This window comes from Mercurialis annua, linkage group LG6 (genome assembly GCF_937616625.2).
Source record: "Mercurialis annua linkage group LG6, ddMerAnnu1.2, whole genome shotgun sequence".
NCBI lineage: Eukaryota > Viridiplantae > Streptophyta > Magnoliopsida > Malpighiales > Euphorbiaceae > Mercurialis > Mercurialis annua.
In genome coordinates, this window is record NC_065575.1 from 3,588,401 (window position 1) to 3,712,356 (window position 123,956).

At 30.9% G+C, this 123,956-nt stretch overlaps 13 protein-coding genes, 1 long non-coding RNA gene and 2 other non-coding genes across 26 annotated transcripts; 9 read left to right on the top strand and 7 right to left on the bottom strand.

Annotated features, from left to right (window-relative positions):
• Nucleotides 1-2,998: 2,998 nt before the first annotated feature.
• TRNAE-UUC (transfer RNA glutamic acid (anticodon UUC)) lies at nucleotides 2,999-3,070 on the top strand. Its single transcript has one exon. It is a non-coding gene; the product is annotated as a tRNA-Glu (tRNA).
• Nucleotides 3,071-13,316: 10,246 nt separating this feature from the next.
• On the bottom strand, nucleotides 13,317-14,770 carry LOC126686275 (uncharacterized). The gene is made up of 2 exons (XR_007643869.2): nucleotides 14,346-14,770; nucleotides 13,317-13,549 (listed from the first exon to the last, which is right to left on the bottom strand). It is a non-coding gene; the product is annotated as an uncharacterized LOC126686275 (long non-coding RNA).
• Nucleotides 14,771-23,945: 9,175 nt separating this feature from the next.
• Nucleotides 23,946-24,410, top strand: LOC126687457 (uncharacterized). The gene has a single exon (XM_050382019.1). It carries the CDS (start codon nucleotides 23,946-23,948, stop codon nucleotides 24,408-24,410), a length of 465 nt encoding a protein of 154 aa, XP_050237976.1.
• A 19,512-nt stretch (nucleotides 24,411-43,922) lies between these two features.
• On the top strand, nucleotides 43,923-52,213 carry LOC126685907 (uncharacterized). Of its 8 annotated transcripts, none has more exons than XM_050379903.2 (7): nucleotides 43,923-47,447; nucleotides 47,590-47,687; nucleotides 48,583-48,749; nucleotides 49,208-49,320; nucleotides 49,419-50,123; nucleotides 51,069-51,562; nucleotides 51,881-52,213. In XM_050379903.2, the coding sequence occupies exon 1, from the start codon at nucleotides 44,053-44,055 to the stop codon at nucleotides 47,023-47,025; it is 2,973 nt and encodes a 990-aa protein (XP_050235860.1). In that variant the 5' UTR covers nucleotides 43,923-44,052; the 3' UTR covers nucleotides 47,026-47,447; nucleotides 47,590-47,687; nucleotides 48,583-48,749; nucleotides 49,208-49,320; nucleotides 49,419-50,123; nucleotides 51,069-51,562; nucleotides 51,881-52,213. The 8 variants fall into 8 exon arrangements, with proteins under 8 accessions (XP_050235860.1, XP_050235862.1, XP_050235859.1 ...); XM_050379905.2 differs by lacking the exon at nucleotides 51,881-52,213 and adding an exon at nucleotides 49,002-49,103 and having other exon boundaries at nucleotides 51,069-51,734; XM_050379902.2 differs by lacking the exon at nucleotides 51,881-52,213 and having other exon boundaries at nucleotides 51,069-51,734.
• Nucleotides 52,214-52,795: 582 nt separating this feature from the next.
• LOC126687458 (cytochrome P450 94A1-like) lies at nucleotides 52,796-53,908 on the top strand. The gene has a single exon (XM_050382021.1). The coding sequence runs from the start codon at nucleotides 52,796-52,798 to the stop codon at nucleotides 53,906-53,908; it is 1,113 nt and encodes a 370-aa protein (XP_050237978.1).
• An 806-nt stretch (nucleotides 53,909-54,714) lies between these two features.
• On the bottom strand, nucleotides 54,715-54,787 carry TRNAR-ACG (transfer RNA arginine (anticodon ACG)). Its single transcript has one exon. It is a non-coding gene; the product is annotated as a tRNA-Arg (tRNA).
• Nucleotides 54,788-55,926: 1,139 nt separating this feature from the next.
• Nucleotides 55,927-60,007, top strand: LOC126685909 (annexin-like protein RJ4). The gene is made up of 6 exons (XM_050379914.2): nucleotides 55,927-56,137; nucleotides 56,235-56,380; nucleotides 57,115-57,333; nucleotides 58,201-58,413; nucleotides 58,777-58,866; nucleotides 59,708-60,007. The coding sequence occupies exons 1-6, from the start codon at nucleotides 56,065-56,067 to the stop codon at nucleotides 59,915-59,917; spliced, it is 951 nt and encodes a 316-aa protein (XP_050235871.1). The 5' UTR covers nucleotides 55,927-56,064; the 3' UTR covers nucleotides 59,918-60,007.
• Nucleotides 60,008-67,468: 7,461 nt separating this feature from the next.
• On the bottom strand, nucleotides 67,469-69,945 carry LOC126685779 (mitochondrial fission 1 protein A-like). The gene is made up of 5 exons (XM_050379736.2): nucleotides 69,765-69,945; nucleotides 68,586-68,724; nucleotides 68,377-68,498; nucleotides 67,826-67,889; nucleotides 67,469-67,724 (listed from the first exon to the last, which is right to left on the bottom strand). The coding sequence occupies exons 1-5, from the start codon at nucleotides 69,855-69,857 to the stop codon at nucleotides 67,639-67,641; spliced, it is 504 nt and encodes a 167-aa protein (XP_050235693.1). The 5' UTR covers nucleotides 69,858-69,945; the 3' UTR covers nucleotides 67,469-67,638.
• Nucleotides 69,946-70,524: 579 nt separating this feature from the next.
• On the top strand, nucleotides 70,525-72,798 carry LOC130014482 (uncharacterized). Its single transcript, XM_050380902.2, has 3 exons — nucleotides 70,525-70,697; nucleotides 71,535-71,576; nucleotides 71,685-72,798. Exon 3 carries the CDS (start codon nucleotides 71,689-71,691, stop codon nucleotides 72,628-72,630), a length of 942 nt encoding a protein of 313 aa, XP_050236859.1. The 5' UTR covers nucleotides 70,525-70,697; nucleotides 71,535-71,576; nucleotides 71,685-71,688; the 3' UTR covers nucleotides 72,631-72,798.
• Nucleotides 72,799-73,109: 311 nt separating this feature from the next.
• LOC126686707 (uncharacterized) lies at nucleotides 73,110-88,850 on the top strand. 3 transcript variants are annotated; one of them, XR_008790999.1, is made up of 3 exons: nucleotides 73,110-73,332; nucleotides 74,069-74,110; nucleotides 74,218-74,606. XR_008790999.1 is itself a non-coding variant. In XM_050380896.2 (3 exons), the coding sequence occupies exons 2-3, from the start codon at nucleotides 74,103-74,105 to the stop codon at nucleotides 88,739-88,741; spliced, it is 957 nt and encodes a 318-aa protein (XP_050236853.1). In that variant the 5' UTR covers nucleotides 73,111-73,332; nucleotides 74,069-74,102; the 3' UTR covers nucleotides 88,742-88,850. The 3 variants fall into 3 exon arrangements, 2 of the variants coding, with proteins under 2 accessions (XP_050236853.1, XP_050236852.1); XM_050380896.2 differs by lacking the exon at nucleotides 74,218-74,606 and adding an exon at nucleotides 87,793-88,850 and having other exon boundaries at nucleotides 73,111-73,332; XM_050380895.2 differs by lacking the exons at nucleotides 73,110-73,332; nucleotides 74,069-74,110; nucleotides 74,218-74,606 and adding exons at nucleotides 86,749-86,943; nucleotides 87,646-87,687; nucleotides 87,793-88,850.
• Nucleotides 80,035-82,039, top strand: LOC126686710 (uncharacterized). Its single transcript, XM_056106283.1, has 2 exons — nucleotides 80,035-80,156; nucleotides 80,810-82,039. Exon 2 carries the CDS (start codon nucleotides 80,954-80,956, stop codon nucleotides 81,893-81,895), a length of 942 nt encoding a protein of 313 aa, XP_055962258.1. The 5' UTR covers nucleotides 80,035-80,156; nucleotides 80,810-80,953; the 3' UTR covers nucleotides 81,896-82,039.
• A 3,803-nt stretch (nucleotides 88,851-92,653) lies between the features above and the next one.
• On the top strand, nucleotides 92,654-92,968 carry LOC130014485 (uncharacterized). The gene has a single exon (XM_056106304.1). The coding sequence runs from the start codon at nucleotides 92,654-92,656 to the stop codon at nucleotides 92,966-92,968; it is 315 nt and encodes a 104-aa protein (XP_055962279.1).
• A 617-nt stretch (nucleotides 92,969-93,585) lies between these two features.
• Nucleotides 93,586-100,458, bottom strand: LOC126686709 (uncharacterized). The gene is made up of 9 exons (XM_050380905.2): nucleotides 100,218-100,458; nucleotides 97,452-97,575; nucleotides 97,087-97,333; nucleotides 96,050-96,112; nucleotides 95,706-95,842; nucleotides 95,185-95,222; nucleotides 95,022-95,067; nucleotides 94,627-94,791; nucleotides 93,586-93,934 (listed from the first exon to the last, which is right to left on the bottom strand). Exons 2-9 carry the CDS (start codon nucleotides 97,531-97,533, stop codon nucleotides 93,765-93,767), a joined length of 948 nt encoding a protein of 315 aa, XP_050236862.1. The 5' UTR covers nucleotides 97,534-97,575; nucleotides 100,218-100,458; the 3' UTR covers nucleotides 93,586-93,764.
• A 3,249-nt stretch (nucleotides 100,459-103,707) lies between these two features.
• Nucleotides 103,708-106,933, bottom strand: LOC126687459 (uncharacterized). The gene is made up of 2 exons (XM_050382022.1): nucleotides 106,853-106,933; nucleotides 103,708-104,406 (listed from the first exon to the last, which is right to left on the bottom strand). Exons 1-2 carry the CDS (start codon nucleotides 106,931-106,933, stop codon nucleotides 103,708-103,710), a joined length of 780 nt encoding a protein of 259 aa, XP_050237979.1.
• A 4,092-nt stretch (nucleotides 106,934-111,025) lies between these two features.
• On the bottom strand, nucleotides 111,026-113,233 carry LOC126687460 (cytochrome P450 82A3-like). Its single transcript, XM_050382023.2, has 3 exons — nucleotides 112,725-113,233; nucleotides 112,531-112,547; nucleotides 111,026-111,873 (listed from the first exon to the last, which is right to left on the bottom strand). The coding sequence occupies exons 1-3, from the start codon at nucleotides 113,176-113,178 to the stop codon at nucleotides 111,250-111,252; spliced, it is 1,095 nt and encodes a 364-aa protein (XP_050237980.1). The 5' UTR covers nucleotides 113,179-113,233; the 3' UTR covers nucleotides 111,026-111,249.
• Nucleotides 113,234-114,657: 1,424 nt separating this feature from the next.
• LOC126688251 (probable magnesium transporter NIPA3) lies at nucleotides 114,658-121,132 on the bottom strand. 2 transcript variants are annotated; one of them, XM_050382883.2, is made up of 9 exons: nucleotides 120,857-121,125; nucleotides 120,612-120,668; nucleotides 119,776-119,866; nucleotides 119,523-119,683; nucleotides 119,305-119,432; nucleotides 118,636-118,773; nucleotides 116,090-116,182; nucleotides 115,424-115,544; nucleotides 114,658-115,330 (listed from the first exon to the last, which is right to left on the bottom strand). In XM_050382883.2, the coding sequence occupies exons 1-9, from the start codon at nucleotides 120,984-120,986 to the stop codon at nucleotides 115,200-115,202; spliced, it is 1,050 nt and encodes a 349-aa protein (XP_050238840.1). In that variant the 5' UTR covers nucleotides 120,987-121,125; the 3' UTR covers nucleotides 114,658-115,199. The 2 variants fall into 2 exon arrangements, with proteins under 2 accessions (XP_050238840.1, XP_055962234.1); XM_056106259.1 differs by lacking the exons at nucleotides 114,658-115,330; nucleotides 115,424-115,544 and having other exon boundaries at nucleotides 116,091-116,182; nucleotides 118,629-118,773; nucleotides 120,857-121,132.
• Nucleotides 121,133-123,956: the final 2,824 nt, after the last annotated feature.

The following is a 123,956-nucleotide window of genomic DNA, read 5'->3' on the forward strand; positions in this document are numbered from 1 at the left end:
TAAATATTTTAACTTTATTGATTGATATTAAAAATAAACATAGAGATTTAACTATTAATAGAAATAAAAGTGAAAAGTCATATCGTTTAATTTTTAAATAAAAAATTTAAAATATAAATTATATCAAATATGAGTGCTCATACTTTACTTTTATTTCTTCTTCTTTTTCCATCCCTTGGTTTCTTTATATACATTTTCCTGCCCATAAAACCAACAAGGTCCATTTTCCTTCACCAACCACCGACACGTGTCACACCTCCAGCCGTCTCTGCCACCGTCATAAATATCAAACCAGTGATCATGGCCAACTTTATCTCCCTGCCACGTCATCCGGCAAAAATACAAAGTGTTCCCAAAAAAATTAGGACGGAACCCAAACTCAAACGTTTGGTTAAATGCCAAAACTTTCTTACCAAAATCATCATTTTTAGATTTGCACCAAAAAATCAGATCTTTTTTGCTGTCTAATCCATTGGTTATGATTACACGAGCTTTGTTTTTAAGAAAGGCATTGCATGCAGAGGATAACAGCATAAATGTTAATAAAAAATATAGTTTATTGAAAGACCTCACCATGATTTATTTTGTATATTAATTTTTATGAGATGAGGTTTGTAAATTTTTGTTTTGTTTGAGGTTTTATAGATGAAATGTATGGAATAAAACAGTTTTAAATGAATGATTATGATTTATTAAATTAAATTTAGTTTTTTCTATTTATAAGAATCACACATATTATTCACTATTTTTTTTATTAATATTCACTATTTAGAGTTGGAGGTAAAATTAGATTTATAAAGATAATATTGTATTGTTGTATGTACTGCTGTAGTTTATGCTAAAGTTGATGTAACTGTTTTGGCTTAATACATAGTTTGACCCCTGAACTTGTACCCTTTTACCCATCTAACCTCTAAATTTAACGTCTCACCTATCGAACCTCTGAACTTGTTAAATAATCCGATTTGACCCCTGAACTTGATAAATTTGTAAATATTGAACCCTTCGTGTCCACCTGTCACTTGAAACATTCTAGAAGAAATTGTGTACGGAGGGGTTCAATGTTTACGTATTTATCAAGTTCGGGGGTCAAATCGGGTTATTTAACAAGTTCAGGGGTTCGATAGGTGAGACGTTAAGTTTAGGGGTTAGATGGGTAAAAGGGTACAAGTTCAGGGGTCAAACTATGTATTCAGCCTAACTGTTTTCCATTTAGTTGAATAGTTATTTTTTTTGCCTCCATTTTATTTGAAGCTGAACGGTTAAATTATGAATTTTTTTTGCCTTATACTATCATGGATAAAAGATTGAAATAATTTCGATCTTTTATATTTTTTTAATATTTTATATTTTAATAGAATTTGAAAAATCACTTTTGATATATGATAGTATTCATTTTTTTTGAATTTATCAAATCTCATTAAATCGAATATAAACAGTTACATTTGTCAAAAATTCGGGATAATCTAAAAACAAAACCCGATGACCTGACATGGAACAGACAACATGTTGTCTGATTCGCAGATCTTACTTACGGAAATAAAAATAAATCATTAATTGTTTCGCTAATTAAGTGCAGTCTTCAATCAATTTTCGATCAAACTTCATCAATCACCCACAAACTCAATCATCTGATTCAATCACCACTTAATAACTCTTTCATAAAAAACGAGACAACAAACCTTTCACAAAAAAGGACAACAAACTCACAAAAAAAGAATAAAATAAAACATTCAGAAAAAAAAACAATCAATGAAAAATAAATAAACTAATATAATTCATAAATGATTTCATTTTGTTGTTGATGATCTTCAATTTATCCTTGCTTCTTGATAATTGAATTGCACTTCATTTATAAATCTTAATTTATCAAGAAAAAAAAATTGGCTATTTATTATATCTATAAAATTAAAATAACATACATAAAGGATGACTACCGTCAACAGTTTAATTAAACCATCAACGGCTGCCGGAAAAAAAGTAAGAAAAAATTAAAAGGGTTTGCTTATATGTTTGAAAGTTTTATATGCGAATTTTATAATAAATTAAAACATTAACCTTTTTGTGTGTATTTATTATTTAAAACATTAAAATACTAATGTTTGAAAGTTTTACTATATGTGAATTTTTTACCTTTTTATGCATCTACTTTGCTTGAGTTTACCATCTTAGTTTTTCTTTTATTTCTTTTTCGAAGTTTTAAATTTAGCTATTGGTGAATATTTTATAAATTGATGGTAGTTTTTTTTTATTGTTTTAATATTAATTTATTTTAATCCAATGAATATAAATTTTAGAAAATCAAAAAAAAAAGGGCAAAGCAACACAATGGATAATCTTGGGGATGTGACATGTATGGATAAGAAATAAGTTATTCTTAATTTTTTTTTTAAAGGATATTGATAAAATAAATTTTAACATTTCAACTTTTTAGCAGTTTATAACGTTTAAAACGTTACGAAACAAATTTTAACCTTTTCAAGTTTTACATTCTATAGCTCAAACCGTTTTCCGGCCATTATTTACATATTTGGCAGCCATATTATTGGTATATTAAATTCTAACATTTTAAAATTTTGCAAATAAATAACCTTTCACAATTTTGCACTATGCCATGAAATGACTATAAAATGCAAAAATTTGAAAGGTTAGAAATTGTTTCGTAACGTTTTAAACTTTAAGTTTAAATCGTTAAAAGCATGAAATGTTAAAATTTATTTTATCAATATCCCTTATCTAAACACGTCAAATAATTTTTATTTTTATTTTTCAAAATTTCAGAGCGTATTTATTTCTTTTCTTAAATATTAGGTGGTGAATAAAGTTTGTATTTCATAATTATTTGGATCTAGTCCAACTCAGAGCCTTTTTAATTTCTTATAAAATAATTATATATAAAAAAGTAGATCAGTCTTTGATCGTGGATGATAAATATTTCAAGATTTGGTTATATGTAGAATATGAATATTATGCTAAAACAATACAAGTTAAGCATTATTCCGATGTCGTCCAGCGGTTAGGATATCTGGCTTTCACCCAGGAGACCCGGGTTCGATTCCCGGCATCGGAATTTCTTTTTCTTAGACTTGAGGTGTCTAGGTATCATTTTCTTTTTGTAATTGCTATGATATATTTTTAATATATTTTATTTAGACAATAAAAATTTAATATGACCTCACCGTTTACATTATACTTTAAATTCTACTGTTAGGTATAATGTGTATCTGTATTATATATAAAAATATAGTATAAAATGGGGGAGAGGCATTTACATTAATAAATTTTAGAAGATGGGTTTGTAATATTTTGTTTTGTTGAGCTTTTTATAGATAAAATGTATGGAAAAGACAGACAGTTTTAGATGAATGATTATGATTTATTCATTTTATTTTTGCTTTTTTCATTTTATGAGAATCACACATATTATTTACTATTTATGGTTATAGGTAAAATTAGATTTACAAAGATAGTATTTTACTAATTTTACTAATTTTGCAGTATTAAATACAATTAATATATGCGTTTTTTGTTGTTTTTAGAAATGAAATACAATGGAGAAAATTTTGAAAATGCGACTTCGGGTCAAATTCCAGTTGTTCCGGTAGCACCGGTTTTGATTTCCTTGAATCGTGCTGAAAAACCGGAAAAATACAACGAACTAAATTTCAAAGGATGGCAACAAAAGGTGTTGTTTTATCTGACCACTTTAGGTCTGTCTAGATTTTTAATGGAGGATGCTCCAAAATCTGATAAAGTGACAACTAAATTCGCATGGCTGTTGATGCATGGAATAATTCCGATTATTTATGTCGTAATTATTTAATGAATGGCTTAGGTGATTCACTGTATAATGTATATTATACTAAAAAGACTACTAAAGAATTATGGGATTCATTAGACCATAAATATAAGTCTGAGGATGCTGGTGCTAAGAAATATATTGTAGGCTGATTCCTAGATTATAAAATGGTAGATTCCAAAATGGTGGTCAATCAAGTTCAGAAACATCGGGTGGTATTTCATCAAATTCATGCTGAGGGGACGGCTTTAAGTGAATCTTTTCAAGTGGCAGTTGTTATTGAAACATTACCACCTGGATGGAAAGACTTCAAGTATTACCTTAAATATAAGCGAAAGGAAATGAGCATGGAGGATCTAATTTTTAGACTTCGAATTGAAGAAGACAACAAAGGGCGTGAGAGAATACTTAATGTATTTATGGCAAAAGTCAATGTGATGGAGCTGGATCAAAACTCAAAGAATAAAGCTTCTGGAAAAAGATTCAAGATTGGGCCTAAAGGTGGAATTTCAAAATCAATTGAAATTTCAAGAAAAGTGCTATAATTGTGACAAAACTGGTCACAAGTCAACTGATTGTAGATTACCTAAGAAAAATAAAGGTAAGAAGCATGAAACCAATGCTCAGAAAGACATCACTCGGGATGGAAGTGAAATAAGTCTCTCTGTTGTGGTTTATGAAGTGAAATTGGGTCAAATCCAAAAGAATGGTAGATTGATACTAAGGCTACTAGGCATGCATGCTCAAACAAATCAATGTTCAATTCATTTGTACCGGTGGAAAATGGAAAAAAGCTGTTTATGGGAAACTTGGCAACATCCGAGATTGCTGGTCAAGGCAAGGTGGTCCTGAAGATGACTTATGTAAAAGACTTGACTCCAAAAAATATGTTGTATTCCAGATATTCGTATGAATTTGGTGTCTGATTCATTGCTTAATAAGTATGATTTTCGCATTGTAATTGAGTTAGATAAATTAATTTTGTCTAAAAGTGAAATTTATGTGGAAAAAGGTTATGAGGCTGAGGGGCTTTTTAAGCTAAATGTCATGATTTTAAAATCAAAATTAATGAAATTAATAATTCTTCTGTTTACTTGATTGAGTCTTCCAATTTGTGGCATGATAGACTAGGACATGTTAATTATGATACATTTCACAAATTAATTAATATGAATCACATATCCAATTTTAAAATTGATTCCAAACATAAATGTGAAATTTGTGTAGAGGCAAAATTAACAAGGTCATTCTTTCACGGAATAAGGAACGTGTAGTATTCGGTTATAACTGAATTAACCAACCGAACCAAACTGAAATTTTAATTTGGTTTGATTTTTGGTTAATTTGGTTCGGTTATGGTTAAGAATTTTGAAAATTTTAGTTAATTTGGTTCAGTTTGATTTTCATCTTGGAATTTCCAAAATAACCAAACCGACAGAATTAACCGAAATTAAAAACAACACGTTTTGTTTTATTATACATATAATGGCATCTTTTGTAATTTTTGTAGAAACATTGAGTATTTTTATAATTAGTGTTATATATTCCCATAACCCAAGTATTCTTGTTATTCCTTTCTCTCTTGACAGCCGCACAAGCCTTCTTCAAACAAACTCTTTATTCTTTTCTCTAATCCACTATTATCATACGATTTAGATAACTTTTAAAACTTTCATCACCACATCAGTGAAAATAACAAGGGTATTCAATTTTTTTTCATGAATTTTTTAATTTACAAATTAAGTATTGTAAGCTTTTCAGTTGTTAAAACTGTCATCAATATCCAGTTAAGGTCGATCTGTTTGTAATTTTAATTTTTGTGAAGTTGATTGTTGGGTGAAATTCGGTTAACCGAAATAACCAACCAGACCCAAAATATATTTTGTTTCAGTTACGGTTTGAATTGGATATAATTTGGTTACAGTTCAATTATGACAAATAGAACTGTTTCGGTTATTTTGGTTCGCTTTGGTCCGAACCGACTGATGCACACCCCTACATGGAATAGAAAGGAATATTGAACCGCTTGATCTGATACATAGTGATGTATGCGACCTAAAGTTTGTTCAAACTAGAGGGGGTTATAAATATTTTATTATCTTTGTTGATGAGAGTACAAAATATTGCTATGTATATTTGCTAAAAAAATAAAGATGAGACTATAGACAAATTTATTCACTGTAAAGATGAAGTTGAGAATCAGTTGAATATGAAAATCAAAATGATTAGAAGTGACCGTGGAGGTCAATATGTAGAATCATTTGGTGAATTTTGTTCACAACATGGTATTATTCATGAAGTCACAGCCCCATATTCTCCTCAATCAAATGGTTGGCTGAACGTAAAAATCGTACTCTAAAAGAAATGATGAATGCGATGCTAATTAGTTCTAGATTATCTCAGAACTTTTTGGGGGGAAGCCATCTTATCGGAAAATTATCTTTTAAATAAGATACCTCGGAAGTAAAAAGACAAGATCTGTTACGAATTATGGAAAGTCATGAAGCCTTGTTATAAATACTTGAAAATATGGGGTGTCTTGCAAAAATTATGGTACCAACACCAAAAAAGGTGAAGATAGGTCCAAAAAATGTTGATTGCATCTTTATTGGATGTGCACACAACAATACTGCTTATCGATTTCTTATGTATGAATCTAAAAACCCTAAAATTCACAAGAACATGATTATGGAATCTAGAAATGCATCGTTTTTTGAACATCCATTTCTAGTAATTCCATAGAGGAAACACCGAGTTCATCCACATGTACTTATGAGTCAATGGATGAAGGGGAAAATGACCAGGGTCAATATGACAAAGAAAATGAATTTGAGGATGAACCTAGACGTAGTAAACATGCAAGAATAGAAAAATCTTTTGGTCCAGATTTTCTTATCTATCTGCTAGAAGGTGAACCTCAAAAATTTAGGGAATCTGTGAATTCTTCCGAAGGTCTTTTGTGGAAAGAGGCCATTAAGAGTGAAATAAATTCTATTATGCATAATCATACTTGAGAACTAGTGGATTTACCTCCAAGATGTGAACCATTATGTTCCAAATGGATTTTGAAACAAAAATCGAAAGCATATATGGAACAATTAATAAGTATAAAGCCAGACTTATGATTAAAGGTTATAGTTAACATGAAGGCCTTGATAACTTTGATACGTATTTTCCCGTGACGAGAATAACTTCCATAAGGATGATACTTGCTATTGCCGCATTGCAGAAATTAGAAGTACATCAAATGGATGTAAAACCAACTTTTCTTTATGGAGGTTTAGAAGAAGAAATTTACATGAAACAGCCTGAGAGTTTTTCTACTCCAGGTTAGGAGAAGAAAATCTGTAAATTGGTGAAATCATTGTACGGTTTGAAACAAGAACCAAAACAATAGCATGAAAAAAATTGATAATGTCGTGCTAGCTAATAGTTTCAAAATAAATGAGTGTGATAAATGTGTATATCTTAAAGACACAGAAAACGACTATGTTATTTTATGTTGATGACGTGCTCATTGTTGGTAGTGATGAAAAAATGGTCAAATCTACTAAAGATATGTTAAGATCAAGATTTGATATGAAAGATTTGAGACTAGTTGATGTGATATTGGGAATCAAAATCACAAGAGTATCATAAGGTCTCATATTAAGTCAGCCCCATTATGTTGACAAAATTCTTGAAAATTTAACAAAGATGATTCTAGCATTGCTTGTACACCATTTGATATGAATTTGCATCTAAGAAGGAACATAGGTGAAAGTATCTCGCAAGTGGAGTACTCACGAATAATAGGAAGTCTGATGTACTTAATGAGTTGTACTAGACCAGACATTGCCTATATAGTTTAGTAAACTGAGTAGGTATACGAGTAATCCAAGTATTGGTCATTGGAAAGCAATTGCCGAAATACTAAGGTATTTACGGAACACTCGTGAATTTAGGATGCATTATACCAGATATCCAACAAAGATTGAAGGATATAGTGATGTAAATTGGACATCTGATATAAAAGACTCTAAGTCTACTAGTGGATACGTGTTCATACTAGCACGGACAGTAGTGTCTTGGGAATGCTTAAAACAAACTGTAATTACCAAATCCATTATGGAATCTAAGTTTACTGCGTTGGATAAATCTAAAGAGGAAGCTGAATGGCTCTGTTAGTTCTTAGAGGATATTCTAAGAAGGTCGAAGCCAGTGCCAGCAATATGTATACATTGCAATAGCCAATCAACTATTGGTCGGCCATAAAACTTATGTATAATGGTAAGTCTCGACATATACGACGCAAACATAATACCATTAGACTGCTACTCTCAACTGGAATTATTACTGTTTACTATGTAAAGTCAAAGTTAAATATTGCGGATCCGCTAACTAAAGGATTAAATCAAGAGTTAGTTGATAAATCATCGAGAGGAATAAGATTAAAGCCTATAGTAAAAAAATCAATGTGGGGGTTACCCCAACCTACCTAGGTGACTGGAGATCTCAAGATCTAGGTTCAAAGAGACAACGTAAACTGTAAAGACCCAACACAATCACTGTGGGGGTTACCCCAACCTATTCTTATGATGAAAATAGTGAAATTTGTAGGGAAATGATAAGCTATTAACTTTTTTTATGATTCTTGTATCGAATACTTTGGGATTCGAATGAATACATTAATTCGGGTTACTCATATGAATACTCAAATAACAAATCACCTATGTGAGAGAGAAGTGGGACCGCTTCAAAGAAGAATTGTCAAAAGCTCAATTCTTCAAATATTCTTGCAGAACTAGGCAAATGATTTATGGCCAAAATGAACATAACCATGACAATCAAATTATGTTAGGAAGGATATGGTGTGAGATATATTGTCGTTTACACAAACGGTTAAAATAGTTCAAGGATAATAAAATCTACTATTCCGCCAGTAAGCTAAGTATATTCTCTCGAGAGAAGGTTGAAAGGATAACACCTACCTATCATATGCTATATATGACAGGCGAACTCTATCATTTCTGTGTCAGTTTTTTACTTCATCAATTTCATTCATGTGGGGAATTGTTGGAAAACGTTAAACATGGGTGTTAAAATGTCTTGATTATTTGTCATTTTGATATTTAATTTTGATTTGGACCCACTATCTGAAAGAGTCGGATCTTGGTGATTTTTTATTCTCTACCATGAGTTGATCAAAACCGTATATTTATATGCTCAAAATAGTTAAAAGAGTGAATGAAAATTGATGATCAAAAATCACATCTTGAAAAATGAATTTGAAAAGGATATTATCAATTCCCACATTGGTTGAGAAACTTCACTTGATGTGGTTTATATTGAATAGTTCATTAGCTTAGTTATAAGCTATTGAGTGTGATAACTCTGAATATGATACGATAATTGGATCGTGCCACGAGTCCTAAATTATGAAATTTAGGCTAAGTAGGGTGGGAAAGAGGACCCGAGTAAGTCGACATTGAAATTTAATAAGAAAATTTCAATAATAATATTTCATAAGAGAAATGGAATTGGATTAAAAAGATAGATAAGAGAAAGTGGCTAAAAGTACACTTTAGCCCAAAATTGGAAAATAAGCTTTTAATTTCCGAAAAATAGAAATTAAATAGATTATGGATGGTAATTAATATGTATAAAAATAATATCAATAAAATGGTTATCGATACTTATTAAAATGAAATTTGGACGCAAAAGTTAAAAAAATGCAAGTTAGCTCAAAATTGGAATTTGAGCATTAATGGCCAAAATTGCCAAAATAAATCATCGGAAGATGAAATTATTAGATATGATATTAGCATCATTTATTTGGAAATAAATTATACGGAATCTATCGAACCTAAAAGATTTAGCGTTCGACGGACTAAATTGGATGAAAGAAAAGTTAGAAATTGATATATAAGGAGGTGGCAAACTTAAAGATTAAAGGAGGCTTTTTGCCATTAATATATAATGTCAAAGAATTAAGTTTTTAACTCAGCAATTGATATTTTTTGAGCTGAGAACAAAAATCTCGTAGGTCTTCTTCTTCCCCAAATCATCCAATCTTCAAATGGTCATAACTTTTTCGTTTCTCAACGGAATTGAGCGATTCTTGCGGCCACAGAAGGAGGAGGAGGAGAGCTACTGATCTATCCGTGTTAAGCAAGATAAAATTCAAAGCTCTGATTTAGGGTTTGCTACTGTTGTTTCGTGATTGACGGTTTAAGATGGTGATGATGGTTTCAAATGTTAGAAATGGGGTTAGTAATATGAAATTGTCAAGTATAAGCTGAAATTTTTGTATAAATTGATGATGATAGGTTCGGACATGATTAAGGCTAAGAGTATAAGGTTCAATTGATGATTCTAAGCTTGCAATGGAGTTATTAAAGCTAAATATTAATGAGTTTGTATGTTGAACATTGTTTGAAGATATTGCAGAATATGTGCTGCAGAACAGCTATATTGCGAGGATAATATCTCGAGCTATATAGCTCCGAATCAGGTTCCGTTTGTTGGTACATAAACTTCAAGATGTTGTCTATAAATGTCTAAGCATAAGTTTTACTAGTTCGGCCTCTAAGTGGCTCAAATAAGTCAGAACATTTTATTACGCGTAACAGTTTTGAAATTCTGGATAGCCCCAAGTTAGTAACTTACGGGCGAGTTTCCGATACCTTTGTACGCTACTAACCTAAAGTAATAACTTGGGTTATAGATATTAGTTAAACGTTTATTAGATTTAAACATATTTGCAATGTGATTATATAATAGGTAGCAACGAGGTACGGATTTGACGATTTTGGCTAAGGAGTTCGGCCAAGACATGGAAATTTGTAAAAGATTGAATAGCGAGGAGTGAGTATATTTTACTTACTTGAATTATCGTAATTAAATCTATGTTAATATACTATATGAATAGTACTTGAACGCATCGCAAATGTGTATTGTTTGGATTTAATTGCTTGGATTAAATTGGTTTGGATTAGACCAAACAATAGTCTACTTTCCTTATTTTATTTTTTTAAAAATAATAACCCATTTTTTTTAAATCACAATTTAAAGTGTTTATTTTCCATATTATCCTTATTTAAAGTGTATCATTTATTACTATTAGTCTATAGTCATAACATTTAAGGCTTAATACATAGTTTGACCCCTGAACTTGTACCCTTTTACCCATCTAACCCTCAAACTTAACGTCTCACCTATCGAACTCCTGAACTTGTTAAATAACCCGATTTGACCCCCGAACTTGATAAATACGTAAACATTGAACCCCTCCGTACACAATTTCTTCTAGAATGTTTCAAGTGACAGGTGGACACGAAGAGTTCAATATTTACATATTTATCAAGTTCAGGGGTCAAATCGGATTATTTAACAAGTTCAGAGGTTCGATAGGTGAGACGTTAAGTTTAGAGGTTAGATGGGTAAAAGGGTACAAGTTCAGGGGTCAAACTATGTATTAAGCCTAACATTTAATAAGGATATGATAGGAAAAGTGAAGATAAATTTGTGAAAAGTTAGAGCATTAATTGTTTTTCTTAAACTGTGTAAAAAGGGGAAAGTGGACTATTATTTTGGGATGGAGGGAATATAACACAATCGATGCACCATGTCATTGGTATAACAAACCAATAATGCGTTCAATATGTGAAAAATTTAATGAGAGAAAAAAAATTAAAAAAATTTCTATCGCAAATACTCAGTGTGAAAATGACAACCTGCAACAGTTACATGAGACATTTTTACTAATTATTTAATTAATAAAATAATAACTAATTTATCTATTCTAGCAATGGTTAAGGTATTATTTTTTCATTTTACATGAATATGAGTCGCTAGTAATAGGTAAAGAAGATCATTTATATCAGCACTAGATAAAAACGTTAAATTTAACATTTCAAATAATACGAGTTTATCCATAGCAATTTTACATTATATGCATAGTTTAGCAATAAATATAGATAATTTATACACTAAAAGATTATATTTGTACATCATACGCGTATGTGTGTGTGTCTATATATATATATATACATCGAATATGTATGTATGTATATATATATAACTAGATCACTGAATGTTTTTAAACGTATAATGTAGATAGAAAAATATGATAATTGAAGGAAAATAGATTACCTTTACCACACACAATAAGGAATAGGGTTAATTTCATAAAAGTAGCGACCTTTATACGAATTTTTATTTTAATCACGACTTTTAAAATTGTCATATAAAACCATGACCTTTCATTTTTTTCAAATCTATCACTGATTATTTTTCCGGTGAATTTTACCTTTCATTTTTTTTCAAATATGCCGGATTATGGTTGCCACGTCATCAAAAATACACCAAAAATTGATTTGGTGATAGATTTGAACAAATGAAAAGTCGTGATTTTATATGGCAACTTTAAAAATTGTGAATAAAATGAAAATTCGTGTAAAGGTCGTGACTTTTTAAGAAATTAACCATGAGGAATAATGTTAGCACCTTTAGCCATACAAAGACTGGATTCGTAAATTTGCCAAAAACAATCTCTGCATTTGAGATGGCCAATTCTGTCACCACCATAAACATCTATTGAAAAAAAGCTTTTTGAAAACGAAATATATTTGTTATAACGATTTTGCAAGTAAAATATTTATAGTGATTTCAAACTTGTTACGGATTTCAGAACTATTATTTTCATTTTCTAACACTAGTTTTGGTCCGAGAAATCAGGTCGTAACATCACCCATTTAGAATTTTTCAACACATGACTTGTTTTATTGTGAAGTTCTCTCACACTTTACTTCATCTTAACAAACTCAAACTATTGTTATATATTAATGTATATTATATTTATTTTATAACCAAAAAGAATAAATTATTATTCCCGCACTTTAAAATAATTATATTTTTGATATAATTCTTTTCTAAAATTAATTTTTTAAAAATTAATTTTTTAAATAATTCTCTGTACATTATTTTACTTTTTTAAAAATAATTATTTTAAATTTCTTTTAAATATTTTTTTACATTTTTAAAATTCGTTGATAATTCATCGCTGATCAACCTAAAATTCATTTCTATTTATCTATAGACACTAAAATGTCGCTAAATAGCGACAAATTTTACCATCCGTCGCTATTTTTCAATATAAAATCTTGTCGCATTGCTTCGCGCCAAATAGTCGACAAATCCGTTGCTAAAATCTGTTAGCAATTGCTTGCGCCAACTTTGTGCCTAAATTACCGATGGATTTCTTTGCGAATCCACAAGTAATTTAGCGGTGGAAAAATCCGTCTCCGATTACAGATTTTGCGATAAGAATGTGATCCTTCGCGAAAATCAAATTTCTGATAGTGTATATAGAAGTCTGAATTTTTTTCTGTAATATTTTTTAGCTCATGCAAACTTTTTAAGGTTTTTCTTTTATCTAACATTGTTGAGCTAATGCTATTTATCATTTATGAAAAAAAAAACTTTCTTAAATTAATCGAATTCAGAAAACAAATTATTGAGAATAAAAAAAAACACATTATAAAATACATATATATTTATTCTTTATCCATATAATATTTATATTAAAAATGTATCAAATAATTATAAAATACAATTGAAATCAAAATTAAAATAATAATATATAATTCCTTCAAAGATATAAAGTCATTCTAGAAATGTGATGTCCAAAGCTAAACCCAAAAAGTGATGAAATTGTAACACCGCTCCAAAATTAGCATCTCCTTGTTTTAGAACGAATTAGAAACATTTCTGTTCAAATAAACACATAACGTATTAGTAACATAAACAATGATAATCACTCTTTTGAAAAAAATATAAATTTTAACTTTATTTTAAATGTTTAATGTTCTTTTTAATTTATAGGTGAATTAATAGTTGCACTAAATAAGTATTGTAATAATGTCTTTTTTCATTAATAATTCATGATTGCTACAAGTTGTTTTGGATAAATGTTGAACAATAAATTAGCACATCTATAAGAGTATATATGACAAAAGAAAAAAAAGGATAAATAGAGTACTAATTGAAAAATTATATAACATAACCGCTGCACCATGTCATTGATATAACAAACCAATAATGCGTTCAATATGTGAAAATTTAATAACAGAAAAAAAAATTAAAAAATTTCTATCGCAAATATTCAGTGTAAAAATGACAATCTACAACTGTTACATGAGAAATTTTTACTAATTATTTTAATTAATAAAATAATAACTAATTTGTCTATTCTAGCAACGGTTAAGGTATTATTGTTTCATTTTACATGAATAGGAGTCGCTGGCAATAGGTAAAGAAGATCATCTATATCATCACCGGATAAAAAACGTTAAATTTAACATTTCAAATAAAATTAGTTTATCTATAGCAGTTTTATATTATATGCATGTTTTAGCAATAAATATAGATAATTTATACACTGAAAGTTTATATTTTTCGACACATACATCATGTCTGTATATATATATATATAACTCGATTACTGAATGTTTTTAAACATATAATGTAGATAGAAAAATATGATAATTGAAGGAAAATTGATTACCTTTATCACACACAATAAGGAGTAAGGTCAGCACCTTGAGGCATACAAAAACTGGTTTTGTTAATTTGCCAAAAACAATTTCTGCATTTGAGATGGCCAAGCATGTGACCACCGTAAACATCTATTGGAAAATCAAGACTGTCACCAAAGCCACAAGCAAATTTAGTCCTTCCAAAAATGTTAGGTCTAAAGCTAAACACAAAAGATGTATTCACTTTTAAATCTTTTACACCAAAATCATTATCACTCGATTTGCAATGAAGCTTAATAGACGGGTCTACATAGTTAGTTATCGTCATCCTAACCCTTTTTGGAAGAAATGAGAATGCATCGCTTGATGATACTAGCAATGCGAACATCAATAGCACGAAATATTCGCTCTTGAAAGATTTCATTATTACTTTTTAATTAATTTTATAAGATTAGCTTCTGAGGTTTTTATTTATAGGTCAATTGTTGCTTCATATAAGCAATAGTTATTTACTTTAATTAGCAAATGGTAGTACTTAATTTATCCATTCCATCGATGATTATGTTTATTTTGCATCAAGTAGTCACTAATAATATACTTTTTAATGAATATCACTAATAATAGTTGAAGAAGATAATATTAGCTTGATACAAATAATAGTTTGCTTAATTTAGTAACCACTATTTCGATTCTATATAACAGACATTTCAATTAAAGAGCTTACTTCATTCTCTATTTTAAAATTTGTTTCCGATAAATTTAATTACTATATTTTTTTAAATATTTTATTTTTATATTTATATAGGGATTGAATTCATAGAATTTATAGACTAGGGTTTAAATTAAGGTTTTTTCTATTAATATTATCTCGTCATAGTAAACACATATATCCATTTTAAATATATCATTAAAAACTTACATATAAAGAAAATACAATGATTCATAAAGATAGAAATTTTACAATGGAATTTGTAAAACCAAAACATAACAAATTTGGAATGTAAATATGTAATGCTTTGTGATATAATATAATTAACAGTTGAAATTTTCCAATCAAGATAAAGAGAAAAGTTTGATGATTTTTCATTCAAATTTATTTATCTATACTATATATAAAAGTATGGATGGGGGATGAGATATGCAAATTTACTTAATAGTCCTTTTTAAATTTATTACTAATTGATTAGTTAATTAAAGATTTTATGATAATTAATTAATTAATTTTAAATTATAATATCTTAGTATTAGAGTTAGAATAGAATTAAATTGGTTTGAATAAGAAGTAATAAACGACAACGAATCTAAAAAAAGTCCTAATTTAGAGCAAGTGGCAATTGCATATCAATTAATTTTAAATTAAAATATTATCTAAGTATTGGAGTTATAATAGAATTTCTCTGAAAAAATTCTTTTAAGTATTGGAGTTAGAATAGAAGTTGATTTGGATAAAAAGTAGTAGTAAATTACAACGATTCTAAATAAAATTCTAAATTTAGAATAAGCAAAATATTAAAATTTAAAATTCTAAAAACTTAAAAACCAACTGGAAACAGTTTTAGCAAGGGCTTAATTATTTAAAAACCATCCACCTTAATTTTTTTTTTCATTTATATCCTAATGTAGGAAAAAGTTCATTTGCACCCTATTTTGGGTTTTTATATTTTACCTCTACCCCAATTTTTTTTTAAAAAAATTATTAAAAACAACTAAATATAAGAATTATTTCATACTTTTTAAACACAAGTATTTCAGCTTTAAAAACGTTCAAATAAGTTCTAATTTTTTTTAATTTTAATAAAATAAAACAAATAAAATATTTCTTGTTAATTCGGATCTACCACCGTATTCCGACTTAAGAACCCGCTACTAAATTTAGTAAAATAAGTAAAAAAAATTCCGATTTTCGGTGGAGCTCTCTTCTTTCTATGGATGGAAGGAGCTCGCAGCGAGTTCCTTCCATGGAAGGAAAGAGCAAATCTGTTCCTTCCTTCTATGGAGAAAAGAGCTCCTCCTCACTCGAAAAAAATTATCATTTTTTTAAAATTTAGTAGCGGGTTTTTAAATTAGAGTACGGTGGTAGGTCGAAATTGAATTATTTTTTTAATTTTTTTACAGTTTTTAATTTTAAAAAATTATTGATAATTAATAAAAATTAAATAATTATTATTAGTTGAATTTTTTTAAAAAAAGAAGGTGCTTTTGTATAATTAATAAATTAACATGTAATTAGAATATATGCTAAAAAATGAAGGACTATTATACACTGTTTTTCAATTTCGACCTACCACCGTACTCTAATTTAAAAAATGAAGGACTAGTAGAAGTGAAACATAAAAACCTAAATTAGGGTGCAAATAATCTTTTTTCTAGGTCAGGGTATAAATGAAAAAAATTTAAGGCAGGTGGTTTTTAAGTAATTAAGCCGTTTTAGCAATTGGATATTCCTGCAGTTTTATTAACAAAACAATACATTTTGGAGACTTTTGAAATTTTCATAACTTTTAGGTTAATAATAGTAGAGTAAATACATGAACTAGGGGAAAAGAGTTTTGGAGAAATTAGTTATTATATGAAAAATAGTAATATTATTAATTTAATTATATTTTATTTTTTTCAAGTAAAATATTTATTTATCTTAGATTATTTAATAACAAATAAATTAAAAATAATATTAATATTCAAAAGTAAATAGCAAATATAATTTATTATTAATATTATCATTATCTTATCACATTGCGAGCCTCGTGCATCGCACGTAAATCAATACTAGTAATATAAAAAAGGCCTAATGGTGAAAAAAAATTCAAACTATACGGCTTGTTGTAGTTTAATCTGAACCTTTTAATTTTTGTAATAATAGCCAAATTGCATTTTTTTATTGCAAGAATATCCAAATTAGTGGTCAAACTTGTTGTTTTCAATTAGATTGATAAATAATAATATATTAAAAGTCATAAGAAATGGCAAAAAACTCAAGAAAACTCAAAAGCATTCGAAAAAAAATGCTATTTGGCTATTATTGCAACGAAAAAAAAATACAATTTAGCTATTATTATAAAAATTAAAAGATTTGTATTAAATTGCAACAAGTTTTAAAGGTTTGGACTTTTTAAGTTATTTATTGTTTAAAAAAATAATTATCATTACTTTTAAAATCGATAGTGATACTATTTAAAATTATTCTTTTGATCTTTTTTCGTAGTCATAAGCTCTAGTATACCAAACTTGAGTGTGTCACATCTTGTACTAAAACTTTGAGTTAAAATCTTTGGCATTTCTCTTGGCCTTTTATACATACTAGTTTCGCTTTACGTGTTACATACGTGATTCGTAGTGTGACTCGTCAAATATTTATTGATATATTAATTGACGTTTATTTGCAATTTATGATATAATTTAAATTTATTATAATTATATATATGATTAATATTAAATTATTTAGCTACGCACTTTGCTCGTAACATGACTCGTCAAATTAATTTAATTTAATTTATTATAATTATAATAATTTATTTTATTTATAATCAATATTAATATTTATAATTTTTATTAGAAATAAATATAATTCTATTAATTTTATTGTACTACTATTTAAAGTAGTATTAAGTGTAATATTATATTAAATTAAATGAATTTTAATTATACTAATATATTTTAAATTATAAATATAATTAAATTAGTTAGTGTTTTATTGGATTAAAAAATATCTCATAAAAGTTGGATTAAATATATTAGAATTATATCATTGTGTTTTATTCATAATCAATATTAAATTAGTTAGAGATTATTTGAAGGTTTGATTGAATCTATGAGTTGAATTAGGATTTTAATTTGATTAATTATAATATTAATGTTCAAAATAACTTTAAAATTATAATATTAAAAATATAAACATTAAAATGCATGTTTCTATTCGTAAGTTATATATAGTATAAATATATAGAATAGACTTGATAGCTATTAATAATCCAAATAAAAATTAGCCATACACATTTTAAATGGGCTTAAAATCATCAAGTGTTGTGCTCTTATTTTTGTTCTGTTGTTGCAGCGCATCTATTTCTCCTGGATCTAAAAAGTGTTTGCTGCATATAAAAAGAAATCTATAAAAACAAATTAATAAAAAAACAGAGCACATTGAACTTCTTGAAAAAATTGTATTAAACATATTAACATTTTATTAAATCAATAATATAGCTATTTTTTAATGAGGACTCTATTGTATAATATTTAGAACTCTAATTCTATTATATTTAAGATTCTAATCATATTATATTTTTAATAATAAATTAATTAAATAATTAATTAATAACCATACACCCGTCATTTAGTAATTTATTAAAGGGTTAATGTTGTTGAGCAAAAAGCACAATTTGTAATAATCCGGAAGTCGGAATCGATCCCACGAGGAGTGAATCTAGAGCGATTGATGAGAATGAACTTTAGTTGCGATTCAATTCGTTTAGAGAAACACGAATGGTTGAAGTTCAAGTAAGATTAACACTAAATAGGCACTAAACAACTAAACAATTAAATTAACAATTCAAACAACTATAATAAGAACGAGTTTAATCAATAAGTAAAAGATGTCTAGGGGTTGAAATCATTCATAGGTCATGCATACATGGTAATGGATGAATTGGTATCTAGCAAGGGCCGAGTTGTGCCTAGCGCACCGTTCCCGCTCTCTCGAGCCTCTAAGAACGACAAAATCAATCATCAAGTAATCAATTAATGCCTAACTCACTCTCGTGATACTAAACAAAACCAATTACCCAACATCAATTAATCAACAAACTCAAGGTCACCTAAATCCTAATCCACTCTCGTGGTATTACAATCTAGGCTTCTAATTCCAAAGTCTATTCACCTAACCATTTCTCAATGAGTCAAGCAAACACTAAATCATGCATTAGATAGCTAGGCTAACACAAGCATTAGGAACTAGAACTAGAACAAGCATTTAACCAATCAAACATACCATTTAACATAACAAGAAGGAAATCATCTCAACCCCCAAACATGGGGGATTAGTTACACATACCAAGAGCTAAATTAACAAAATGATAATTGGAAGGCATGGTTAAAGAGTACTTACAAGAAGATGAAAAACCCACAAATAAGAGTTGTAATAGAAAATAAAACTTGTTCATTCAATGAAGCTTCAAAGATCTCAACAATGCTGGAAATATAAAAATCTGGAAATTCTATTGAAGAAGAAGACTAAAATTTAGGGATTTCTAAAATTGGGAGAAGATTCAAAAGTACACTAATAGAATAAAGTCTAGGGAAATCTTCTTTCCCTAAAATAGAGATAAGGCTCCTTATATAGTACTTACAAAAGAAGGAAAAAGACAAACATTCATTTACACATGTGTTGGGCCCAAAATAGTCTCGATCTTCAAACCTTCGTAACTCGGTGTAGAAATGTCTGATTGAGTCGATTCTTGAACCGTTGGAAAGCTTAGGACGTCTACTTTAACTTTCATGAAAATCACGAGTTCATTTGAGGCTTATAGATAGTCCAAATTGGTCAATTAGTGCCCAGGGGTCAGCTTTTTTCAGATTTGCAAATGAGCTTCCGCGTCGCTTTTGTCGTCTTTTCCAACTTTTGCACCAAAATGCTTCCGCATTGCTCCTAAGTACCTGAAATACTAAAACACGTAATAAGGCATACGAAATACCATAAAACCGTGATAAAACGTTAATAAAGCATGCGGAAACGACACTAAAGATAGGAGTAAAATACTCCTATCAAATGTCAAAAAAAATCACGAACTTTATATATTTTTTTATTTTAATCACAAAGTTTAAATTTTATCATTTTCATGCACGAACTACCACTTTTTCCCAAATTCATACACGGCGCTGAGGTGTCACTCATTCAATGGTGTAAAATGACCTCCACCTCAGCAAATTAGGCCAATGGAGTCATGACACCTCAGCACCATGTATGAATTTGGGAAAAAGTGATAGTTCGTGTATGAAAATGACAAAATTTAAACTATGTGATTAAAATGAAAAAACATGTAAAGTTCGTGAATTTTTTTGACATTATCCTTATATTAAAAAGAATTATTCGGTAAATTTACTTGTTTCCCCATCCGTATTTTTATTTATAGTATAGATTATTCATAAAAAATAAGATTTCTCCCCTCAACAAGAAAAAAATAGAGAAAATAATTTATATTTTTACTACAGTTATTTTTTTATCCTAAAAATGTTTATATTATAATTATGCCTATTTCTTATTATTATTTCATATTAGTTATATTTTTTTATTCTAAGTGATGAACTTGTTTTTTTTTTCTTTTTTTTCTCTTTATCTTCTTTCTTTCTTTTTTTCGCCATTTCTTCTTCTTCTTTATTTCTTTTTTTTTCCTCCATTTTTGTTCTTTTTTTCTTCGCCTTTCCTTCATTGATCCGCCATCGTTTTGCCGTCGTACCTCCGTTCTTTCATATTTAATTTTAGCATTTTTTACTTAATTCGTGATGATAAATACGATTTATTTTAAATTTCAGATCTAAATAAATTACTCTTGAATTTTTTCAACTTTAAATCTAAAAATCTGCATAAAAACGATTTCATGATGAAAAAAAACAATTTTCTGCAGAAATAAAATTGCATCTGATTATCATATGAGTATCACCGCATTATCATACATTGCAGAGAAAAATGTTTTTTTATATAAAAAAAAACAATGTCTGATTATCATATGAGTATCACTGTATTATTATGTAGTTATCATAACATTACATGAAAATAAATTCTACAAAAAATAATATATGATTATCATATTGTTATCATAACATTATCAGATGATACCGAGATGATAATATTTATGGTACCTATATGATAATGCTATGATAATATCTATGATAATGCTATGATAAAACAATGTCTGATTATCATGTAAATAAAACTATATTATCATGTCGTCGTCATAACACTATAATATGATAACTATATGATAAGTTTATGATAATTGTATGATAACCTACGTAAAAAATAAATTACAGAAGGATTTATGATAACTAGATGATAACGGAGTAAAATCATAAATATTTTAATACACAGAGTAAAAACATAAATCGGGGAAAAACGTGAGGTTTTGTTTATAACTTTTCCGTGTTCAGGTAAAATGTGCAAATATTTTTATTTTTGAGGTACAAATCTCCCAAAAAAATAACTATTTCTATATTTTCTTAGGGTTATTAAGGAAAAATAATTTTGAAGGATGGACATAGATTTTTCTTTTCATTTAACTATTTTAGCGGAAACAAATAATCATTTGTTTAATTGATTAAGAAAAATAATTAGTATCTTCAAACTAAAACTTTTAAATATAATTTATGCTTCTTGTTGGATCAAGTTATTTTGATCTCTTTAATTTAATTTTTATAATCAAATGAAATCTTTTAATAATGTTTATTAATGAGTAGAAACATATTAAACTCTAGTAGATCGATTAAGAATATTCCAGCGGGAATCAAATTTTTTGAATTCTCCCATTTCTGGTAGACTTTCATACCCGCGACGGCTCAACAAAAGCCTCATGAGCGCGAAGCGTGTTTGTCACGGGCGCGATCTTAGGGTTTTATTCAACCCTCAAACCTTGAAGTTGGTACAGGCGCGACAAAGAGATTTCAAGGGCGCGGCCTTTATACCGTTGGAGCACCCACTAGATACATTTAAATACCACCTATCGAAGGCTTCCATCTGCCATATGACCGTTTGAAGAATCCAATAAACACGTAGGTCGTAGGTGCGAAGAGTCCTCTAACGAGCGCGACATATCCTTTCCCTGCAAAAGTTTTCTCGTCACTCTTGATGACTTGAAGGAAAATTGTTAAGGGTTATTTTTTTTTTGGTAAGCCCATCCGGTTTCCAAGGCTTCGCCCTGACTAATCCGGATCCGACCCGCGTCGCGCACCTGGCATGGTGGGTGAGTCTGCCAGTGAGAATTTTCTGCATTCACAAAGACTCGAACCCGAGACCTTGCTTAAGCGATACCAAGCCGCTTACCACTTGAACCAACCCCCATTGGTTATTGATAAGAGTAGAATTAATCCTACTTTGTAGCTCTAATGTAATACCTCGTATGTTCTGGTGTCGTTTATTGCAACGTGTCTTGTGAGGAGAGACCGGAATTGAAAAAATATAAAATTATGGATATTAAAGAAAGGATAATACCTCGACGTTCGTTTGTAAGGGTTTGAATAAGGGAATCTGGATATTGGCATTAGTCAAAACGAGAAATAATGGTATTAAAAGGAATGAACGACAAAAATAGATAAAGTGAACTGTATGTCTCGGATTGGAAATTTAGATGTTATAACCAAGAATAAATTAAAAAAATTATCGAAATACAAATTAATAAAGTATCGGAGAAGTATTATTATTTGGTTATAAATAATAGATAAATAATCGAGAGAGAAAACGGTTAAGTGATCATTGGGCGAAAACGAACAAAAAAAAAGATTTAGGAGTTAGTTGTTTAATTGAAAGCAAAACATGAGGAATCTAAGGAGCAAATAAACCAAAGATTTAGGAGTTAGTTGTAAAATTATCAATTGTACCCAAACTTAATTATCAATTGTACCCAAACTTACACTTTTACTTTAAATTGTACCCATAAATACTAAATTGACCTTTTTTTTTATTGAAAACAAGGATTCAAATAAGTCATTCATTTTGATTTTTTTCAAATGAAAAAAATTCACATAAGTCATTTATAAAGATTTTTTTGATTATTTTACAATTGACGAATTGATAACGTCGAGGTGAAATTGAAAAGGGGTTAAAAAATCGAGGTTTTTTAGGACATTAATTAAGCTTAAAAAATAACATAATGTATATATTCTAAAAAAAATATAAAAATATCTTACTTTGTTTTAAAAGTAATATAATGTGTATATATATATATATAATTTGTCCAACTCGGTCAATTCAATTAACAAAATTTTTTTAAGAAAAAGAAACGAATTAACCAAAAAATCTAAAATTAAAAACCGTAATCAAATTAAATTATTCAAAAGCTAAACCAAATTAAAATTTTGATTTAGTTCGGTCGGCTAATTCAATTATACCGAAAAAGTGAAGAGCCCTAGTTGCTACATCAAAAATTTCATTTGAATAATAGAATCTTCATGATATATATCATATATGCTAGTCAAACTTAAATATTTACATGCATTCGCTAAATAGAATTTTCATGATACATATATATGCTAGTCGAATTTAAAATTCCTTATTTTAACTTTATTTTCTATTTAAGACCAATAAGTCATATTGTAAGTAGAGGTCCTTATTTTAAATGAACTGAATTAGTAGAAATTAAGACTAGAGAGTGATCAACTGTATCTTCCTTTAATGAAACGGATAATAGCCTACAGCCGTTGGATCAAAAATTCTCCTATGGAGTGACTTGCGATCAAAGCAACACAGAACCGACCCAAAAAATATATATAAAACCCAAAAACACAACACAATCTCAAAAACTTTCATTCTTGTTTCTTTTCATGAACCCTAAACCTAAAACTTCAGTCTTGTTTCTTTTTATAAACCCTAAACCTAAAACATCAGTCTAGTTTCTTTTCTTGCGCCTTAAGCCAAAAACCGGTCGATAATGAAGGCGGCTATAGCGTCACGTATCAGATCAGTAATGCGAGAGCTCAATCAGATTGCTACGATGCATGCGGAGTTGCTACAGAACGTGGCCGACGGAAGTATAATTTCCGACGTGGTTAAACAATACGAAGCGGTAAGAAGAAGAAAAGACGAGGTGTCGAGATCGCTAGCTAGAGATACAAATCAGAGACTTAAGGAGGCTGAATGTGCCGTAGAGTGGACGTTCAAGAAGCTAGTTACGAAAAAAATGGCGAGGGATGATCCTGTGCTTAAAGGATTGAAGAGTATTGTTGTGATTGACGGCGACGGCGAGATTTGTGGCGTTTGTTTGGAGGAGATGAAGGAATTTGACGAAACTAAAGCTATGGATTGCATGCATATGTTTCATCGTTCTTGTATTGCACAGTGGCTTACGAGGAACAAGATTACTTGCCCTTTATGCAGACACCAGCATATATCTTGAAAACCCTAATCGTAACATAATTATTTCATGTTTGTTTCGACAGTTCTAACAGCGGGATCTGTTTATTTTCTTGGTTTTAGTAGAAGATTATGTATTTCATTTTTTAAAAAAAAATTGTGTATGATTTTGAATGTTTTGTTGACTTTGTTATTGAATTTAATTAATTCAATAGAATACATTGATTGGGGTACTTGTTTATAAATGTATCATCTTCGTGTATTGGCAGAGAATTTACGGGGCTATAATTTATTCCGAGAGTTAATCATACATGCACTTATTGTAAATAGTTGATTATACGTTAATTCTTTTCAATTCGGTTATTAAATTACGATTTTAATGACGTCGAAAGGTTTATTAGTAATTTTCCAACAAATTATGGGTTTATAGCAATCGATTTTTGATTATCTATGCCAAATTATACTTTATATCAATCCTTTATATGTATATATATAATTAATTAAAAATCTACTGGACATCTTTTAAGTGATAAAAAATCTTTTTCAGATTAAATGATAGTTTAGTTACAGAAATAAAACAATTAAAGTACAATGACTCCATAATAATTCCAGCATCCTCTCATTCAGGTTTCTGAACAAGCATCAATGAGACAATATTTTGTAATAATTGCTTTCACTAACAGCCTCGAGGTTATTCCTTCAACGATATAAAGTCATGAAATTGTGACACCGCTCCAAATTCAACATCTCCTTGTTTTAGAACGAATTAGTAACATCTTTTCAAATAAACACATTCCGTATTAGTAACGTAAACATTAACAATCACTCTTTTTTAAAAAGAATATAAATATAACTTTATTTTATTCATAAAAAAACACTTTATTATAAAAATTTAATATTCTTTTAAATTTATAGATGAATTAATAGTTGCACTAAATAAGTATTGTAATAATGCTTTTTTTTTTTCATTAATAATTCATGATTGCTACTTGTTGTTTTGGATATATGTTGAACAATAAATTAGCACATCTATGAGAGTATATATGACAAAAGAAAACCAAAAAGATAAAAACGTTAAATTTAACATTTCAAATAATATTAGTTTATCCATAGCAATTTTACATTATATGCATAGTTTAGCAATAAATATAGATAATTTATACACTAAAAGATTATTATTTTTCGACACATACATCAAACACATATGTATATATATATATATAAAACTCGATTACTGAATGTTTTTAAACGTATAATGTAGATAGAGAAATATGATAATTGAAGGAAAATAGATTACCTTAATTACCACACACAATAAGGAATAATGTCAGCACCTTTAGCCATGCAAAGACTGGTTTCGTAAATTTGCCAAAAACAATCTCTGCATTTGAGATGGCCAATTCTGTCACCACCATAAACATCTATTGGAGGATGCACAAACGATGTATCAAGTTTATTCCATCCAAAGCCACACGAAAATTTAGTCCTTCCAAAAACGTTAGGTCTAAAGCTAAACACAAAAGATGTATTAAATTTTAAATTTTTTCCACCAAAATCATTATCTCCCGATTTGCAATGAAGCATAATATCCTTTTTTCCACTCAAAGCCTCTACAGAGTTAGTTATTGTCATCCTAACCCTTTTCCGACGGAATGAGAATGCATCGCTTGATGATACTAGCAATGCGAACATCAATAGCACGAAATATTCGCTCTTGAAAGATTTCATTATTACTTTTTAATTAATTTTATAAGATTAGCTTCTGAGGTTTTTATATATAGGTCAATTGTGGCTTCATATAAGCAATAACTAGTTACTTTAATTAGCAAATGGTAGTACTTAATTTATCCATTCCATCGATGATTATGTTTATTTTGCATCAAGTAGTCACTAATAATATACTTTTTAATGAATATCACTAATAATAGTTGAAGAAGATAATATTAGCTTGATACAAATAATAGTTTGCTTAATTTAGTAACCACTATTTCGATTCTATATAACAGACATTTTAATTAAAGAGCTTACTTCATTCTCTATTTTAAAATTTGATTCCGATAAATTTAATTACTATATTTTTTTAAATATTTTATTTTTATATTTATATAGGGATTGAATTCATAGAATTTATAGACTAGGGTTTAAATTAAGGTTTTTTCTATTAATATTATCTCGTCATAGTAAACACATATATCCATTTTAAACATATCATGAAAAACTTACATATAAAGAAAATACAATGATTCATAAAAATAGAAATTTTACAATGGAATTTATAAAACCAAAACATAACAAATTTGGAATGTAATATATAATGCCTTGTGATATAATATAATTAACAGTTGAAATTTTCCAATCAAGATAAAGAGAAAAGTTTGATGATTTTTCATTCAAATTTATTTATCTATACTATATATAAAAGTATGGATGGAGGATGGGATATGCAAATTTACTGAATAGTCCTTTTAAATTTATTACTAATTGATTAGTTAATTGAAGATGTTATGGTAATTAATTAATTAATTTTAAATTATAATATCTATTTTAGTATTAGAGTTAGAATAGAATTAATTGGTTTATATCTATTTTAGTATTGGAGTTATAATAGAATTTCTCTGAAAAAATTCTTTTAAGCATTAGAGTTAGAATAGAAGTTGATTTGGATAGCAACGATTCTAAAAAAATTTCAAATTTAGAATAAGAAAAACATTAAAATTTAAAATCTTAGCAATTTAAAGACCAACTGGAAACAATTTTAACAAGGGTCTAATTACTTAAAAACCACCCACCTTAAACTTTTTTTTTGTTTATACCCTAATGTAGGAAAAAGTTCATTTTCACTCTAATTTGGGCTTTTATATTTCATCTCTATCCCAATTTTCAAATAATAATAATAATTTATTAAAAACAATTAAATATAAGGATTATTTCATACTTTTTTCTATTAAAAAAAAATACAAACAAGTATTTCAGCTTAAAAACGTTCAAATCAATTCTAAAATTAATTAATTTTTTAAATTTTAATAAAATAAAAAAAATAAAATATTTCTTGTTAAATCCGATCTACCACCGTATTCCGATTTAAGAACCCGCTACTAAATTTTAGTAAAATAATTTTTAAAAAAATCTGGTTTTCGAACTCCTCCTCCACTCTCTTCCTTCCATGGAAGGAAGGAGCAGCTCGCTCCTTCCTTAGAAGGAGCAGCGTGCTTCTTGCTTCCATGGAAGGAAGGAGCTCGCTGCGAGCTCCTTCCACCATGGAAGCAAGGAGCTCGCTGCAAGCTCTTTCCATGGACAAAAGAGCTCCTCCTCCTCCGTGGAGGAGGAGCTTGAAAATCGAAAAAAATATATTATTTTTTTAGAATTTAGTAGCGGGTTTTTAAATTGGAGTACGGTGGTAGGTCGGAATTAAATTATTATTTTTAATTTTTTTACGGTTTTTGATTTTTAAAAAATCATTGATAATTAATATAAATTAAATAATAATTATTAGTTGAATTTTTTAAAGAAGAAGGTATATTTGTATAATTAATAACATTAACATGTAATTAGAATATATGCTAAAAATGAAGGACTATTATACACTTTATTTCAAAAGAAAAGAGGTCAATTTAATACCTCGAGGGTAGAAGTGAAACATAAAAACCCAAAATATGGTGCAAATGAACTTTTTCCTAGATCAGGGTATAAACGAAAAAAAGTTCAAGGTGTGTGGGTTTTAAGTAATTAAGCCGTTTTAGCAATTGAGTATTCCCGCAATTTTATTAACAAAACAAGCTTTTAAGTTAATAATAATAGAGTAAATACATGAACCGGGGAAAAGAATTTTGGAGATATTATTTTCTATTTTATTTTTTTTGAAAATTTTGGAGATATTAGTTATTATATGAAAAATAGTAATACTATTAATTTAAGGAGATGGCCACACAACGCCTTCCTCAGCAATCAGCCGGCAACAACTCAAGATTCCATGGTGGGACTACCACGGGACCACCCCCTGTGATTTACTTTGAAAACTTTCCGGATCATTGGTTTTAATCCGACTTACAAAGAGCTTTCTTGAAGTTTAATGTCAAGGGAAGGGTAACCATAGCTTGTAAGAAGAACATCAAGAACATGAGATTTGGTTTTCTCCATCTGGACGACTATGATCAGATGGGTGATTCACTTTATCGTTTGAATAGGATCAATATTGGATCGTATGTTTTGCGTGCCTTTATTTCTAGGTTTACGAAACCAAAGCCAGTTCCCATGCAGTTAAAGAAGGATAGAATTGTTGTTGCAAGGAAACCTGTTATTCGTTCAATTAGAGATTCCCATTCATATGCTCAGGTGGTTGATCCTAAACCAATTGTCTTCAAGTCCCTCTTAGACCATTCAACAACTGCAGTTATAGTTACTATTAGAAGGATGCCTGACCTTCTGAATGTCAAAGGGTTTCTTCAAAACCGAGGAATTGTGTATGAGTCTTTCTCATTGCTTGGAGGAGTATTTGTCTTAATCAATTTCTTTTCTGAGGATGATAGGGTTCAATTTGAACGAATTTTCAATTCTTTATCTGGTTTCTTCTCTAATCTTAAGCCATGGGATGGACAATTCTCATCTGAAGAGCGTTTTGTTTGGATCACAATCTCAGGAAGTCCTATTAAAGCATGGGATGAAGATTTTTTCTTACTAGTGGGTGATAGTTTGGGAAGTTCAATTACTGTTTCACCATGGGTGCTAAATAAGGAAAGGATGGATTCTGGACCAGTCCTTATTTCCACAGAGAAACTTAGAATTGATTGTGACTTACATGTTATTATAGATGGCAAGGAATTCTGCATCCATGCACAGGAATCTGACATTCCAGTTATTATGGACATTACTAATGAGGATTCAAGTTCTTTATCTGAAAGTAAAGATGTTTATGCCGACAAGGAGGATGTTCAACAGGATAATTCTGCTTCCTCCCAGAAAGGACCTGCGAATTCCTTTTCAAATCAGAATCAGATTTTGCGCTCTAAGGACACATCTTCAACACATGCTCATTCTTCGGATGATACTCCAATTAATTCCATTAACTCGAAAGCAACTTTTCCAGACCCAGACTCATTCTTTATCACAAAACGCAAAAAGAACAGATTGACTACTCCTTCTCCTACTCAGCAATCAGTCCATTCTGCTTCAGTTTTGCAGTCAGATAGCATCATAAATAATCAGAGCAAGGGTAACGAGACTTCCCATATTTCTGTTATTTCCTCTGAAGCAAAGAAAACATGGGACATTGGAATGCAAATGGGTTTATTCTTTATGGAGAACCAAGATGAAACCCGAAAACACAACACAGTCTCAAAAACTTTCAATCTTCTTTCTTTTCATAAACCCTAAACCTAAAACATTAGTCTACTTTCTTTTCTTGCGCCTTAAGCCAAAAACCGGTCAATAATGGATGCGGCTATAACGTCACATATCAGATCAGTAATGCGAGAGCTCAATCAGATTGCTACGATGCATGCGGAGTTACTACAGAACGTGGCCGACGGAAGTATAATTTTCGACGTGGTTAAACAATACGAAGCGGTAAAAAGAAGAAAAGACGAGGTGTCGAGATCGCTAGCTAGAGATACAAATCAGAGACTTAAGGAGGCTGAATGTGCCGTAGAGTGACGTTCAAGAAGTTAGTTACGAAAAAAATGGCGAGGGATGATCATGTGCTTAAAGGATTGAAGAGTATTGTTGTGGTTGACGGCGACAGCGAGATTTGTGGCGTTTGTTTGGAGGAGACGAAGGAATTTGACGAAACTAAAGCTATGGATTGCATGCATATGTTTCATCGTTCTTGTATTGCACAGTGGCTTACGAGGAACAAGATTACTTGCCTTTTATGCAGACACCAGCATAAATCTTGAAAACCCTAATCATAATATAATTATTTCGTGTTTGTTTCAACAGTTCTAACGGCAGGATCTGTTTAATTTCTTGGTTTTAATAGAAGATTATGTATTTCATGATTTGTTATTTTACAAAATTTGTGTATGATTTTGGATGTTATGTTGACTTTGTTATTGAATTTAATTAATTCAATAGAGTATATTGATTGGGGTACTTGTTTATAAATTTATCATCTTCGTGTATTGGCAGAGAATTTACGGGGCTATAATTGATTCCGAGAGTTAATCATACATGCACTTATTGTAAATAGTTGATTGTACGTTAATTCTTTTCAATTCGGTTATTGAATTACAATTTTAATGACGTCGAAAGGTTTATTAGTAATTTTCCGACAAATTATGGGTTTATATAGGATTCAATTTTTGATTATCTATGCCAGATTATACTTTATATCAATCCCTTATATTTATACATATAATTAATTAAAAATTTACTGGACATTTTTTAAGTGATAGAAAATCTTTTTCAGATTAAATGATAGTTTAGTTACAGAAATAAAACAAGTAAAGTACAATGACTCCATAATAATTCCAGCATCCTCTCATATTCAGGCTTCTGAACAAGCATTAATGAGACAGTATTTTGTAATATTTGCCTCCACTAACAGCCTCGTGGTTGTTCATCGGGCTGACGAACAACTACTTTTGAGGGCCGTGGTAGGGTCGGAGGATCGCGGTGGCCAAAATTTAGGGATAAATTTATTTCTCGAGATGAATATAACGGCTTTTGATCTATTTATTTTTTTTTTATAAAATTTACCTTAATTATATATCTATCAAATATATTATGAAACCATTTTATTAGGCTTAGATTTAGGTTCAATTAATTTTATTAAGATTTTAAAGTAGTTTTAATTAGTGTCAATTAGGATTAGAAAAGATTAATTATTTTTAAATATATAAATTTTTTATAAATAGTATAATTATTTATTTAATTAATTTAAAGATCGGATTTGATTTTGGTGCGTGGAATCATCATGTGGTTTGGTCGGGTTAGAGTGTTTCCCTATGATCTATTTAGTGTGTTTGCAATGACGTGACATGGCCGACATGCTTGCAAGAAAACATTTCGGTTCAAAAATAGCTAAAAAGAATATATGATATAAAGTATAATTTGGCATAAATAATCAAAAATCGGAGGAACAAGCTTGATATCAAATCAGAGGCCAACCCGTCCAATTCTGTTCCCGTCTTTAGAAACAGGAGCGGCGGTCACTTCCACTACGAACGAGGTATGTCCCTCCATATGCATTTCTAGGAGACCAGCTCCCACCCCTCTACCATGTGACGGTGGTAAAAAGCGTAAACGACTTTCAGGATCATTTGCTTGACATCGAGAGAGAATCTGAAAATAAAAAGGCGGGAGAGACGCAGAAAGAGCAGACACCACAAAAGCAAAAGAAGCAGATCTCAGAGAGTGTTTATCTCACACAACGGATGTGCCATTTTTACAACAAGCTAATAATCATTTGCGATAGGGAATCTCTATGTATTGTCTATTTTTTATCATTAAACATTTGCACATGGCTAACGCCTCATTAATTTAGTGCACGAATGATGTGACGCAACCGTTGTGTTGTATAATTATTTGATCTCAGAGCCTATATCAGTGAGAAAAGGATAAGAGTCACTAATAGTTAAAGAAGGACCAAATAAGGACGACAAAAAAAAATAAGAACCAGATAATTAACAAAACAAGTATAATTTAGGGATTTGAAAATGGATTATTCCAAATAAAAAATATATAAAAAAGTTGAAAATGTATCAATTTTTCTACTCATAAAGTCTACTATAGCGTGAAGCAAAACGAAAATATAAGACAAAATTTTAATTGTTTAGCACTTTAGCTTCAAATGAATGGAAAAGGCTGTTAGCTAATACTAAATTTAGCATAAATTACATCAGTACATACAACAATAAATTATTATCTTTAAAATTCTAATGAAATCTCTAACCATAAATAGTGAATAGAGATTTGTCTTATTAATAGCAGTAACATTCATAACAATGAATGTATGAAAAATATTTAGATAAACCGAGTCTATTATATAATCCCGTAAACTAAATCAATCACATTATAATACCTAATTAAACTTATGGTAAAATTATAATAAATTAATATATAATAGATGTGTAAGATTTATAGATGATATTACGATTTTACCATCATTTTAATGAGGTGTTATAACGTAATTGTTTTAGTCTACGAATGACGTGATAGATTCGATCTACCTAAAAAAATTTCATAAATATACATACTTTGTCATCTTCTTATCTTTTACTCAATTATAAACGTCTATTTTAATTTAATTTTTTTTATTCAATCAAAATTCTAAACACTAAATTTTAAATTCTATACTTTAAATACTAAACTATAAATCTAAACACTAAACATTAAAATCTAAGCTCATTCATCAAAAAAAATTCTAAGCCCTAAATTTTAATTTATAAATCCTAAATGTTAAATCCTCAATTCTAAATTTAGAATCTTTAATTTCTAAATTTAAAACCTTTAAAATTACATTTATACTTAATAATTTTTATTATAGATACTGCAGATAACATAAAAGTTTCTGTGAAATAGATAAATGTACTCCCCCGTCCCACAAATATAACCCAAAATAGATTTGCGCGAGAATTAAAAAATAGAAATTAAATTAGTTTCTTTTAATTGACTTACTATCATACCCTTAATTTAACTATCTAAATATTTCAAATAGTCTTAATTATATACTTTGAAAGCACCGGTTGTTTTTTGAAATTATAAATATTTTTTTTTGGTAAATTATTATATATAAAATTTTAAAAAATTAAATTTGTTATTAATTTTTGTATTGAATCTAATGATGATTAAGAAAATATATTATAAGTGTTTGAATTAATGAAGGGTAAATTTGATATTTCAACTTAATTAATCAAATTAAAATAGAAATTTGATTTATATTTTAGGACGTCCAAAATAAAAATTTCGTCTATCTTTATGGGATGGAGGGAGTATATTTTTATATCTTTAATCAAAATTTATATATGAGATAATAAAAGTAATATAATTAAAAAAATTATACACAACCACATAATGTGTGAATTAAGTTATTATGGGAAGAAATAAAATTAATATTTGTAAAGAATTGAATGTTTGTAAGGAAGTCACTATTATTAATGATTTTGGTTGAAAAAGTCAAATTAGTGTTATTTAGCACTTTGGATTAGAATTTCATTGGTTTGATTTAGCATTTCTCTAGGTAACATGTGCGATTCTTAGTAAATGAAAAAACAAAAATAACATGGACAAATCACAATCATTCATTTAAAACTGTTTTATCCATCTATAAAAACTCAAACAAAACAAAAATTTACAAACCCATCTCATAAAAAGTACTATTATACAAATCATGATGAGTTCTTTCAATAATAAACTAGTATATTTTTTGTTAACATTTATACTGTTATCCTCTGCATGCGATGCCTTCTCTAGAGACAATGCCCATGTAATCATAACCAATGGATTAGAATTTCATCCCACTCTGACTCTGTGGTGCAAATCTGGAGATCATGATTTTGGTAAAAAGGTATTAAAGCGTGGAGAAATTTTTCAATTTAGGTTCCATCCCAGTATTTTTAGAAATACTCTGTATTTTTGTAAGATGTCGTGGCATGAGAATGACGTGGGTCAAGATCAGTGGTTTGATATTTATAAAAGTGATAGAGACACTAGGAAGTGTAACACGTGTCGCTGGTTGGTAAAAGAGAATGGGCCTTGTTGGTTTGATGGTAAGGCAAATGCATATAATACATGCTATGCTTGGAACAAGAAGAACTAAATGGAGTTTCTTTTTCGATTTCATTGATTTATATTTATTTATATTTATATTTATTTTATTCATTTTAAGGTAATAAATTTTATCATTTGTGAAAGTCAAATTTTTGTAGGGTGCGGTTGATTTGAAACGACTTTTAAAATCGTCAACTTTAACTTGTTTTTGATAAAATATTTAAATTTTGGCCGACTTTATATTTCTTCGAATTCTTTTTATTTTTAAAAAAACTTTTTAATCTCGACAATTTTATTCTAATTTTGGTAAATATTTTTCAAAGAAAAAAGTTCAACGTGGTTAGAATTGATTTTTTTAAGATAAAAAGATGTTTTATTTTTTATAAAAAGGTCATTAAATTGGATAAATGGCTAATTTATAAAGCTAAAAATATAAATAGTCTAAACTTAAAATATTTTAAAAAAATTGTTTAGAATATCCTGCACCCTAAAATGTTACTTTTTTACCTTTTGATTATTCTGTGTTTGGGAGATTTGGAAGGTCCGGAATAGGAGAGTTTTCAAGTAAGAATTAACGGACTTCACGTATTTGATTTTTTTAATATTAATAAGGGAGTGATTATTACAATCATCATAAACCAGGTTTCTTATAGAATGGTAACGATGTAATCGAATGTTTTATTTTTTGCCTTTCACTCTCTGTCGATGCGCTATTATATTTTTCATTTATAAAAAAAAAAGATATTATGCCTAAAATTTCTGCAAGTGTAATTTTAACAACTCAGCAAAAATATATTTGTTGCATAAGATGCATTGTAATGTTACTGTTCCTTGAATTTATTAACATATACTAGTCATGCTGTCATATTTCTGCAAGATTTAATTTATAATAGAATAAAAGATTATTTTCTAAGAATAATATATTAACTTTAGCATGTTATGTAAATTTAATATGAATTTTTTATTTTAATAATTTATAATACAATCTATCAAGTTTTTATAATTTGAAACACTAAACAATATCTTGATAAACGCGGCAATATAGACGCTAGAATATATATTAAACAATTATTTTGATGTCTACATTAATATTTTTAATCAAAATGTGCCCCAATATTTCAAATAAAAAAAGGAAATAATATTTGTTTTAAATTGTCAAAATTAAAAATTCATATTAAAATTAATAAAGTTCATTATTTATTTTAAGTCTAATTATTTTTTAAATCCAAATTTTTGTATTTTTTATCAAACACTACTATTTTTTTTCTTTTTATAATTATATCCAATTGAAAAATATTTTATGCAATTATAACTAAAACTTTTTTTTTAAATCCAAATTTTTATATTTTTTTATTAATTGCGACCAAACGTTCATATTAACACATTTTAAAAGTTAGATCATTTTTTAAAATTTGGTCATAATTGATAAACGCAAGAGTTTGTATATAAAAAAAAGAAACTCAAATTTTTGGTCCCAACTGCAAAAAAAAAGAAACTTTTGAATAAGACATAATTATAATAATTAAAAAAATTGGTCATCATTAATAAAATATACAAATATTTGGATTTAAAAAATAGCATTCCTTTTATTTTATAATTGTTCATATTTGTTTGCAGTTTGAAACACGGAACAATATTTTAATAAATGAAAAAGTAGACGCTATAAGATATAATATTGTATCAATGTTTTATTGAACATGTCAATATTTTAATTGAAAAGTATTTCCATATTCTAAATTTTTTTTAAAAATTATATATTAGCAAAATTAATTTGTATCAAAATTACAAAACACATTACAGTTGATGATATTATTTTGGAATTAACCTATAATAAAACAAGGTAAAATGTCTACTAATTCAAATAATTTGTTGGAAGTAATGAATATATCAAAATTATATCAATTACATCAAAACAGTAAACGTTACTGATAACAGGCTATTTTCGACGGATTTTAGCAATGTACACGTAATCCGTCGCTAAATCTGCAATTGCAGAAATATTAAGCGACAGATGTGTCAGTCACTATTTTACCTATGGATTAGCAATAGAATTTGTAATCAAGCCAAGAATATCACAGTTCAAAGAAGAGAAGAGAAAAAGAGGATCAAAGAAAAAAACAATTCTCATCAATGAACTTAATTGTATCTTTTCCATTATATACATGTGTTTGCACCGGCCTTAATCAGGCCCATATTCAAAACTCAATACGAGCAAGCTTAAATTTATGGCCTCTTTAGATAAGTATTGATAGATACCGAATCCTATTTTAACTAAAATGGAGCCGAGTCGCATGAGATTCATTCTCAGATGATACCGGACTCCCGTCCGAAGGGCCAAAACATATGAAACAGGTGGCCGAATCCATAGGATCCGCCTCTACTGAAACAACATCCGACAGAAATAATACCAAATCTCTAAGGACTCGGACAAAGCGCGTTAACCCTGGGATTCAGACCTATTACCAGATCTACTCAATAATCTCGAGTATCTTACCTATAAGGATACAAATTCCAATTTAGGAAGATAACCTCTAATTTAGGAATACGAGACTATTTAGGAAGATGTTTCTAAATAGGACTCATGTCTGAATAAGGAATATCACTCCTAATCAGGGTCAAACCCTACAAAGTAGAATTCACCTTTCTACTACAACTGTACAAGGTATACTATCATCTACTATTAAAGGAGTTTGAGGTATGCCTAAACACACAACTACATTCATATACTGAAACGCTGCTCAAAGCTCTAAACTGACTTTAGCATCGGAGAGTTAATCGGACAACCACCGTCCGGTTAGCTTCCACCCTGTTTTGCAGATTCAATTCACCGAATCAGAAGGCAGACTCTATCAATTGGCGTCGTATGTGGGAAGAGCTCAACAAACTTCAAATCGAAGGAGTTTTTCTAAACTCAAATAAATACTATTGAAGAAGATGACTTCTGACAGAATGAACCTGAAAGACAAACAACCGATGAACCCCAAAACCCATCAAAACACACCGGAGATAATTAACGTTATTGAGGATGGAATTCATGGCTCTGTCGCAAAGAGTAATACCTGAGGAACCTCCTTCTTCGCTCTCCAGTACTAGACCAACCCAATCAGAGGAAGCAATTCAATTGCTTTCAATTTAGGAGCTGATGGAGAACAAACGCCAGACATATGGCAGCACAAGACATCTACAACGAAATCCTGAAGAAAGTGCTGGAATCTGTCCAGACGAACTTGGACAGATTGGCCAACGAAGCCAAGAGAACAAACAACAACTACGACGAAACAATGAAGATCATAAGGAAAAACTTCAGCCCAACTTCAGCTAGACGAAGAGGTAGAACATAAAACGCAGACCAGGCCACCAAGGGCCAACCAGAGAAAGGAACGAACAAAGAAGCGAAAGGAGAAGCGAAGGCAGAAACGAAGGGAGAAACGAGAAGAGAAACGAAGAGGAAGAAAGCCTAGAGAACCATGAGCATAGAAGAGACGACTCTAAAGAAGAAAATACGAGAGAAGTGTCCAGAAACGGCAAAAATCAAGACGACGCTCGAAGCGTGCTCAATTTTAAAAGAGAGGAACGAAGGGAAAAAGAAAAGGAGGATGCGCCACCGAAAAGCAAGAAACAGGATAAAGACACAGGAAAAGCACAGTCAAAGAAGGAACACCATTTTAATTATGTTTGATTCTTCTTCTCATCTCTTGATTGTTGATTTAATTATGATTAGCTAAACCTCTTTGTTCGAGGGTTAACATGAACGTTTAATTTATAATTGATTAGTTGTGGATTAAATTGGTGGTTTATTATTTTTTCGATTATTATTCTTTATGCTTGAATTAATTTGATCGTTTAATTCATGATTTGGTGTTTAATTAGTTAACTGAGAAATTGTTAGTTAAATAGACCTAGGTAATTGAAAACTTAAAGAAAAATAAAGTGAGAGCGGGTTGTAATTTGGATAATCTTTGAGTTTGTTTCATTATCGAAAGTTGATTAGTTAATTGGTTTTTAATATCGCGAGAGCGAATTGTTTATCGTTTTAATTAGTTAGGTTGTGATTTTATCATTCTTAAGAAAGATTTGAGACTTGAGGGCATTGGTGCTTTAGACTAGCTTGATCCTTGATAAAATCATCTTAATAACTTATTAATTTTGATTTTAAATTTTATTCAGAATTGTCAACTCTTGAACCTTGTGAGCTTATTATTTTTAAATCTTAAATTATTGTTTAGTTTGAACTTGTTGCTTCTATTTAATTTTGAATTTTAATTGCTAGTTGATTCCATGAGTTGTTTAATTTTAGTCACAACAATATTCACATCTTTATTGCTAAACGATCGAAGTAATAAACGAAATTTCTCTATTAAGTCCATTATCTTTATGGGATCGATGTCACTACTTTTAGATTATATTACTTGCACGATACCATCACTTGCGGGTTTTATGGTAAGGCAAATGCACGATACCATCATTTTCTTCACTTCATCTTCTTCATTTTCATTTCTTCCATATTGAGCTCTCAAACTTTGAAACTGAGAGTTTACTTGTTTACCCCTTTGTTCTCAAGATTCCTCGTGTTTGGGTTGCTCCCTATCTCTCATTCGATCCTTCGTATTTAATATTCAGCTATCATTTGTTGTTTTTGTAATTTTATCTATTTTTTTTATTTTACTGTGTCCTTCGTGTTTTTTTCCCCAATCATCTTTGTAGTTTTGATCCACTTTTTTTTGAAATTTTTTTAACTTTACCGTTTATTCCTCTTTTTTCCCTCAAATTTTTAAAATGCTTGACGAGGCGGGAGAAGTGTAAATTATAGGGATGATAAAGATTATGCTGTTAGTTCTCTTTCTTCTGACGCTATTCTATATATTTCTTCTAAGTATTCAACTTATAAAATTGACAACGGAGACTGTCCAATTCTTTTAAAAATATATTTGTTATCATTAACTTGATAAAAGATAATATTTCTAACTTTTCAAGAGAATATTGTTGAGATTACATCTTGACAGGAAGCATAATAATTCCAATTGAATTAGTAAATTAGCATCTCAAACTTTATTTAGAAATTGGTAGTAATGAGTGCAAACTCTATGTTGTGAACAACCGTTATAAACAACTACTATAACATAGCAATTCTTATTTACTAGCTAAAATCGAGAATTCCTATTTTTGATAATTAATTACTATTTAGAAAGTGTTATTTATGTTATTAGGAATCATTTTTAAATAAAGATTCTTTTCTTTTTGTAGAAAGTGGTTTGTTTCTAGAAAAATCAGACAAAAAAAACGAGCAGCGTATAAGAGCAATGACCTCTCTGAACTTTTTAGGTGACCTCTAAACTTAAGAAAATAGAAAAACTATTCCTAAATTTAGAATATTAGTAAAAGGAAGGGACCTACCTACTGAGTGTTTATCCTTCGTAACCGTTGCGCCACGTCATTTTTATAACAAGCAATGACGATTTGCGATAGAAAATCTTTTAATTATTACTTTTCTTTTATCATTAATTTTTTCACATGACTAGCGCATGATTGGTTTGTTATACGAATGACATGGCGCAGCGGTTGTATCCGATAATTATTCCTACTCAATAGAACATAATTGTGCCAGACCCCGCACATAAATATTCGGTTGACACATATACCTCAAGGAAGATTGATGATGAAATGCTACAAATCCTACATCGGTAAAAGAAATGGAACCACACCTAACAGTCTATAAAAAGGGCTAATAATCTGCCACTGCCCTGCCTTTTAGTATAACTTACAATAAATCTCCTGATATTTAAATACGATAAATAAACCTCTTAATTTTTACGGCAGCGCTCGCTAAACCCCATAATCTCTAAATATGACCAAAATATCCCTTGGCCGTCATTTTCAGTCAACTATCATTTTTTAAATAAATAAAAAAACTGACAGTGCAAGTCAGCAAAATACCTTAAAATGTTCAAACTGATGTGGCGCTGTCAATTTTTTTTTAGAATGTCAGTTGACCAAAAAAAACGGCGCCAGAGGTATTTTCGTCCTATGAGAGTGTAGCGAGCGCCTCCACAAATATTAGGGAGTTTACTAATCGTTTTTAAAAATTAAGGGGTTTGTTGTAAGATACCTCAAAAATCAGGGGCTGTGGCAGATTATTAGCCTATAAAAAGAGGTAACAATCTCACTTCACATTTTTACACACTTACATTTATTTTTGTTCACTACTTTTACCCTTTATCTTTTCTGGCTTTGACATCGGAATATACATAGGAGTCAAGGTCCATCACTGAATTAAAGGAATAATCCACCTATTTTTAGATCCATCAATTACTGTCAATTTTTAAAAATGGTATAAATTACTAAAACAGAAAAAAAAAGTATATAAAAGGTTAAAAATATTTTTTCTATTCAAAACATAAAAAAAAAATATATAAGACAAAAATTTTAAGTGTTCAGCTTCAAATAAAAATGGAAGGCTGCTAGTTAACACCAAATTCAGCATAAATTACAACAGTACATAAACCAATGAATTAGTATAATCTTTAAAATGTAATCTTACCTCTAACCATTAATAGTGAATAATATGTGTGATTCTTACTAAATGAAAAAACAAAAATAAATCACAATCATTCATCTAAAATTGTTTTATTCATCTATAAAAAGCTCAAACAAAACAACAATTTACAAACTCATCTCATAAAATTTATCATACACAAAAAAGAAAAATATTATACAAATCATGACAAATTCTTTCAATAAACTATATTTTTTGTTAACAATATTTACGTTGTTATCCACTGCATGCAACGCCTTTGTTAAAGACAAAGCTCGAGTAATAATAACCAATGGATTAGAATTTCATCCAGATCTGACTGTTTGGTGCAAATCTAAAGATGATGATTTGGGTAAGAAATTTTTAGCTCGTGGAAAAAACTTTGAGTTTGGGTTCCGACCTAATTTTCTGAGGAACACTTTGTTTTTTTGTCTGATGTCGTGGCATGAAGCTAGCCTCGGTCAAGATCAGTGGTTTGATATTTATGACAGTGGTAGAGATGCTTGGAGGTGTGACACGTGTCGGTGGTTGGTGAAAGAAACTGGACCTTGTTGGTTTGATGGTAAGGCAAATGCATATAATAAATGCTATGCATGGAATAAGAAGAAGTAAATGCTATGGGTAATAGTACGTGACGCATATCGAATCCGGATTAGTCAGGCGAAGTCCTGCTAACTAAAAAAAATAAAAAATAAATGAATCTTTCTTTTTTTTAAAATTTTGTTTTCCGTCCATATTAATACTTATTATAGCTCTACTCTTTAAATCATTTTTAGAAAGTCTTTTTTTTGATTTGGTTTCTTATCATATTTGAATAAAACTTATATGTATATTTATTTTGATTCAATTTTTAGATCTCTTAAAAATCTTTAGTGTTTGTTCGGATTTTATATTCAAATTTTTATAGATCTAAAAGAATTGGGAGGTTATAGATCTAATTTTTTAGAATTTTATTAAAGATAAAATCGGAAAATATTACTAGATTTCAACGAAACGAGAGGATCGACTGTCAAATTGGGAAAAAAATCGAAATATTCTGTTCCACGGAAGTTTGTTCATCGTTGAGTTAATTTTAAGAATTTCATGTCTAGATTATTTTTTTTCAATTAATTTTATTTCTTATATTTTTCGGTTGTTACTTACTGTTTAGTCTCAAAATTTAAAAGATCATATATTTATCTTTTATTAATATATAATTTTTGTTTTTTATAATTTTAATTTTCATGAATAGATTCTCGCTTAGAAAAAGAATAGAATATTATCTTTCATAACAAGCACACCAAATTACATGAGCAAAATGATTGTAATTACTTGAGCAAATAATCAAAAGTAAGAAATCGTAGTTGCAAATCTCAATTAACCATTGTTTCATTAATTTGCCAACGACATAAACAAAAAGGTTTACACTTTGATTTTTTTTTTCTAATGAGAAACTGCACAGATTGCTCATCTGTATCAAAGTACATAGGTTAAAAAGAAAAAATAGAACGCACGTATCATCTTTTGCAATTGAAAACTATAAGCATCGTATTTTTATAAACCAAATTAATATCTAGGTTAAAAATCCCAAAAAGAAATAGACTATTCATTAATTTCAATCAACCTTGTTTATTTTTCTAAATAAAAAAAAAACTAATTTAAATTATCAATCCACGCTATTTTCTGTCCTATTTGGACGTGGAAAATATATTCATTGTGGCACTAGATTCAAATATTATTATCTATTTTATTTTTAATCTAGTATTACAAGGTTGGTTGTCTTTCAGTAAATAATAGAAAATTACTTTAAATCATCTTGATATCCTCGTCCTATATGTACATGGATGGAAAATATTTTCCTTTTTGCATTTGGACTCGAAAACTATATATTATATATACACACACAAAACACAAACACTCGCACATATTATTGTGTCTCCTCCGATCCGATCAGAGTATAAGCACAAACCCTAGCTGGAATATAAATTCCTTTTCTTTTCCGGTTTTTTTTCGTTGTACGCAAATCCAAGAACATTGGCAGTATATATATATGGATTATATACCAAAAACTGGATGGGCCGAAATCAATGAGATCGCCATGCTTAATGTGCAGAATATTGAACAAATCAACAACGGAAAATTCAAAATGGACGAGATGTGGCTTCAAGTGAATACTATAAACGAACGAAAAAAGGCGCTCATAAGTTGGTTAGTTAAGGATACAAATCGGAGAACCGAAGATGTTGAAAAGGCGGTAAACTATTTTTATAACATGGAATGGATAAGGCTGTTACATATGCTTAATGAACTCAAAACTGTGGTAAGTGTTGATGAAGAGGTGTGTAGTATTTGCTTGGAGGAGATGGAGAATGGTGAACGTACGAAAGCTATGGATTGCATGCATCGGTTTCATCCTTTTTGTATAGTTAAGTGGCTCACAAGAAATAATTTTACTTGCCCTTTATGCAGACACCACCACCATAACCTAATTCTTCCTTAAAACCCTAATCATGGCTGTAATTTTATTTTTTTGTTTTAGTAGGAGATGTTTTATGTACTTATTTCATGTTTTTTTTTTAATTTTGTGTATGGTTTTGAATGTTTAGCTGGCTTTGTAATTCAATATTAATGAATGAATTGGAGTGAATTAAAACTCTGTTAATGAGATCACATATAGTTCTGTTTTATGATTTCTTCATTTAATATTATTTTAATTAAAATTAATTAAGAATGTTATTATTATAATTGTTATTACTATTAAGATATTCTTCAGATTAATGTATAACTTTTTTCATTTAAAAAATATTAGAAATAATATTTCGAGAGTTCGATTATTTAAAGATGTAAAATTCTGAATTCTTTTATCATTTTTTTATGACGAGGACTCATTTTCTTGAACCGAAATCCGAAATTATTGTCAAAATCCGGGATGTGAACCGCTCGCAAATCCACATATTTGACAAATTCAGGTTATAATGATTAGTAACTCAGTTTCTACCACTCCATTTATTAGAAACGGCGCAGCCGGGATTTAAACACATAACCATAGCGCCTAAATGGTTGATTAGCCCATTAGACCAAATTCGTACAGGCTATCAAATTTTTATTAATTTGACTTTTTCGTAATTTAATATTAATTTAAAAGATTACAATTATATTTTATTCTAAGTAAATCAGTATACACAGCAAATTTTGTAGCAGGCAACTAATAAACAACCGTAAAAGCACATTTTTTATTGATTCAAAGTTTAAATATATTTAATATTTATTTAAATATTAATTCATTATATTTAAACAAATTCAGGTACCAAATTGGTAATTATCCCAAAGCAGAATTTACAGTGTCTAATCTCCTCACTAAAATCGCTACACTCATGCCAGCAAAACCCAGGAAAAGCTTCAATTGGGTAATTTACACCAATTTCAATTCCTTATTTCTTGTTATTATTGCATTTAATCTGAAACCCTAATGCCTTGTTCAAATTTACTTAAACCTGGTAACTTTGAAGCCAAAAACCAATTTGAATTGTCTTTAATTCAAGCTTTTAAACAGCTTGAATCAAATTTGAAACCGCCCTTTTCATTGTCTATTCCAAACCCACAAGAATATCTAGAGCTTAATAGGGCCATTTTTTTGGGGATTTTAATTGATACCCACAAGGCTATAATCTACATTAAGTATTTACATGCTATTGTTACTGATGGGTATGCTTTTTTTGTTAGTTTAATTGTTAAATTAGTTAATGAATTGTACGATAAGCTCGTCGAGTCGGTAAAACATCAGTTGATTTGGGTTGTTAGAGAGATTGTTGATGTTTTAGGAGTTGGTTTTGATGGAATGTTGGTGTCTTTGTTGAGGCAGATTGTTGGTGGTGATTTTAGTGACGGGAATTTATGGTTATGTTACGAATTGGTTAGCGTTTTCTTGAGTAAATTTGAGTGTTTGTTAGAAGAGGAACCGATGGTTTTGAGTAGTGCGCTTTACGTGTTCTTGAGGTTGTTAGGTGATCATTGTAGGTTGTCGAATAGTTTGAAGTTGGACTCTTTAAAAGTGTTGGAGATTGAGTTTTGTGTTAAGATGTTGAGAGAGCAATTTTGTTTGTGTATGAAGATTGGGAGGGACCTTGTTAGATTACTGCAGGATTTAGTTCATGTACCTGTTTTTAGAGCTATTTGGAAGGATTTGTTGTTGAACCCAAGTGAGTTTAAGGTTCCAGGATTTTCAGATATTTCTCAACTATATTGCTCTAGGACTTCGAGTCGTTATTTTTTGCTGCGGATCACTCCGGAAATTGAAACCAATATGAGATTTATGCTTATGCATGTGAAGTTTGGAAGTCAGAAGCGCCATCAGTTATGGTTTGCTAAGAAATTTCTTTTTGGACCGGAGAGAGAGACGCTAGTTGTTGATATTGTTCGTTTTATTTGTTGTGGACACCACCCGTCTAATGAAACTATCTTGAGTGATGTTATACCTAGGTGGGCTGTTATAGGCTGGTTACTGAAAAGTTGTAGAAAGAATTATGTTCAAGCTAATGTGAAGCTGGCCTTATATTATGATTGGCTTTTCTTTGATGAAAGGATTGATAACATAATGAATATTGAGCCAGGAATGTTATTAATAGTATGCTCAATACCTAAATATATGGACATGGCCCACTCTCTTCTTGAATTTTTGTTGCTACTTATGGAGAATTATGATGTCGATCGCCCGAATGTCACTGCAACGGGTCTATCGTCAGCTTTCAATATACTTGTTCAAAAAGGAGTTATCCGCTCATTGGATGTTTTGACATCATGTGATGCACTTTCTCCATCTTTGAAAGAAAGACTTGGAAGGTTATGGTCGAATTTGAAAGCGGGAGTCTTTAACAAATCACAACCAGATAATCTTCCGCAGTACTCTGTATCTTCGAGTTTGCAACAACGTTCATATCTGGGAACTCCGACAAGATATCCAGAACAATCTCTTGCAAGTGAAGTGGAAGTTAGATGTAACACTGAAGCTATTGACACATCTATTACTGTTTCTGATGCCTTGTCTAATTGTCAATCTGTTAGCACCAGTGATAGTCAAATTGATGTTATAGAAGGTTTGCTAAACAATCTGGCTGATACTATAAAAAAGTCAAGTTCGAGTGCTCTTCAGATTTTGGAAGCTATACTTCTGTCATTTTTGAATCTCAATGACCAAGGACCTGTTGTTTCAATTTCTCCTGATATTTTATGCTCAAGAATAGCAGATCAGTACCAATCAATCGGCTACAAATTCTTTAGTCCCCTTGAGAAAAGTCCTAGTGTGCCTTGTTCTGGTCATGAAATTAGGTCTGCCACAAATTTAATTACTCGAACATTCATTTTTTCACTGCATGAGAAGATGCAAGGCATGCTTGTGTTCTGGTTAAGGAATGGTTTTCCTGTAGGAGCACATTTACTGTCATATGCATTGCAACTAGCTTATGAAGCACATGTAACAGGTTGCTCAGGAAATGCAATGGCTGACAGCAACTTGTCTAAATTATGTGAGTCAGGCATGCCGTTGTTGACCTTTCATATTGATGGCTATTCTTCTTTTTCTAATGCCGGAGCGAAACATGCTTGTAAAGATACTGTTCCTGTGTCTGAAATAGACAAGAAGTTGGTTATTAAATTGGTGGAAAATGCTTTTGCTGCTTACAAGTATTTCTTTGAGTTTTCAATAAAAATTCAGCAAAAAGAAGATGATATGTCTCTGTCAAAGCTCCTCTTAATTGACGCAGGTTCGTGCCTTCATTGGGAAAGAGTAAAACCAAACTTCTTATTCTCAAGTATCTTCCATCATTTTGCAGATTTATGCATCGGTGAGGAAAATATCATCAGGTTACTTATTAGTAGGTTGAATCATGCTGACATTGTCGAAATGCAGTTTGAGATTGGGTTAAAGAAAATTGTTGTGTTTGGGGACAATAGTGCAACCATTTTCCTGTTGATGAAGAATTCTCTAAGTTGGGATCCATTGGAGCAACACAGATTTTGGAGTTTAATTAGATCGGAACTTGTGGTTTCTAAAGTTCAGGTGGAGAAGATAATTTTGCAATTTCTCTGTTGTGATGATCTGGATGCAAATGTTAGTGCTATTGCAGTTGGTGGCCTTCTTACATTGTGCACTTGCTGTGCACCCACAACTGAGCTTGTTGGTGCAATCATGTTATTACCTGATCATGTCTTCCACGACTTTGCTGCTACAGCTCTGGCTTCATGGGTTTTGTCCAATCCCACAATGTTATTTGATAGTTTGGCTAAATTTTCAGAGCTTAACAACAAGAATGGTGTTGTCTTTGGTTCAACGGGGATTAAAATTAATCGATCAGCAGTTCTATGGTTAGTGAATTATTTTACAGCACAAGGGGTGAATGCCTCAGATATTTTAAGCAGCTTTCCTTGTAATACTCTTGGTGGATAAGCAACACGCTCATCATGGTGGTGGGACAATATAGCACAAGCACATATCCCTGCAATCTGTATGATATGGTTAATTGCATTTATTTGCCAGTTGAACCAGAGTGGAATTAGTTTATGCTTCTATTGTTTGCTTTCTTTCCAAAGTCCCTACTGAGAAATTTCATTTCATCTTCAACTCCTACATCCTCTTATGATCTCAGATAAGGGGACCAGAATTTAGAATCAAAGGCTGTTTTATCAGAATCTCTCTTGGGAGGTAAAAGAGACTAAGGTGTAGGCAAAGAGGCTGCTGCTCGTTCTGCTTCTGCTACTGCTGTCAAGGTGGTTCCTGAATCTGGGAACAGATCCAGATATTGCTCGGAATAAGTACAGAAGGAAAGAAGTTTCAAAAGATAACCGCATTAAGGAGATTCTGATATTGAGGTTTGAAGTTGCTAACTTTGTATCTTTTGGATATTATAGCAGTAAATTGGCTTGTATCAAGTATTAGCCGTATGTAAAATTTTCCTCTGTTGGTGCATGTATTTGTTTTGGGTCCTTAATAATTTGGGCATTTTGTTTTTAGATTTTCAAAGATGAAAATGGATTCAAAGGAGCTTGGTTCTCGGTTAAGGTAATGTTTACAAGATGGGAAAACATATGTGGGTTACACCGGTCCTACATGTAAGATTTTTTCTTCATCATAAAACTGGCAGATGCATGTGATTTATGAGTTAAGGAAATGTTGACACATGGATTATTAAAACTTGGGAACTGATATGGTCAGTGTAATCGAAACTCATATTTTGTGCTTGTGTTCATCTCTATAATATCTTTGTTCTAATTATTTGCACCTGATATTCTAAATACGAATTTTAAGCTTTCTAATGGCTGTATTGACCTCCAAATGTTCATAGTAGTTTTCATTTAACACAAAAGAAAGAGAAGGGAAGGAAATTTTTGTATTGGTTACACGGTTTACACCAGGACATATTAACTAACGTTTAGCTGTACAAACTTTGTCAAATATTCAGCAGCTGAAGAATCTGTCACTATGATGTACAATGTAGATTGAATGTAGAGTCTTGCTGAATCGTCTCAAATCAGCTTGCCTATGCCTTTGATATGCATGCATGACTTTTGAGTTTTAGAGAGATTTAGTGGATTTGATATGTCTATTTGAAGGATTTATTAGCAGTTCTCTGATCATATGATATTGGCATGTCAGTAATCAAAGTTACCTCCCTTGTTATACTCCTTAAAGTGGAAACTATATGGAAGTTCAAAATTTGTGCCTTATCAGATAACCAATCAGTCTAAAAATTTTCTTTATTGGGTGAGACTTCCATATGGTTTTATAATATCTAACACACTCTCGCATGTGAATGTACATTGGATTAAAGCGTGAACAATTACAGATCCACCTTACTTGTGTTTGTGCTTAAATAATTAATTAGCCGAATGTGTGTTGCCAAGGAATGAGCTTTAGGCTAAGCTGTTAGGTTATTATCTCTAATATGCTTGATGCATCTACTACATTGGATTCAATAACCTGTTTGAATTCTTGTTCTCTATTTAGGGAGTTAGTGCTGCTTAATTCCATGAATGTGAAGGATACAAGGCACCAACTTGATTCCCGTCCACCCTATAACTGTCATATGTTTTGGAGGAGCAGGGAAGAGAAGAAGTAATGTTGTGGGGAAACATACTTGGTCCTTTGGTGATAGAGTCGACACATGGTAACAAGTATGCAGTTTATATAGTTGGTGTATAAGTGTGATCAGATTTTTTTTTTTCTTTCTTTCTAATGTTAGTAAAAATGTAGGCCTTAAAGGGTTTGGAGGGTTAGCATTGGTCTTAATACATCAGAAACACACATTTGTAATCTTTTACTACCCGTGCCTGTTTATTTGTATCTATGATTATGGTTGATATCAAAGATCAAAGTCCTTCTTTGTTTGGTTGATTAAGCAAGTTTTCATTGATGTTGTGCTGTAGAAGGTGTTCATGGACAGAATTTTGTGGACTTTTTTCCTCCTTAAGTAAATGACCTTTTGTATGGTTGGATCTTCTTTATACTCTGCTTCAATCTATTTCCTGGTATACATGATTGATTGTCTAGTTTCATGTCTGCCTGGATTTCACTGTTTTAGCTGATGTGCTCTCTGTTTGGAGATAAATCATTATGCTACTTTCGCTTGCAGTTCATGGAGAAACACCTGTTGGAAAATGGAACCTTAGGCCTTCTCTTATCTAAAAAGATGGGGAATGGATTAAATGCTCCAATTCAGGGGAGAATAATTGATCTTCTCATGGGGTACGTACTTTGTGACTTAATTTTATTAATTTCTTTTGTCATGCTATTGACTTTGAACTTCTCATGTTCACTTGTTGACATGAAAACTTGGTTTGCAGGGTGGTACTCTGGCAGAGAAGAAACCAATGGTGCAGAGCCTTGTAGGGGAGGCCAACTGGCCAAGGGAAAGGATAAGGCTCCTAAAACTATATACGTGACAAAATCGGATAAATCTGACAACCCAAAATTATAGCCCTTAACCGTTGATGAAAATTCTTTGGTGTACCAAATTAGTAGAAATGGGAGTGAATAATCATTATATTACAGTTGAAAGTGGTTAAACCAATGAAAGTAATGATTCAACCAAGTTCAGAAAATATTTGATGCCTCGAGGAGCAGGATCCCTGGGATGAAAAAAGGTGCTTCTAAAACAGAACTATATGAAAAGTGAGAAGCAATTGGTAAGCCCAGAATGAAATCTGGCGAGCCACAAAGTATTTTAGGTAGAACCATTCCACACAAGGAAAACCCAACAAATTCCCCAGTTGCCATCCCTGATTAGAGTACTCTTAGAGATCATGTTGCAAAGGCCAATAATTCTGTAAACTATTCTGAGAATGCTTTGGTAAAGCAGAACTTTACCAGTGTTCTAACATTTTCTATGTCTGGATATACCGAGGACCTGATCTTATTTTCTGCAGTTGCTTTTCCATCAGATAGCGCAACTTCTAAGAAGTTGGCCTCATCAATTGCCAAATCTGAGCTGGTAAGTAAAAAAGAACCATCTCCTGCTGCTATGGAATTTGGTACAATTGAGAACAAGAGTAAGTATTTGGATTCTAAATTTCTTATTTGCTATTGCTTTTGTTGAGCTTTTGATGTAGTATTATTTGCTAGCTTTGTTGCATGTATTAATTGTGAGGTAATTATGTTACTTGACACTGATCTAAATGACCAACTGCCATGATATGCCTTTTTTGTATACCTTGTTTTTGACTCATTCATTTTGTCTAAAGCATCTTTGCCATTTTTAATGTATGTGTGGTCTGTTGACAGCTCCATCTTTTTGAAAAAGTGGCAGAAGGGAGGGAGAGTACTCAAAAAAGTTCTAAAATAAAAGAAAGTTTACTTAGTAGGTGTCTGCTTTTAAGTTTCAATTATGACATACATGTGTTTTACTTCGATCCCGGTTTAATGTTTAGTCCATTAGTCAATGAACTTTATAAATGAAGTCAGAGTTTTAGATAAAAATTTGAATCTCTAAAAGTCTCTCTCTATCCAAACAAGGATTTCTTCCCTTTTCATTTCTTCTCAACACTAGAAAAAATCAAATTAGCTTTCTGGCTTCCAAATAAAATTTTAGGTGAATTCTTACTATTACTATAGAATTTGTTTTAGATTTCATTTTTAATTTACTGCAGTTTCTATACACAACTTGTCATTTTTAGAATATAGCTCCATTAGGAAATTAGTAGCATAGACATTTTTGACAGCTTGGGTGGCAGGGGAATTTCTTAGTTTTATTAGATGTTCTAGATTCAGTTCTTCATGCCTTTTATGGTATGAAGACATATATGCAGTTTTGGAGTTTACTTGATTTTCCGTTCAGATATTTGCGATTTCTAAACAAAATTATCGCATATGATCTTAAGTTATAACTTATAGTTGACATTTTGTGCTTCACAAACACTTTGTAGAGTAGCTGATAATTACTCACATTGTATTGTTTGTTTAATTTAGTAATCACATCATCTGCCATTCCATTGCAGCCTAATCTTCTAACAGCTGCACCGTGGATTGCTTGTTTGAATGTGGATAGTACATTCAACTCTGGAGTATCGACTTCTCAATCATCTCCTAATGGATTGTACATTCAAGTTTCGACTGCCCAAGTCGATAATTCAACTTTAAATGATGAAGAGAAGAAGAGATGGGAAGCATTTAGAGAACCACTATCTGCATTTCAGTTCAGTATCGATGAGAAAGATAAGATACTCGGAAAAGAATTTGGCTTCATGCATTCAACTTACTGGGGCGAAGAACGAAAACAAGAAGTCCCAAAATATGAAACTGTTTGTAAAACACTAGATTTTCTTAGGAGTCTAGGCCTTTCTGATGAAGATCTTTACAAGGTAGTAAAAAAAACCTGAAGTTCTCGGCTGTAGTATCAAAACATGAATTGAAAAACAATGTGAAGATACTTGAAAAGGATTGGGCTATAAAAGGAAAAACATTAAGAAATCTTCTCCTTTGAAATCCGAAGGTATGGTCCGTATGAGTAATTTTAATGGTAAAATTGTTGTTTAGAGCTAACCTGAGGAAATGATCACATATTACAGAGCAGGAACTCTGGTTTTCACATTGTTACTACTAAAAATTTAATTCACTGTGAATGTTCATGTGGTGATTAGTACATATCTTTGATTGTTGTCTCAGCCTTTGTTCTGTTCCGTTTTCTCTTGAAGTAGTTCCTAGTATATGAACGGTTATTGCCGCATTTTATCTTATCAGAGTTCATCATAATTTCGTAATGTGATGGCCTTTCAGAAAATTGATGGTCGTTTTTGTTGTTGTTTTCTAGACCTTCCATTTTTGAAGAATATATCCTCAGATTGTTTGTGAATCGATGCATTCTTCCGTATATCAGAGCCTCGGAGAGCTGGTCATATGAGGAATATCAATAAACGTCTCTGTCTCTGTCAACTTAATACTGTTAGACCATCAAGCCAAGGTTACTGAATTTTATCATTGTGATGTTCATTTTTTTTTCAGAGACGGTGTGAAATGATCGTATCGATTTTACTCAACTGGTGGTGATACCGGTTTTACTACCGGTCTGAATTTAAAAACACTTCTGCTGATTGTAGGCTTATAAAAGTAGATAATCTTCGGTATTCATATCCACACTATTTAATTTGATTTGTTCTATTCAGAGATGACGTAGCTTCTTCAGAGTATTATAAAGGCAGAGTATTAATATATGACTTTGTCAATCAACACAGCCAACAAAATAGAATTCTATCCAATTCTTAGCCACAAAGAAATGCTACAGCTTATCTTATTCATCTCATTCATTGCAGCCTTCATCTTCTTCTTCTGCACTACTACTTCTCATCCTCCATCAACAGCTCCATGTCCCGAATCATACCCGCTAATTGGAAACCTCCCCGGTTTCCTCCGCAACCGCCACCGCTTCCACGATTGGGTAACAGACATGCTCACCCACACCCCATCATCAACTCTCCAAATCAACTCCTTCCTCAATCTCTCCCACGGAATCTGCACTGCAAATCCATCCAATGTCGAACACCTCCTCGTAACCAACTTCCCCAACTACATCAAAGGCTCCCGCTTCCTCAACGTTCTCTACGAGCTTCTCGGCCATGGCATCTTCAACGTCGACGGTCAACTCTGGAAAATCCAACGCAAGATCGCTAGTCATGAATTCAACACCAAATCACTCAAATATTTCGTATCAGACGTAGTCAAATCCGAAATGAACCAAACCCTAATTCCGTTCTTGTTCAGCTCATGTGACCGTGAAGATAATGATTCGGTTTTCGATCTTCAAGAAGTGTTAAGTAAATTTACATTTAGTACTATTTGTAAAGTTGCATTTGGTGTTGATTCTTCATCTTCTATGTCAGATTTGCCTTTCTCCCAAGCTTTTGATGATGCTGTTGAAATTTGCTTTTTTTCAAGATTTTTATCTCCATTACCTCTAATATGGAAGATCAAGAAATTTCTCAATTTCGGATCAGAGAAGCGATTAAAAGAAGCCATTGAAATTATAAACAGCTTTGCCATGCAGATTATCAGGTCAAAACTACAAGAAACTGATCAGAAAAACCAAGATTTGCTATCAAGATTCATAATCTTGAGCTCCGATTTAGAATTTCAAGATCAAGAACATAAAACAAAGTTCTTAAGAGACATAGTTATAAGCTTCGTTCTTGCCGGAAAAGACACAACTTCATCTGTTTTAACATGGTTTTTCTGGCTACTCGCCGGAAATCCACGTGTAACACGGTTGATACATCAAGAATTAGCAGAAGTAGCATCGTTGTCGGAGCCGGGGCCGGAATTTACGTCGAAAACGTTAAGAATGAGGATGTTTAGCTACGAGGAGCTTAAAAAACTACATTACTTGCATGCCACGCTATCAGAAACAATGAGATTATTTCCACCGGTGGCGATCAATTCAAGATTAACGGTGGATGATGATGTTTTACCGGACGGAACACGTGTCGGAAGAGGGTGGTTTGCTGATTATTCAGCTTATGCAATGGGCAGGATGGAGAAAATATGGGGTGGAGATTGCAGAGAGTTTAAGCCGGAGAGGTGGTTGGATGAGAATGATGGGAAATTTCAGCCGTCGGATCAGTTTCGATTCCCTGTGTTTCATTGTGGACCCAGGACTTGTTTGGGTAAGGAGTTGGGTTATATTCAGATGAAGGCGATTGCAGCTGCTCTGATTTATGAGTTTGAAATCTTGGCCGTTGATGGAGGGGCGAATGCAGAGAGGATGATGAATCCGCCTTATGTTGTATCATTGCTTCTTAAAATGAAAGGTGGCTTGAAAGTTAAGGTTAAAAGGAGGGAGAGGTAGGTCTAGGTAAGAATTCCCTGTTAATAAGTTTTAATATCTAGTTTCTAGTTTCCAAAACGCTTATAAAGTTTAGAAATTTTATAATCTTCTTTTAAAATATAGCTCGTTTCGTCGCTTTAAGTTATCACATTTCTCTAATGTTAGTGTTTTCGTGCTATAAAACGAAACAGTTGAACATTACAAAACAATGTTATTTTAAGAAAGTTTCTCCCCTCAAATTTTCGACATATATGTTTTAACACGTTCATCTCATTTCTACGAGTTAACCATTAAGTACTAAAAATATGTGTTAGGAGATGGAATCAATGGGTACATAATATGGACGACCACCTCCCTAATCGCTGGTCCGGCCTACTTCCCAATCAATTTTCGTATTTATTTTTATTTTAGTCGTCTCATTTTAATCTTCTTCTACTACGGATACTTCTATTTTTTTGATTCGCTACTGCATATCATTAACCAAAACTAACCATGAAGTACTAAAAATATGTGTTAGGAGACGGAATTAATGGGTACATAATATGGGCGACCACCTCCCTAATCGCTGGTCCGGCCTACTTTCCAGTCAATTTTTGTATTTATTTTTATTTTAGTCATCTCATTTTTAATCTTCATTCATCGCGTTCTCCACTATTTTTTATTCCGCTACTGCATATCATTAATCAAAACTGTGGTTATAAGAATCTGATGAATCATGTTATGTAATATATATTCAGTTTGTCAGGCTATGATTAACTTGCATTATGTTATGTAATAATATATATTTGGAAGAGGAGCAGGAAAACAAAAAAAACAGCAGAAGGAAACGACTCCACTGGGGATCGAACCCAGAATCTCTGGTTTCGTAGACCAGCGCCTTATCCATTGGGCCATGGAGTCAATTTTGGTTGATGACGAATTTACAAAAAACTAAATCTTACCTCTTACCTAGAAGAATGATTGTGTTTCAGTTTTGTCAAAAGGTAAATAGTTTGTTAAACCAAAAATAAAAAAAATTAACCTAGTTTTGAGCTTAAAATATTGATTCATATAAATTTAATTAATAAATGAGTTTTCCTAACTAAGGAATTAATTTAAAAATTCAATTGATTATGATAGCTAATTTGATTTTCAAAAATTGAATAGAACTGCAATGAAGTTATATATTAAATTTGAGTAGATTTATAAATTTTTGAATATTTGGATAAATTTGTACAAAATCGAAAAGCTTTGAGTTTTAATACCATTAAACCAATAGAATATGTTTGTAATGTGGCCAAATAGTGTCAAAAAGCCAAACTTTTTTTGATTTTCAGAAATTTATTCAAACCTTAAAAAAGTTGTAAAATAAATCTATTCATTTTTCCAAAATTAATTTAATTATGTCTATAATAGTATTGAATATGTTAATTTTTCAAATTATTAATAAGAAAAATAATTCTCAATTAAGATATCACATGGTTCGGATAAAATTAATTTTGAAAAATTAGATAGATTTTCAACTGAACCACCAATTGAGCGATAAATTTACAATTTTTTTAAAAATAGATAATTTTTAAATTCATTTTTAAAATAGATAATTCACATGGTTTGGTTTTTTTAATACCAACCCTTGTAATGTCTATATAGTATTTTCTTAGATATCAAACATAATTTCTTTTCTTTTCTATGTTTATGATTTTTTTTGAAGGGTATGTTTTATTATTTAGATCCTAGTGAAACTTCCTAAACATAAAGTAGATCGAATGTTTTTAATATTATAATTGAAGTAACGGACCACATCATAAATTCACTTTTTTGGTTCATAAATGAATTCAAAGAACAATACAAAGAAAAAAGCTCAACATGCACTACTAGAAAACTGCATTTTAACAACAGATTTTTCCGTCGTTAAAGGCTGAAATCCGTCAGTAAATTAAGTTTTCCGTTGGCAAAATGCTAAAATCTGTTGTTAAATCAAAAAATTTCCGTCGGTAATTCTCTGTTTTCTAGTAGTGATGCCTTAAAAGTGTTCATATGAATAGAGAAGAATAATATAATGTATTTATGAAAGATACAGATTTTTAATTTCATGCATGAAAACGTTCAATTTAATGTAAATTCAGTTCAATACAAATTAATTGTTACCAAACTATAAATTGAAGCAAAATCAACAAAAAAATTAAAGTGACACAAAAATGGCTACCATCATTGTTCCTAAGGACTTTTCTCCTGTTGAAGATGCAGAATATATCAAGAAGGCTTGTTTAGGTTTCCATTTTTTCCTATAATTTATATTATTTTTTCTAATTTTTTTTTTAAATTAATATATTATTTATAATTACATGTTTTAAAAATTAAAATCCAGGGTGGGGAACGGATGAGAAGGCAATAATATCAATTTTAGGGCATAGAAATTCATTTCAAAGGAAGCTTATTAGGCTAGCTTATGAAGAGATTTATCAAGAGGATCTTATCATTCAGCTTCAATCTGAGCTATCCGGAGATTTTGAGGTATTTAATATTTTATCTTTTCTTTCTTTTTAAATCGGATCAAACTAAATTAATATATAAAAAAATATTTAAGAACGAACAAAATCAAAATGTTGGTTTGGTTGGTTTTTCGATTTTGGTTGATACCAAAAGTGAACTAATAATTCTTTTTATTTCTAAAATTGTACCAAATAGCTAAAAAAATATTTGTCAAACTAAACCGAACTAAAGTGAATTTATTGGTTATATTTGATCGATTTGTATGGTTCAATGTTTACACACTCCTATACATAGATATATATATATATATATACACATACGTGTGCGTATGCGAGAGTTTTATTGCTAAACTTTGGGCTAATTAATTTTTTAGCCGGTTTGAACTAACATAAATAGACATTTTGTTACTTTCAAACCAAACTAAAATATAATACGGATTAAGATTCCCTCAAGTTCATAATGAACTTGAGGGGGTCATATTCGCGATATACACTGTTCAGTACAAAAGAATGGTATAGATAAAAAAGTATAATTTTAATCAAATTAATTTATACCGTTCATTTTGTAATGAACGGAGTAGATCGCGAACATGATCCCCTCAACTTCAAATGAACTGAATCCCAATCCATATAATACTGCACTTTTTTTATAATATGAAACCGAAACAAACTAAATTTTTCAGTTTGGTTCGATACGTGTACATGCTCCTAATACTTATAAGCTTTTTATTGCTAAAACATGGAACTGAATTGTAGAGAGCAATAAGCTTGTGGACATTGGAGGCAGCTGATCGAGATGCTGTATTAACTAATGAGGCTCTACAAAAGACAACACCTGATTACAGGGTCATAATTGAGGTTTCTTGTGTTAAATCTCCTGAAGAACTTTTAGCTTTAAAGCGTGCTTACCGCTTTCGCTACAAGCATTCGTTGGAAGAAGATGTCGCCTCTCATTTCTCCGGCGACATTCGGAAGGTACAACAAGTCCATGTTTTCATTCGTTCGCTCTACCGAAGTTCGAAAAAAATACAATCTTTTAGTCATCTATTACAAATAGAAGGGGGATTTTTGACATTTTTGGGGAGGTTTGATTTCAAAACTTTGGAAGAGTTCTGCTAGACACATATCCCACTTGAGTTAAAAATTGTTGAAAAACAACAATAGATTTAGCTTAATTAAAATGTGCATTCATCTTGAACCGAATTAAATTAAATTTGTCCTTTTAAACTTAAAACTAACTAAGAAATTAATATTTCTCAAACAAAACAGAATCATATATAATTTTCTTTGCTCGATTAATTATTTTGGTTCGCTATACTCTAAAAAATTAAGCACAAATCAAACCAAATAAAACTGGTCGGTTTTAGTTATTAAGAGTTCATATCCAAAATATAATTATCATGTCAAGAGTCATGGAGCAATTTGGTATATATCAACTGGTTAGATATACAATTTATTTTGGTTTTTAAATAAAACCTTAATAAGGTTATTAAAAATGACAAAATGAACGCTCTTTAACATATCTTTTCACCGTTACTCATGTTGACATGAACAATATATGGCATACACGCGACATTGATAAGGGGTCCAATTTATATTTTTTATAACATTAAACTTCAAACTGAAATGAATAATTCATGTTTTATTTGAATAAATTACACGTGGATGTCATATGTCGCTCACATCAGTAAAAATAATAGTGAAATTTGTTGTTGAAGGAAGATCTAATTTATTATTTTTAATAAATGTTCGATTCCACTTTAAAATAAAAAAATTATAAAATTCAAATAAAAAATTAAGGTCAAAATTATACATTTGGCTTTATTTTTGTGTTTCATGCAGGTTTTGGTTGCACTAGTGAGTGCATATAGGTATGATGGGCATGAAATTGATGAGAAGGTTGCTCATTTGGAAGCTGATGTTCTTCATGATGATATCTACACAAAAGCCTTTAATCATGATGAATTAATCAGAATATTAAGTACAAGGACCAAATCACAACTTATGGCAACTTTCAACTATTACAAAGATAAATATGGGACTTCCATCACCAAGGTACACATCATAATTTATGCAATATTTTTTTGTCAAAATTGCAATATAAGTATATTAGTATTTATTATAATTTTGATAATACTTAGTCTAGTTTAAAAATTAAAAGTGATCTTATTATAATTCCATTGATTGTTCAATTTCATGCGGTTTTAGTATTTTCAATGACGAATTAGAAAAATATTGCATATATATCATTTTAAATTTTCACGAGATATTTTTAGATAGACTCTTCTACCGTTTTACATGACAATAAATAATTTATGCAATTAGTATTGCTGTCAACTTGTAAAATAGACTAAAATTGATGAAATATGCAATAAATTAAATATATTTGATTTCATTTATCTATTGTATTATGTTCAGGGCTTGTTGAGTGATCCAACTGATCAATACTTAGCGGCATTTCGTATGGCGATCAGGTGCATTAGAGACCCTAAAAAATATTTTGCAAAGGTATGTATTTATCATGAATATCACATCATAAATATTTGTATAGTACAATACTAGGGGTGCTCACTTTTATCAAAACTGAACGGAATTAGCCAATTTAATTGGTTTTTTGATTCGTTTCGTTTCGTTTTAATTTGATTTAAATCAATAACTGAACCAAAATATTTTTCATTCTCAGAATCAAAATTATTAATTTTGTTCGGTTTTTACATATGCTTATAGAAATACTACAAATTAGTAGTAGACTGAGAATTGACTAGTCGATTTTTCAGTTACTTTATACTTATGTTAATATCTTTTTATTTAAGCTAAACCTATTTTAAAGTGCTTAAATTATACAATTTTTGTTCATTAGATCCCTCAATTTATATTTGGCTTCCTCGTATCTTTAAACTTTTATTTTTTAGTTCATTAGATCCATAAATTTTCGTTTTTTGATTCGTTGAGTCCCTAAATCTTTGTTTTTTTTTTGTTTCATTTGGTCTTTAGATGGATTTTCGTTTAAGGATCTAAAGAATCTAATGAACCAAAAAACGAAAATTTAGGAACCTAAAGAAGCCAAATAGTTGAAGGACCTGATGATACAGACCCCAAAATGAATTTAACCTTTTTTTTTATATTTTGACAGTTCAACTAAAAGCGTAATTATATGGCCAAAAGAAAATTAGATGACATCCAATTTTTTTTGCCGTATAAGCAATTTTGGTCGGAATTGTGATAATAACTTCCGGTTTGGAAAAATAAAAATTAAATTATCGAAATATGAAAAATTAAACATTATAACCAAAGTGTAAAAACATTATAGTAACCGCAGAAAAAATAAACCCCTGAATTTTGCACTTAGGTTTTACGCAATGCAGTTAACAAGGAGGACACCGACGAGGATGCACTGAGCCGTGTGATTGTGACACGTGCAGAGAGGGATTTGCAGGAGATTAAAGAGTTGTATTTTAAGAGAAACAGCAACTCTCTTGAAGCTGCTGTGGAAAGTGAAACTTCAGGAGATTACAAGGCATTTCTTTTAGTCTTGTTGGGGGAAGAAAATAATAATTAAATTATTAATTTACTAATTTAATAATAAATTCAAACTTTCTAGTTGGTAGAAATTTTAATTCTTGAAATTTAATTTGATGTAGTTGGGATTTTAGTCATATTTATGTCCACTGTTTGAATAACTAATGTTAATTAAATATTATTGATTCCAGAAGTTAATTGTATTTTCCAATTGTTTTAAATGATGATCATATTTTAAATCGTTTTAATTTAGTTATTGAGCTATGATTGTAATGATATTGGAAGATTGTCCAGTGATTTTTGATTAAATTATGTGTAGATTGCAACTGGTTTTGTTTATTTAGGATTATTAGCTCCTCTAATTCTTCCTAATTTTCAAAATGTCAATTTTCTTTTTTTGATAGTTTGATTCAGTTAAAATGGTTATATTTTATAGGCCTAATGCTTCAAAAAAACCCAACTTTTTAGCCCCTTTTCAATCCTACCCTGACGTTAAAAATTTGTCAATTTTACCCTATTTTGCGTTTTTTTGTTTCCATTGTACCCTGAAATATTAAATTGATGTTTTTTAGTTTGGAAAAAATTAAAAAACGTTCTCCATGTCTAGCATATATTAATTGTATATGTTGAAAATTTATTTAGATTTAGTTAAATTAATTAAGAATTTAAATTAGTTTTAATTTAAATTATAGTTTTTAGTTAGTTTTTATAAATAAAAGACTTATTTGTATTTTTTGAATAGAAATAAATTTAATGTTATATTTAAATTTAGTTAATTAAATGATTTCATCATTTAAATAAAAAATTATAAAAAATTAAAAAATTAGGATACAATTCAAAGACAAAATGCGAAATAGGATAAAATTGACTAGTTTTTAACGTCAGGGCAGAATTGAATAGGGCTAAAAGGTCGGAGTTTTTTTAGGTATTAGGCCTATTTTATAAAAACGGTTATATATGATACTCGTCTTTTCATATGCTTTGAGAAGACAAACAACTCTTCAGGTGAGGAGTAGATTTTTTGAGGAACAGATCTGCTCCTCGAAAAAGGAGCAACACCGTCGAAAAAAATTAGTGTGGTGGGTGGGTGGTCGGAAGCCCTAAAATCAAAATAATATAAATTTATAATTATTTAATAAGTTGTAATATAAATTTGTATTAAAAAAACCATATTATCAATTTTTTTAAAAGTTTCGACATCAAAAAATTTATTAATAACATCTTGAATGTTTATCCCGCATAACGGATGTGCCACGTCATTTTTATAACAAGTCAATAATCATTTGTGATAGGGAATCTTTATTTATTCTCTATTTTTTTTATTATTAAACATTTGCACATGGCTAACGCCTCATTGATTTGTTGCACGAATGACACGGCACAACCGTTGCGCTGCATAATTATTCTAACATCTTGGTAAAGAAGTTTTGTTTTTTTTTAAAACCCACAAGTACTATACTCACTACAACTTGGTAAAGAAGTTGAAGAGCAAAAGGGATTGATTTTTCTTATAAATAACATCTAATCTTAAACCCTAAATTACAGCAAAATATCAGAAGAAGGAGGAGAAAACTATTTCGATTTGTTGTCCGATGATGAAGTTGTAAATATCTTCAACAAGCTCCCTTATCTTGATACCCTACTTCGATTATCTTCAGTCTGCTTCCGATTCTCATCTCTCGTCTCCAAAATCGATTCAATTACTTCTACTACACTCCATCTCTCAGCCTCTCCGTCTCGATCAACATTCGATACTTTTCCTTTTCGAACAATCGTTCAGAAATTTCGAGATATCAAACATCTTCGAGTTGATATCAACTTCTTCCCAAAAAGCGGTGATTTAACAGCTTGTTTTGGGTCTCATTTGGATGTTTTGATGTATCTGCATACTCAATCTGTCAAACAGTTTGATTCGTTTACTTCTGATGTCAAATTTGTCGATCGGACAACGGACTTATTGGGACCAGTGTGGGTCGATTCTTTCACCAGAATGTTGCAATTGATGCTTGGGAACTCGGCGGCCAGGCTTGCTATCGTTCATTGTTGCCCCTGGTGGTTACATATTGTCAAATTAAACCTCGACTTGACCCTGGTCGTAGATATGAAATAGTTCAAAGTTTTTGCTAATTTGAAGTTCAAAAGTCTTCATAATTTTACATAAAAAAGAACAATTATTAACCAAAACTAGAATGGATTCGAGCTTTTCAAGCCGAAAAATCATGATACTCAAACTCGAGTAGGCAATTGAATAAAGTAGCTTAAATTAGACTGGATTAGCATAAAATCAGGTTTGAATAATTTTCAAATTAGAATCCTGAATGGCCAAATTTATGTTGATGTGGCAAAGGAACCTGGAGGCAGCAGAAGAGGCAGTCTGGTTGCGAAATCAGCATAAGTTCAACATAATTTTGGACAATAATAGAGCTGCAAAAACAATTAATTTCTGAATGACATTGCCAAATTACGGTAATAAAATTGCAATTCAGTGTAAAGACTACCATTTAATTACAACAAAAATAACATAGCTAGATCATATTGTTTTTGTTTCTTAATAAGTATTTGCGATTGAGTCCTTTACTTGTTTTTTTGTTGGTTAATTTGGTCCTTGTCTTAATATTATCTAAATTTAACTTTATGTTTTGAGATTTGCTATCACCGCCTCAAATTCCGCTGTTTCCTTGTATTGGAGTCTAATCCAATCAGGTCGAAATAAATTGTCAAATTCAACCTCAGCTTCTCCTTAAAATCTGATGTTCAAAACTCTTCATCTATACTATATATAAAAGCACGGATGGGGGACAGGCAAATTTACCGAATAATCCTTTTCAGTTTATTAATAAATAAAGGTTTTATAGTCATTAACTAATTAGTTATTTAATTAATCACTATTATAATTAAAGTCCTAATTAGAATAGGTAGCTAAATTATCTCCAATTTAGTTTTTAGTATATAAAAAATAACTAAATTGTCTCCAAATTAGTAGGAATGCCTATCTTTTAGTTTGATTGAACTATAAAATTAAAACATTGTATTTGATCAGTATAATATTATTTAAATTTTAATCTTATTATTTTTAAAAATATTATTAATAAAATTAAGTTAATTATTTAATTGTGGTTATTATAAAATTAAGTTACGTTACGAGCCACGTACATAGCACGCAATGCGAAACTAGTAATTTTAAATAACAAAAAAAATTATTCACCAAATATTAATTTAATTTATCGTAAATACACAGAGCTTATGACTAGTTTCAAAATAATACTACTGGTATGGCCATGTCAGCATCGTTCTCAAGCATGTAATCTCTTAATGCAACAAGATGGTAAATTCAATAACTAAAATTAATCAATAATATTAAAGATAGTATTTATTTTGTAATAAACTAAAAGTTTCGTAACCCTACAATACATTGCCTTTTTAATACTTGTAGAATCATACTCAAATAAGGATACCTCTAAATTTCAGATATTTTGCTACAGGAAAAAAAATGTTGAAGCAAAATCTACAGCAAAAGGGATTAACTTTTCTTATATATAACATCTATGTTAAACCCTAAAACCTCACAATTACCCAAATAACAGCAAAATAAAATGCATAGAAAACGTGGAGGAGAAGCAAACTATTTCAACTTGTTATCCGATGATGAAGTTCTACATATCATGAACAAGCTCCCAGATCATCCTAAAACCCTACTTCGATTATCCGTAGTCTGCAACCGATTTTCATCTCTCGTGTCGAAAATCGACTCACTTACGATTACTAGAGTCAACATGTCGGCATCTCCTCGTTCAAAACTCGGTAATATTGCTTTCGAGTTCTTCAGGATACTCTTAGGCCCTTCGGTTGCCATTCACGGTTTTCCTATTAAAACAGTTATAAAGAAATTTAAAGAAATCAAACATCTTCGGGTCGAGACTGATTTTCCAAAACATGATATAGCAACTTGTTCCGGATCTCTTTTAGATGTTATAATGTATCTAGATGCTCAATCTGTCAAAGAATCTGATTCGTTTAGTTCGGATGTCGAATTTGTCAATCAAACGAGGGACTTATTCCGTCCGGAGGTGATCGATTATTTTACCGGAGATTTGAAGTTGACGCTATCTCTACTAGTTCGGGATCTAATTCAGGATCTTCATAATCTCCGCAGCTTGATTCTTTTCAAATCATCTAATGTGATGTTTGTACTTGGAGAAGAACAACTTGCAACATTGAGGAAAATTTCTAATAATTTGAAAGACAACACAACAAATGCAGCAAATGTTTAAAAGTAGTTGCGATATTTAATCCCAATTAATGTATATTGATTTTCTTACTAGTATCTCAATTTTTAATTTTATGTTTCGGAAAAGAATTATTATCGCCCCTTCAAATTTTACTGTTTTCTTGTGTTAGGAGTGTAATCGAATCAAGTCGAAAAAAATTGTCAAATTCAATCTCAACTCGACCTTAAAATTTGAAATTGATCAAAACTCTTCATAATTTTAAGGCTTAATGGTGTAAAAAAATCATAAACTTTAGCGTGTTTTGCAAATTTAACATAAACTTTCAATTTTTGCAAATTGATACACAAATTTTTGATTTTTTGCAATTTTAACACCGATCAATTTTCCTTCATAAAAATAGAAAAAAATGTTGATGTGGACGCCGGAATAGTGGTTATTCTGGTGTACACATCAGCATTTTTTTCACGAAATATTGATCATTGCTAAAATTTCTAAAAATCAAAAGTTTGTGTATTAATTTGCCAAAATTAAAAGTTTATGTTAAATTTGCAAAACACGTTAAACTTTATGATTTTTTACGCAATTAAGCCTAATTTTAAACAATAAATATTCTTTTGGCGAAACAAAAAAAAATTATTAACCAAAACTCGATAAGACTCGAGCTTTTCAAGCCGAAATATCATGATACTCAAACTCGAGTTATTGACTAAAGTAGATAAAATTAGACTCGATTGACATAAAACCAGTATATCGGCACAGATAGAGAAGGTCGAGTTAGTTCCTTCGTGCAAAAGCTGCAGCAATCCCACCAGCAACTAAAAGAATGTTATTTTTAAAATAACTTTCCAAAAGTGGTACTAATTGCAACTAAAAAAACATTAACAAAATTATTGTAATTATCTTTTAAAAATAGGGTATTTTATCAATTATACAGATATAATTGTTTTTTTACTTTCAAACGAAACGTAAACGTTTCAAATTTAATTCATCTTTTAAAATTTTATGAATTTCATTTTGAAAATATTATTTTCATTCTTATTTAAAAGAAACATATAAAGAATGATAAATGATTTCAATGTAATAAATAATTATAACTATTAACTATCTTCCATGTACTTTTATTCTATGATTTTGTGGAGTTTTCTGAAATAAAGAAAGTTGAATAATCATATTTATCATTTTCATTTATTTACTTAGTTTTCGTACTTTAAAAACAATTTTAATTGGTCCCTAATATTTTTGCACTCTTGCTTACAGAAAAGTTTGGATTGTCATTATAAAATGAACGGTATATATTAAAAAATATAATTTTAATCAAATTAATTTACACCGTTCATTTTATAATGAACGGTGTATAATGTTAACATGGCCCTCTAAAAAAATTCCATATAATAGAAAAGGGTGTGGAAAACGTGAAGAAAAAGGAGGAGAAAACTATTTCGACTTATTATCAGATAATGAAGTTGTAGGTATCACAACTTTTCTTTTTGTTATGCTAGCAACAATGTATTTAAGAGATTATATTTATTTTTGAGAGTTTGACTCTCTTTCTGAATGTACGGTTTTTGGCTTATTTGCCTTCCATTTCTTGTTATCTATCGTTAAACAAAAGTCCAATTTTTTTTGTGCGTATTATGTTTGATGTGTTACTTGAAATGTTTTGTGTTAATTCGAGGATACATTTCTTTTAAAATGGCGAGAATGTAATACTCCGTATTTTTTTGGTTAGTTCCGATGAATTTTTCGATGATGTTTTATGCTTCAAAAGTCTATATTAACTTATTTTCTTTGTGGTCTGATTCTTCGGAACCGTGATATAATCCGTGTGACCTTCGGTGTGTCGTTTTAACATTGTTTGTGTTTCGGGCCTAAAGAAGCAATCTTAGGCCTTGAAATCAAGTCAGGAAGTTTTGAGGCGAAAAAATTGGACTTTTGATAATTTATGCTTGGGGGCACGACATGCACACACCCCGTTTTCAGCAAAACAGCAATAGACCCCTAACTCGACCTAACCATCCCTCATTCGTTCCCAAACCCTAAAAATGACATTACACACTAAAAATATCAGTTATCTTCATTCTCTCAAGTCCGAGTGCGATTCCAAACAACAAGAACGTGATTTTATCTTCCTTCCGCAGGATTTAGGCGAATTGTGTGTACGTGTATTTCGTTGAAGTTTTGGTGGCTATATTGATTTCGGCCACAGATCTGTACTTCACGAAGCAAGGCCGGAAAAAAAAAAATTGACTGCCGAAATTTTTGTCCGACTGTGGTGGTCGGTTAGTTGTTTTATATTTCAAAATTAAAAAATATAAAAATCTTCAAGTATTAATTTGAATAATTAAAAAAACAAAAGGATTATTGTAAAATATTTACCATGGAAAATGTGTTTCAAACGAGGATCAAGAGCGGGCGAGGGGTGGATTTGATCCGGTTTGTCAAATTCTGGTGTGATCTGATCCGGTTTTGCAAACTTGGGCTTTTTGATTTTTTGTGCCAAGTTCAGGGGGTGAAATGATCCTTTGTTCACTTAAAATGCATACCAGATGATTGAACTCGACAGCGAGTTTTGGTAATTATGAAACTTGGGCTTTTTCATTTTATTTTGCTGTTATTTTGGCAAACTAGATGATTGAACTCGACAGCGAGTTGAAACTCGTCGATGGGGTGGATAATCCTGATAATAACTGGAGACTTTCTGAAGAAGCTATAGGGGAGATTGTTGATAAAATCAAGAAGAATGGGGGACTTACCGTGAAGAAAATTATGAAGAGTTTTAAACTTCAAACTAGCAAAAACTTTAAACTCTTCCAATTCTATGACCAGTTTTAAGATTGAATTTGACAACTTGTAACCAGGAGGGGCAGCAATGAAAGCGATGCTTTGGATTTTATTAAATAGCTAAATCATTGACTTGTATTTTGTTGGTTTATTTTATGTTTTGAAAAAGAATTTCTTTTTTTTTATTCTCAAAAAAAAAAAATTGTCACCGCCCCTTCAAATTTCACTGTTTTCTTATGTTAGAGTGTAATCAAATCAAGTCTGAAGTTCAAAACTCTTCGTAATTTTAAATGACAAAACAATTTCTTAACCAAAACTCGATTATACTCGAGCTTTTCAAGCCGAAATATCATGATACTCAAACTCGAGTTAGCAATTGACTAAAGTAGACCAAATTAGACTGATTGAGATAAATTCGGGTTTGAATAATTTTCCAATTAAAATATTGAATGGCTTGCAAGTTAATTCAACTTAATCACAATCCTATTTGTGGAGCTGTGACACCACAAGTAATGCAGTTGATCAATCTACATCAATTGATTTTGATTTTGAAATCAACAAATGTTCTATTTGTAAACTACTTAAAGAAAAGTCACCAAAACTTTGATTAGAAACACGGAGCAACTAATGTAGAGAACAAAAGAAATGATGAACAAAAGTATACTAATACTATCTTCTTCGAGTTGCATCAAGCATCACTTACTTAATTCTTCAGCACATCAGTATATCGTCACAGATAGAGAAGGTCGAGTCAGTTCCTTCGTGCAAAAGCTGCAGCAATCCCACCAGCAACTAGCCCCACAGCTGTAGCGGCAATTCCGATGCCTATTATACCATCTATAGAATCAAAAGGAGATAAAATAGGCATTAGCTCCAAAAGAATATCATTGGCAGCAATTCTACAAGATCTGGGAGAGGCAGTTAGGATTTGGTTGTACCTTTTTTTATCTGGTCTTCAATTGCTTTCTTAAGGGACTGTGCCTGTCTCCAGTCAGGTTCAATCTAAAGAAGAAAAAAAGTGTCCTTGTTATGCAACCATGGTATTAAAATAAGTTAATACTCGTGTATTTTTTTCGGTGCCCATACAGCTTCAGCACAGATTGCCATTTAGTTTGAACCACATTGTAAGTATACACGACGCAACGCAAGGCTCAAAAGATTTAATGGAGTCCTGATCTATGTAGTAGAACACGTATACAGAAAACATTACACGAAGACGGACACAGACACGGTGAAACCGTATTATTTTAAATTCATAAGGTTTCGAATGTTAAAAATGAATTTTAGTGTCCGAAGCATCAATTTTCAGATACGTTTCAGAAACAAGAAAACATTGATTGAATGAAGTGTCAGTGCTACTTAGGTCATGATTCATGCAGGCATAACGTTTGAATAGATAAAATCAGAAAGATAATAACATTATGCAATTTAAGAAGTAGCTGTTAATGTTGATTTGCAAGCTTAAAGGTTATAGTGAGTATGGAGTTACCTTCAGGCATCTTTCCACCAGATCCCTGCTCTTTGAATGGTCACGAATTCTGTAATACCCAACAGCTAAAAGATAAAGTTTCTCTCTTACTTTTAGAGCGCTTGAAGTGTTGTCTAGCGAAGCTGCAATTATTAAATAGGTTCAGTTCCTAGCAAAATAGCAAGGATGAGAGAGAGAAAGGGGGCGAGGAGGGTGTAGAACTATCTTACACTCAAGCATTGCTATGCCCCGATTTACATCTTCCGGCTCTCTCGAGTGCACAAGAGCCCACGACAAACGCATGATGCATTCATTCTTAAAGTCATCAGATGAATTTTTACTCGCTTCGGTAACCTCTTGCTCGCAACCCTATACAAGTCAAGACAAATAAACAAAACTATGGAATAATATACATAATCAAGCACAAGATCAGTAGCTAAAGCTTGTGGAGCAGAAAGAAGGAAAAAGTAGAAAAGAAACTAAGAACGAATTTTTTTACTATTACAAGTAAATTGGTAATATAGAAACCATACAGGATAACACAGAAAAACTGACAAAAAAGAGGAGCAACGGAAAGGAGAAGAAATGACCGAGTGACAGTTTCATGAAAACCGTACAGTCAAGAAACTTAAACTATAGAAGTTCAACACATCATAAAATAACCCAAACTATATAAAACTAAACACGGTATTTGAAAAAAATTATGCAGCTATAACCGCTACAGAAGTTGGTTAAAGGTGAAAGGTTCATGGAAGTCTTCTAGAAACCATGTATAATGTCTCCGCAATTCGATAAAAAAACGAATTGATAGACAAGAATAACTAAACACACATGATCAAGTATCACAAGAGTACGAGTAACTAAAGAACACAATACACCAAATAAAAAAGATAGCTTTCATCTTCTGGTCCAGAAAATTAAGGAACCCGGTAAGAAAAACTACAAATATTGTATCGATTACAAACTACATACATATATAATTTAAACAACAAACAACACATACAAGTCACAAGAATTTCAAGAATCCATACTGTTTAGAAAGTCTAAAAGTTTCAAGAATTTGATCGAATTTAACTCGAATCTTCGGGAGTATATCATCCCAACTAAATGATTCAATTTTGCAACACTTCTAAATTAAAATTCAATTCAATTCAATTTGTTGCATATAATTTGTTTCCAACATACACACAAACACAATAAAAATTGAACAGTCATTAATTTCTTAATATAATCAACAGAATCATTAATCAGTTACTTTAACATATCAAATCATTTCATCTTTAACTTAGCAACTACAATCAACATAATAATATTGTAGCCTGAGTATTTTTTAACAGATCATTTCAAACCCTAACTAAACTGTGATTTTAATAAAATTAGAGAGGAAAAAAGAGTAAAGAATTCAATACAGCGACGATTTCACGGTCACACCACGGAATACTGTCGCCGCCGACGAAGAAATTGGCCACCGACTCGAAGAATTTCCCGACTTTAGCTTCCATTTTAGGAAATGGTACAAAACCCGCAGAGCAGAGAGCAGTTACTAAATACTAAGGAAAAGGTGTTGATAAGCCTCCTAAAATTAGACGGATGTTGAATGGCTAAATTGAAACAAATTTAAAATTTGTGACAAAAATGAAATATAAATAAAGTTTAGTGCCTGAAAATTTAATAACAACAATTCTTAGATGGCTAAATATACAATTTTGACCTTCAAATTTTTTCTCGGTTTTTAATTTTAACCTTATTATTTTCTTATTTGAAAGTGATACCTAACATTAGTAAAAAAATGACAAAATTGATCCTCCTTTAATAAGCTTTTTTTGTTGTTATTCCGCTGACATGAATGACATATATATATATGTATTATTTATTTTCAATCGATCATGAATGATTTTTTTCAACCTAAAATTTAATATTATAAAAAAAATTATAAATTAGTTCTTCTGTCAATACCACATGTATGTCACATATTGGTATGAGTAAGGACGGAAAAAAAATATACTATCAATTTTGTCATTTTCTTATTATACTAACTTACTAAGTACCACTTTCAAATAAAAAAACATTGAGATTTAAATTAAACATTGAGCTAAATATAAGGGTTCAAATTGCATATTTAACCCTCTCAGATCTTCTCTAGAAAGCTAAATAAACCCCACCATTTCAAAAGCCCTCCAAAAAAACTATCTACATCTAAAAATTCAGAAAAATTCAAGAAATAAATTCATCGTCCTCCGTTTACCGGAACCGCTCGTCCTCCGATTACCGGAACCGCTCGTCCTCCGATTACCTGAACTGCTCGTCCTTTCATCTTACGCCGTTTGAATTCATATAATTAGGTATTTTAATCAGTTTTTATTTTTTTAATTTGATCTGGATTCTTGCTTGTTGAGTTTTCCATTGTTGTTTCTGAGTTCATGTAGTGCGAATTTATATTTTAATAACATTTTCTTGAGAAATCCTAGTTAATTAAATGTTAAAAAATGTGTTTTTCCCTTCTAAATTTGTTTAATTAACAGTTATTATTATTATTATCATTATCTGGGGTGACTACTAGAGTGAGTAATTTGATCACTTGGAAGCTAGGTAGCACGTAAACAGGACATTTGGATACGGACATGGCTAAACAGTATTATTTTATGGTTTCCTATGTTAAAATGAAGTTTGATGTGCGTGACTTCGAAATGTTTCTGAAACGGTACACGGACCCTTTCGTAGTGACTTCGAATCAATAGGCCTCTCGTTTTTTCTCATTTTGTTTGAGGCGGGCTGAATGGAGAATGAAATGCAGAAATAGGGGAAGGGTTCCCATTTTTTTTAAAGGGCGAGTAGCCCTACCGAAGTACCAAAGGCTTTCGAGGTTGATCGTGCTACCTAGAAAGTGATTTGTGGCAAGCCCTTGGTACTTATAGTATAGTTCCAAAAGGGTATCTATAATGTATTGATTTGGTCCATTTTTGGCTCTGTATAGAGCAGAAATTGTTTCTTTTCATGTTTTGAAGTCAATACTTTGGCTTCGGGAAAAAAAAAGTTAATACTTTGGCAATTTTTTATACTGAGATGCTAAATATGTGAAGGTATTTTTTAACAAATGGTTGTTTATGTTTGTTATTGTGGAGAAACAAAACCTGTATAATTATAGAGGTTTACAATGTTTATTTGAATCTTTTTTGCAGTTACGAGAAACGCTAATCGACTCGGGGCCTTTTGATATCAAGGCAAGTGATTCTTATGACATTCCAATGTTTATGTTTTGCATGCTATATTGCTGTAAAACATTTTATCTGATTCTGTCTCTCTCTTTCTTGTGGGCTACCAAATAACAGCAAAATGCGGAAAAAACTTAAAGGAGGAGAAAACTATTTCGATTGGTTATCCGATGATGAATTTCTATATATCATCAACAAGCTCCCTAATCTTGAAATACTAATTCGATTATCTGTAGTCTGCAGCCGATTTTCATCTCTAGTGTCGAAAGTTGATTCAATTACTATTGCTAGAGTCGATCTCTCTGCCTCTCCTTCTCGTTCTAAACTCGGCACTGTTTTGAAATTCTTCACGAATCTAGTCTTTGGTCCGTCCGTTGCAATTAGAGGTTTTCCTTTTAAAACAGTTTTTAACAAATATCAAGAAATCAAACATCTTCGAGTCGAGATTGATTCACCAAAAAAGCGTATAACAGCTTGTTTCGGATCTCATTTAGATGTTCTATTGTATCTACATGCTGAATCTATTAAAGAATCTGATTCGTTTAGTTCTGATGTCAAATCTGCCGATCAAACTATGGACTTATTCCGTCCGGAGTTGAGCGATTCTTCCAACGAATATTTGAAATCGACGCTGTCTCTTTTGGCGGGATGGCATGTTCTAGTTCAGAATCTAATTCAGGATCTTCATAGTCTCCGCAGCTTAATTCTTTTCAAATCACCTAATGTGATTTTTGTACTTGGAGAAGAACAACTTGCACCATTGAGGAATAATTCTAATGATCTCAAAGACAACACAACAAATGCAGTAAATGTTCGAGCTATTCAAGTGCCAATTTTGGAGTTGAAATCTTGTGGGGTGATAATGGAAAATGTGTCTATCGCCGTCCTTACAAACCAGAAGATTGAACTCGACAGTGAGTTGAAACTCGTCGATGGAGTGGATAATCTTGATAATGACTGGAGATTTTCTAAGGAAGCTATCGGGGAGATTGTTGATAAAATCAAGAAGAATGGGGCACTTACTGTGAAGAAAATTCCTAATGTTCTGGATTTTCTTCAATAGCTAGATCATATTGATGTCTTACTAAGTAGTCCTAAAGGTATATTTTGTTTGCAATTTGGTCCTTGACTTGTTCTTAGTTTGTTGATTTTCTCATTAGCTCCTTAATGACTGTTTAGACTGAGAGCTTTTCAAGCTGAAATGTCATGATGCTCAAACTTGAGTTAGACAATTGACTAAAATAGCTAAAATTCTGAATGTTCGCGTGTAAATTTGACTCAGTCACACTCCTATTCTTGCGTAGCGTGCTTTACTAGATTTGCCAGTTTTACATCCCACGGAATGTTATTGAACGATGTACATTAATTGATTTTGATTTTGATGAGGCAATTGCTGGATCAATCACATAGAACTTCAAGTGCAAAAAAAAATAAACAAGTATTTAACTGATCATCTCAAACCTAAATAAACTGTAATTTCAATAGAACAGACTCGAAAAATTTCCCACTTTAGCTTCGAATTTGTACCAAGCCTGCAGAGCAGAGAGCACAGTAAATAAATACTAATGGAAAAGGTGTTGATAAGCCCCCTAAAATTAGACAGATGTTGAATGGCTAAATTGAAACAAATTTTAATTTTGAGACAAAAATGAAATATGACAAAAGTTTTCTTTCGAAACGACCCCTCTTTAATGTTCAATTGAGCTGATTTATTGATGCATGCTAAGAAGAAATTGAACTGATTTTACCCTCTTCATACAATTAGGTATTTTTATTATTTAATGAAAAATACAATTGAATTTTTAGATTATTCTTCATTTTCATTTCTAATTACATTATTTTACTGGAGATTTGGTGTATTGCATATTAAAATTAAAATGGGATTTTAATCAGGTTTTACTTTTGAATTTTAATTGTTGCCTGTGAATTTTATTGGAGATTTGGTGTGTTGCTGTTTCTAAGTTCATGTAGTGAGAATTTATATTTTTTAAAACGTTTTCTTATTGAGAAGTTTCAGTTAAGTAAACGTAAAAAATGTGTTGTTTTTCTCAATTTTGTTTGATTAACAGTGATCTACTAGAGCGAGTAATTTGATCACTTGGAAGCTAGGTAGCACGAACACGGCGAAACAGTATTATTTTGCGGTTTCCTATGTAAAAATTGAACTTTCATGTGCGAAACGTCCTGTTTGTTTCCGAAAGGGGACACGTTGATTGAATGAAGTGTGTGTTCTACCTAGAAAGTGATTTGGGGCAAGCCCTTGGTGCCTAAAGTTCCAAAAGAGAATCTGTAGTCTATTGATTTGGTCCATTTTTGGCTCTATAAGAGCTGAAATTATTTTTGTTTTCATGGTTTGTGGTCAATTATTTGTCAATTTTTTTGTCCGATATAATAAAAAACTTGTTATGAAGGTATTGTTTGATTGTTTATGTTTGTTATTGTGGAGAAAAAAGCTTTTATAATTCTAGAGATTTACAATGTTTTTTGAATCTTTTTTGCAGTTTTCGGAAACGCTAATCGACTCGAGGCCTTTCTATGTCAAGGTAAGTGATTTCTTATGACAGTCCAATGTTCTTCTTTTGCATGCTATATTGCTGTTAAACATTTTATTTGATTGTGTCTCACTCTTTCGTGGGCTACCATATAACAGCAAAATGCGTAGAAAACGTGAACGGGGAGATAACTATTTCGATTTTTTATCCGATGATGAAGTTCTATATATCATCAACAAGCTCCCTTATATTGAAATCCTCATTCGATTATCTGTAGTCTGCAACCGGTTCTCATCTCTAGTGTCGAAAATTGATTCAATTACTATTGCTAGAGTCGATTTCTCGGCCTCCCCCCCTCGTTCAAAACACGGTACTCCTTTGGAATTCTTTACGGGTCTAGTCTTTGGCGAGCCGGTTGCCAATAGAGGTTTTCCTTTTAAAACAACTTGTAAGAAATTTCAAGAAATCAAACATCTTTGAGTCGAGTTTGATTCGTCAAAAGAGTGTGAAGCAGCTTGTTTCGGATCTCATTCAGATGTTTTAATGTTTCTAATTCAGGAATTTCCTAATCTCCGCACCTTAATTATTGTCGACTCACCTAATGTGATTTTTGTACTTGGAGAAGAACAGCTTGCAAGACTCAGGAATAATTCTAATAATTTCAAAGACAACACAACAAATGCAGCAATTGTTCGAGCGATTTATGTTCCGATTTGGGAGTTGAAATCTTGTGGGGTGATAATGGAAAATGTGATTCTTACTGTCTTTACAAACGAGAAGACTGAACTCAACAGTGAGTTGAAACTCGTCGATGGAGTGGGTAATCCTGATAATGACTGGAGATTTTCTAGGGAAGCTATTGGCAACAGTAAGCGTTGTTAGATAATATGAAATGAGAACGAAGTATTTAGCCAGAGGCGTGAAAAATGTCACTGCCCTAAAAGTATATTGCTGTTAATGACTGGAGTGACATTTAGGGCAGTGACATTTCTCACGCCTCTGGCTAAATACTTCGTTCTCATTTCATATTATCTAACAACGCTTACTGTTTAAGAATAAGACAAAACAAAAACAAATTTTTACAACAAGCGTAACCGAAGAGTACGGTGCACCAGATAAAAGAGATAGCTAAGCAATCGAGCAGCCTACAGTGCACTGCACGATACAAGGAGAGAACGAAAAAGGATCGTACCGGAAAACAACTGCGATTTGCGAAAAGAAACTAAGCAGCATCACCAAAAAGCAAAATACATGAATAAGAACAGTTAAAAAAATTTGATGAAGTCAAGAGGAAGGATATCCATTACAAGCTACATTTTTACATATATACTATTTAAACAAGTAATAGCACATACAAGTCACAAGAATTTCAAAGAGCAGAGAGCAAATAAATACCAACAAAGGTTCATTTCCCTCTGAATTTGGTACAAAAGAGCCATCAGGGCAAATTCATGATTTGAAAAAATAAAAACACCATAATTTTTTACTTTTTGTCTCATTTTATCCCCTACATTAGATGTTAGAAAATTATTGGAGCATTTTATAAATATTGGAGCTGATGTGACATAAATTTATTGAACAATTTTAAGGTGAAGAGACAAAATGAATTTAAATGCCAAATTTATTTTACTTTTTTAAGTTCATAACTTGACCTTAATTAATTTTTAGAGCAAATTACGCTAAGATTTTTGAAATATACCATAATTAACAGTTTGATACTCCTTGTTTCAAAAGTCTATTTAATGGTCCCTCAGTTTTAATTTTGTTAACTATTAGATCCCTCCGTTAATTTCAACATTTATTTTCAAACAATTTGGTACCCCGTCTTTAGTTTTGTGAACAATTTGGTCCCTCACTTTTAATTTTATTAAACGATTTGGTCCCTCATTTTTAAACGATTATAGTACCCGAGTTTCAATCTGTTAAACGATTTGGTCTCTCAAATTAATAGAAGGATCTCTCAGTTAATGGAAGTAAAATTGAGAGACCATTAAGTATATTTTTACAATAAAGGGTACCAAACTGTTAATTATGGTATACCTCAAGGGCCTTTAAACAATTTGCTCTAATTTTTATGTTAAATTCAGGCCATACACGAGCCTTTATCGGAATAAATACTAATAGAAAAGGTGTTGATAAGCCCCTCTCAAATGAAATTTGACCGATATCAAGTTGGAGTTGAATGGCTAAATTAAAACGAAACTAATTTTTTTATGTTCTGTTTTTTCTTTAAATGGGTGTTTGATTTTTGAAAAAAATGATAGGAGAATGAAGGAAAATGTGCATTTTCAAACTCAAAATATAAAAGTTTCAATTTTTATTTTTATAACTTATTTTTATAAAAAAAAAAGCGTGATAGATTTGTGTTTTTCTTTCTGGTATGGCGGCAGAGATTTCCGGTCTATTAAAAACGATATATTGAAAATTTTATTTAAATTTCATTAATTGACTAAGAAAAAATTAGCCTACATACTGGCTAAGACCATTTTAATGTGAATAATACGGTTACAAAAGTTCATTTGGACTTTTACGGTTACCATTTTTATAATTTGAATTTCATGATTTTGATTTGCAAAAAGATACTTTTTAAATTAGAAAAATACTGTTAACTGAAATGGTAACCTCCTCACTCCTTTTGCATATTTTCATTTCCATTAGATTGTTCAGATATTCTTGCCTGATTTAACTCCACAATCCCATTTACCAAATCTTTTCCATTTTAATTTGATTTTAGGTTGGCACAAAATTGAAATGACGAAAATTAGGTATTTAACAAAGCAATCTCCTATGAAAAATCCCCAACAAAGATAAGTTCTTTTTCTTCTACAATTTATTTTTAAAGTTTTTGAATCGTCTTTATTTTTTATATTGAAGTTCATGTAGAAGAAGAAGGGAGTGACAGTGATTTCGAGGATTTCACTGTTAATGTCGTGAAAAAGAACAAACTGATTGCTCCTCCGCCCGTTGATGTCAAGGTAATTGTTCTAAAAATTTATTATATGTTATTGCTTTTAGAGTTCAGAATTTCACATCGTCTTTAATTAAAATTCATTTGATTTTATAATAAACAACAACCTTCAACGTTGTCATTCCTGCATTTTTAAAAAATAATTACTGTCAGTATCCATGTTAGTTAACTATTAGGTAACTATTAGTACACTATTAGTTAACTTATAACAGAAACATTAATTCTGCAAGCATTTCTAAAAAATTTGAATCGTCTTTGTTATTTTTTATATTGCAGTTTTTTTCTGTCAAACTGATGAAAAAAACGATGAACGAAGGCAGTTTGAGTTGAACGAAGAAAGCAGTCGTTGGAGTGGGACGGAGATAGACGAAAGATGAACGAAAGCGGACGATCAACGAAGGCGCGGTGGCTGGCAACTGTTGTCTTTTTATTGTAATTGGGATATTAGCAATGATGTAAAAATAATTAAAGTTAACTATATATTTTCTAAAGGTTAATTAATAGTTAACTAACCGCATATGATTTTTTATAAAAAATATGAATATATATTGATAATTATTTTTTTAATTACAGTTAACTAATATGCGACTAATAGTTAATTAACAGTTATTTTTATACGTATGATTATTTTTAAAATAATTGAAATTTGATGTTCAGTTGTTTTTTTGTTATATTTGAATAATTTTGAAAATAATTAGGGGGTAATTATATGTTTCCTAACGGTTAACTATTAGTTAACTATATTTGTGTTGGTTATCTACAACATGAATACATAATATTAATTATCTTTTTTTTATTAGTTAAAGTTAACTAATAAGTGACTATTGGTTAATTGACAGTTAATTAATTTGGTGTATTGTTAATTTTAGGATATATTATTGTTAGATTTATCTAAAAATGATTTTATGATTTCAATAGTTTTTTTTATTTAATTTTATTTATTAATGGTTAACTACATGTAAATTGACAGTATATCATTTTTTTTAAAAATAAATAAATTTATATTATGTATTTATATTTGTTGATTGTTTATGATGGATGAATTTTTTATTTTGCTGATTTTTTTTTATTTCTCAAATGTTTGTTGTTTTTATTTTTTTAATCATTTTATTTTTTTGGTTTCCCTTTTGCCGTTTATGGCATATAATTCAAATTATCGGTTACTATAATTAAGGATTATAAAAGATTCTTAAATATTAATTGCTATATATTTATGCTTTGAAATTTTGTAGGAGATTTTGATTTTTGTAACCACTTTCTTCCTTTTTTATAGTTGACAGTAATCCTCAAATATCATAAAGTTATTTGTGCAATTTGGAAACTTAAAAAGTATGTCATCAACGTTTTTTTGGTCAACAGTAAAAAAACTAATTAAGTATAACCATGTAGGATACTTATTAACTTTTCTCATTTATTAATGATATTTATTTGTATTAAATAGAAAACTATTACTCCCTCCGTCTTTACTTATTTGTCCATTTAGCAAAATGTATTTGTCTTTATTTACTTATCCATTTAGAATTTTAATGCAATTTTAGCTATTATTTTCCAAATATAATTTTTCTTAATAAATGACTTTATGAGTCAATTTACAATGTATTTACTAATTAAAAGGGTTATATTAGTATTTAATTTTATAATTTAAGACAAAACACTCACTATCTGAATATGTACAATTTTGACTAAATGGACAATTAAATAAAAATGGAGTATTAAGTTTTAGTATAATTTTTGAAAAAAATAACTTTTGTTTTAAATATAACATTAAGCACTATTTATAATATATATAAAAATATAGATTATTGATTTGAGTATTTTTCAAGTAAAAAAAGATTAAGGGTGCAATTGAAACCAAAAAGTTAAAATTTGATAAATTTTAGTGATTTTACAACATCAATATGCAAATAAACTGAGGCTAAAAGGTGAGGGGATTGTCATAGAATTAGCCTAAAATATATGTCAAAAAAGTATCAATTTTGTCATTTTCTGAATGAACGAAGGATCACTTTACCCCCTCAACTTGGCATAAAGTATCAAAAACGCTCAAATTGGCGAAACCGGATCACTTTTATCTCGAACTTGTCATAACCGGCTCAAAAAAACTCTTATGCTGATGTGGCACCTTAATTGGAGAGTGACTTTTATAAATACCATTATTTACTCTAATTAATTATAATTAAACTCTAATTCACTAGATTAAAACTCTAACTAATTCAGGGGCCTTTTTACATTTTTTCAAAAAAAAAATCATTTTTTTTGATTTCCGACGAGGAGGAGGCTCCTCCTGGCCGGAAACCTCTGTCTATTCTTAATTGAAGAACAAATCGTAGGATCTGTTCTTGAGAAGAACATGTCTAACATGCCGTGAGACATGTTCCTGAGAAGAACATTGAGAAGAATAAGTATCACGATCTGTTCTTCACAAGAACATTCACAAGAACAGATCGTGAGCTGCTGCTCCTCACCGGAGCAACAGCTCCTTCTCAGGCGAGGAGGATTTCCTCCTCGCCTGAAAACGATTTTTTTTTTAAAAAAATAATTTTTTTTGTTAAAAATGAAAAATATGGAGATTAATTTAATATATAAAATTTTAAAATTAAAAGTATTAAAGTGTATTTTTTTTGAATTGTTAGATATTTATTTAAAATTTTAAAATATTTTAAATCTTTTACCATTAGAAAACCACCCTAGAAAATAAAATACTATCAAAATCGGAGAGTGTATCTCACTCTCTTAAGTGAAAGTGGGGAGGGAGTTTTTGTACCAAATATGACAAGTTCAGGGTAAAAATGATCATATTTTGCTAATTTGGACATTTTTTAATATTTTGTACCAAGTTCAGGGGGTCAAAGTGATCCTTTATTCTTTTCTGAACATACTAAGTACCACTTTCAAATAAAAAAAATGTTTAAGATTCAAATTAAAAATCGAGCTAAATATAAGGGTCCAAATTGTATATTTAGCCCTCTCAAATCTTCTGTAGAAAGCTAGCTAAACCCATTGTCTCAAAAACCCTCCAAAAAACAAAAAAATTCATCATCAGAAGTGATCGGATTACCGTTACCTCTTCCTCCGATTACCGGAACTGCCCGTTCTTTCATCTTACGCCGTTTGAATTCATATAATTAGGTATTTTAATCAGTTTTTACTTTTTAATTTGATTTGGATTCTTACTTGTTGACCTTTCCATTGCTGTTTCTAAGTTCATGTAGTGCGAATTTATATTTTTAGAACATTTTCTTGAGAAATCTTGGTTAATTAAGTATTAAAAAATGTGTTTCCCCTTCTAAATTTGTTTAATTAACAGTTGTTATTATTATCAGTATCATTATCTGGGGTGACTGCTAGAGTGAGTAATTTGATCACTTGGAATCTAGGTAGCACGGAAACCGACACGGAAAAACCGTATTATTTTACGGTTTTCTATGTTAAAATGAAGTTTTGTGTGCATAACGTCAAGTGTCGAAAATGTGTTTCCGAGATGGGACTAGTTGATCGTGCTACCTAGAAAGTGATTTGTGGCAAGCCCTTGGTACCTATAGGTAGTTTCAAAAGAGTATCTGTAATCTATTGATTTGGCTCATTTTTTGGCTCTGTATAGAGCAAAAATGTTTATTTTTCATGTTTTGAAGTTAAGTCTTTGGCAATTATTTGTACTAAGATGCTAAATAACTTGTTGCGAAGGTATTGTTTAACAAATGGTTGTTTATGTTTGTTATTGTGGAGAAACAAAACCTCTATAATTATAGAGGTTTACAAAGTTTATTTGAATCTTTTTGCAGTTACGAGAAACGCTAATCGACTCGGGGCCTTTCGATATCAAGGCAAGTGATTTCTTATGACATTCCAATGTTTTTGTTTTATCTGTAAAACATTTTATCTGATTCTATCTCACTCTTTTTCGTGGGCTACCAAATAACAGCAAAATGCGGGAAAAACTTAAGGGAGCAGAAAATTATTTCGATTGCTTATCCGATGATGAAGTTCTATATATCATCAACAAGCTCCCTAATCTTGAAACCCTCCTTCGATTATCTGTAGTCTGCAACCGTTTTTCATCTCTAGTGTCGAAAATTGATTCAATTACTATTGCTAGAGTCAATCTCTCTACCTCTCCTCCTAGTTCTAAATTCGGCACTGTTTTGAAATTCTTCACGAATCTAGTCTTTGGCCAGTCCGTTGCCATTAGAGATTTTCCTTTTAAAACAGTTTTAAACAAATTTCAAGAAATCAAACATCTTCGAGTCGAGATTGATTTACCAAAAGAGCGTGTAGCAGCTTGTTTCGGATCTCATTTAGATGTTCTAGTGTATCTACATGCTGGATCTATTAAAGAATCTGATTCGTTTAGTTCTGATGTCAAATATGTCAATCAAACTATGGACTTATTCCGTCCGGAGTTGATCGATTCTTCCAGCGAATATTTGAAATCGATGCTGAGTCTTTCGGCAGGTTGGCATGGCCTAGTTCGGAATCTAATTCAGGATCTTCACAATCTCCGCAGCTTAATTATTTCCAGTTCGCCTAATGCGATTTTCGTACTTGGAGAAGAACAACTTGCAACACTGAGGAATAATTCTAATGATCTCAAAGACAACACAACAATTGCAGTAAATGTTCGAGCTATTCAAGTGCCAATTTTGGAGTTGAAATCTTGTGGTGTGATAATGGAAAATGTGTTTATCGCCGTCCTTACAAACCAGAAGTTTAAACTCGACAGTGAGTTGAAACTCGTTGATGGAGTGGATAATCATGCTATTGACTGGAGAATTTCTAAGGAAGCTATTGGGGAGATTGTTGATAAGATCAAGAAGAATGAGGGACTTACTGTGAAGAAAATTTCTAATGTGTTGGATTTTCTTAAATAGCTAGATCATATTGATGTCTTACTAAGTAGTCCTAAAGGTATATTTTGTTTGCAATTTAGTCCTTGACTTGTTCTTAATTTGTTGATTTTCTCATTAGCTTCTTAATGATTGTTTAGACTCGAGAGCTTTTCAAGCTGAAATATCATGATGCTTAAACTTGTGTTAGACAATTGTCTAAAATAGCTCAAATTCTGAATGCTTGCAAGTAAATTTGACTCGGTTACACTCCTAACCGTGCGTAGCGTGCTTTATTAGATTCGCCAATTTTACATCCCACGAAATGTTATTGATCAATGTACGTTAATTGATTTTGATGAGGCAATTGCTGGATCGATCACATCGAAATTCTAAGTGCAAAGAAAAAATAAACAAGTATTTAACTGATCATTTTAAACCTAAATAAACTGTAATTTCAATAAAACAGACTCGAAAAATTTCCCCACTTTAGCTTCCATTTAAAGAATTGCTGTACAAAGCCTGCAAAGCAAAAAGCACAAAGAAATAAACACTAATGGAAAAGGTGTTGATAAGCCCCCTAAAATTAGACAGATGTTGCATGGCTAAATTGGAACAAACTTAAATATTAAGACCCAAATGAAATATAACAAAAGTTTAGTGCCTGAAAATATAATACCAAATAGAGATTTTTAGACAGATTACGGGCTTGACCCAAATTATTCTCAAATACACGCCCCATACTTTCAAAATTGAAGAATACAATTTCAACTTTCTAATTTTAATATTTAACCTTTCTCTTCTCATTTTTATACTTTTAAAAGTTGGGAAATACGATTCCAGTTGGTTGAAAAGATTTGCATGTCACGATTGAGGCGAGATTATCGGCTTGTTTTCCTCAATTCAAACTCTGGTTACCTTTCTTTCCATCTTTCTTTTTTTGTTATTTTTTACAACTTCCCAATTTCACAATGGTGAAAATTAGGTCAATTTCCAAACAATTTCCAAGCAGAAAATGACCGAATCTACATCTAATTCCAGTTCTAGCAAAAGAAAAGTTGAATTTGATGAAATTCCGGCAACAATGAAGAATCGCTGAAAGTTTGTTCGTTGAAAAGAAGATAATAGTGATTTTGAAGACTTTAAAATCACTAACAACCGTAGGGAAGGCTGTTGTTGATACCTTTAATGCTATAAAGGTATTTTTTGAATTTTTTTTCCTATTTGTTATATGTTTTTTCTCCTTTTTCATGTTTGTATCATGTTTTGATGTTTGTTTGTGATCGAGTTTAGGTGTTTTTAGTCGTAAATGATTCGTTGTTGATATTAGTTATATATTGTTAATTATTATCTTATTCATATTCGATTTTATTGTCTAATTTGAGTTGTTTGTTGGTGATTTGTTATTCAATGTCATTATGATTTTAAAAAGATTAGAATTTACCATGCTTTGTAACAATCAAAATTATTATTTATTGTAGGATTAATTTTGATTGTCAATTGATGTTTATGATTAATATGGGTGTCTAGTTAGATTCTAACCGTATACTAGAGGTTAACCAATGCTATTATAATGCTTTCGTACTAAGATTTTGTATTTTAGTAATTGATTTAGTTTTTTTTTTATATAATGATTGGGGGGCGTTTACTTTAGTTTCTTTGTGATATTTTGTTTCAATTTTAGAGTTGAATCAATTGGTTTGCTTTAGAAATTCATGTGCTTTTGATGATCCTAATTCAACTTTCAATTTCTTGAACCAAGACAAGATTTATTAGTGAATGGTGTGATGATTTTTAAGGTGTAAATTTTAATTAGTTTACAATTTTTCGTTTTAATCAAGATTAGTATGTTCAGTGTTTGAATTGTTTTTTGATGTGTTTGATGTTTTTATTTTGATGGTGAAATATAGGTTGACCACTGGTTCACAATTGGTGTTACTTTTTGTGAACCAGTTGTTATCCACTGCACCTAATGGTATCTATACTGATCGTATGCTTACATAATTTGGTGTATGTAGGACTGATATTATTTTATCAAACCATCAAACCATTTGATCATAAACCGAGCAATTTTGGTCGATTTTCACATCGAGAATCATCGGGAACGTCTTGGTTACTCTTTGTATCAATATGGACATATAAAGATTGATGAAAACATTGGCAGCGACGAGGAGCTTGAACCAAAATTAAAATTGAAGATTGGGAGATTGGAGAAAAACTTTAAACAGATTGCAATATGATTGTTATTTTAAATGTTTCTGATATTTTTGTTTGTGTATAAAACACATTTGGGTAGTTTTTGGAACACATTTTGGTACTAGTTGGTAGACACTAGTTTCAGGTACACATTTGGTTTCTATTTTGGATAATATTTGATACACAGTTGGTTCCTATTTGGAAATTCTAATATTTTGTTTTTTTTATGGCACAATTATTTTTGGGTATACAATCTAGTCTATAATTTGTATTACATTGTTGGTCAAACAACATATTGTTTTATAAGGATTATACTATACTTGATTATTTTCTTTTTAACCTATTACAGACTAGTGCACCTAATAGTTAGTATATATATGGTAATCGTTGGTTAATAATTGGGTACCTAATTAATAAAATATAATTTTTTAACTTTTGTAATCGTTTGGTTAATAATTGGATACCTAATTAATAAATTATTATTTTTTACATTTGTACAAAGTTAAAAAATTATAAACACTCCGCATATATTTTTAATTAAAAACACACGTAAATTCTTGCTAAATTTTTCTTTTATTATTTTTCATATGTCAAAAAATGGTTGAATATAACAACCGCTAAACAATTAGGCAATGGTTACAATGGTATACCAAGCAACAACCAATAGCATATTACTCAAACCAAAAAAAATTGAATTATATCATATCCATTACTATTTTGGTAGACCGCGACAAGTCTTTTTATTATGTCCCCACTGTCCATATCGGCTGCATTGTACACTTTCATTATCCTCGACATCCAACGACTGCTGATTAGGTCTCAATTGATACCTGATATCTAATTTGGTATTCCAACTAGTATCTTTCAGTATACCAGATATCATCCTGCTTAACTACTTAAAAATTGTATCCTCTGTGACAAGCATTTCCTTAATTTTATAATTCGAGTAGTTGAAACTCTCATCTCATACTCTGTTATGATAAGTATTTTCAATGTTTTCATTCCTGCAAAATAATATTTGTAAACGTATTAAAAGCAATTACAGTAATTATTGATTATTATAAGGTTTTTGATAATATATTGGTATACCTGTAGTATACCTTAAAAATACTATTAGTAAACTAACAATAATTCATTAAACTAATTCAAATCAAAAATGTACATTTAATAGTATCATTAAACAAAAATTATCCACCATTAACCTGTTTTTAATGATAACCTAATCAGTTTTAAGTTTATATAATTAAACATTTATAATTCAGTTTTGATATAGTTCATACTGTTTTCGCAGAGATTACTCATGAGAATATTTTCAAACTGTTTTTATCATTGTTTTTTAATAATTAGCTGAATATTAACTATAAAATTGCTAAAAACTAAAAATAAACTAAGCAATTTTATCATCGTTCATCAATACAATACAAATTGAACCTAATCATCAGCCTTTAATTCAATACATTATTGATCATCGGTAATAAAAAATTTGCTCTGAAATTTGAATAAAAATTACAGCAAATATTAATCTCATGAATATTACCTGATTTTAGTTCTTCAAATTTGATGAATTTTCTTCTTCGATGTCTTGCTTCTGAAATAACCGAATAGAAACATAATTTTGATATAAGTTCTCTTTTTTTTTCTCGTTGATCAGTAGCCTTCATGTAATTTCTTGTTTATGAAATTAACGCAATAGCCTTCATGTGAATGATATTGCAAAATTTTGGAAAGATCTTCACTGATATTCTTTGAATTCAAATTAAAGAGCAATTTTAGGAGAAATTTGATCTTCAACAACTGTTTACCTTAATAATAACTTCCGTATATTTCTAATTAGGGAAGTTTAGTTTTGCAACAAACAAACCTTGGATAGTAATTGTCTAAATCAAAACTTAGGCCCGTATGTTTGAGAATATTTATGATATAGTTGGGTAGTTGTCAATTTTTCTCTACCAAATATTCTCTATAATGGATCCTGGATATCTCCAAAAGCGAACCAAAAACCGAACTGAAAATATCCAGGATAAAAAAATAAACATTGACCATCGACTTTCCTCGTACCGAAAATTTTATTAGTACAGTTCTAAAAATTATTTATTTTATTGAATATTAATTTTTAATAATAAATTAGTCTAAAATTTTGACAAACCCATATTTTATATAAAATATTTATTTAAGAGTATTAATATAGAGATAACAATATTTTTAAAATTATTTATTTAAATTATAGTTTATTTTAATAAGTGTTCTAATATATATTAACTTTTTTTTGATGGTATATATATTAACTTATAATATCTACATATCATAATGTTCTATTATAAATTAAGTTCTTATCTCAACAAATTATTTATTTTATTGAATATTAATCATTAAAAAATAAAATTAATTTAAAATTTTAATAAGCTCACTTTTTATATAAAATATTTATTTAACTTTTATTATTTTAATAATATAATTTGTTTAATTCTCATCTAATATAAAAGTTATTATTAACATAATATTAATATTATAGATAGTTAATAATTTTAAATAATTTATTATTAATATATTATAGATAAATTAATATCTGTGATTCCAGTGATATCCATACCGAACTATTACGACTAAATTTCCGTATCGAACAATACTGAAAAATAAAGTTTCAAAACTGAACCGAACCAATTATTTATACGAATTCGGAGATCCCATTTTCACAATTCCTGATTTTTGGTTTGGTCCCGGAGGTTCGCCGATTTCCGGATTCCTTGCTCACCCCTATGCTAAACCATGCAATTTCAAAAACCCTCCAAAAAACTATTTCTCTCTAATCATTTTTTTCCCGAAATGATCCCTCTTTAATCCTCAATTGAGCTGATTAATTGTCGCATGTGAAGAAGAAATTGAGCTGATACAATTAGGTATTTTTATTATCTAATGAAAAATACAATTGAAGTTTTAGATTAATCTTCATTTTCATTTCTAATTGTATTATTTTATTGGAGATTTGGTGTATTGCATATCAAATTTAAAATAGGATTTTAATCAGGTTTTACTTTTGAATTTTAATTGTTGGATGTGAATTTCATTGGAGATTTGGTGTGTTGCTGTTTCTAAGTTCATGTACTGAGAATTAATATTTTTTTATAAAAATTCTTATTGAGAAATTTCAGCTAATTAAATGTAAAAAATGTGTTGTTTTTCTCAATTTTGTTTAATTAACAGTGATCTTATTTTTCCTGGGGTGACTACTAAAGTGAGTAATTTGATCCCCTGGAAGCTAGGTAGCACGAACACGGCGAAATAATATTATTTTATGGTTTCCTATGTAAAAAATGAAGTTTTATGTGCGAAACGTCTTGTGTACGAAATGTTTCCGAAAGAGGACACGTTGATTGAATGAAGTGCGTGTTCTGCCTAGAAATTGATTTGGGGCAAGACCTTGGTACCTAAAGCTCCCAAAGAGAATCTGTTGTCTATTGATTTGGTCCATTTTTAGCTCTATAAGAGCAGAAATTGTATTTGTTTTCATGGTTTGTTTGATTGTTTATGTTTGTTATTGTGGAGAAACAAAGCTTGTATAGTTCTAGAGATTTACAATGTTTTTTGAATCTTTTTTGCAGTTTTCGGAAACGCTAATCGACTCGAGGCCTTTCTATGTCAAGGTAAGTGATTTCTTATGACAGTCCAATGTTCTTCTTTTGCATGCTATATTGCTGTTAAACATTTTATTTGATTGTGTCTCTCTTTCTTGGGCCACCATATAACAGCAAAATGCGTAGAAAACGTGAACGAGGAGATAGCTATTTCGATTGGTTATCCGATGATGAAGTTCTGTATATCATCAACAAGCTCCCGAATCTTGAAACCCTCATTCGATTATCTGCAGTCTGCAACCGGTTTTCATCTCTAGTGTCGAAAATTGATTCAATTACTATTGCTAGAGTCGATCTCTCGGCCTCTCCACCTCGTTCAAAACACGGTGCTCCTTTGAAATTCTTTACGGATCTAGTCTTTGGCGAGCCGGTTGCCAATAGAGGTTTTGCTTTTAAAACAATTTGTAAGAAATTTCAAGAAATCAAACATCTTCGAGTCGAGATTGATTCGTCAAAAGAGTGTAAAGCAGCTTGTTTCGGATCTCATTCAGATGTTTTAATGTATCTACATGCTGTATCTGTCAAACAATCTGATTCGTTTAGTTCTGATGTCAAATTTGTCGATCAAACTATGGACATATTCCGTCTAGAGTCCAGCGATTCTTTCACCACATATTTGAAATGTGTGCTGCGTCTTTCGGCTGGATGGCATGACGTCGTGGTTCAGAATCTAATTCAGGAATTTCCTAATCTCCGCACCTTTGTTCTTTTCGACTCACTTAATGTGATTTTTGTACTTGGAGAAGAGCAGCTTGCAAGATTGAGGAATAATTCTAATAATCTCAAAGACAACACAACAAATGCAGCAAATGTTCGAGCGATTTATGTTCCGATTTGGGAGTTGAAATCTTGTGGGGTGATAATGGAAAATGTGATTCTTACTGTCTTTACAAACGAGAAGATTGAACTCAACAGTGAGTTGAAACTCGTCGATGGAGTGGGTAATCCTGATAATGACTGGAGATTTTCTAGGGAAGCTATTGGGGAGATTGTTGATAAAATCAAGAAGAATGGACTTACCGTGAAGAAAATTCTTTATGTTTCGGATTTTATAAATTGCTAGATCTTACTAAGTAGTCTTAAAGGTATATTTTGTTTGCAATTTAGTCCTAGACTTGTTCTTAGTGCGCTGATTTTCTTATTAGCTTCTTAATGAATGTTTGTTGATTTCTTATTAGTCTCTCAATTCAAAAGAAAAATATCTGCTGTAAAAGATTTTTATCATTGCCTCAAGTTCCATTGTTTCTTTGTGACCGAGTGTAATTAGACATATACTATCGAATTCAACCTTAACTCGATCTTTGAAAGTAATAGAATTAATTAATCAAAACTTAATTAGACTCGAGACCTTTTCAAGCCGAAATATCATGATGCTTAAACTTGAGTTAGACGATGGACTAAAAGAGCTCAAATTCTAAATGGTTCGCGACTAAATTTGACTCGATCAACTCCTAATTGTGCACTCGTGCAGTTGTGCTTTACTAAATTCGCCGGTTTTACATCCCATCGAGTGTTATTGATCAATCTACATTGGTTAATTTTGATTTGATGATGCACTCATGAAAATTAAAGTGCAAAACAGTATTCCAGAGACATCAAATGTTCTTCTATATTTCTATTTGTAAACAATTTAAAGAAATATCGAGTCGGTTCCTTCCTGCAAAACAGCAAATGCCGCAGTTTCCCCCGAATTCGGCACAAGAGGTCAATTAAGGTCAAATTCATAATTTACAAAAATAAGAAAACCATTAATTTGATATTTTGTGTCATTTTATCCGCTCACATTAAATATCAGATAATTGGAGCATTTTATACATATTGGATCTGATGTGGCGTAAATTTATTTAACAATTTAAAAAATAAAGAGATAAAACGAGTTTAAGATGTTTTTTTAAGACATAAATTTGACCTCAATTGATCTTATATCTCAGATTCTGGCGATAATGAACCTCTACTGAAATAAATACTAATAGAAAAGGTGTTGATAAGCCCCTCTAAAATGAAATTGACCGATATCAAGTTGAAGTTGAATGGCTAAATTGAAACAAAGTTAAATTTTGTGACCAAAACGAAATTTAACAAAAGTTTAGTGCCTGCAAATTCAATACCAAAAAATTCTCAAACTTGTCTAGAATGCTAAACCTCACAATTTCTAAAACCCCTAAAATATAATTTCTCTCTAATCTTTTTTTTTTCTTTCAAAACGATCCCTCTTTAATCTTCAATTGAGCTGATTAATTGTTGCATATGAAGAACAAATTGAGCTGATTTAATCCTCTTCATACAATTAGGTATTTTTATTATCTAATGAAACATTTAGATTATTCTTCAATTTCATTTCTAATTACATAATTTAGTATTGGAGATTTGGTGTATTGCAAATCAAATTTAAAATGGGGTTTTAATCAGTTTTTTACTTTTGAATTTGATTTGGGTTCTTTCTTGTTGGCTTTCCATTGCAGTTCATGTTGTGGAAATTCATATTTTAATAACATTTTATTATTCAGGAATCTCAGTTAATTAATGTAAAAAAGTGTTCCTTTTAAATTTGTCTAATTTTTTAGGGTGACTGGTAGAGTGAGTAATTTGATTACTTGAATGTGAATTTGGGGCAAGCTTTTGGTGCCTAAAGGTCCAAAAAAGTGTCTGTAATGTATTGATTTGGTCCATTTTTGGCTCTGAATAGAGCAGAAATTGTTTGTTTTCATGTTTTGTAGTTAACTCTTTAGAGATTCACAATGTTTTTTTGAATCTTTTTTGCAGTTTCGAGAAACGCTGATCCACTTGGGGCATTTCGATATCAAGGCAAGTGATTTCTTAATTGTCTTTCATACTGGATTGTCATCTTCTTTGGATGTTTTTCTTTCGCATGCTGTATTTCTATAAAATATTTTATTGATTCTGTCCTGCTCTTTCTTGTGGGCTGCCATAAATTTTATTGGGCAGCTTATGCTAACATTGATTCTAGGATATCCCTTGAGGAAATGTGTTATGTTTCCGTTAGCACGTCCTGTTGTGAAACCAAATTAATACCCAGAAGCTCTAGAACCGCTGTGTTTGCATTTTCTCCCTCTTCAGAAACAGTTTTTATAAGTTTGGGTAATGGATGTTATTGCTTTTATAATTCAAGAGCAGTATTGTTCTTAGAAACAAAAATATGAGCAGATTTTGGTAATGATGTCCTTAGTTGTTGAAATTGTGTCGCTATGAAGCCTGCATATTTAATAGCTGCTAAAAGAAAGCAATGTATTTTCCAACTGGGTTCTCACTGTTTCAACTATTTAAAAAACGAACCAGTTTTTCCCTTCTATTTCGGTTTTCGTGTGCATGGTCCGACCGATGCACACCCCTAGTCCTAACTCTACTCTTGGCCTATCCCAACTTAAATAACCAATAGGATAAACTTTTTATTGTGTTAAGTGTTAGTAAGTGTTCCTAATTAAGTATTAGTAATTTGGATTACCATAAATTTAGGCGTTATTTTATGTGAAGTATTAGTAATTTGGATTACCATAAAATTTTAGGCATTATTTTATGTTAAGTGTTAGTAAGTGTTCCTAAACCTTATGACTACACTTTTCCGGGTCAACTGTCAATCTTATGAAAATACTTCAATATAGGTGACATTTGTTATCAAGCTTTTTATCGAACTTTGAACTTCATTGTTATCAAGCTTTTATTAAACTTTAAATTTCCAATGTACAAGAGGTCAAATAACTCTATTAGTCTATTAAACTACTTGATTTTCCTTTAATTCATATTGTTCATTTGTATGATTGTTTATATTTTAAATATTTTATGAAGAACAAAAAAAATTCTGTTTTGCTAATTTCATAAAATTGCTTATAGTTGGTATAAATTTTGTGAGATTTTTTTTTATAATTAAAAAAATATATTAACATAAAAAAGTGATCAGTTTAATTCATTTAATTTTTTTATAATTATGATTTTAAATACTAAAAATAAAAACTGATTCAAACTGTAAATGAACTAGATTATTGGGTAGAAAACACTATTTAAATTTTCTATACACTTTCAAAAAAAATACTGTGGATAGAGCTTGGGACTCTGAATGAAAATTCCAAGTCCAAACCAAGCCCAGCTCAGAGAATGATCAGTCCTATTTACAAGTAAAAGACCCTCTATCACTTTGAAGGAAACCACTCAAACCAGCGCATAAACCCTCAGATTTCTTACATTTGCTGCTATAAATCGCAAAATATGTAAAACAAAGTGGAAAATTTAAAGTTATTGCAAAACAACAAGGTTAAGGTCACTTCGAAATATATCATAAATTGATATCTTATTTATTTATCCAGGTATGCTTTCATTCTTTCTTGTTGGCTTTTTTTATTTCAGAATTTGATTAAAAATTTCTTTGGGGGTGTTTGGTGACTGTTTTTCAATTAAATTACTTAGTTTAAGTTTGTTTTTTGGGTATTCACAGCTTCCTTGGTGATAATCTTACTGAACCTTCAATCTTCGTTTGAAGAGAGAGTTCCGTTTGATTATTAGAGTTTGTTCTAAAGCTTAACAGTCAATCAGTGTGATTTAGGATATAGTATTAGATCTGACTGAATTTGAGCGTGTCGAACTGTTTGTTTGAACTTCTCTTAGTTGTATCTTCTGATTTGAGTGGCTGAAATGATTGAACTAGTGGATCTTTCCTTCCTTCTTCTGAAGTCTTCATATCACCAATTTCCCTTTGCTTGCGAGGTAGTGTGCGATCACCATGTCAGTTAGTTTTCCTCTGTCTATCACATTATTGTATCAGAAGATTTTTGTTCCATGATGCTGCCACCTCGAAGCAAGGCCTTACCTGTTGTTGCCAGCAATTGACTGACAGATATAATCCTATTTGGTTATATTATGCGTTATGATGAGTTTGCTCTTATGTGTTATGCAATAATCTTTGTTTGATTTGTTATTTGATTCTTGCTTTGTTAAAACATTTCAGTATAAATCATCAGTAGAAATGTCTAGTCAGCACGAAGGAGAAAAAGCTGAGGAAACCGTGAATCCACAAGATTTTCCAGGCATGGTAGTAGAACAGTATCGAAAAATCAAAGAGCACGCAGAAACGTATCCATTTGTGTGGGGATCTTATATTTTAGTGTATGGTGGTCTTGGCTTGTGGACTGCTTACAGGTGGAGAAAACTTCGAAAGACGGAGGACAGAGTACGAGCTCTTCAAGAAAGACTAAGGAAAGTAGTGGAGTCGCAAGAATCCGCTGCTTCAACAACTCAAAAAGTTCCTCCTTCATTTGATAAAACCCAGTCCCTTAAATAGCTTATACACTACCATTTACCTCTAAGAAAGAAAGAACATTTCTTTTCAAGTTTTGGATGTAAACCCATTGTTTGTGACTTCATTATAGAAAGCTGAAGGGTTTTCAAGATCTCAAGGAAAATTTATAGCCATATTTTTAAGGAACTTGTTCACTTTCATATTTGTTAACATTACTGATGAGTTGTTTCAGCATTTTCGGTTTTTGTTGGCTAAGGTTATTTAGGCAGTTGTAACGGGTTTAATCAATTCATTGCGGTTAAGTTGTTAAGCTTTCCAAGTACAAGTTAAACTTTTCAAGAATCATAATTCTGCAAAGAGATGCTTTATTTGCAGAGTTCCATGAAGAACCGAAATTAAAAATGTACAAGCCGATCGGAGAAAACCATTTATCAGCTGTAAGGAATAATGAAACACCCTTCATTACAGTGAGAAAGACAACTGAAAAACCAAAGTTTCACTGGTACATATTGAAATAGCATTTGCTAGCTCTTATTCTTACGAGATCCTTTACAGAAGCCAAAGATAGCTTCAGAAGCTTCTCCGCATTCTATTTGCAACATCAGTTAGTCCTCTACATTTATCCGCAAATTTCGGACATTTGATATAATTCATAAAAGTTGAACCAAGGTCAAGGAACTAATTGACCAAAAAAATTAATTTTATAGTTTAGTGCCCATTGCATGTAAATTCGGGGAGCAAAGTGATAGTTAAGTTTATATATTACAGCAATCTTCTTTGCAAGTTAAGACTTTCTCCATAGAAATAATTGGTGTCAAAACAGGAGAACTCTTCAACGTCATACCGAAGATGCAGCATAATCTTTAACCATCAAAATCTCACCACATAACTTTCGAGGCACTTGCTGCAGTTCTTTGCCTTCTTGCCATGCTTGCCCGATCGACACTCCAGGTCCGACATGACGAACATATATAACCACCTGATCATTGAAAGGATACGGATGCTTCGCTGCAATGTTTGTCAAATTTTCCCAAGTTTGGTCAGACTGCTTACAAATACTGTGTACCAAAACTGTAAACAATAGAATTCACAAAAAGGCGACAAGCTATGTATAGTATGGAAACATAAACGTTTCGTGAGAAAAATTGAAACAAAAAATGGTGAAAAAAACATATTTTACAAGAACAATCATAGAGTTTCAAAGTTTCACAAGCGCTTCCAAAATTAGAAACGAAAGGCTTAAATTTAAGATATTGAGGAATTTCCGGGATACATAATGATTTTCTACTAGTACTTTTATGTTTCAGTCATGCACACAATAAAGAAAATTTTCTATGAAAATTATTACTCACAGTTAATGAGAAGTTTGGGAGTTCAAATTATGACAAGGTTAGCAATTTTCTTTAAAAAAAAAAAAATATTGATATGGATGCTGGAACAGTGCCATGGTATCCATATTCCGGGGTTCTACTTCTACATGATAGCATTTTGTTTTTGTTTCTAAGAACGCCTTGAAAAATTGTTTCGCACTACGATTGTTATAATGAGATACCACAACAAAGAATTTGCAAAACCTTGTTGAATGCAGATACAAAATTAGCATTATCTCAACTAGACAAGGATGCAGGGAGAAAAATCACGGCTAAGACACTATAAATTTCAGTAAATACAATGACTAAAACATTAAACATGAATATTACCAGGTGCTGGAAAACCTTGAGGATAATCAAGGAAATTCAAGTGCCCATCACCGAGTTCATAGGCGAGATCACAGGGCTGTTCTGTCGACAATACTTCCCCGTGATGCGTTACTTCAAAATACAGTGGACGAGTGGAATTTGTAATCTGAGCAGAAACTGGTCCACCTGTTCAAGCATCATTTTTTTAGTAGAAACATTAGGATGGATCAAATTAGCCTTTGTAAGCGAAAAAAAAGGCACGAATAAAGTTTAGCTTATGGACCCAAAAACTAAAGATGCACTTCTCAAACATTGCTTGTCATATCAATCATAGAATAAGAAGCCACAAATTATGATATAAAGTATTCACTTCATACATCAATGAGGAAAATACAAGTAATTAATAGTGAATATACCAATCAATCTCCCGTAGATATTCCCATTATTGCTACGAAAAATAGCCTGAGAAGCCAAAGAACATTGCATCCAAATGAATGATGTCATTGCATAAAATGGCAGAGGCAAAAAAGAAAGAGACATGTAATATTATCTTCATAATGATAGGAGTTCAGAACTGACCTTCTTGAAGAGCTTCATCCAACCTATAGGCCATGGTCCTAATTACCAGTGTTTCATATTAATATCTTATGTCATAAACGATGGCACATATTAAAAATTCAAGACTTCAAATGAGTGAAAAAAGAAGCAGCAGCATGCAGTGACATGCATATACTAACATTGGATGATCAACATCATCATTTCTGAAATTATTTAGCATTCACCAAGACAAATTGTTCCTAATTAACTGAGATTGTTTTTTTTGTTTTCTCCCTTCTGCAGCCAGAAAAAGGTAGGAAAGATGAAAAGGAGAAAAAAAAGCCATGAGAAAAGGTTCTCAGTTTTCTTTCTTCAGATGTACTTAATTGATGCAATTTGGATACGATATATGTATGAAGTATGAACCAGTTTGAAATAAAAATGTTGAAAATGGTGATATAATAATTTCAGTTAATTAAAATGTTTATTAAACTATATTATATAAGCTATTCAAACAAGTGTATACAGGCACACAAATGCAACTAAAAGTTCAAATGACTTACCTCCACTACTTCGGCAGTTATAAAATTCAACTGATGTTTCGCCATCTTCACAACTTAACAAGTTGGATGCACTTTTCTTAGCTAACATAGGATCCTCATATCGAGTGCCAGCTATCTGCCAAGCTTTTGATATAAGCCTACATCCGATTTATCCTATCATAAATCAATTTAGCCATTTAAAGTATTCACAAATAACAATGCATTTATGAGTCTTATGTAGGCAAAAACGACCAGTAGAGTTAGTTGGGAAAACAGTTCAACAGAGGAACATGACTAAAAGAGTATAAGACGCCTGGCAAAAAATAAAAAATCAAAAGAGTTTGATAAGTTGAGAGAAAAGTAACTCAGGTTCTATCAAGGCCAGCAATCTATGACGCCTATCCTCTGGAATATCTTCAATTTTTTTCCTGCAGAGCAAGAACAGTGAGTTGTTAACAGAAGTTACCAGCAACTACCATCAAATCAACAAATGTAAGTTAATAATGCCTTGCAAATTTTGTAGTCTCATATGCACAGGAGATACTAGCAACTTTGACCTTTCTTTTCTTTCACCAGAGTTCAGATCATGTGTAAATATTATGAGTGAGTCAGGATCTAGAGCTGTGCAATTAAGTGCTAAACTGTCTTGTTGCATAGAAAAAAAAAGGGCCTTCCATTAAAAACTAGAATATGCCACTATGATGGTGAGTAAAACATGCTTGATGATGTGATTTTCGCTGAGAGATAAGCCAAAAGAAAGAAAAAGCAAACTGTTCCGCTACTTGAACTAAGTTCATTCCCATATCTCATATCTCTCTTTTGGAGTTTGTTAAGCATATTTAAGAGCACCAGCTAAAACTAACAAGGACCATTAATTTGATATTAGAGACCAACAGTTTGCCATATAAAGGCCCCATAATGATGTTATTCCCTTTCTTATTTCTCCACTACTGAATCAAATATTCGGAAATTATGTGACTTGATGTATCAAATATTTCCGACCAAGGTTAAATAATGTTTTTAAGTGTGTTTGAGTCTGTTTTTTGCGAGGAACTCTATACTCAGTGAATGTCTTCAATGCGCATACAGCATGCCAATGATGAACGACAAATTTGGACCCCCTATTAAATCATCCTTTCATTTACAGCAATCAATAGAGTTCTTTAAGGATAATGTAAAGAGTGTATAAGTATTATCACATAGAACCTTTTGAAAACAAAGAAAATCCATCATAAGGGTAGTAAAAGAACAACATAATCATACTAAAATCATTGTAAACACAATTACACTAAAATCAATATAGTTCCTAAATATAATTAAACTCAAATAACACAAAAACTATACTAAAATCCAACGAAATTTGCAAATGAACCTCATTGAATTTTCTTAAAAAAACACTCACCAAAGATATGCAGCAGAATTATAAGACTGGGGATCAAGAGGAATCAACTCCTTATTAGGATTAAGAAATGCAACAACATCTTGCTCATCCAAGTATGATCTTTTCCCACTTGGCAAAATCTCATAGGGTTTATCATCCCAAGGAGAGACCTTTTGCTGTTGTCTTCCATCAACGGCTCTAATTGCACCACAGCAAAAACTCTGCAATCTCCCTGTCCTAAAACCATTCCATTTGTGTTCTGATACACCTGGAGAAGACAACCCATGAAGCAAAAATGTTAAAAGATGGTTTCTTTTGACAAAAAGTTGGCTTCTTTTTTGTTTTTGTGGAGTTCATAATAATTCAAATGAAACTAAAGAAATAACCTTTTCTGGTGAGGGGTGTAATTGTTGGAGCCGGTGATGAGTGGAGAGTGTGAAGTAAATGGTTGCAGTGTATTGTTTTCATCTTCTTTTTCTTATTTTCTCAGGAAAGTGAATCAATTTTATCCTGCATTTGGCCAAATTTTATCAAATTCTTTCTCACTTTGAGAGTGATATACTATTTGGTATAAAATAGTAAAAAAAATTAAAATAATTTTTAATATATATTCTATTTATAAATTGACATTTAATTATTTTTAAAAAGTTCTTACTATGATGATTTTTATGATACTGTTTATGATAATAGTATGATAAGATATAATAATAATATGATAAAACATGTAAAATAATTTTACAGAAACATTGTGATACTGATATGACAATATTTACGATACCGATATAATAACTGAGTAAATTTTTTATATTTTAAGAGAAGAAAGATAAAGTTAAAAAACATGAGGTATTTTCTTTAACTTTTTCTGTTTGAATTAGAAAAATGAATTTTTTTTATTGAAATACGTAAACTTCTCCATGAATTTAGCTCTGAAATACTACAACTCCTCATAATGTTTTAAAAATCAATTATCTCTCGTTTTAATATATATATATTTATAAAATTGAAAGGACAAAATGAGCGTCCTTATAAATTCCCAACATTACAAAGCATTCATTTTTTTTAGAGATGTTGTGATTAAAATATAATTTTTATTAATTTTCAACTCGAATAAAATACGTATACTAAATGAGCATTCTTTTTTCAAAAAAAAAAATGAGCATTCTTATAAGTTCCAAATTTAAATAAAGCACCTACTTAAATTTTAAAGTTTATTATTAATAAATAATTCTCATTAATTTTTCAAATTGAATAAAATATTTATTTAACTTATTTAATTTTAATTTCAACAAAATTGCATGACTTCTATAATCCTAAAATATTGAGAAATGCATTATACATGGTACCCTAATTAAAAGAATGTTAGTAAGTAGAGTGGTTATAGGGAAATGTTATGATATATCTGTAATTTAGGAAAACACCACGAATTAAAGGTAACAGTCAACAATAAAATTGAATTTATATTAAGAAAGGTATAAAATTGAATTTATAAAATTGAATTGAAATTCAGAGGGTCTAAAAGAAAATTGGATTCGAGAGAAATGTAAAAAATATTAGAAAAAGACTTGGGGGGCTAATTAATTAGGTAGCTGAGTTTTCTCTCCTATTTTTTTTATACTATATAGCTAATAATTCTACAAAAAAGATGTACTCCCTCCGTTCTTTTTAGTTGTCCATTTAGCTAAAATTGCACATATTAAGATAGTGGGATTTTTGTCTTAAATAATAGGAGTAAATACTAATATAACCCTATTATATAATAAATGTTTTGTAAATTGAGTTAGAGCATCCACAATGGACTCTTCATAAGTTAAAAACTCTTTATAATAAAGAGTATAGTTAGAAAATTATGCTCCAATGAACTCTTTATTTTTAAAAATAAAAATAAAGAGCTTGTTTGGCTCTCCACATCTAGAGAGCCAAACCAACTCTCTATTTTCAAAAAAACACAAACTGTCAATTATTTTTCCACTACTTCACTATTTCCTTAATTTTTGCAGAAAAAAAAATCCTCCATGTTTATCTATTTCTTTCATCACTTCGGGATTTTCATATTTCCACTGTGTTCTTTTTTTTTATTTTCATCAATTAATTTCCATTTATTTCTATATAATTCCTCTATCCATTATTATTTGTGAAAAATGCAATATTTGCTTTTGTAAATTTACAGTGATCTATGAATTCATATATCCACTGCAAATGGTTGGATTGTGAAGAGATGTTGCTTATTTGTTTCAATTGTCTATATTTCACAGGAATTCCAATCCGAATCTTATAATTTAAGCTTTTGAAATTTCAATTTTTTTTATCCTACTTTACATTTGTATTTATAAATTCTTTGAAAAAAAAAAGAAAAAAACCTGACATTATTAATAAAACTCTCCATATTTGTTTTTCTTTTTATCAATAAATTAGTTGATTTGATTTGTAATTTTAGAGAGTCCATTAAAGACAAATAATATTTTTGCTCTTTATCATTAAAGATGCTCTTTATTTCTTCAAAGATGCTCTTTAAAATAAAGAGCACCATTGGAGATGCTCTTATAGACTCATTTATTAAAGAGGGTTAAATTTGGAAGATAATAACTAATGTTATCTTGAAATTTTAAATGGACAATTAAATGTAGACAAATTCATTTGGCTAAATGGACAACTAAAAAAGAACGGAGGGAGTACTTATAACTTAATTATTTTGTATTGTATATTAATGGGTCCTTATGTAATGTAAACTAAATTTACGTACTTTTCTTGGTACAGCATTTTTCTTTCATTTCTTCAATTTTGCTGAATAAAAGCCCATAATTATTGTGGTTCTTGGCAAAATTTGACAAACTGATCAAGAAATCTTTGCATTTGGAAAAATTATAGCCGTCGAGATTGATGAGTTTCTACTTTATAAATCAAAATATTTCCATAAGCACAAACAAAAACAAAAATGGGTTTTACTTTTTTTAGGATTTGGAGATTCTTTGGAGTTGTCTTATTAATGCATGGATTATGTACTTCTGCTGATCAAGTTATATTACGACTGAATTCAAAAGGTGTTGGGTTTTTTTAGTTTCATAACGCAGCGGAATTTCAAATTTTTTATCTAAAACCCAAACCAAAATCCATGTAATTCAAATAAATAGATTAACTACAGAATTAATACTTACTTGTATGTCAAATTCAACAGCAATGTAGGAAAGAAGGAGGTGGTTCATTTTGGTGATACCTGGCCTCGGATCAGAAACGCCTCCAAAAGAATGCGTCCTCTACGAGTATCCACACGAACAGACCTTAGCCAAAACTAGTGCTTGTGTGCTAGTACTATTGCTTCACAAGCAATAACGAATTTTAGTGATTTAGTGAATAATGAATTTCGTTATTCTCAAACCAATTGCTTAATGTGTATTTATAGTGATACAACAACACTAGGGTTTGAGACAAATTCGAACTTCAATCTCATTGCAATTCTTACAAGTTTATGTTTATCAAAAACTCCTTTTGATAATCAGTGTTTTAAAAACCGGACCGGACGGTCGGACCGGTTGAACCGCGAACCGGCCAGTGGTCCGGTCTGAAACTGTGAAAACCGGATCTTTTGGATGAACCGAGTTGGACCGGTTGAACCGGTAAAAAACCGGATGTTGAACCGGATCGGACCGGATTGAACCGGTAAAAAACCGGTGAATCAGAATTTTCTTTAATTTTTTTTAAATTTATCAAACCGGTTGAACCGGTCATTGAACCGGAAACCGGTGGCCTCACCGGTTCGGCCACTGGTTCGGTTTTTAAAACACTGTTGATAATCATCCATATATATATATTAATTATTGTATTTATTATCTTCAAAAATAATAAATTAAGAAAAACACTTATCCTTAATTTTGAATTAATATATATTTATTAATATATATATATATATATATATATATATATATATATTACGAATTATATATATATATATATATATATATATATATATATATATATATATATATATATATATATATATATATATATATATATATATATATAATCACTTAATCACATTGTGCTTGTACAACCCATAACTGTTTTGGGCCTGTTCTTACTGTGCGACCCTGTAGGTTCATATAACGTTAGCAGTAGGCCCGAAATCCCTATTTCAGCCCACCAGTCATAAGTGGCCTCTAGCAAGACATTATGACTACCCAAGTCATACGAATATCGACAATTCGATTTAACCATTTACAATAATATTTTAATCCCTTTGTCTCTCGATATCCATATTGAATATAAGGCATAGTCATGTCATCCTTATAATATTCAATCATTAGTTTTTTGACTCTAAGTAGACTGAAAATGATAACTCTTTATCAATTCATTTAGCATGGCCATGCATTTCCTTCAGTCTATCTTTTTCAAGGGGCCCATAGATATCTTACTCAAATAAATGAGGGACAAATTCCTTCCCAGTCACTCACATTTTTTACATAGTTACTTTCATATTCAATGACAATCTATTCCATTATCCTGTTAAAGATAATTTAAGACTGTATCAAAATATGAAATAGCTATGTAGAAATCCATGATGATTTCAAGGTCAAAGGATTATACTAATAGAACTGTAATGAGAATTACTTATGATAGTGATCTATGTAGTATTCTCATAATGGGTCATCCAGTGCCTTATTTCTCAAATAGCACCTATGATTTGACTTAATATCTCATATACATGATTAGTAAAACATAATCATCAGTCAACATCATACTAGTCTCAATGTTCTATTAAAACTAGGGATAGATGGTATATAATTCTTTTATAAAACCTAAGGGTTCTACTATCAAGTCACATACTTGATGACCTTATAAAGAATTAACCATTCAAGTATTTTAATCATTAATATAAAATGATAAAACTACCAATCAATAAATAACAAAATGATAAAGTCAAAACATGGTCAAACATGATTGACCTAGTGCATATCACTAACAAAAATCCAGTCACCACTACTGCCCCAAACCTCATGTTGCTGCCATGCTATTCGGATTGCAGACAGCTCCACCGGTGTTGATTTTAATCTATCCTTCAGGCGGGGGATTCCAGACAATTAGATGCTCCTTTTTCGACTTTAGTCCAGGATTAGACAAATTAATGAATTTCTTGGCAGAGAGGGTATAGTGCACCATCTGGAGAATTGATTGAACAAGCGTATCAGAGTTGCATCTTTCATTCTTAAAGATAAAATTATTTATGTGCTTCCACAAAGACCAACAAGTGAGACCAAACGTAGTAAGTCAATACACATATCTTTTAATGTTAGTTGAGATCTGTTCATGGTCCAGACTTCTGCGGGCTTGATTTTTTTAAAGGCAAGCCTGCCCAAGTCCGGTTCGGGCTTTAAATATACTACCCAATCCCGGCCCTAACGCACTATTTTTACGGGTTCGGGTCGGGTTTGGGCGGGCTTACCTTTTTTTTTTACAATATTATAAGTCTGAGCCCGCACATAAAAAATCGGGCTCTTTTCAGGCTCGGGCCGGGCTTGGGACTAAAAATTGGTGTCCAAACCCGGCCCTAAGAAGACGGGCCTGGGCGGACGGGCCGGGTACCCAAGCCCATGAACAGGTTTAGTTGATATTGATATTTTTTTCTTTTTTGGAAGTTTATTGCTATTATTATATGAGAATAATAGGAAAACTTCTTTAGTCTTTCTATCTTAGGATTTTTTTAATTTATCAACAAATTAAAAAAAATTAAATTAAACCACAATTTTTTATCCATTATTATTTAGAAACATACAGCTTAATAAAGAAATTGAATTATTTTAAATTTTTCATCGTCCTATAAGAACCCTCAAACTGAACCTTATGCAATATGCAAAAGTTTCTTCTATACTCTAAATTTCTTTTGTTTTGATAAAAAATATGCTCTCTAATAGTTATAACTTCTTATCTGATTTGTGTCCTAATTATGAGCGCAAGTGTAAGTATTACAATTTATTGACTTAGCGTACATTTCTTTCTTTTTTTATGTTTCAATTCTCATGCTTCATGTGTATTTTGTTTTCAGATGATGGCAAGGTGTGGCAATGCTCATGAAGGGGCCGACTGAATACTGGTATGAAAAGCTGGGAAATACCTTCATTTTGGAAGCTGTCCGCGGGATTCTGGTTACATGCAAAAATTTAGGATCCAATTTTCTTCTTCTTCTCACTTTTACTCTACAACTAATCTTCTATGTCACAACAGATTTCGACAACATCTCTTTCTGGAATATGGGAGCCGATGATGATTTGGGTTCCTTTTATGATGCTAAGGTGAAATACGACCATCCAGTAAATAAAATGACAGATTCGGCTGAATCTATCATATTATGGACTGGATGGTCGTTTTTCATCTTAGCATCGTTTTTCATCTTAGCATCGTTTTCCAAGGGTAAAGCGGTGGTTGTTTTTCATGGCACCATTAACTCCTCGAACTTCAGTCAAAAAATGGTGGTGCCATCTACAATGTGACAGTAATACACAACAAATGGGTATACCCGTTTGTGGCAGACAACAGCTTTTCTTCTAACCTCTCTTGTGCGCATCATAGTATACTCCTCCACCTTCAGCTTAGAGTCAAGCTCATTCATGAAGATACCAACATTAGTCCCCGCCTAAGTTAGACAAAAGTCTATCATTTCCTCGATGGATTGACACATTGTCTGTGCTCTCCTTTAATCTGTGACCGGCATCCCTCCACTACATTGGCAATCATCTTGGCCCGTACAGACCCAGGCTTGATGGAGAACTTTCTCAGAATCCAGGGTAACTGGTCAACAGAAAACGGGATGGAGTTGTCAGCATGTCTAGGCAAAATCTTTGCACTGTTTACAGGGTTAGAGGGAAGAAGTCTGAGCTTCATTCCAACTCGAAAATCATCGTACAAGAAAAAAGCGGTAAAGCCAATCTTCTCGACGATCATATTTTTTGCTGGATGGTCGTATTTCACCTTAGCATCATTTAACATAAAAGCAGCTAAATCTGTCATATTATGGACTGGATGATCATATTTCCAATTAACATCATTTAACATAAAAGCAACCGAATCTGTCATATTTCCGAGTGGATGGTCGTATCTCACCTTAGTGTCGTTTAACATAAAGGCACCCAAATCATCATCGGCTCCCATATTCCAGAAAGTGATGTCCAAATCTGTTTTGACATAGAAAATTAGCTGTAGAGTAAAATTGAGAAGAAGAAGAAGAAAATTGAGTCCTAAATTTTTACATGTAACCAGGATCCCATGGACAACTTCCGGAATCGGGGTATTTCTCAGCTTTTCATACCAGTATTCAGTCGACCCTTCATGAGCATTGTCACACCTTGCCCTCACCTGATCACAAAATACACATGAAACATGAGAATTGAGACATAAAAAAAATGTACAATAACTCAATAGTTTATAATACTTATACTTGCGCTTAGAATTAGGACACAAATTAGATAATAAGCCATAACTTTTAGAGAGTATATTTTTTATCAAAAAAAAGAGGCAAAAATACTTAAAAACCCTCCACCTTTGACTTTGTTTTTAATTGCACCGCCACATAGGAGAATTTTCAATTACACCCTATTTAGGGTTTTCAGTTTTCGCCTGTACCCCTATAGACTAAAATGACCTCTTTTTATTTAAAAAAAGTTCAAATTAATCCTTCATTTTCAGCCTATATACTAATTAGATGTTAATGTTATTAATATTATAAAAATGCCTTCTTCTTAAAAAAAATCAACAATTAATGATTTTACTTTTTTTATTTTATATTAATTATTAATATTTTTTTAAATTAAAAACTGTAATCCTTTTTCCGAAAAAAAATAAAAACCTTAAAATTTAACAAATAATAATTATTTATAATTTTATTTTATTTTATTAATTATTCGATGTTCGATGGTCCGTATTTTTTATTAATTAAAATTTAACAAATAATATTTTTTAAAAAGGTTAAAAATCATTAAAAAAACACGTTCACCCAAAACGAGATTAATTTACGAAAAAAGTTAAAAATACAAAAAATATATATTAATTTTTTTTAAAAAGACCACCACAGTGGTCTGAAAAACAGACCACTCGGTGGTGGTCTGTTTCTTTCTGAACAGACCACTCGGTGGTGGTCTGTAGAAGGACAGACCACCGATCGATGGTCTGTTCCTTTCTGATCAGACCACCGATGGTGGTCTGTAGAAGGACAGACCGCCACCGGTGGTCTGTCCTTTCTTAACAGACCACCACCCGTTGGTCTGTTAACAGACCACCGGTGGTGGTTTTTTTTATTTTTTATTTTTTTTAATTTAATTTTTTTAAAAAAATATAAAAAATTAATTAATTATTAGGATTTGTTTGAACATTTTTAAAGATGAAGAACTAATTTGTATTTTTTCAAATGGAAAAAAATAATGATACAATCCCTCTATTTAGTTGGTTTTAATAATTTTATCCTTAAATTAATTGAATTATAAATTTTTTTTATTTTGGGGTACATATGAAAACTGAAAATCCTAAATAGGGTGCAATTGAAAATTCTCCTAGGTGGTGGTGAAATTGAAAAAAAATTCAAAAGTGGGGGAGTTTTCAGTATTTTTACCAAAAAAAATAACTTTTAGAGAGTATAGAAGAAAGTTTTGCATATTGCATAACGTTCAGCTTGATGGTTCTTATAGGGTGAGGACAAGTTTAAAATAATTTAATTTTTTATTAAGCTGCATGTTTCTAAATAATAATGGATAAAAAAATTGTGGTTTAATTTAATTGTTTTAATTTGTTAATAAATTAAAAAAATCCTAAGATAGAAAGGCTAATGAAGCTTTTCTATTGAAATATTGATGGCTAATTACCATTTATTTCCATATAATAATAACAATAAACTTCCAAAAATGAAAAAATATCAATATCAACAAACGTTAAAAGATATGTGAACTGTGTTTTCCTATTGATGGCTAATAAATGAAGTTAAAATTTATGAGAATATTTTTTCAAATATCTTCTTTTTATTATACCTTTTTAATATAAATTTAATTTTATTCTTGACTGCTACTTTTAATTCGTTGTATTTTCCTAATTTTTTTTTTGACAATCGAATAAATTTTTATTAATAATAATGAGCAGTTACAGGTGTAAGAATTTAGAAAGTGTATAGCCGTTTCTAATGACCTGACATGGAACAAGATGCAAACTTTAATTCGCAGATCGCCTTATAAAATAAAATGAAAATTACATAACTGCTCTAACACCATAAGATTCAATCCTTCTCTGTCTAACAGAAAACTCATAAACTCTTCATAAAAAAATAAACAAATCTTACATAGAGAAAGAACAGCAAAATTTTCATAAAGAAAGACAATCACTGTAAAGTAAATATAAAAAAAAACTAATATAACCTATAACGATTTCTTCTTCAATCTTAAAAGGTCTTGATCTATCTCTGATTCTTAATTTGTATATATATTGATGCGCTTCGTCGACAGATTTACCAATAAAAATAAAAAGATGAAAATGAGTCGGTCATTTATTTTATTATAAAGCAATAAAAAAGATCGATATCACTATATTAAAGAGTGTGGCAATTTCTTTGTCCTTCCTTTCCTATCTGATTTTTACAGATAGGGCTATTATACCCAGGGGGTTAATGGACGGTCCTTCGAATCTCGTGAGTGGGATGACGATCCGTTTTAATTCTGTCGTTGTTCTTCCGAAGCCTTTGTAGTTTTTTGTCGTTTTATTGTGCTTTCTTCGTCTACTAAAATTCTTTATTCATTCCAAATTTCAATGGCATTGCCACCACCAAAGCGTCATTGTGCAGGCCATTAATGCGTCTAAAATCTTCTGCGTTAAATGTTAATGCTAGTAAAGGCAATTCCCTCATATCTGATGTTTTTTGTCTCTTTTTGCGGTGGTAGTCGTTCATTTCTCCTCCTTTTATCATATGGATTGTTCTTGACGGTGATCCTTTTATTTCTTTTTGATTTTTTCTCATTTACTCTTTAGAAGGTTTCTTCAAAGAGGTCTTCTTTTTTATCATCTTTCTCGTTATTTATGTTTGCTGGATTTTCTCTTCTTTTTGTGATTCTTAAATCTGAGTTATTCCCTCTCGCCGGTCGTTTGCTTTTGGGGTCAATCCCGTTGGAATTTATCCTTCAATATTATTTTGGTTCAAAAAAACTTCTTCAGGTTGAAGTTTGTCAAGACCTTTTTCATAAATAGCGCCAATTGATGGAGTCTGTCTTCTCAATGGGTGTAAACCTGCAAAATAATTGTTAGACTACTGATCGAACGGTGGTTGTCCGATGAGCACTATAATGCTTAAATCACCATTGAAACTAGGAGAGTATTATTTGTAAATTGTAATCGATTTATGTATAAAAATATCTAAAGTTCTTTTATAGTGAATATGGAGGAATACCTTATAGAGTACGGATAGGAAAGAGATTCCTATTTAGCATATGAGTACAAATAGGAAATGAATTCTTATTTAGTACGTAGGTCTTGTTTAGGAATAAATTTCTTAAATAAGACCATACTCTTGAATTGGAATATGATAAAATAGAGAAATTATTAGGTAGATCGAGTCCACCACGTCATCCGTAGATTAAGCCACTTATAATACAACACCTCATTAAAATGATGATAATATTATAATATCACCATTAAGATTTGAATGTATTTATTGCATAATTATTACGATATTACCATCATTTTAATCAGGTGTTGCATTATGAGTTGCTTAGTCTACGAATGACGTGGTAGACTCGGTCTATCTAAAAAATTCTCGATAAAATAATACATTTTCAATTTAAAGAAATTTTACATTTTATTTTTTAGTTAAATTAAAATAAATTGCATAAACAAATGAGCTATAGTTCAAATGGTCTAAATGCTGGGCAGCAGACTGCTAGGTCGTGGATTCGATTCCTCCCACAAGCGTTCTCCCCTCCCTAATAATTAAAAAAAAATTACTATCACTAATAAAATTAAAATAAAAAATTTATTTTAATTTTTATAGGATTGTTTATTTCATGTAACGATTGTACTACGTTATTTTTACAACAGATTAATGAGTGCTCGTGATAATTTAATAATTAATTATTGATAGATTGCGTGCTCCAATCAACGGTCGTGACCTGTGAATCAAGGTAGATAGCTAATTGGATAGTGGTGGTCCGATTCGCTCTCCAATACTTAAATCAGTTTAAGCTTAAGCTGAAAAAATAGTACTCCCTCCGTCCCATTTAAGAAGGGACATATCTCATTTTTATTTGTCCCATTTAAGAAGGCCATATCGTGTTTTTTTGTGCCAATTTATATGAATTTTCCTTTTTTACCCCTTTTCTCTTTCCATAATTAATGACTATTAGTGTATACACAAAATCTAACACTATCATAAATAGGGGTAAATTAAGAAAATATTATAGTAGCTAATACTTTCTTAATCTATGTGGAAAAGTTATTTGTCCCTTCTTAAACGGGACAGAAGGAGTATTTAATTTGTGTGTATAGGTATACTTCAGTTCCTTTTAAAGTAGTGAGATCTGACTTAGTAAAGTCTTAGAAGAAAAATGATTATTTTAGGAAGTAGAATTGAAGTAGGAAGTGATCCCTATTTTGTACCATGATCTTCGATCAAATCTTATTTAATAAAAAGTTCTAAATATGAATATCTTCCTATTTTAGTCTTTAATCTCTTTCAGGAGACTATTTTCGACATAGATAAAAGAGCTCATCTTCTATATATTCTCCATGAAATTATAGCGTTGTAGTTGACTTTGGATCCGATCTCTTGAGTATTGCCGACTCCTTGAGAATTCGATCAATACCTATTTGGGTGAAACCCGGATGAGCGTCTTATCCCTGTCGATACACATTGCTAATTAATTCGGGACGAATCCTGAAATAAGCTTATTTAGCCGAACACTCACAGGATTCGGCTCACTATTATAGTCTTGTTAAAACGTGTTTTTATCAATTATTATCATTATTTATCATTAAATGTCATAATATAGTAAACATATTATTGATTTATTATATAAAATATACTAAATAACACAACACAACAACTGCTCCATTGTTTAATTATTTATTCATAGAAAATGAAGCGCGAGTTATAAATGTAATTTTAGAGGAGTAGGTTCAATAATATTGCGTTTATAGTTGTTTTTCGTTGAACGGCCAACAATAGCTTGGCTATAGTAGAACATTTGATTTTTTTTAGGCCAAATTACTTAAAAAAATCCCACTTTATAATATTTTTTCGTTTATACTATGACCTAGGAAAAAGTTCATTTGTACTATTTTTTTGATTTTTCGTTTTCAACTCTACCCTAAAGCACTAAATTGAACTTTTTTATTTAGAAAAAATCTTAAAATAATCCTTCATTTTTTTAACTTATTTGTATTTTTCAAATAGAAAAAAGATGATATAACCCTTCTATTTAATTATTTTTAATGTTTTCATCCTTTTATTAATTAAATTGTCAAAAAATAAAATTTTGGGGTATAGTTGAAAACAAAAAATCAAAAAAAGGTACAAATAAACTTTTTCCTAGATCAGGGTATAAACGAAAAAATGTTTCAAGGTGGGGATTTTTTAAGTAATTAAGCTTTTTTTTTTATTTCTCTTTTAAATCTTCTGCACCTTTTTCATTTCGTCAACAATCTGCCCCTAGAAAAGTGGATTCGATGCACTTACTTAATGCATTTAAGCAATTTTTGATACAAATAAAGTTATATTATTTGCTTTGAATTGGTGAGATAAATTTTTTGACTATGGAGCTAATTACATCAAAAGACTTCCACATTTTTAATTTTAATTTCTTTTTAAAGTTTTATATTTAATAAATTAATTTTAACATAATAAATTTTTATATAGGCTGAATTTATAAGCATATAGCTCTGTCATTGTTAAATGACTAAAAACTTTTACGTCAAAAATGACAAAAAACTTATATATATTAAAATTCTAATTTATCTGTTCTCTTCTTCAATTTTTTTATTTAATAGGTTCTTATAATTATAAATTTTTTATCTGGCCCTTTTTATAGATGATTTAGCTAGTTTTGCCAATATGTCGAGTTTTTTCCGCTCCAAACCTGCAACATAAACCGGTAACATGAAGTTAAAGTAAAGCAACGACGGACAATCGACAAGTTAGTTAGACATTTAAATTTGATTTCATATGCATTCAGGCGCGAAGAAAGAATTTTTTTTTAAAGGAGTCAAATTTTATAATTTAATATCAAATTAAAAAAAAGGTCAAAGTTTACGTTATAAAAGAGTTTGTTGTATATAAATTAGCCTAATAAATATAAAATTTCAGTGTAATTCTCTATATAAAAGGTGGTCAAGTGACCATCTGTTTTCAAATGTGGCTTTGTCACTGCATGCGTTTCATGTTTGGCGTAATGCGCACTTGTTCTTCATCCAAAAAAGAATCTAAAAATTCAAAATAAATATGGACTACATGAAAGCCAAAAATTTAAAAAAGATAATTTTTTGTGGAAAAACATAGGCTTAGACATGAATTTAGTCAATGATGAAAGTTAATGAATAAAAATAATAAATACTATGTATTTTTAGTAAACACTTAAAATAATAAACTACGGTGGAGATTTCCAATTATTATTTAAATACATGTCCACTCACACACACAACCAATATGGGATACTGCCATTTCAACACTGCTCTTCACGCATAGCGTGTCCGGGCCGAATAATTAATTCCTCCTCACGCATCTCATGTGGGCTGAGCTAAATTCAAATTGTGTGAATTTATAAAACTCTGATACTATGTGAGATTTTATCTTAAAATCAATTAATTTTAAGTAGAGATGTCCAATCAATATTTAAATATATGTGAATTTACACACAAATAACTAATGTGGGATACTCCCACTTCAACACTATTTACATGTGAAAAGTGCACCAAATAAATAAGATAGACTAAGCAAAAAAAATTCCAGCAATGTTTCAAAGCTCAATTAAATTGCTTACATAACAATTTATGATTAAGACTATCATCATACAGAATTATATGATTGAAGAACATGTCAACATTTTTTATTATAATAATTAAGGGTATCGATCATCAATGAAGTATGAGCTTCGATATCAAACTATCCGAATTTAAAATTACTTATTGAACAGTACAATTATATTTTTTTTCCTTACAATATGCTGCCAATTTAGTTTACTGATAAAGATGAGATTGGAGGCGAGGATTGATGAGGACTTCAAGTGGCGTTGCTTTAAGATTGGTCAGTCCAAGGGCTTCGGTCATGTTAGTCGGTTCACTTGTCGGAACTGAAAAATCAAAACCATGAAGTAACGTAGCCAATGTCAAATGCAAAATTTGAAGCGCAAACGAAATTCCAGGACACATTCGTCTTCCACTACCAAACGGTAAAAATTCAAAATTTTGACCTCTGACATCAAAATCTTTATGACTCGTAAGAAATCTTTCTGGTCGATATTCTGAAGGATCCGACCATATATTTGGATCGCGGTGAATCTTCCAAATATTAGTTAGTAATCTTGTGCCTCTTGGAATACAGTAACCAGCTATGGTGCAGTCTTCCATGGATTCATGTGGCACAGAAAGTGGACCGGCAGGATATAAACGCAACGTTTCTTTAACAATCGCTTTGAGATAAATCAAATTATTAAGATCAGATTCACGTACATGCATTTCCTTGCCGATATGAATATATATTTCTTGTTGAGCTTTCTTGAGGATATGAGGGTTATTAACTAACAATGACAGAGCCCATATCAAAGTAACTGATGTTGTGTCTGATGCTGCTAGAGTAAGACCCTGAAAGTTAAACATACTTATACTTAATTTTTAGAACTACCAATTATCAATGTCATTGCTAAATTAATTGATAGAATAGTGCATATGCTATTTCTTTTCTATTCTGATTCAGGGGGTGTTTGGTGATCAGCTTTTTGGTGGAGTTTTTGGCTTTTGCTTTTCAAAAAGCTTCACCAAAGTGTTTGGTGAGAAATTTTTCAGAGCTTTTTGGAGCTTTTTGAACCTCCAACAGTTGCTGTTTGAAAAACTCCATTTTGGAGCTTTTTGCCAACAGCTGATAGCTGTTTCATTATTTAGACAAAATTACCCTTACTAGAATATATCCTTTTTTTATATATAAAATTATTTAACTTATTTTTAAATACTCTAATCATTTATAAAGTATGTAAAATTATTTTATTTATATTAAAATAAATATAATTTAATAACTTTTTGAAATATTTATTACAGATTTATAAAAAAAATATCTAAATAAATTTAAACTAAATATTGCTTCTTATAAAAAAATAATTATTAATACTTTTATTAAATAATATATGATATAATATATTCATAATTTAATATATAAAAACAAAAATTATGCCCTTTACGGTCATTTTATATATAAACAGCTACAGCTAATTAAATCTCACCAAACACTAATGGTCTATCAGCTACCAGCCAACAGCTAACAGCTATCAGCAACAGCTAACAGCCACCAGCTATAAGAAACAGCTGAACCAAACAGGCCCTCAAACTTTAAGGGAGTTCAACTGGCTCGACTTTGAACTAGAAGCTAGTATGATTCAATTTCTTATAAAAATTAAAAAATACGACTCAACCACTTCAAATCGAAAAAATGATCAGTGAACTATTGGACAGAAGCTCGAGTGTAGCGATCTTGCGCATTTGACGCCAGTAATTTCCATACGAGCTGAACGCGAACATAGAATGATCGTAAGCCAAAAGCTCTCCGGCAAGAAGTTTGGGACGATCGGCAAGGGCTCTATCATTAGTTGTGAAACATTCTTTAGCAGTTTCCCAATTGCTTACTACTAGGGTTTTATGTATCCCCATTTTGATACTAAAGATCGGACCATATTTATCCGCCATGTCTCCCAACACTATGTGCGGTGGCTGCGGCCCTCCTAGAAGATGAAGATGGCCAAGTAGCGGCCATGCACCGCCAGCTTCTGGTGCTGCTTTCTTTTTCTTAGCTAACAGGGTTCTTGTTAGCCAAAGAAATGAGCATATAATAATTAACAAGGTAACAGTCACGGTGCCCGGAGTCATAGTGTTTGATGGAAGGGAAAGAAAATTCTCCATTGAGTTTGTTTGGAGAATTAGGGTAATACATATCGTGTAAGTTTAAGACTTTATAGAATAATTATAAAACGACTATACCTTACTTTAGATTAATTATATAACTAGTGGTACGCCTATTAATTATTATTTTTCTTATCATAAGATTTTATACTATACTCATTTCATTTAAATTTAAAAATATTATTATCAAATCGTAGCTTTAAATTTTTACATTGTAAATAATATCAAATATTTTGCTTTATAGTCCTAATACAAAATGATTAGATAAAATCTGGTACAAAAAGTAAATACAAAATGCTTTTAGTTTTTACTATTCAATTTTAATTTTATTGGAGCTTTTATGGACATAAATTGTGAGCGTGACGCTTAGTTGTTGTTAAGTGGTTAACAATTTCTACACTAAAATGACAAAAGGTCCTTACATTTTTAAATTTTTATTTATCCTTTTATTTTTTAAATATTTTTATTCATTAGGCCCTTATATTTATAAATTTTTGTTTATCCGGATATCCTCTCCAAATTTGATGATGTGGTTTATTTTATCAACATGTCGAGTTAGGTGTACATTTAAATGCGACCTCATGCATGCGCGTTTAACGGTAAGTGTAATGCATGCTCATTTTATATTCAAAAAAAATAATTACAAATCAAAATAAACTAAGCACATGGATTTAATAAAGATTGGAGTTTGAAGAACAAAACAAATAAATAAAATTTTAAAATAAAAGGACTTAAAGATGAGTTTGACCTAAATTTAAATATAATCAGCCGTTTGTTATCAACAATTTAAATGTAATAGCTCACTGACTGAACCCTCTTGCGATGAAGATGATCGAAGCTAAGCGATTTGCCAAAATTTGGGATGTCAAAAAAAGAATTTCCGTCTTAGGGAGAAGGAGTCGCACTAGCATGGGTGGAAGAAGTAAATGCGAGAATATGATCTCTTAAATGAGCACATTATTAGAATATTGAGTGAATTCGGAGTATTTTCATTAATTAATCAAGAAGAAAATACAGAAGCTTATATAGAAGCTTTGATAACTGAGCTGACTATAACGGCTCTTTCCTTAACTGACTCCCTAACTGTTTCTGTTTTCTTAACAGAAACTTAAATGGCTAAATACAAGTTTAACTCATATAATTATATTGAAGCCCTTATACTTTAATACACATAATAATTAACAACGGTGGCCGGAGCCAGACTGTTTGGTGGAAAGGAAAGAAAATTCTCCATTGAGTTTGTTTGGAGACGTAGGATAATAATTATAAAATGACAAAAAATATGATAATGACATAAATTATAGAACTAGTGGTAGGTCTCCACAATATGATATTATATTATTATTTTCTTATCATAAGATTTTATATTATACTCTTTTCATTTATTATAGCATCGAGGTACATTATTGAACACGAGATTCTTGAAGTCGAGATATAAATATTCTTACAGATATCCCAAGTCGAACTGAGAAAAACAAATTGCGACACAAAAAACAGAACTATTAATAATTTTAAAAAATATTTATAATTTTCAGAAATTGTACATTTTTGGCTGAACTGATCAAAGAATACAAATTTTCACTATTCCTGCAACTCTAGACAATCAATCTACACATCTATGAACAACTGACCACTATTCCTGCAACTCCCTCTGTTTCGACGTCCACATGCATATACATTCATATCTATAAAACTATTCACTCTTTCACTAATGTTTCTCGATCTCGTTAAATCAATATCGCTTGTTCGATACTTCAGAAATTGAACAAACCCTTCCTCTCACCAGCAGTCTTGGAATGAAAAATATATTTCCAGAACGCCTCCGTATGAAGAATAGATTCAGAACTGATTTTCTGAAGATGCTCAAGTTTGAGAACCCTTAAACAATAACCCGCATTGTAAATTTCTGTTAACAATAATTTGGATGTATCCAGATTAGTGCAAGCTAGCATTACGCGATGAAGATTAGAAAAACTTTGCCTTGCACCGACTATATGAGGCAGGAGGGTCCCTTTTGTCATCTATTGTCTTCGAAAGCAAATATCATCGGCAGACGGAGCATCTCCCTCTTCGTACTTCATAAATTCTGCATTCCCGCTGCAGAGTCCAGTAGACAGTGTAGGAGATAAAGGTGCATAGCTACCTGAATTTCCTATTAGAATGTCAGGTAGACAAAGAGTTATTCAATATTATCGAACAATACAAATCCAATATAATTCATGTTTATTCCGCTAAATTCAGATACCTCTAAAAGAAGTTGTTCTTTCGAAGTCTCTGGTTGAATGTAACAAGACAGTACCGGAAAGCACAACAACAAAACCGCATATTTCAGAAGTAATGCTTCCGATGCTTTGGCCAGCCCAGTCCTGAGATGAAAAACTTTACCATTCAGATTTTTACATCCCACTTCATTTAGATATGTGGTTCTAAATTCTCTATCTACCCTGGGGAACTCTGTTCTACTATTTGGACTTGAGACATCAACACTTTGAAATTTAGGCCTAGACTCTGAAGTAGGTTTATTATTATGGTTAATTATTATCACCCTGAGTTTAATTTCCTTCCGAATTTTCACTAATTTCCCCCACACATTAGTTTCCTTTAGCTGGGTTGCAGTAATTTCGACATAAGCTCAGGGGTGATAGCAATTAACTCTTATTATTAACCGAAGCCTAATAACTGTGTGTGACCTCTCGGTGGGGCACAAAAGGGGCATAGTACTTTGCTTCAAATGACACATTAGGTAAACAATGCTTATGCATTCAGTACAGTTAGTTAACATGTCGTATAGTTGATATAAGGAGGCATTCTGCAACATGATGTTCCTCCACTTAACAAAGTTCGCATAATGAATTCAACTTAAAATAAAAGAGAGTGATATCCATTATCTTAAGTTGTCATATAATAGCACCTTGAACATGATGACGCTCGCAAGAATTGTAAGTGATGTGAACATGACGTAGTAAATGGGCGAAACAACCGCAGTATTGAATGTATCAAGTGCCTGAAACATTAAAACTAAAGCTTTGAGTATTGTATTAACAGTGAAATAATGATTGCATCATTTCACATCATGTTAACAAAAAGAAGATAACACTGCGCAATGGATGTAATGAATTTCAAACACGATAGCTGATTGAACTCCAAGAGGGCAGTTCTTCATCATGTAAAGCATACAATTAAACTTCTAAGTTCTACCAAACAGGAAATTATATTGATAAAAGGCTTAATCACCAAAAAAAATCCCACCTTTTTACCCCTTTTCAGTTGCACCCCAACGTTGCAATTTTATCAGCTGCACGCACCCCTCAAAATCAAATTGGACTCGGAAAAAATTCATAAAAACCCTTATAAAATACTTGTTTGAACTCTTTTCCACACAAAAAGTTACAAATGAATGACTTATTTTAACTTTTTCCAAATGGAGAAGAGATCAATTTAATACTTGAGGGTGAAATTGAAACTCAAAGGTGCGAATTTGGATGCAGCTGACAAAATTGCAACGTCAGGGTGCATAAGGGGCTAAAAGGTGGGAGGATTTTTGGGGATTAAGCCTTGATAAAATGAGAAATTGCAATTTTTTATTAATTCATGGAATCAAGAGGGTCATCAATTCGTCTAATTTAAAAAACACGACAGAATTTAAAAAAAAAATCAAGGAACACACGGAACATCTTATAATACCAAATGAAAATTATGTTTGTTGTTAATTTACAGTAGTGTGCTAGAGTAGAAGTTCTTCAGGAGAAAAGGACGAAATAAAATATTGTAGATTGAAGGCCATATCGTGGAATCAAAAAGAAATTTGATCAGAAAGCCCTTGACCGCTAAAAAAATCACATCTAGTAGGACCATTGGCTAACTTAAAAGCTTTGATAGATTTCTAAGCCTAAAAAATTGTGTATTTAAAAGAAGGCCAGAATTTAATGTCAACTGCACATATCAGAAAAGCTAAAACTTTACAAGTCGGACATCAAGACCTCTCTGAAATTAAATCTTACAAATTCCGAAAAATCCTTGCATGGCTGATCCCAGGTTAAAACAGAGAGGCTTTCAAAGTAAAACCAAAACAATCATATCAAAACAAGACACAGTGTACAGAACAAATCAAGCTCACTGTCTTCTTCCCTGAATGGAGAATTGATCTGTTTATACACATAAAATTCAAACTCTCTTGAAAAATGAGCAGGAAATATTGATTATTTGACTTTTATTTGATCAATTATTGATTCGTTGTCCGTGTTAATATTCATGTAACTCCGCACTGGTTGTCATGTGTTGTATTGAAAACGGACCTCCACAACCCATGCGCAAAATGCTCAGTGTTTCTTTCTGATAATTGCTCTTTCTTCGAATTTAATTCATAAATTGAACAAAAAAGAGACTTAAATCCAAAATTAAACAAAGTGCGGAAGAAATGTATATTTCATTGTGTTTTATATACTACAATGCTGACAGTATGTCCATAGAATGGAAATTAAAGAAATCAATGCATTTCATTTATTAAGTAGTGTATGATCTAATAATAAACTATCTTTCCTTACAAATAAGTACACATAAAGCTAGTTAAATTTGGAGGAAACTATTCAGCCTCAGAAATGATGTTAAATTCTGGTGTCTATGTATTTGGGAATGACATATATATTAGCTTTCGGCATTAGATTCAAGAAGGTTAATGATTGATCTTATGATAACAAAAGAAAATAAGATAAAACAGAGAACAAGAAAGCTCTGAACTCTAAGGTGATGGGAGAGCTTTAGGTAGCAACACAAGCGAAAAAATGACAGTGCAGTGTGTTGAGAAAAATTGGAAGCATTAAAAACGACAAGTGCATAAAGATGTTTAATCTTTTAGCAATTATGTTTTAAAAGATGATTCCATTTAACCTTTCCGTTTTTCAAATTTGGTGGGAGTTGGAGGAACTCCTACACAAACATTGTTTCGCTTTCATCCATTACAAGACCAGAACACCAGCAAATAGTGATGATCCAAGCCATATCCAGCATCTTAACCTATGATTCCCTAAATGCTGGCATTAGCACCCTCTCAAGAGTTCAGACTTAAATACCATAAATTCTGGAAGAGCCTAATATATTGGAGAAGTATATTACTTTCTTGTAAATGCTGACTGACTACTTAAGTTGTTCCAGTGCTTGCTACCGTGTAAATAACAATAAACTTTTACTATTACTACGTGTGGTATGTCCAAAAGCTCTTTGTTTAAGAGACATGGTCACCAAAACATCAAGGATTTTTTTTATTTTAAATATAATATATCAAACGAACTAGAATCAAGAAGATCTTCAGGAAAAAGTTGCTAAACGAAGAGTAAAAAAAATGATAAAGAGCTGATATTTGGTGCACCATTTGTAAACTTGCGGTTGCACAATTTTGCACATAGGAACATCAAAAGCTAATAAATGGAAACAAACAGACACGGGAATCTCACCACCAACCTTGTTGAGGTAATTCATCTGAGTGATGACACATGTAGCAACAACAAACACAAAAAACCATGTTTCTGGATAGAGCAATTGGTTGTTTCCTTCAAAAGTCAATTTTAGAGCAGTTCCAAGGGCTTTAACACTCATGACCTGCACATAGAACGCTAATTTACATACATTCAGAGCCATTGCATAATAGGAATAATGAGAAATAAAATTCCATTTGTGCTCCATCCCAATGCCAATGGGAGAAATTTATCCAAGCTATTCACTAGTCAAAGCTACATCATTAGATAATCTGTAAAGATGTGGGCTGTATCTAACCAATTTATGACAATCCTTTTATGATTACTTGATTAATTTCACCAAGACAAGACTCTTTAACTAAAACAAGTACCAAGTAAAAAAAAGTCTGTTTAGTATAATTAAGTCTGAAAAATTATTTTACAAGTGTTCAAGCAAAGAAAATCGTTGAACTTTAATACTATATCAGCTAAACACCATGCACAGAATTTTGTTAAGCTCCTCAAGTTGAACTTAAGTTTGGAAAATGATTAGAAAAAAAAATCCAACATGTTTGATATTCGTTATACCTGATCTTACAACAAAATAACATATTTGAGTAAAATTTAAAACATAAAAGAAAAAATCAAAGTACCATTAATGGTTCAAATGATTTACCGAAAGAGAACCCATCAATGAACAGATGCCAGTGAAAACTAAGACATTTGAGTGCCCACAAAGTGGTGAGAAATGGAAAATTAGAATAACAACAAGAACGATCACCGAGGCCACATAAAGCAAGAAAGCTGTGACAGAAAGCAATATGGTTAACCAGGAACTGAAAGTAGTAATAACAGAAAAGGAAATGAAGGCAGACAATAATAAAACACAAAAACCTGTTTGAGTCGCCATAGTCCATATTTCTTGAACGGAAGTGATAGGATGCTCCTGAGGTGCATGGATTACAATTATTATTGAACCAGCAATGCACATAACACAACCCAAGACCCCAAGCTTGTGCAACTTCTCATTCAAGATAAAATGTGCCAACACAGCACTAAACGTCATTCAAAGAAACGTGCATAACTTTAGAACAGAATACCGAATAAACTTGAAAGAAAAATATATGCAGAAATGCTGAGAAACTACCTGATAATAATACTTAAAGCACCAAGTGGGGTGATGAGAACTGCTGGAGCAAATGCATAAGCGACAAAATTTGCAATTTCTCCAATAATCACTACATAAAAGAATACAAACAGAGATATTCTCAGTGAATACGTCCAATAGGAATGACAAAGCTCAATTCACTTAATAACAAACTACCATTATAACAGTTTGACTAGCATAACACATTCTACATTTGAACTGCTTTCAGGACAAAAGCTTATTTAATTTTTTCAATTATATTCTTGAATCATTAAATCTAACCTAAATACCATGGATACTTGATTCGATCTAACATTTTACGTTTCAAAACGTGTCGGGAACTTGATGTTTCGGAAACATTTCAAAAACGTGTCGGAAACTTGATGTTTCGGTAACGTGTCGGAAACTTGATGTTTCGAAAACATGTCAGAAACTTTATGTTTCAGAATCATGTCGGAAACTTTATGTTTGGGAAACATGTCGGAAACTTGAGGTTTGGGAAACGTGTCGGAAACTTGAGGTTTGGGAAACGTGTCGGAAACTTGATGTTACGAACACGTGTCGGAAACTTGACATTTCAGACATAAAACTTCATTTTCAAAATTAAAAACCTAAAAGTAACATTGTTTAGCCGTGTACAAGTGACCCTTTTCCGCGCATCCGACTCATGCTAAATAGAATCTAACAATAAATTCAAAGAAAACCATTGACACAACTTTCTACCCTCAATGAAATAACAATCAATCTCCAAATCCTCCAAAGTTGATCAATACCCGTAAAGAAAAGATTGCAACTTTTCTAATTCAAACACAAAATTAAAAGGAAAAAAAACTTACTTGTGAACATGCCCAACCACCATAGGGGCTCCAAAAGGTAAGAATATCCACCAACACCTATCAAAACAAAACAAATCCAAAAAAACTAAGAGAAAAACAAAACAAAAAACCCCTAAATAACATAATAAACAGCTATAGCTCAAATAATATAAACGCTAAGCAGCAATCGTGGCTTCAATTTCTCCCGCAAACGCTTCCCCGTCTCTCATGATCAAAAAATATACAATAAAATAAAGAAAAATTACCAGCTCGAACACCAGAAGCAGCAGCAGCTCGTCTAAGGCCTTTCTTTTTGATAATAAAACTTGCTCCAATAAAAGCACTTGATGACAACGCCAAAATAAACCCAACTAAATTATCTTTAGAGTTACCCATTTCAGAATTCAGAATTGTATTTGGTTCTGATTTTTCTTCTTCTTCTTCTTCCTTTGGTTCATTGAAATCTGTCAATCAATTGAATCAACCAATCATATTTTTTTTGTAAGATTTATATTATTATTCTGTCAGCAATTTGTGAATATGCTTTGTGACCCACTTATTTCTGTTTGTTATGAATTAATTTATTAATTAAGGACACAGCTAGCGTGTGTAAATATGAGTCATCATAATTAATCTAAAGGCCTAATCACTCAAAAACCCCTCACCTTTAAACTTTTTTTCAATTCCACCCCGACGTTGAAAATTTGTCAATTTTACCCACTTTTTAATTTTTCGTTTTCAATTGTACCCCTATATTTTAATTTTTGTTAATTTTTTTACTTAAATGATGAAATCATTCAATTAATTAAGTCTAAACATGAAATTAAATTCTTTTTTATTCAAAAAAGTACAAATAAGTCCTTTATTTTTAAAAACTAACTAAAAACCATAATCAAATTAACACTAATTAAAATTCTTAATTAATTTAATTAAATTTTAAAAATATACAATCAATATATGCGAGACATGGAGAATGTTTTAAACAAATTTTCAAACGCAAAAGACGTTAATTTAATTTTTCAGGGTACAATTGAAACACAAAAATGCAAAATAGGGTAAAATTGACAAATTTTCAACGTCAGGGTATGATTGAAAAGGGGCTAAAAGGTCGGGGGTTTTTAAGATATTAGGCCTAATCTAAAATCTATTTGCTGTAAAAATTGTTTGGTGTCATTTTTTTTTAGGGATAAAGGTTGTAAAATGCCCCTAACTTTAGGCTCATGGTTCAAAAGAGTGTATATAATATATGCATCTAACTAAACCCTCAAACTTAACACAGTTAGGGGGATATATGATTATTTTCTAGAAAAACATTAGTGGCGCGTAAAGTAATCCATTTAAAAATGTACATTTTTTTAAAACCATAAAGACATAAATGGTCCATAATTTTAAATGTTAGGGGAATATGTAAATTTTTTTCTCTTTTTTAAAATGTTTTTTTATCTTTTTTTAAAAAAAAAGGTTAGCTGTCTTTAAATGCGGTAATATATGTAGGAGGATTATTCTTTCAAATGATTCTTTACTTTTTATGTTTATTTCGATTTAAGCACATTTTACCAAAGGTGGCATTTTTAGGCATTTTTTTGCAAAAAAGATATCGTTTTGGCTGCTTACATAACTTAAAATGGCACAAAATGAAAGGTTGAACTTTTTCAAGCCAAAAAAATATAGAGTTGAATTTGAATGCCATGCTCGATAAAATGTGCTTAGATTGAAAAAAGGAACACGAAAGCCAAGACTTTTTCCGACAACAACCTAATTTCTCGATAATTATAAATGTTTTTTTTTCAACTCATGTTTGGTTGCATATTTCAGTTTTCATCCATAAAAGGACCACGTATAAAATAAATAGTTATGAGATCATTTAAATATAAAGTATTTATTAAAAACTAAATAAATTGAAACTAACAGTACACGAACTTCATAATGGGTATTTGCTGAATTATTTAAATATAAAATATAAGCGTATTTTTACAAATATTTAGGTCAAAATAAATATTTTTATAAAAAAAAGACTTTTTTAGAAGAATTACGGGCTTAGTCCAAATTATTTAGAGAATTACGGCCCTAGGTTTGAAACTTGAGAATTGTCATTTCATCTTTCCATATTCGATTTTTAACCTTTTCAATTTCAATTTTTATACTTTCAAAATGAAAAAAATACGGTTCTACAATATTAGAGGTTACATGTCGTGATTGTTGCGAGATTCTCGCCTTCCTTTTCTCCATTCATTCTTCGGTTTCCATCTTTTTCAAACTTCCCATTTCAATAGTTGTTTCACAGTTCGAATTCATAATGGTTTCAACTAGGTCAACCTCCAACCCCCCCCCCCCCCCTCCCCGCAAAAATAAAGAAATCGAAATCTAATCCGAGTTCTAGCAAAAGAAAAATTAATTTTGCTGCAATTCCGGTGACAGTGAAGAATCGCCAAAAGGCTGTTCATGAAGATGACAACAGTGACTTTAAGGATTTCGTAATCCCTCCCAAGAAGACGAATAGGCATGTTTCATATGCACATTTGCCTAGAAAGGTATTTGAAATTTTTGCAACATTTGCTTATACGGTTTTATAACTTTTACTGGAAATTTACAGTTTTCTGTTATATGTGTATGATTCGTTTTAGTAAGTGTTTGGTTTGTTTCAGTAATAATTGGAAAAAAATTATACCATTGTTCATTGTTTCTTTTAGTTAATCACTTTGATTGTGTGTATTTACTAATTTTTGCTATTAAAATAATTTATATGTAGGATTTGCATTATTTAATACAACCTTCGGATCATTTTCTTATTAAGGTTGGTGTACCTCCTATTCAAGTCTGATACTAACGGTTTGAATATGCAGCTGAAATTGCGCAATTTAAAGCCAACCGGGAAAGAGAGATCATCACTTGTGTTAGATGCTATGTTCTTGAAAGGAAAACATAAAGTGGTCTTCGAGGAATTAGCTCATGTTGGGCATAGGGATTTCAATTTGAATGGAAAGATCCGAAAGATGTATAGCGAGTTCTCTTTATTCAAGTCCTATGTTGAGAAGCAATTTACTGAAGTGTTAAATGTCTTGTCTGAGTTGAAGAGCGATGTGAGTGTGAATGATCATTACGCTCATGTGATGGTAAACCTTTGAATTTTAAGTACACTCTTATTTTTCATGTGTTAAGCACATATTAGTTAAATTTCTGTAACCATTAGTTACTATATGGTTAACCATTATTTACTATATGGTTAACCATCATTTAACTGATATGTGCTACCAATTGGTTACTAGATGGTTAACCACAAGTAAACTATTAAAGTTTAATGTTTTTTTTAATTCATTTTCTATGTTTGTTTAGGAGGATGTCATCGATTTCATCCTCAGAAGCTAC

Coding starts and splice junctions, on each gene's coding strand:
- LOC126687457 (XM_050382019.1), top strand. CDS start 23,946: ATGAAGGCGGCTATAGCGTCACGTATCAGATCAGTAATGCGAGAGCTC.
- LOC126685907 (XM_050379903.2), top strand. CDS start 44,053: ATGCCTTGTTCAAATTTACTTAAACCTGGTAACTTTGAAGCCAAAAAC.
- LOC126687458 (XM_050382021.1), top strand. CDS start 52,796: ATGAACCAAACCCTAATTCCGTTCTTGTTCAGCTCATGTGACCGTGAA.
- LOC126685909 (XM_050379914.2), top strand. CDS start 56,065: ATGGCTACCATCATTGTTCCTAAGGACTTTTCTCCTGTTGAAGATGCA. Junction 58,414..58,776: donor ATGGGACTTCCATCACCAAG/GTACACATCATA, acceptor TATTATGTTCAG/GGCTTGTTGAGTGATCCAAC. Junction 58,867..59,707: donor CTAAAAAATATTTTGCAAAG/GTATGTATTTAT, acceptor TTTTGCACTTAG/GTTTTACGCAATGCAGTTAA.
- LOC126685779 (XM_050379736.2), bottom strand. CDS start 69,857: ATGGAAGCTAAAGTCGGGAAATTCTTCGAGTCGGTGGCCAATTTCTTC. Junction 68,499..68,585: donor GGGCATAGCAATGCTTGAGT/GTAAGATAGTTC, acceptor TAATAATTGCAG/CTTCGCTAGACAACACTTCA. Junction 67,725..67,825: donor TGAAGACCAGATAAAAAAAG/GTACAACCAAAT, acceptor TTGATTCTATAG/ATGGTATAATAGGCATCGGA.
- LOC130014482 (XM_050380902.2), top strand. CDS start 71,689: ATGCGGAAAAAACTTAAAGGAGGAGAAAACTATTTCGATTGGTTATCC.
- LOC126686710 (XM_056106283.1), top strand. CDS start 80,954: ATGCGGGAAAAACTTAAGGGAGCAGAAAATTATTTCGATTGCTTATCC.
- LOC130014485 (XM_056106304.1), top strand. CDS start 92,654: ATGTCTAGTCAGCACGAAGGAGAAAAAGCTGAGGAAACCGTGAATCCA.
- LOC126686709 (XM_050380905.2), bottom strand. CDS start 97,533: ATGAAAACAATACACTGCAACCATTTACTTCACACTCTCCACTCATCA. Junction 95,223..95,705: donor TAACTGCCGAAGTAGTGGAG/GTAAGTCATTTG, acceptor ACTGGTAATTAG/GACCATGGCCTATAGGTTGG. Junction 94,792..95,021: donor TATCTACGGGAGATTGATTG/GTATATTCACTA, acceptor ATGCTTGAACAG/GTGGACCAGTTTCTGCTCAG.
- LOC126687459 (XM_050382022.1), bottom strand. CDS start 106,933: ATGAGGGAATTGCCTTTACTAGCATTAACATTTAACGCAGAAGATTTT. Junction 104,407..106,852: donor GCCTGCACAATGACGCTTTG/GTGGTGGCAATG, acceptor TTTTGTGATCAG/GTGAGGGCAAGGTGTGACAA.
- LOC126687460 (XM_050382023.2), bottom strand. CDS start 113,178: ATGGAGAATTTTCTTTCCCTTCCATCAAACACTATGACTCCGGGCACC.
- LOC126688251 (XM_050382883.2), bottom strand. CDS start 120,986: ATGGGTAACTCTAAAGATAATTTAGTTGGGTTTATTTTGGCGTTGTCA. Junction 120,669..120,856: donor TGCTTCTGGTGTTCGAGCTG/GTAATTTTTCTT, acceptor TTGTTTTGATAG/GTGTTGGTGGATATTCTTAC. Junction 115,545..116,089: donor CGAGCGTCATCATGTTCAAG/GTGCTATTATAT, acceptor TTTTCATCTCAG/GACTGGGCTGGCCAAAGCAT.